The following is a 144179-nucleotide window of genomic DNA, read 5'->3' as shown; positions in this document are numbered from 1 at the left end:
GTTTCTCCTACATTTCTCCCCAACTCACCAAGGCTCCTGCTGTCACCTCATAATACTGGTGTGAACCTGGCCTCTCTGTGTTTCTCCAACTTTCTCCACCAGGGAAGAGGAGGAGCATAAATAATTATCTGGTCACCTTCTTATCTCCTATGGGGCCACCAAGTAGAGATTGAGACACCAAGAACCACCAAGTTTCTCTGTGCCCCGTGCCCTCACACTGGACTCCTCTTTTCTGTCACTCCCACCCCCTTCCCAGGAGCCTGACACAGCCCACTGAGAGACAGTATGAAGAAACCCAGAACATGCCTGGTATGTACGGGTACTCATGATTCTTCAGTTTTGTGGATACCTGGAACTTACACAATATGATGAACCTTCTTCAAGAAAAAGAATTCAAAATTATAAATACAAGTGCAGGTACAAACATGAATATTTATTTAAAATGGGGGGGGGGAAAGTCACAGAAAATTACTGACATTTCAAAGATCTGGGACCTTTTCTTCTGAATTGTGTGACAACTGACCAGGCCTCCTTGCCCTACCTGGGCCACTCCGCAACTCCCAGCAAATGCACTCGGAGTGGCCAGAACATGTGAACTTCACTGGCTTTCTCCTATGGACTCTGTTCTCTGGGCATAGCTGCCTGCCTCCCCAGGCCCCCCAAAAGTACCCCAGAGAGAGCAGAGCATCCTCTGTCCTCCAGGTCGCTGGTGGGGGTCTTTGTCCTGGGGACCAGCCCAGGTGAATCTATTCAGGGTGTCTCATGGGAATAACCCCTCAACCCACTCTGCAGCTCACAGGCAGACCTGAGTTAAAGGTTGTCAGCTCTGGAAGCCATAGAGCGCCCCACCACCTGCTTCCATCTTAACAGACACCCACCAAGCTCAGCCCTGGGCCCCAAGATTCAGGCAAGCTAACCCCACTGCACGATTTGGTAATTAGGAAAACAAAGCTATACAAATGACACAGCATTAAGTAAATAACACCAGGAAACAAAACTTCACCCAGTCTTTGCTGGCCCTCCCCAGCCCGAGGCCCAGTAGGGCGGCCCCAGCCTGTTGCGGTCCCGGTTCCCCCTGAGGGACACCTGGCGCAGGGGGCCCTGGCACACGTAAGAAGGCAACTTTCCAGCCCAAGCCCTCCCCCAAGCCCTCCTCCCCGCCCCCACGGGAGCCAGGGCACCGTTCCCATGGTAACCAGGCCACCACAAACGCAGGCGGCAGGGCCTGGCGCCACATCCGCGCTCTGCCCAATGGGATAAGCTCCGGTAAGGCTCCGGGCTGCGGCCCCGCGGGGCACGAGTGGGGCGCGGGGTGGCCACCCTGGGGCTCGAACCAAGGCGCATCAGCGCGCAGCCTCCTTTGTTCTCTCCCCTTTCTCTGCCCTCCCTCCCGGGGCCTTTCTGCTCCCTGCTTCCCTCCGCGCAGGGTAGTCCTACAAATAGAGGAGGCCGGGCCCCTTCCTCTCCAGAACCTCAGGCTCTGCGTTTAAGGAGAAACTAGGGGGTGTGGACGGGGTCGCTTCTTCCTCTTTGCCCCACACAGCCCGGCCAACGAAGCAGAAAAGGGATTCCCCAGATGGAAAACTTCAGCTGTGCCCACAAATGGGTTCCTGTGACCCAAAGCCATTGGCGCGGTTTCCCTGTGTGCCCTTCCCCCACCTCTAAAATGGGAGAGCATCAGTGGTCCTCACCTTCCTGGGAGACGGTGAGGAGAGGCCAGTGGCTGGGGTCCCGCAGGTGTTCTGTGAGGGGTGTCTGCTCAGGGCCCCCCTCCTTGAAAGCTCAAACCTGAATATCTTTGAAATTCTATGTATGAAAAAGGCCTTAGGAAATGACATTTTAATGAGTACACTGGGGTGTCCATACTGCTAAAAACTGCACTGACTGGCCTAAGGGAGGTTAAGAAACTTTTTTTTTACTTCTGTGCTGTCCCCTGGCATTTTTAAATGTGGCTCCAGATCGGCCTGGGCACCGCACCACAGAGTTCACCAAAGCAGGCCATCCAGTTCTTCCCCCAAGAGGGACGACAGCTGCCCACAGCAAGAATCCTGCCAGTTAGAGAGGTTAGAACTGGCAACTGAGGACAATAATCACAGCAACCAAAAGGCCTCACATCTGCAGGGCGCTGGAGAATGCCCGGGTTCCTTCACAGAAAGGGGGCTCCTCCCCTTGCTGCAGCCAGTTTCCAGGCTTCTGCCGGCAGCACCCATGCTGCCCCCAAGGTCCCGGGACCCACCCCATGTTCTCCCATAGCTGAGGCTTTGCTGTCGGAGCCCACCCACAGCCTGGCTCTTGGGTGCCTCTCCACAGCAGGAGGGGAGGTTAGGTGAAAAATGCAAACCAGAAAATGGATGTGCAGCCGGTCTCCTGTGGACCATCTGTCCAGGCACAGCCGTCTGTGGCAGTGCCCCCCTCCTCCTGTGCCAGGAGTTGTGCGAGGCTACCCACCCCGTGGCTGAGGCGGACCTGCAAACAAGCGCCAACAGGGCAGGAAGGAAAGGACAGGAGACTGTGGAGGGAAAAGGACACTCCTTCCAGAGGAGCTTGCCCGTTGTTACAGAGGAGGTGACTTGGAGTTGGGGTTCTAGAGAACGAACAGACTTTGAAGTCCTTTAGGAAATTCGAAAGCCAGCTGGGGCCCCAAAAAAGAAATCTCACCCTGGAAGAGTTGGCAGAAATGTGGGCCGCGTCCTCCAGAAAAGCAAGCAGGACTGTGAATATACTGAAGTACAGAAGCAAGAGGAGACAGAGGGAGGTCAGGGGGTGGCAGGGCCAGGAGACCGATGCCTGCAGTCCCCACGCTAACTAGAGGCGCTCCGTGTTGGGCCATGCCTAGCCTTCTCCCCAGCTGATGGCTGCTTACTCGTGGAACCCTGTGGAATCCTATGCCAGCCTCCACGTGGCCCTGCATGACGACAGGAAATGCGTGAGCCCCACAGGGAATGTGCTGAATAGCTGCACTGTTCTAAAACCAACCTGCTCTCCAGGACCTTATGGCAAGAACTCAGACGTCTATCTACCAAAGATCGAGGCTTTGCCTTGCACTGTAAGAGGGGTGAAGCCCTGCCCTCCCATCTCCGCTTTTGTAGTTGGACTGAAACATACGGTTAAGTAGAGCCTTGGCAGCCGAGAGTCCTCAACCTCACGCTTGCTGGCCTTCTCCTGGAATCTTAAGGGTTTACCCAACCTCTTCACTTCCAGCTGGGTGGCTCAAAATCGTTTCGTCTACGAACATCTGCCTCTGTTCTTCCCGTCTCGTCCAAGTCCAGTGCTGGTTCAGTAACAAGAGTTTGGTCAGTTTTTTGTTATTTGATCACTCCCAGCTCCAAAGATCCTTGCCCTTTTTGACTGATGCCTTTACCTTTTTAGAAGACATGGATGCTTAAGCAGCACACCACAGGTCCTGAACTTCCTTCCCAGCTCCAGATCCACTGAAGCCGCACCACCACCACCACCATCACCCCAGCATATTCCCCCCACCGCCTCCCATGGTTGTGCTAAGCTTCAGCTTTATGTTGGTTCCCAGCTTCGAGCCACGCTCCTGGAGCTCAGCCCTATGTGTGCACTCTGTGCCCCAGGAGTTAGACCAGACCATGTTCACAGACACAGTCTGGAAGGCAATAAACACTATCACACTCTTCAGTCAGGCTAGAATGTTCTGAACTGACAACAAGTAGAGCTCCTCAGCCCTAACCAAATCCGTCTGTGCAACCGACTTCCTACAGTGTTGCAGGGATTACGCGAGGCACTGTGGAGAGATTCAGCCTAACAATGTGCCTACAACCCACTCATTCCCAGATTTTGTCTTGCTCCTGAGGTTTCTTTCCTTAGGAGGGGCTCACTGCCTCAGAGGGATCCCTCTTTGAACAGGCCATGGGGCCAACATGGGATAACGGGTCCAGCAAGGTCACCTGTTCTCTGTCCTAACACCTGAGAACTTGCAGGCTCCCAGCACCATCCTGGGCTCTGCAACATGAGTAGACAAGCCTTCTGCCTGGATTCCTGAGGATTCCAGTCTTCGTACTCACATTCTATATGACTAGGTAATTATGCTTGGAAGAACCCCACAAGCAGTTATAATGAAAAGTCGCTTTGGCCTTGGTCTTATCAGCCCTTCTAGTGACTAATAGCATTTTCAGGGCACAAATGACTCCTTTCCTCTCTCAAACTGTTCCTCCCTGGTTTCTTATTGAAATCTAGAATGCTCCCCACTTCTCCAGTCTGCCATGTGAAAACAGACCCGCTAGCCAAGATAGCTGAACCTGCTTTTTAAGGAGGTCCCCCCGGGAGGAAGGGAGGAGCCACCCTGGCCAGGCAGGTAGGAGAGAGAAGGGGCTGTATCACTGAACAGTAAATAGCATAGCCCCTTTCATTACTGAGTTCCCCTTACCTCCCTCTACACAGAATTCTCTTTGTAGAATGTCTTTAGAGTAGCTAAAGCCTACCCACTGCCTTCCCAACCCCAGAACATCCTTTGGCTCACTTTTTAATTAAGTGGGGACAGCCCATTCCCCTCCTGGGTCCCACAGCCTAGAAGACAGGCAGAGTCCTGGCCTTCTCCTAGCTCCCTATTCTTTCCCCTGGCAGATTCTCTTCCAGCTTACAGTGACATTCACCTCCTCTGTTTTCATTCATGACATCATCATTCTATACTGTATTTTAATTTATTTTTCTGGTTCCCTGCTTCAGCAAGATCTTGAGGTCTATAGATGTGCCTTATGCAAGCCTGCAGTCCCAATGCCTGACAGTGTCTGGCACATAGAAAGTCAATAATTTTTTGTGGCACAAAAGAGGAAAAGAAGAAAGGGAAAAGGGATAGGAGGGAGATTTGGAAGCTTATCATTTTCAGTAGCACATTTTTATAAAGTCTGGTTAATACACTGAGTGATAGAATCAGATTCAGAAATATTTGAGCAGCTTGGAAGAGTAAGGCAAAGCCAGCAAGATGAAATTTAATACTGATCTACATAACTACTTAGGTTCAAAAAAATAAACCTCAGTTTAGTAAAACAAAACAAAACAAAACAAAAACCCAACAAAACAAAAGGTACAGAACACAGAAGCTGTGTTGCAATATCTGTAGCTTGCTGTGGAGCAAATCTGTTGTGAGTAGCTCCAGAGAACAGACCTGGGAAAGCTGGGTGAAAGCCCAAGGGAGGAAGATTTAGCAGAAGTCTGTGTAATTTGTTATGTGCTAAATACAGTGTCTTGCACATAGAAACAGTGGCTGTGATCTTTCTTATCATTATTACCAGCATCATCGCCATTATTTATTATTTATAAGAGCTGTCCAACAGTCTGCCTCGGGAAGCACTGAGCTGCCATCCCTGGAAATCCAAGGTTATCATTGAATAACCACCGGCCTGGGATGTTTGTCAACCTGATTCCTAACCCCTGGTCTCCCTTTCTCCATAATCCCGTGATCTGAAGAACAATGCTCTGTATGTACTGGGTAGTAAAAGCTACAGACAGAATTCTTGGCTGAGTAAACTGTCTTTTATATAAAGAAGCTTTGGCATGCCCCACATTTGTTGCAGCATGCCTCCTTCAAGCAACCCCTCCAAAGCATCACTTTCATGTTGAAAAATAAAATTGCTTTGTGTGAAAGCTCCTTTAATCTTACATAGATACAAATGCTTTGTATCTTGAGGGATATGCCAAACTGCTTAGTATTTCAGAATTAATCTCGTTAAAGAAATCTCTGCTTAATCCCCACTGCTGTTGGCCAGAGATGTTGAATAATTCCACACCTGTTCCTGCTGCCTCTACACTTTGCGCCCGACCTGGATTTGGTGGTGTCTCAGAAAACACATCAGTGGGTTTAGGCTGGATCATAGCATTCCCATGTTTTGTTTGATGCTGTTGTTATAGCAATGTTCCTTTGTACATCTTTATCTCAATTTCCTAAATTGAAAAAAGTAAAGGAAGAGGTAGGAGGAGCTTGCCTGTTAGAAAATAACAAATGAAATGATGGAGTTGCTCATTAACTAATTCCATATAAACTTATGATAAACCATCAATATTGCTAAGAAAAATGGAGTTCAGATAACAAGCAGTTGTCTCTTTTCAAAGAATATAGAAAACTCGTAATTAGAATACCTAGTTTATAAAACATTTTGTATATAAATGTATATTTTACATACATATACATCACTCAGTGAAATTACTGACTTCCTACTCTCGACACAAATTCTGGATCTCCTCCATTAGGAGCCATCAGCAAATGATCCAAAGTTAAACCATGTGAAATAATCACTCATTTATTCATTTCAACAAATAGTTATTAACCTCCTCCTGTGTACCAGGCATTATTCTAGGTGGCAGGAATATAATGGCAAACAAAAAGGAGCAAAGTTTCTATCCTCCAATAAACAGATCAATGAACATGATACAAATGTTATAAAGAAAATAAAACAGCATGGTAAGAGGGGTGCCTGGATGGCTGAGTTGGTTAAACATCTGACTCTTAACTTCAACTAAGGTTAAGATCTCAAGGCTGTGATACTGATCCCCACATTGGGCTCTGTGCTGGGCATGGAGCCTGCTTGGGATTATGTCTTCCACTCCCTCTGCCCCTCCCCCTACTCTCTCCCTCTCTTAAAAAAAAAAAAAAGAATAAGATACGTAGTGACTAGGGATACGGTACAGGTGGGGTCGGGGCGATTTTAGATCAATTGCTCAGGGAAGGCCTCACTGGGGAGGTGACACTTAAGGACAGCATTTAAAGATCTAGAACTTTCCAGACAATGGGAAGGGCCACGGTGGGCAGAGGTCATAGCACAGTGAGCAAGGGGAGAAAGGGACTCTGAAAAGGTAAGAAAGATAGCAGGAGCCAACATGGGCAGGCTTTGGAGTCCTTTGAAATTGAAATGGAAACCACTAGAGGGTTTTAACCCCTGGAGTGACATGATCTAATTTATATATTTGAAAGATTACTGGAGCACCTGGGTGGCTCAGTCAGTTGAGCATCTGAGTCTTCATTTCTGCTCAGGTCATGATCTCAGGGTTGTAAGCCTGAGTTCAGAGTCAGCCTCCATGGCCAGTGGTAGTTGCTTGAGTTTCTCTCTCCTTCTCCCTGTTTTCTCTCTCCTTCTCCCTCTGCCCTTCCCCCCATTCTCTCTCTCTCTCTCTCTCTCTCTCTCTCTCTCAAATAAATATTTTTTTAAAATTTTCCCTTTGAAGAATGGGTTATCAGAGAGCAAGAGCCAAAGCACACAGGTAGTTGTAGAAGATGGTGGGCTAGACAAGGGTGAGCACAGTAATAGCAGACAGAAGAATGGATTCAAGACATTTTTTGGAGGATAATGCCAAGAGGACTTACTGATTGGTTAGCAGATTTGGGAGAGTGAAAGAGGGAGGAATCAAGGATGACTCCATATTTCTACGTCTGAGCAAGTGTGTGTATTATTCCAGAGGTTCCGAAACTTTCTCAGTTCATGGCACCCTTAGTGTCTCAGTAAATTTTTCATGGTGCCCCTCCACCCCAAAAGAAATCTGTACAGTTTTTATTTATTAATTATATCCAAATAACTTAATAAATATTGTGTATCTTTATGTCACAGATTTATGTCACAACTTAGAGAAGAAAAAAATAACGCATTTACTTCATTCTTGAATAGCCCTGATGACTCTCTAATGGAATGCATGTGCCCATGGGGCATTGCGTGACTTCTCCATTCTTGGAATCTGATTGCACGTGGCCACCCTCATTTTCTACTTCATGCTGATTTTTGCGTGATACTTCCTTTTCATCTCAACAACTGCCAAAAACCCAGCTTTGCAAAATATGCCATCATTAAAAGGAAGACAGCATAATCAAAAATTAGGTTTTCATACAATACCCAACAGATGTTGAGTATTGCTGTTTTCTTCAAAAATTTAAAACCCACAGCAGCATCCCTGTGAGTTCTCTGCAGTGCCCAGAGAGCATCAGTGCTTGGATTGGCTGAACCATTTAGTGTGTGTGTGTGGGTGGGGGGGGTGGAAAGGGAGGTTCTAGAAGTGAGGGATGCTCAGGTTTGATTTCCATGGTGAACATTCAGGGACAGCTACTGATCAAAGAAGGTTAATGGAGAAATGCACTGTACCACAAAAGTAAACTATTCCAAATTATCATGGGAAAAATACCCATTTTCTAATATTCTTAGAGAATGAGGTATTGTCCGGCTAATTTTCTGTGTAACTAAGAGCTAACCAGAAAACATTTTTCTTTCAGCTGTTTTTATTGAAAAATCTCTTGACTTGGACTCAGTTCATTCCCTGACATTGTAAGTACTGAGCCATGAGCATAATTGGTCATAACTACAGCTGCATTGTTCCCAGGTCTTGAAGGCTGCACGATCATGACTGCAAATAATTCTTCCTGTGCTCCCTATTAGACACACTGTAATCCCAGAAATAGCAATGGAGCTCTACAAAGCAGATATTATCTTCCTAGAGTAATTTTTAACTGCACTGCATTTCCCATTAATGACACCACATTAGGTAATTCCTAGATGTGAGCACCAATAAGAAATACAAATGCAAGATTAAAATGTCTTACCCACAAATTTCATAATTGAAAAAATTTCTGAAAACTTTAAGTCTTCTTGATAAGTTTGTGGCAAACCCATTTGGCCACAAAACCTGAACTGCTAGAGCTCGGTTCAAAGCAAAATCCAACCTGAACTGATGTGGAGCTATTGAGAATTTCTCTTTATCCCACTTATTGTGAAAATTTACATGTTTTGCTATAAAAATACTAATAAGATTGGCTACAGGGTGCTGCCCCCGCCCCCCAACCCCTCTAGGATCGACATGTATTTTTGACATAATCATCATAAGGGCAGCCTAAATCAGAAACAAAAGTGAATGCCACAACACAACTGGCTCTAAGGGTTTTGCATAAGGGATAGTCTTTAGAAATGTAGGGCTGGGAGGAACCTGGAGCCCTTTCTAGGTCAATCCACTGATACTACAAACGAGAAGAGAAGCCTAGACACCAAGTGGGAGGAACAGGGAGCACAGTCAAAATCACATATTCAGCTTCAAGCTCAGCCCAGTCAGTGCCCTCTCTCCTGCCATCTGCTGCCCACAGCCCTGTTGGGCAGCCTTCATGCGTGCTCCTATGAGTTGAGAACACAAGTAGCTCAGCACACCACTAGTGTCAACAAGGCACACACAAAATATGCTTCTACTGAGATCCTAAGTTGAACTATCTGAAAATGAGTAGGTCATCTGTTATAACAGTTCTCAGTAATCCCACTTCATGTGTCACAATTTCAAAGACTTGAGGAAGGTCAATTCAAAGGGCATTCTATTCTATATGACTTCAAAATCAGTCCAGCAAACTTTTAACTGGTAATGGCTTTCCATCTAAATGAATTTCCCTTTAGCAAAAAGAAACGCTAAATAATATTCTTCAGTTCTCTTAAATAATTACCATTAAGGCCTCTACATTTGAGGGAATCACTAAAAATTTGAGCTGTCCAGACTGAAAGATGACATACCTTTCTCATCTCTTTGCAGTTTGGTTTAGACTTGGAATTGAACAGACCTCGTGTGGAATCCCAAATAGGTTTTCTACATTGAAAAATAAGTAACACTTTACCTGATTTTTGTGAATTTATTTTTTTTTTAAAGCCTTATTCTGTTGTAGGCACAGAGGAAACGCTCAGGAATGACACAAACCCCTCTTCCCCCACCTCCCGCCATCCCACCCTGTTTAGGAGAGAATGATTGTTTAGCCTAGGGTGAGGGGGGTGGTAGCTGAGAACTAAAGCCAGTGCCCCAGGAAGGGCTATCCTCCAAAGAATACAGTCTCTCAACTCACATGATAGTCCAAGTGGGGGAAAAAATGCCACTCTGCAATGGCACACCTGTGTCCCGATCCTAGTTTGGCTACTTTTTACTTGTCTGACCTTCAGTAAGCCATTTGATTTCTTTGAACCTGACTGTTGTCTGTAAAATGGAGATAGTCATATTTGCTGCTCAAGGATGCCATGATGAGCAAATTCAATTAGGTACATTTGCTGGTTTCGCAACTCAAAGGATTATATAAACAGCTGGAGAATTGAGAAAAATTAGCATAGTACCCCAAATCTAGAAACAAGAGAACATTGTCCTGATTTAAACAAAAGGAGAAGAGAAGGCAAGATGTGGCAAATCATGTCCCAGTGAGTTTGATATTGATGCTGCATACAATTCTAGAACATTTCCTTTAAGAGCATGGGAGCACTTGGGAGAGATGACAGGTAGCACAGATTCCTGGAGAGCAAGTCATATGGGACTGGACTTCTCTGACCATCCCCTTAGAGAAGTGGGGAGATCTGGAGTGGAAGTCCTAGGGAGCCAGAGAGGAGGACCCCCCCAGAAAGTAGAGAGAAAAGAGGCTTCAGAGAGATAGGAAGCAGGAAGGGGCCTTATGAGTCGAGGGGGCAGGGCTAAGAGAGCAGAGGGGAGGAACCTCAACAACTAGGTACTGCCAGCTGCCCAGAGAAAGAGCTTTATTCCTTAAAGACTTCTTCCCCCACCACCACCCGCGCCCCCAGCAAAGAAATGTTTGTGGTAAGATCCTCTTTCTCCCTACTTTGGTTCACTTTTGATGCTCAGGAAAAAAAAAAAAAAACACAATTATTCCCCATAAGCTACTTTTTGTCACTGTGACCCTCTAAAGATTATAAACCCTTCTGTTTCCCTTAAGCACTGAGTCCCATTCCCTCATCCAGAAAGAGGGGATGATTGTACCTACATCAGGGGTTGTTATGAAGGCTAAGGAGGCCGAGCACTGTAGCTGACACGGAGATGTTAATTCCCTTCCCCCAGCCTCTCCTGACTGATGGATGAAGATGGCAGGTGAGGCTTGGTCCCTGCCCTTGAGGCTTTCTGCTTTGACATCTGTATCAGTGATTTGGATGAAGACACACACACTAGGAAGCTGAGAGAATTAAGAAATGACTGGCAGTCCAATAAAAAAAATTATTGGGAGGAGATGGAGAAAATGTGAAGTCTCAGTGAGAGAGGAAAGAAACCCATCGCCCTTTTGGAATGGGAGCTCTAAACAAGTTGACAGAGCTGCCACTTAAGTGTTCTCAGGCATGCCACACGGTTTCAGGGAGATGGCTATGCTCAACTGGGCCTGGGCTCTGGGCAGGGAGGAATCAGGAGTCACATGTTCATTCAATGAATATTTATTATTTCCTACTCTATGCTGGGCACAGTTCTAGGCACTTGGGCAAATCAGTGAATAAAACAAAGATCCCTGACCTCAAAAAAACTTACATTCTAGGGAGAGGAGAGACAATATACATAATAAATGAAATCAAGTACTTAGTATGTTAGGAAGTGATAAATGCTCTATAAGAAAAAGGAAAAATTAGAGCTAGTTAGGGGGGATCAGAAGGACCATTGTACCTGGGGAACGGGCCCAAGGGACAGTAGAGTGAGGGTCTCAGGTGGAACAGAGCCTGGCAATGTTAGGGACAACGCTGAGACTAGGGTGGCAGGAGAGGAAGGAGAGGGCAGGAGGAGACAGGTGAGAGAGGAGATGCAGGCCAGGCAGGAAGGATCTGCAGGCCTGAAAGGGCTCTGGCTTTCAATGCAAGATGCGGAGCCATCGCAAGGTTCTGTACAGAGGGGTGAGGTGATGGGGCTTCGGTTTTAAAAGCAGTCTACCAGCGGAGAATCAGCCACTAGCAGAAGGCTGCAGAGTGGAGGCAAGATGCCTTGCTGGTCAGACCAGGCACAGGTCGGAAGGGGGGGGATCCTTTGAAGGAGGAACCAGCCTGACTTCCTGGTGGCTGGGCTGCAGACTGAGGAGGAGAGAAGGGAGGATTCCAAGGGTTCCATCAGCAGCTGGGGTATGGGGAGGAAGAACAGGATCACAGAGGGCTATTAGACATCCAAGCAGAGATGCCAAGAAGGTGGCTGGAGAGCTGAGCCTGGGGCCCTGGAAAAAGGTCTACCTGGGACCTCCAAACACTTTAAGCACCATCAAGGGTGAAGAGGAGTGAGAACCCTCCACTGTGGCTCCCCTGGGAACAAAAAGAACAGACGTCAGAATGGAAGTCAGAGAAAGGGCCTGATTCAATCCAAGCAGCACTGAATCAGAGCCTCAGCAAAGGTGTCTTATGTTTATAGATAATAGCTTCCTGAGATCAGGGACAAGGGTCAGAAAATGGATTCTGTAGGACACTGTATCTTGGCCAACAAAGACATCATCATAAACTTCCCTTGGGCCAGGCAGTCTTCTGAAGGAAGGTTCCAGCCTCCCAAAGAAGGATAAGGCAGTGTACTTCTGGAAATACCTGTGGCCATCTTTTCTCCCAGAGTCCAGCCACCAGGACCTGGACTGCACAACAGACAGACCCTAATCTCTCAACCTCTCACTAGGCTGTAGTCACTACCAGGGAGCAGGGGAGCACAAAGCAGCCTCTTTTCTCTCTCCCAATGCCATAAACTAATTAAAGCCTGCACACACCCCCACACCTACACCACACTTAGACCACTACTAGACAATCTCCAGAGCTGGGCAGCAAGTCCTTTGAAAGGAGGTCTGGACAGCACCCTCTCGGTTCACCACACTGCCTCAGGCTAATGCTATCAAAATCCAGTAATCCAAGGGTTCTAGCAACCCTGCAGGTGAATAGATGAGCCCACTGGCCCACTGTGAATGTGTTCGCACATCACACTTCTCATTTTGGGCATCACATTGCACACGTTAGCAAGAGATCCATGATCTCATCTTGCTGGTCCCTAAAACAAAGCTTCCTGGTCTAAGATCTGAAAAAAGGTAGGCCAAAACACTGATCCATTAAGTCCTTGGAGCAAACAGGAAGATTCTGGACAGTCTGCCTCCAATAGGAGCAGCAGCCTCTTCAACTTATCTCACTGTGCAAAAAAATATATATGTTTTTTTAAAACTTTGGGACACCGTGCTCTAGAGCCATCTATTCTTGCCTTTCACTCAGTTAATGATCATTTATTCACTGGACATGTATTAAGCGTCAGGCACCAAGCTAACCACTGGAGACAGAGTGAGGAACAGTCACTCTGTCATAAGGTCACTGTCACTGAGACACTTATTATCTAGTGGAAAAGGAAGATTGGACAAGTAAACAGAAACCAGAAACAGTGTAAATGCTACAGGAGAGACTAAGAGAGTGGGAGGAAAGAGGAGGAATGGCAAGAGATAAGTCAGAGAGCCTGGCAGGTGCCAGACCTTACAGGGCCTGGAAGCCATTGGGGGATTCCAAGTACAAGGGAAAGCCACTGGGGGATTTATAAGGACTGGATATCATGGATCTGGTTTCTATTTTCCCACAAGTACTCTTCACGGAGAATGACAGGGGGCTGGGCAGCCATGGTCCCAGGAAGGCCAGTTTAAAAAGAGCTGCAGTAATTCTGCCTGGAGAGGACTTGGCTCACTGTGGGCAGACACAGTGGTGATATAGAAGAGCAGAAGGATTCAAATATATTTTTAAACAAGAATCAATCCTTCTGACCCTCAAAAAGTTCACACTCTGTTGGAAAGACGGATGTGTAAGCAAATCATGTCATCTAGCAAAACTGTTACTTTAATGGAAATACAGAAGCTATGCAGGGAGCTTAGGATGGAGCTCAGAAGACTTCTGGGAGGGAGTCAAGGTGCTCACAGCTGCATCCAAGCTGGGAAGTAAAAAGAAGTGTTTGCCGAGTGAACAAACAGTAGGTGGTGCTTCTAGTCAAGGAGGGGGGCCGTCTGGCGGCAGACTACCAGCTGTGAGGCCCCAGTTGCCATGACTGGACCACCTCACCCATGCCTCTCCTATCGCTCTTGACACTTTGCATATGGAAACCTGTCTTCAGGACTATTTTTCTCACCAGATTTCAAGCTCCTGCAAGACATCCTATCTTGTTGCAATAAATATTTCGTGACAGATAACTAAAAGTCCTCTCTGCTGACTGTACCACTAGACACTGCAACATTGCTTCACTTCATACTGCGCAGTCATTGCAAAGGTGTCGCCTTTAGTTGTGGTCTTTCCTACGAGCTCCTTGAGGGTAAAACCTTCATTCCCCCTTGTTTGTACCTTTTCATGTGCACTGATCCGCACACTTTCCAAAGACTGTGGAATAAAATGAGTGAACAAAAATGTATTTAAATCAACATGCAGTAGGCAATTACTGACTAATGGGATTTTATTCCTTTCTTGGTTACCAGGATGGTAAAGCAACTGCCCACTGCTTGCTGAGGGGTCTCACTGGCTCAATGCTGCCCCAGCATGTCTGCTGAAAACAATCCATCATCAAGAGAAACATCCCCTCCCTATGAACCTTCAACATCCCAATATTCCACACAGACCTTATCTTCAGAGGAAGAAGATAAAGAGGAAGACGAGAATTCAGAGAGAAAATCTCTCTCTCCTGAACACAATGAGTACCTGGAAGACGGTGAGTATCTGGAAGAGGAAATCCTTCTAGAGGAAGACGAGTACCTGGAAGAGGAAAAGTTTCTGGAAGGGAACACATATCTGTATGAATCAGAGTATCTGAAGGAGAGAAAGCATCTACAAGAGAAAAAGCTTCTGGAAGAAAAAGAGTTTCTGCTTGAAAAGTATCTAGAAGATGGTGAGTATCTAGACGAGGGGGAAGTATCTGAAAGGAAGAGTATGTGTATGAAGAAGAGTATCAGGGAGGGGACATTCAGAAGAGGGCCTCCTAAAAGATAGCAACTCTGGTTCACCACACACCCAGGATAAAAGATCAGACTTGGGAGAGAGCACAGATCAGTCTGTCAACCCCACCCACAGTGCTGACAGGCAGGCACACTCATTATTGACCCAGGTCTCTTCCCGGCCTCCATGGCTGTGCCCCCAAGCATGGTGCCATCAGAGCAGACAGGCTTGATGAACATAAGATAAGGCCCCTATTCATAAACAAAATATATCCTATATTGTGTGTTTTTTCCTTATTGCACAAGTAATTCATATTTATTGTGGATGTCTGAGAAACTATATATAAGAAAAATGAAGAAAGCAAAAAATCACTACCATCCGTAGGGGAATAATCACTTTCACACTTTGGTTTAACTTCCCCAGACTTTATAAAATGTGTGTCACAGGGCACCTGGGTGGCTCAGTAGGTTAAGCGTCTGCCTTCAGCTCAGGTCATGATCCCAGGGTCCTCATATGGAGCCTCACATCTGGCTCCTTGCTCAGCAGGGAGTCTGCTTATCCCTCTCCCTTGGCTGCTCCCTACCCCCATGCTCTCTCTCTCAAATAAACAAAATCTTTAAAAAAATTTTTTTTAATAAAAAAAAGTGTGTCACCTAATTTTTAAGGAATATTATGCTTTATATATATATATATATAATTACAAATAAATATACTGTAAAAAGCAGGTAACAGATAATACTTATATTAAATATTTACATGAATATATGTAAGTATTCATACTTATATGAATACATTTCACATTAGTATATTTTCTGCAAATCATTTTCATAGCTACATCACACTGAATTGTATCTTCAAGCCGTGGTATTTTTAATTGATTCCTGATTATTATCAATTGTTCATTGCTTCTGATTTTTTGTTACTTTTTCAAACAGCACTTTGATAAACATCCTTAGAGCTAGATTTTATCAATGACTTCTAATTATTTCCTAGAATACATTCCAAAATCTATTGCTAGGTCAACAGACACTAGTATGCTTCTTGGAGCACCCACTTGGCCCCAGGAAGGCATTGTATATGAGTATTTAACTTTGGAGTGATTTCTCTCACCCTGGGGTTGACATTTTCCCAATACTGTTTCTGTGACTGGCACCTTTTCCTTCAGTTGGGTTTTATTATTTGGCAGTGGCCCCCTTGTGCTATTGTTAAAGGTGGCTACTCCCACTTTCTCCTAGGCCCCGTGCTGCTTTCTCTTGCTGTCATGACTACATGGCCATATCCAACCAGGTTCAGGAAGTTACAAATCCAAGTCATCTCCATCATCTTCATATTCACCTAGAAACAGGACTACATTATTTTCCTGGATCTGATTCTGTTACCAACTGCGAGCAACTCAGGCAGCTTGAATTTTTAAATCCCAGTCGGATCACACAGCCTGCATCTGGGTATTCTTAACAGCCACACAGGCATTTTTGCCTTTACTTCCTACCTCAAATCAGACGCACCATCCTAGATTCCTACTACCCTCATGTAAGTTTTGTCAGGGTACTATAGAAGTAATTCCTCTATTGCTGGGAAACTCTCTTTCATGTGTGCCTCTGCTGTGAAACTCCCACTCAGAATCCTAATATTCCTGCTGTTCAAATACCAAGTGTTAATTCTAATTCTGAAAAATAGCATTTGGGCCATTTCTCTTGCACAGTATGAATCAAGCATTCTTAACATGTCCCCTGTATGCACTGGACCTTTGTAAATATATTACCCACTACAGTAGGACAAATACAATGCTGTCAAGTGAATGGAACTGTGTATAAAGCAAAAAGCTTCGAAAATAAATGCCCTGCTAGCAAAATTTGGAGAGGCACTGAAAAGACTGTAGAGGAATGCTAAAATGCCCCTTCAAAGACACATGGAAGAATGTCTTGGTCTATGAAACCCAAGGTACCAAGCCAGACTGCCCAAAACAGACTAAATTAAGAAGAGGTCTACAACAGGATTTGGAGCTTTTCAAAAGAATTTACATCAAGATTTCTTAATGTGGAATATTTTGCCAATACCTTTAAGAGGAAATTTGTTTAGCCTTGGCACAGGAGTGCCTTCCTGACCCATAGCAAATGCTCAGTACATGCAAATTAAATCAAGTTCAATTTCATTTATTTCATACAGTCAGGCACTTATGCACGTGTGGGTGTGCACACACACACATTCGTGCACACACCTGCATTTATTTTTATTTTTTTTTTAATTTTTATTTATTTATGATAGTCACAGAGAGAGAGAGAGAGGCAGAGACACAGGCAGAGGGAGAAGCAGGCTCCATGCACCGGGAGCCCGACGTGGGATTCGATCCCGGGTCTCCAGGATCGCGCCCTGGGCCAAAGGCAGGTGCCAAACCGCTGCGCCACCCAGGGATCCCTGCATTTATTTTTAGAAACACCTTTTATAAATTCATTGGTACCTATAAAATGAGCCCTAGAAATGACAAATGGCCTTCTCTCAGGTTGATGGATTAATTGCTAGAGACTAGTGGTGGAGCCCTATGTGGAGAAAGATTCTGAGAGCCAACTTGGGCTCAGCAGGAAAGAGCACCACGAGGGACTAGTATTGTGGGCCACAGCATCAGATGGGGATGGAGGAGTAGGAGTGCCATTTATTTGTCTGTTTGGTGGTAGATGTGAGTCTGTCGCAAAGAACACTGTTTCCTTCCTCTCTCTGGAGTTTAACTGTCTTGAGTCCGAATGTCAATTCTCTCCCACTTATTTTTTTTTTTCTCTCCCACTTATTAGGGAAGGACTTGGGCAAGTCACTTAACTCCTCTGCATGCTGGTTTCCTTAACTATAAATTAGAAACAACAGACATATCTTATAGGATATTTGTGAAGATTAAAGGAATTATCCTAAAGCATTATAAACTATGACTATGACAGGCACACAGCATTCGAAGACTTTCCAGTGTTAGTTATTACTGTTGTTATATTGTATTTTATGATTCCCCTACCACTGACTTGTGAAAGGTAGTTTACACTTCCCATCACCACATACCCCACCCAATTTGTGGATTGGATGTAACAAAAAAAAAGATGCAATGAACTGGGGTATAGGAGGGACCTGTGCCCCCAACCTAACTACTCAGCAGGCAGCTCAATTTCAGAGACTCCTACTGCATGGGACAAATCAGGGTAGGGTCACGCTAGCAACCTATAACCCCCTTTCTCTTCTTTAAAGAAATCATTTTCCAAAGAAAAATTATTTTCCCCATGATTTGTAGAGAAATCCAATAAAATTAGATGAGAAACCTGAATATAAATGCAGCATCAATTACCACTGAATAATCAATAGCTCCATATGAGCAATCTCCCCGAGAGATTCCAGGTAAGTTTTGTAAAATGTGGGTGTCCACACTGCGGTGTCAAGAGTCAGAAGATCCAGCACATGGCAGGGCCTTTGACCTTGAGCATGTCATTTACTTTCTCTCAGTTTCAGTTTCCCCATGTACAAAAATACCTTTCTTCACAGTGTGGTTGCAATATTTACATGCAAAAACATACTGAAAATGCTTTGAAAACTCTCCTATACCATATGGTGTAAGATCAAAAATGCTCTTCTGATCTCACATGGGGAGGAGGTGCTAGAAGGAAGTACCATCTATGTTACTATCATGCTGTCACAGAACATGAAACCACCCCATATTGAGGACCCTTTTGGGTTTTTGGGTTTTGTTTTGTTTTGTTTTTTTAAACTCAAGACCTTCTAAAAGATGAATTCTGTTCTGTGGCAAATAATGTCATATAGATATCACAGGATATTAATTTTGATTTATAATGTTTTTTGCTCAATAGTATTTTGATACGCATAATATCCTGGATTTGATTTTCTTTACCCTTGCAACCTCCTCTTCCACAGCTCCGAATGCTGTTTGGCCTAAATGCTATTATAACTCCTTTGCCATTTCCAATTGAGAGTTGCTGCTGCAATAACTCTTTCCAACAGGACATCTAGCAGTTTTCTGCATATTTAAGAAAAAACGTTTGCAATATATTGATAAGGCATGGATGGGAGAGAGCCAGCCAGTTTGTCAGGCAGGAAACTTCACAGATGATGACAGAGCTCCACAACTAGTGTGCCCTGAGTACAACTGGTGGGGGAGATGCTGAGCCCCCGGGGCCAGTCGCTCACAGCCTCCACTCCACTCCTGAACAAACTTCATCATCTTCTGTGTCTTGCCCAGAAGGTCAGGAGCACAGTCCAAGGCATAGGGCATGTATTGTATATTTCACAATCTTTGTCTTCTTTTTTTTTTTTTTTTTTTAATTTTATTTATTTATTTATGATAGAGAGAGAGAGAGAGAGAGGCAGAGACACAGGCAGAGGGAGAAGCAGGCTCCATGCACCGGGAGCCCGATGTGGGATTCGATCCCGGGTCTCCAGGATCGCGCCCTGGGCCAAAGGCAGGCGCCAAACCGCTGCGCCACCCAGGGATCCCCTGTCTTCTTTTTTTTAAAAAAATATTTTTTTTATTTATTTATTCATGTGAGAGACAGACAGAGGCAAAGACACGGGCAGTGGGAGAAGCAGGCTCCCTGTGGGGAGCCCGATGTGGGACTCAATCCCAGGACCCTGGGATCATGACCTGAGCCTAAGGCAGATGCTCAACCACTGAGCCGCCCAGGTGCCCCTGATCTTAGTGTCTCCTTAAATTCACCCAGCCATTATTTATCCCCATGACACAGGTGAAGAATCTGGAGTCAGAGAGAGGGTATATGACTATGCCAAGGTCACAGAAAATCATGAGAGGAGCCAGGACAGTCTCCCCAGGCTTCCCTTCTCCCTCTTGTAATCGCCTCTTTCTTTTCTTCTTTCCTTCCTCCTGTCCTTCTTTGTTCAGGCTTTTTAATAAATAGTGTGCATATTTTAATTTTAGGAGAATGACATAAAAAGAAATAAAATTTACTTTTGCTCATTTTAATGGTTAATTTGAAAAGCAGAAGGTATAAAAACATTACCCCATTGACCAACATCCAAATATAAATAAAGCTGATTCAGTCTTTAGTGATTTTATTTTTTATTTTTTTTAAAGATTTTATTTATTTATTCATGAGACACACAGAGAGAAGTAGAGACACAGGCAGAGGGAGAAGCAGGCTCCATGCAGGGAGCCCGATGTGGGACTCGATCCCAGGTCTCCAGGATCTCACCCTGGGCTGAAGGCAGCGCTAAACCGCTGAGCCACCTGGGGTGCCCCTCTTTAGTGATTTTTATTCTGTCCTTCCTGCTCTTATTTTTTCCACGTTTGATTGGTGGTGGTGGTCCTTGTTTTGTAGCTTTGTTTTTATAGTTTTAAACATGTTGTATGTACAAGTTGGTATTTTACTTTTGTAACAGAAATTGCGACTTCAATATTTGCCCCGTATTGCTTAACTTTTGTAGACATCATTTTAACAGCAAAGTAATATTCCTCAATATATTCTGTCTCATGGATAAACTGTGGATAAGTGTTGAACATTTAAGTTTCAAATTTCAATTTCTGGTTCTCATGTCTTTACTACTTCCACTGTGCCAGTCTCTATTATTAGAACTAATGGCCTACTTTATCCCAATTGTACATGAAATTCCTATCATTCAAGGAAAATGGGTGATTAAATGACACAAATAAATTAAATATTAAAAAATATTTAGATACTCAACTCTGGGAAACAAGGGGTGGTGGAAAGGGAGGTGGGTGGGGGTGACTGGGTGATGGGCATTGAGGGGGGCACTTGATGGGAGGAGCACTGGGTGTTATGCTATATGTTGGCAAACTGAACTCCAATAAAATGAAAAAATAAAAATAAAATAAATAAAAATTTAGATCCTCTGAGCCTCAGTCACCTCTTCTATATAGATATCTTTCATCTATGACAGAAGGAAGCCTCTGTGATAACCCAAAAATTAACAAAGCAAACTTGAATTTCCAAAATCCATGATTTCATGAAAATTATCTTAAGTTCTCACTGACTTTACAAAATTTAACCTTGTAGTTTCTAAAGGAAACCATTAAGAAAGACAACACTAATGAAAAGTAAAAATAGAAGAATTCTATAAACTGGGGCCTCACCCCCACAAATCCAGCACTTAGCAACATATTTTTAAAAAGAAGAAAGATGCCTTCTTTTTTTTTTCAGTATTATCTTTCTGTTCTTTTTCCAACAGAATTCAAGAGTATGTCTTCATACCAAACTTTGCCTCATCTTACCACAAGGTAATAGTTTTCTTTTTGGATAAATCAGGTGGAAATTCATGCTTAGGGATGATGCTTCAGGAGCCTTAGGAGTCCCAAAGACAGTGAATTGGGGGGCAGGTGGGGTGGAGGTGCAGGGTTCAGGCCCCTTGAGGAAGGAGGGATTCAGGTAGGGGTGGGTATCTCCAAGAGTCACACATAAGGGTCCACCACTGCCCCCTCTACCACTCAGCTACTCACAGGGTGAGGGACAGGTCCCAATATCCAAGTCCTGGGCATCCAGAACTACAGAGATGAAAGGGCAGGAGCCATCTGAGTCTGCAAAGTTCTCAACCAGGGAGAGATAACAAAGGGCTTGTGGCCATGCCCTCAGGGTACAGATGAATGAATGCCCAAAAGACAGTCACCATCTTCCTTATTCAGGCATGTTTCTAAGGTCTAGGTCACCATTCAGTGAGCACTCATTAAACTGCCACAGGGCTTGGTACATGCAAGATGGTCACTAACATACCTATGGAATAAATAAATAAATGCTTCCTTCCATGTGCTCAGCTCTGTAGAAACCAAGGTGGGCAGTACCGCCCACCCACCCCCCCGCCCGAGTCCTGTAAGGACTATGTGTTCACAGTCCTCATCCTTGTGTCTCATCCCCTACAGTCCCTCCCCAAAGGATGACTGCAGGGCATTTGCATCCACTGGTGAAGTGGGTTGATGCTAGATACAAAGAAAGCATGAGGCCAGTTCCATTATAGTGAGAAATAGGAATGAGATCCCTGGTCTGCAGCACAGGGCAGCTACAGGCTACCATTTGAGGACTACCCTTCAACCTGGTGAGGCCAGCCCCCATGGCTGCTCTCCACTGGCCCCTGAGCTCCACACTTCACCCTCCTAGGGGCTCAGCAATGTGGATAAGATGAGGTGGCTCTTTGGAGGTCCCCTTCACCTCAGGTACTGACACCCACAGCATACTGAGGAACGTGTGAGTGACCACAGGAAATTCTGTGACTGAGAACAGGGACCCTGGAGCCAGACTGCTTGGGTTTGAATCTCTGCCAGCTGTGTGCCACAGGGCAATCACATAATCTCCCGGTTTCTTCAGCCTCATGAGGCAGTGGTCGAGATTAAATGGGTATTAACTCACGGGGCTCACTGAGAGCAGTGGCTAGCACACACGAATGCTCAGTAAGTGCTACACTTCATTGTTACTGCCGGTTCTGCCCCCCACATGCCACTGTGTGGCAACTTAGCATGCCTAGAATGTGAATCATGATTCCAAACATGGGCACCCATTCAATCCTTTATTCATCTTCCAGCTGAGTGGCTTTCCTGTCACCGAGGAACTCACAGGGACCAGAGGGGCCCTGGGGCCTCACCTGTGTCTGCCACATGCTCTTTGGCTTGGCTCCTAGAGTCCAGGTCTGGGCTACGGGTGCTCAGAGAGGCCCTGGACTTTCCGGACACAGGCTGCTGAGAGACTGAACCTGCACAAACCACTTTAGACAAGAAGCATTACACTCATATTTGTTTGTTAAGCCAGAGGAGGGAAAGGGAAGCAGGTTCAGGTCAAGCATTTCATGGGTCCCTAATAAACAGGAAGGCTCCCTTTCCCACTTCTACACGCATGCCCTGAAGATCCCCCTGGCACACACCAGGCCCTTCCCCCACTCCGAAACAGCTGAAGAAGTAGGCCTGAAACCATCCAATCTCCCCAGGATCTAGATCTAGTGGCTCCTCCGGCACCCTTCCACTGCAGATGGAGCAGGGAGCTGGTGTTTGGCCCAGGTAGGCCAGAACCCTAGTCCTGCTTCCAGAGGTGCCCCAGAAGCCCTCACCATGTCTCAGCCCAGAGCAGGTGTGGCAGAGAGGATGCTGAGTAAATGTAGTACATGAAGATGGCAATGAGCAGATAAGCCCACCATTACCTTAGGTATGATCACTCGGTGTGTTTGGCAGCTTTACCTTCTCAAAGTCCTTTCACGAGGACTTGCATTACCTCTTTGGGTCCCAGTGACCACCTGGTAAGTGAGGTAGGACAGGCATTATCCCAGGAAAAGGATAAAGCCCAGGAGAGTCCCCTGATCTGGCCCTGAGGCCTGGAACAGGGCAAGAGTTGACAGTCGCCTAAAGAGCCTACCTGTGTTCCCTAATTCTTTATTCCTGTGGTCACCTGATCTAGGATCTACCATCTTGCCACTTGATCCCATTGCCCCTTTTCAATGGTGCACCCTGAGAACACAGCTGCTGTGCCCTAGCCACAGGCTGCACAGAGCCAGGCCTTTCCATGGGTCCCCTGGAAGAGAAACAAGATCTGTCTGTAACTCCCCCTGACGCTGAGCCTCTCAGGTAGAGCAAGCGGCCTCTTTTTCTCTCCCTCAGCCTCTGCCTATAGCCCCTCACTCCCTCCCTGTCCCTCTCTGTATGGGGGGAATGCAGACCCAGGCAGGGAACAGGCCTGTCTCTGAAGGGCCACTAAACTGCTGAATCTCCAGTAACAACATCAGCAGCCAACAGTGCACTTGCCCACTCTCGCTGTCCTCTCCGGTGGGGATCTGTGAGGGAGGGATGATGAACAGAAAGGAACAGAAACTGAAGCGCAGAGACATTAAATAGGTTACCCAGTTACTCCTCAATAGCACTGGAGCCAAGATTTAAGCTCGAGTCATTCGACACCAAAGTGTGTACTTTTTCTACCAACCATAGTCATTGCCCGTTTATGTGCTGGGCATTCCTCCTTATGCTTGTCCCTGCCATTTCAGCCAGTTTACATGAGATGACTTCAGGACTGAAACACCCCAAGACCTTTCTCATCCCTTTGGATGACAGTTTCTTGCCCCAGTTAAGAGCCAGAGCTTCCTGAGGAAGGATACAGTGTGGGTCAATGTGTTGGGGTTGTCCCCTTTTGATCCTAAGCTACCAGATGGCAGGGCCTCTGCTTGAGAGCCAATGTTCTGTTGTCAGGCCCTGTGGAAAGCTTTCTCAGTAATGGGCAGTATTTGTATGTGGATAGACTAGAGGGGAGAGATCTTCGTGCTTGATTTTAAGCTGCTACAGCGTCTACTTTTGTATTTTTTCCACTGAGATAGCAGTAAGGCAGGAAGGACCACTGGGATGGGCAGGGTCATGAGCCAGGAAGGACAGAGAATGTTCCCGAAATGGGACTGCCACTTATAGAAGCCTGGCCCATTGGCCTCTGATGGCATCCATAGAGCCTTTCACTATAAATGAAGGAGCAGTTGGCAGTGTGGGGCTCTGCTGCCCAGAATGGCACACAGACCTATTTACCATCATCTACTAGATGGTCCCTTCTAACCTAGGACACCCACCATCTGAGATGGGCAACGTCTGCAGAAGCCAGAGAGGAGCCACCCCACCTCCCCAGCAGGTCCTCACACCGAGTGCCTAACCTGGGCCCGTTTGGAAGTTGACCTGCCCCTGTGCTTCCCCTCTGACAGGAGCGTAGTGACTGGCCCCTCTAAGGGGACCACCCTCTCCGCTGTCCCTCCTTCCACCTCTGAACTTCCCTATGAGTCTCTGTACAGTGACTCAACACCTTCTACCTCATACGTACAGCGAGATGGAGACCTTCTGGCCTGGCAAAACCAGAGCACACAGACGGAATGGATCTATGAGAGTAAGTCGGGGAAGGGAAACTGCATCCTGAGGGCCATCACGCAGCGGGCTGGAGGGGGAAATGCATTCCATGCGTGGGAAATATTGTGGTTCCAGCACTACCTCTCATGCTAATGATGCACCCTGCTTCCTGTGCTGTCTGAAGTGGTATTTTAGGTAAGAAGTTCAACTCCTCTGCTAGCCCTGCTACCCCCTTCCTCCCTCCCAGGACCCCCTCAGAGAAAGAACATCAGCAAAGTGCTGAAGCAAATGCCTTTTTCAGTCTCTCCCTCCCTTTTCATTAGTCTTCCTGTTCTTGTTCTATATGAACACAGGCCCTGATTCCCTCAGGGACACAGGCTATTACCTTCCCAGATTACAGACTGGTTCCTTGGGGTGATGGGTTCTATCCAGATGATCACATGGACGTTGGCCAGTGGGACTCTGTCTCAGCAGGCAGTCAAAGCCAGCCCTGATTCAGAACCAGCCAAAACCATCTGGAGTGTGGACTTTTGTAGCCACAACTGGGAGATGCTCAAGAGAGTTTGGCAAGATTGCGCTGAGAATCTTAATCCTCTACCCAATTAAGCCCAAAGTCCCCTCACCCTAAGATCCTGGGATGGAACACTGAACAGCATTTCTTGCCATTATTAATAATTTAAATCCCGCCTTCGTGAGATTGATCCATCATGGGTTCACAGATTCATTCCACATCTGTAGTCATGGCAGCAGTAAATTAGATTCCCCCAACACCTCACTTCTCCGCCTGCATCCATGCCTGCTATATTTTGTAGCTCAAACGTGGTTAAATGAAATTAGGAGCCAGAAACCCTATGAGGGAGAGGAGAGAGGAAGAGGGCAGGCCCACACAAGCCAGGAGCTCAGTGGCACAGGCAGCTCAGGATGAGAAGTGTTTTATAGGTTTACATCAGTTCATGTGGGACTTCCATCCACATGTGTGCTCCGGCAGAGCCCTGAGAACTGGAACCATTTCAAAGTCAATAAGCATGACAGCTGGGAAAAATCTGAGCATTTATCTAAATATTCATAAGCAGGATTCTAAAAGTCATTTACTGGGTAATAGCCTGTAAAGTGCCAGTGCTAAGCTTGAAAGGATGTGGGAGGGGAGAAGAGTTGGAAGAAGGCTGAATGGGCAGGGAGGTGGGGGTGGGGGGACAGCAGTGCCTATTCATCCCACTGTGAACCCACCTCCAGAGACAGAGCCTCCTGCAGTCACTGTTTCATTTGACCTGTTCGTTCATGATCCTTTTGGTCCCGAAACTTAATTTACAGAGCTAGTCATGTCTGTATCTAATTCGGATTTTAAGCATTCTGTGTATCTGGTCTGTAGGGGCATGTTCTGCAGCTAAGTGTCTTCCTAGTACTGAATTCCTTAGAGCTAACGTGTTTAGTGCTTAGTAAAAGCCCAGCCACCCACAGGAAATACCTACTGATCAAATATGGTGACATGGGTGGCCTGGCCCAAAGGTGTACTCGGTGTTGGAGCCTCTAAGACCTGGTCAGTGACACACTCCAGCTTCCTGCAGTTATGTGAGAGGATGGTGGGTACAGCAGAGATTGAAACACAAGGAAAGGCAAGCAATTCTCTAAAATTCACCAAGGTTTTTCTTTCCCCTTCTGCCTTTGGTTTGCAATCTCTCTTTGGAGAACATTGATAATAGGCAAAACTTTTCTATAATATGTACGTGATTGTGTCTGGGCAACAAAATGGTCAGCAAGTGTATGACAAAGATATTTGCTTCTGAGGGTTAAAGAGTTGTTAGAGAAGTGATGCGGTGCAGGAAAAATGCAGGAAGGATGGCACTCCAGGAAGGCAGAAGTTCTCAAAACCACGTCAAGAGACAAAAGAGGAAGGAAACATAGGGAAAATGTTATGTGGGGGTTGGGGATGGGGCCCATGCCATGGAAGAAAGCCAGTCCTTTTGCAGCTGGAGTGCAGAACCCTGATGATTCCCAAGCATGGCAGGTGCAAAAAAGAATCTGCTTTCAGCCCAGGACAAAAGCCACCCATCCACTTGTTGGAGAAATGCAGACAATCAAGGCAAAAGCAATCCAAAATGCTGGCTGGGGAGGGTTGAGGGCAGGAGCAACAGCAGAGATGAGAGTAGGCATTAATATTGCTGTGCAACCCTATCCCAGTTGCCTATAAGGATGCAGCCTTCCAGCCTACAGGATCCCTGTCTGCCTTGTTAACAAGATCCCCAGAGGATTCATTGGTGAACCAGAACATTGGTGAACCAGAGAACCTCAAGTGTAGGATGAATTTCATGGGTACTGGGTTTCTATTTTTAAAGCATTTGTAAATTATGGGAGTGTTCAACCCCAGAGGGCCAGAAACTGCATTTTACTTGGCAGGGTTCTTCTCAACAAATAAGACTTTGAACTGAATCTGGAAGGAAAAACACCCAGATAAATCCTTGAAACCTATTCCTACCGAGAGTGGTAGGTCTGATACGGAAAGAATGCTAAAGGCACCAGAAATGCCTCATGACCCATGTAAGGAAGTGTTCCGAAGGTGGTCCAGAAAGACTATTTATGGCCTCGGGTGTCTACCTATCCAGGCACAGAGCAGGGTCATAACTAACTGCAGAAGTTCTAACACAGAGTATTTATGCCCATGACTATAAAAATCCTCAAGACTTAGTGCCTGGAACATAGTAAGCCTATAAATATTAAATACTTGCAGAACTGTTGTTGAATCCTCATCTGATTTGAGATCAGACATGGTGATGAGAGGGTGTATCCTACCCCCAAGAAACAGCCTAGGTAGGAAAAAATATGTACATAAAGAGACACTATCCATATAGAAATGTGGGTAAGGATAAATAGAGGGACACAGTGCTGTCAGTGGAGAAGTTTGCTTCGAGCTACCTGGCCAGATGGAGAAGATTGTTGGAGAACTCCCAAAAGTGCAAACTAGCATTTGTGCAGTTTCCTGCCATGGACTCAGATCGTATGTGTAGGTTTAAAAGAAAAATGATAAAGTTACCTGTGGTAAATGTAGGAAACTGGTTCAAACCTTAAGAATAGTGCCAGGAGGGACTTCTGAGTGGCTCAATGGTTGAGCGTTTGTCTTTGGCTCAGGGTGTGATCCTGGGATCCTGGATCAACTCCCACATCGGGCTCCCTGTGGGGAGCCTGCTTCTCCCTCTGCCTGTGTCTCTGCCTCTCTCTCTCTCATAAATAAATAAATCTTAAAAAAAAAAAAAAAAAAAGAATAATGCCAGGAGAGGGGTGCTTGGGTGGCCCAGTCAGTTAAGCATCCGACACTTGATCTTGGCTCATTCTGTAATCTCGGGATTGTAAAATCTAGCCCTGCAGCAGATTCCAAGCTCAGCCAGGAGTCTGTTTGGTGTTCTCTCTCTCTCTCTCCCTCTCTGTCTGCCTCCTCCCCCACTGCTTGACACTCTCTCTAAATAAAATCTTAAAAAAAAAAAAAAAAAAAAAAGGAATAGTGCCAGGAGAACTGAAGCCCAAGATAAACTTATTCTTACTGAAAGATCATCCTTGTCATTGCCGCTGCCGCCACCACCGCCAGCAGCACCACCACCACCACCACCACCACCACCACCATCATCATCATCACCATGCAGGCAGCCACAAAAGAAGGGGCCCTTCTAAAATATGATTAGGGCAAGGGACCTGGGTAGCTCAGTCAGTTAAGTGTCTGCCTTTGGCTCAGGTCATAATCCCAGGGTCCTGGGATCAAGCCCCACATCAGGCTCCCTGCTCAGCAGAGAGTCTGCTTTTCCTTCTCCCTCTGTTTGTGTACTCTAACACACACACACACACACACACACACACACACACTCTCTCTCTCTCTCTCTCTCTCTCTCTCAAATAAATAAATAAGTAAATAAATAAATAAATAAAATATTTTAAGTAAATAAATAAAATAAATAAGATATGATTGAGGCAAAAGGAAGATCAAGGTAGACAGGTTACTGTTTGGTACAATGAGGTGGAATGATTCAGAGAAAGTCAGATTCTTCACTTGCTATTTAATTTTGACTTCGCTATGAAGGAAAATGACCTCCGGATTGAAATGGGTGCAACAAAATTAGGCAAGAAATAGCAGAAACCAAAGACTGGTGAAAGAATCAAAAGGGAATAGTAACTGCTATGTCCTGACCTGGATAAAATATCCACCAAACTATCTATAGACCAAGAATAGCTTAATTGCATTTACAGTTTCTGAGGAATTGGGAAATAAGTCTGTGACCAATCCAGGACAAATATTAAGAGCAGAATGACAAGAAACCAGCATAGGATCAATAAGAACAAATCAAGTGATATTGGCTTTTAGGCTGTTTTTTTTTGTTGTTGTTGTTTTGTTTTGTTTTACAAAGTAGATAAGGGAACAGTGATAACCCAGTAGGCTCAAATTCCACAATGGACTTCATTTTCAAAGGCTTCCTGATGTTCCTGTGGACAAGACAGAGAAAAATCAGAAGGATGCTAATGGAAGATGATAGAATGGTAACTGATGGCTAACCACCCAAAGAGACTGCTTAAAAATCAGTTAACCCAGTTTCCATTGGGGAGCCACAGAGCTCCATCTGGCACAACATTTTATCATAGGCCTGGACACAGATGTAGGAGGAATATTTATATTTGCAGATGACCTGAAGCTGTTGGTTGATGGGAGTAATGTAATCAGATTCTAAAAGATCCTGACAGGAGGAAAACATTGAACTGGGACCAGCTAGATAAAATATAATGCCAACTTATATTAGGTCCTGCTCTTGGGCCCACAAAAATAATAGGGTAGAAAAGTACAAGATGGGGAAGCCCTGTTTGTTGTAGATCCTTGACTCATCCACAAGTTCAGTTAAGTCAGTGGTATGACTGATGTGAGAGAAACGTTAACGTCACCAAATAAAATTAAAAGGTTACATAAACAGAAGACAGTCCTGCTTTAGCTCATGCTGGAGGGTCAGCCCTGGGACACCTGTTCAGTGTTGGAGCTGCCACACTCCATGACAGCTTAAAGCAGACTTGGAGGAGAGTAGTTGTAGGGGGACCTGGAGACCACATCAAACACAGAACTGTTGAAGTGAAGGGGGATGGTAAGCCCAGAAGACATGTAGCTCTGAGATAGGACTGCCTTCAAATATCTGATGATCTGCCACACAAAAATGAGACCTGACTCTCTGCATGTGCCCTGAAGGGCTAGAAGAGGTCCACCTTCAGGAAAATACACTAAAAAAAGGCAATAGTTCCTACCAGTCAGAGCTATGCCACTGTAGGATGAGATTTCTTAAAAGCCAGAGAGCTCCTTGTCTACACAGGGCTCAGTCTCAGCTTAAGAACTAGCGGGTCCAGCGGATCCCTGGATGGCTCAGTGATTTAGCACCTGCCTTTGGCCCAGGGCATGATTCTGGAGACCCGGGATCGAGTCCAACGTGGGGCTCCCTGCATGGAGCCTGCTTCTCCCTCTGCCTGTGTCTCTGCCTCTCTCTCTCTCTCTCTCTCGAATAAATAAAACCAAAAAAAAAAAAAAAAAAAAAAAAAAAGAACTAGCGGGCCCTGACACTGCCTGTGTGCTGGAAGCTTCTCATCGAGGCACCTCAGACCAGGCTTGAGTCCTGCCACCCCTGGGAGTGGATGGAGCAGTTTGCCTCTGCTGTTTCCTCACTGGTCTGCCACTCTGCTATCAAGATTAGTATATCTAGGGTGTGTGTGGGTACATATGCGTGCATGCACATGTGTTTAGGGACAGGAAGAGGGAGAGGTGGGTGAAGGTACAGAAAGGAATAGGGACTACCAAAATGCAGAAGACAAAATAATGGTAACCATGAACTTAACAAAGGTTCTCAAAAAATACAGTGGCCTCCCACTGGTGTATCTTAGCGGATCTATGCTAGATAGCCCCTTGTTTCCCAGCCAGCAACCACCGAACACTTTGCATTGAGCAACAAAAGAGCAGACATGCCCACTTCCTATAGAGTTGAGCATACCCCATAAACGTCTCCATGTGGCCTGGGAGCTACTTGGAGCTCTAAAATCTGCCTCCCCCCTACCCACCGCCCTCAACCAAGCCCCACCCATCCTCTATCCACCAACTGGCCCATGGTGAGTGGAGGAGATGGCCACAGAGGGGCTACATCTCCCAACCTCTGGTTTACTGCAGTCTTGGAATAAGTCAGCAAAACTAAAGAAGAATCGGGGAGGCAGGGGACACATCTAATATATGGCCATAGTGCCCTCCAAAGCGCACTTCCCCTCTGTTGATCAGCCTTGGGCACCAAGGAAGAACCTCAGGCCCTAAATGATATGAACTCCCTGGGAAATATGAGGTTAAATAAAATTGTTAAATGGCCACCTTCTGTCTTTTAACAGCACCTACAAAATCAAGACTGAAAGCACAAGAAATCTCAAGAATCTCTCTATCTTCTTTAAAGTCAGGTTCAGAAGGTATCTAAATTTTATTTTATGATGATTTTAAATGACTTACAGGAGGTACAGATCCATCCCTGAGAAGGTAAGAAAAACAGAATTAGCATGCCCCCAGCCAAAGAGAGACCTCTTTTGACCCCTTTAAACTAAACTAATTTTAATTAAGGCCTGAGGCCAAGGCATTATTTCAAGGGCTAAAGGCTTAGGGTTCAGGGAAAAAACTGACCCAAAGAGCAAGTGTTTTTAAATCTGAATTAAAATTGAATTTTGAATAGGGAGGAAACAGTATTTACCACTGGAATTAGAAGGAAAGATAATAGGTTACCCATACTCAGTTTATTCCATGACACTACCAACATTTATTGTATACCTACTGCATACTAGGCAGGATGTAAGATAAACGAAACCATCATACCCTCTGACAGATGGTAGCCATGCTTGTGGTGAGCACAGCAGAATATAGAGAGTTGTTGAATCACTATGTTGTACACCTGTTCCTCCGGGAGCTCAAGTTAAAAAAAAAAAAATCACACCTTCTCAGAACTTAAATTCTAATGTGCAAGATGAAATATGAACAGAGGGAGGGAAATCAGTATTTGTTGAGCGTAAGCAACAGGCCTCAAACTGCTGAAGATTATGGAATCCACGTATCCCAAAACACATGATCTCACCCAGCTGTTTAGGAGATGCTTTTTAAATTGATTCCCTCGGGGACCAAAAGGTCCAGATAAGTTCACCATACCACACAGCCTATTAATAATTGCTCCTATTCTTTTTCAGTGTATGCTATCCCTGACACATCTCACGAGGAAGAAAATGGTAAGCACTCAACCTAATATATCTGAAGATCCCTGTTCCCTGTGGAATGACCTGGGCTGGGGGTAGTTGCCCCGGAAGGGTGGGTCCCTTGCTGGTCCAGCTTCAACCAACTTGGGGACATGCTGGGCACACAGCTCCTGAACTTGAATGGGTTTCCCTGTCCCTTCCTGAAGAAGAATAGGATAATAGAGAGTCTTTGGAGCAAGACAGAATGACCTGGGCCAGAAGTCCATCTCTGTACTCAAGAGCTCTGGTATAGAGACCCCCACATTTCAGAAGGTCCAGTCAGTTGATGGGCTACCTGAGGTCTGGGCAGCAGAGCACAACTGGGACTCATGGGCCCCTCCAAGTAGACTGATCATGGCACCTTGGTAGGGAATAAATTGGAGGCCCTATAACTGGTACCTTTAAAGACTTAATTCTTTATTAAGGAGGGGTTGGCTGAACCCTCTGAAGAGAGACAGAAGAGAATCCCGACAGTGGTTAGAATCTCATCTTATACCTACCACTCCATAAAACAAAAGCCCCCACAATTAACCAGGCCCTTCCTATCAGAAAACAATTTAGGGACCATGATCTCTTGTCTTTCAACATGGTGGGGGCGGAGGGGAGGATTGAGTCTCATACACACAGGTATGAAACACACATATTGAAATCAGGAAAAACCATCAGAGGAGAGGAACTGATTGGTTAGAGAAAAATTAAGATTGGTTCCTGATCAGATCCAGAGAAGACACACTCTACATTAGGGAATCCTGTATGCCTGGCATTTACTTACAGTAGCACTCTGGTCCGCCACCCTGAAGACGAGTCTTATCGTTCCCATTACACAGATGAGGGGACCAGAGAGCCAAGGGGCTGCGCAACAGGCTGCAAGTGGCCCACAGGGGCCACCACTCAAAGGCCTGCAGCTTCCCCCCACCGCCTGCACAAACCCTCCCACAGAGGCACTTCAGGGGAAGATAATGATCTCACTAGAACAAAGGTAGAGGTGACAGAAATCCCCAAAGGAAAAGTTAATTAGGCAGAAAGCTTTTCCTTCTCATTCAGCCCCAGTTACAGCTCTTACTGAGTATTTCCTGTGCTTGTCTGGACATGAAGACAGTGCCCATTGATGTTAATAAGGTTATTTATTACGTCGAATCGAACACTTCTGAACGGTGGCTATTCAGGATTCAGGGTTGCCGGGTCACCTGCTTCCCTTGATAAACATCTAGTTTTGTTTCCCTCAAATTAACTATGTATTATTCAATAAAGCCTATTAAAAAACAGTAATCACAAATGATGGGGATTTGCTAAGCTCTTAGGGCCAGAGCCAGACTCTTGTTCTCCATCTAGGGCAGGGACGAACTCAGAGAATCTTACATGGGAAGATGCTGCCGATCAATCCGTCCAGACCCGTTCTCCCAGTATCCTCCCTCTCCTCTCCAGTGACAACCACAAAGGAGCTTCCTCCTAGGAGCTTGCTGGAATTCCCATGGATTCTTGTCGAATGAATTCCTGACCGATTTTTCAAAACATTTCTCAGCCGTTCCCATGGCAGGCACTCTGGGGACACACAGTGTTTTTTGGAATCGAGCTGAAAAGGGCCCCGGAGCCTTGTCAGTTCTGAGTACTCCAAGTGTGGACGTGAGAACTAGCAGAACGAATTGCTGCGAATTCTCCCAGCACAGGCTCTACCACAGATGTATCAGGTTTCTGTGAGAAATAACTGAAGCTGGGGTAGGGGGTCTGCAGGCAGAAGGGCCCTTGAGCCCCGTGTGGGTAAAGGCAGATCCAGCTGAGTGGTGTTGCCAACAGAGTTTTTTATTACTGAACCAAAATTGGGAAGAAGTGCAAAGTTAACATGTACAGAGATCACGAAGAATGTCTCTTCCCCACCCCCAGAGACACACAATCAGACAGAATAAGTTAGCCCTGCACCAACCTGGTGGATTTTCAAGGGCTCTCTGGATGGTCCAGCTTAAAGGGGCTGCTGTCATCCTGAAGCTAAGACAACAGGCTGCAGAAATTTCCCCAGGGGCCCAATTACCATGTGAGACCCCATCCTCTGAGCTCTCACCTCAAGAGTCACACCTTCCAGAAAGCAGGAGATGGGGCCCAAGTTGTAATTATCAATTCCTCGATTCAATTTGCACCCCGTCAACACTGAAGGCTCCAAGCCCCTCTCCCGGCCCAGAGTCATCAGGCTGTAGCTCACCTTGAGAACAAAGGCATTTGCTCTCAGGACTTTTTATGAACTCACTGGCTTGAGAATACATGTATTATGCTTTAATTTGCAATTATGAATCATATGCAAGTATAGAAATCGGCAATTTTTTACAAAACTGGCAAGAGACAGAAATATTTCTCAGGCTTTCCGAGAGAAAAATCACATTCAGAATAGATCTCTCCCAAAATAAAACCAAAACTCCTTCCCACAACCTACAAGGTGCTCTGTGAGCTGGCCCTGTACCCCACCTCATTGCCACTCCTGCTACCTTCCATACTCGCTCCTTTCCAGGCATACTGTTTGTCGATTCTGTCAACCACACTCCCATCTACTGTCACCACCAGCCTTTGCACCTCCTCACCCCCTGCCAGGAATGTTCTTTCCCAGATATCTGCCTACTTGCTCATTGCTTTGCTTTATTCAGGACCCACTCAAATGTCACTTCGTCAAATGAACCTTTGCCATCCATCAGGAACACACTTTTTCTCAAGTCAGCCACTGAAACAGGACCCTTTTATTCCTGTCTTATTAATATCCCCAAGTTGAATTTTGGGTAATTTGGTGAATTTACTTCAAGTCTTACCAATCATGTATGCATTTTTTATTTAAATCATCAAGGATAAATGCCATAACTATTTCCTTTTGGTTTTCTTTTTCTGTTTCTTGTTATGGTTCCTTTTTCCAAATGCCTTTCCTTCTGCTGTGCCTTCCAAAATCAAAAGTCTTGGATTTTGTTACTAAAGAGAGCTTTTGGGACGATTTATTAAACGAGCCCATTGACTCACTGGAAGCTGAGGGCTTAGATGACAAGGTAAGTCAAAAACTCAAGACCATGCTCCTCCAAATGTTCAAGCAGGGCGGCCCAAAGCCATCCAGGAGCTGCCTCTAGAGTGCAGGGACTCATAACTTCACTCATTAGCCCAGCCCAAGAGAGTTTTTCTTAAAACAGAAGTAAGTTTAAATGACACATATTAAATCAAAGTGGGTCAGAAGAAAGCCAAATGTAGCATTCCACGGCCCTACTTTCAGAGCCCTGCTGGTAATATAAACCACCCTCCAGATGACTTTTGGAGGCAGCGAAAGCAAAAAACACTTATCTAGATATCAAGGCAAATCAGTCTTTGTAGAAACCCTCAATAAAAATGAAATTAAATTCTAGAAAGATGGACTAGATGTACTCTTCCCACTTAGTACAGCTTAAAACCCTAGACGTTATATGTAAGACAAATGGAAGAAACTTCTTAAAGGTGGACAGAAGTCAGACTGGCTAATAACCTCAGGACCCAAGGAATGACAGGGTGGTTAGTTCCCAGAGTTTTCATTTTGCTTCATATATCCCTGGTGATGAAGTGCTGAAAGACAACTCAGAAACCCCAATAAGCACAAAGCCCCAAGAAACGCCTGCTATCTCTAACCAAAAAAACCAGGAATGGGGCTGGGGCAGCCTGGCAAGACAGACACTTTATTATTATTATTTTTTATTTGACAGAAATGGAGAGCAAGCACAAAGCAGGGGGAGAGGGAGAAGCTGAATCCCCATGAAGCAGGGAGCTGGGCCTGGAGCTTGATCCCAAAACCCTGGGATCCTGACCTGAGGGAAAGGCAGACCCTAACTGACTGAGCCACCTAGGTACCCCAAGACAAACACTTTAGTCAACAGCCTCTGCCATGCAAACACCAAGCAACTAGCAGATGACCCTCCCCAGATCTGTCATCTTGCTGCCACCACCTGCAGAGGGGCACAGAACCAGCCCTGAGCATCACTGGATGTTCTTTCCCTGGCTGGACCACAAAACCTGAGAGGAGATGGGAAGTCACAGTATGTTACATGGTCTTTCCTGCATGAATATTTTACCGCTGCTATAGCCTGGTAGCTCTAACTTCCTGTGTCAGCTTACATTAAGACTTATATGTTGATACAGGTAGAAAGATTAGTATATAATGTTTCCATTAAAGCTAAGAAACTTTCTCAGAATTCTAGGTACTAACTACAATCACAAGAGTGAAATCTTGTGTCCCTGGAACTCAAAATTAAGCAGATATATTTTTTCTAAATTTACAATAGAAAAAAACCTTTTCAAAAAATAGGTATTGGGGTTTTTTTTTTTTTAATTGCTTAATCAGGAAATTTTCTGGTCTCAGTTCATATTTAGCCCTAAATTTCTTCCTGTCCACACTTGCTTCTGAGACATAATACTAATAAGAATTGCTTTTCAAATACTGAAAAATCACATTGAAGAGAGAAAAACAATTTCTGGAACTCAAAGTCACCTCATTGAATTTACTAAGACAGGAAAGTAAGCTCAGGCGTTTTAGAAAGACTTTTTAGCCAAGAGCTGAAATCTAAAGGAATTATTTTAATTAGAAACTTAAATTATTCAGAACCCATCAGCCTGTCAGCTGAGGTTCACTATGCTGGACAGAGCTGCAGTCACAGGCAGAGGGGAGACAGCACCCGTGTGTTTGGTGCACAGCACACTGCCAGGGTTCCGTGTGACAAGTGGGCTACACAGCCCCCTGCCTAGATGCTGGCATTCTTATGATAGGCAGCTGTACAGCTTGCAAAGCAGTACTTTGAGCAACACATAGGTGGCAGATGTGGACAAGCAGGGTCAGAGCAGGACAGAAAGAATGAAGTAAATGCCACATGGTACCTGCAGCTGAAAGACTTGTTTGCATGAACTTCGGAAGTCCTTTTTCGCGGAATACCAGAAACCAACAGGTTACAAACTAAAGAGAGGGAGCTAAGTCCTTCTATTTGGATAGGAGCTATCAACCTATACTTTGGTTCTTCTGACAATTCAACTCCTTTGCTATTCATGCTTGTTCACTATACATGCTTGTTTTATCTCATGGCATCCCATGCATCACAAAAATTGCTGTGCAAATGCTTTTGGTTGTAAAAACCAGAGATTCACCCAGGAGAAGTCTTAGGCATGGCAAACTCATCACTGGTGTACTCAGTACACCTACTATGGTGAGGAGGATAGTTCTACTCTACAGGCAGGGGAAGCAAATGGGACAAACCTCAAAGATGTTATGGGCGCTGGCTAAATCCAGTGGGGTGGCACAGCCTAGATGGGACGAGAACTTCAATGAGGCCCATCCAAGGGGTCTGTTGTCTGGTGGACCTCAGTGAACACCGTATCTTCTGGTGAACAAAGCTTAGAATACAAAGGAGATGGTGAGAGATCACTGGCCTAAACAGAAAGTCTCTCCACCCCAAGGGAAGAACTGTCAACAATGAGAAATTTAGAGGGACGCCTGGGTGGCTCAGTGATTGAGCATCTGCCTTCGGCTCAGGGCGTGATCCCGGGGTTCTGGGGATTCCAGTCCTGCATCAGGCTCCCTCTGCCCATGTCTCTGCCTCTCTCTGTGTGTCTCTCATGAACAAATAAATAAAATCTTTAAAAAAGAAAAAAAAAATTTAGAGGCAGACATATTGGTACCATGAGCCTTAACCTCAACCTGCTCTGAAGCTCTGAATCCAGTGTTAAAAGATAAACTACGGCATACAAAACATTTTAAGAGTTTGAGCAGATATTGATTTGAATTGTGCATTACCAACCAGAAGTGATTAAGGGGCGCTCTACTGGCAGGAGCTGGGGAGAAGCTTTTATAAATAAAAGAGCACAGCAAGGCAATTTTTGATTGGCCATCACATCACTTAAAGCCTAATTGGCTGCTTATGATTGGTTGTCCCCAGGTTTTGATTCATAATGAGGAGGCACTTATAGACTTAGATTTTGGTGTGCTTACCAAGGCCCCACCACGTTAGAGCTACCTCCATGTAATAGCCTGCTCATTTAATTAACACCAGTGTGCAGCGGCTGGGAATTGGGCAAGCCAGACGGGAGGCAACCCAGCTTGTCCCCCAACCTAGAAAATCTAGCCAAATACAAGCCGTTTTCTTATATTACTCCCAGCTCACATGCAACTTTGGATATGCCAGCCTTCCACTGGCATATAAGTTAATGGCATACTATACATGATCAGCTGTTGAACAACGACCATAACAACCATAACAACTTCAACTTGTAGGTGAGCAGAGCAACATGAAAGCTCCATGGTTTATTTTGTTTTACATCAAGCCAAATTTCACCTTCTGTCCAAAGGGATCCAGAAGAGAAACTCCCATGAGAACCCACCTATGATTCAGTCCTGGTTATTAGCATCATAGACTTGGCATAAAATGCACAATTTTACAAAATAAAAAGGCAGCTTACAACATCATTACTCTGGAAGAATCTCTAAACACAGAATTGTCCACTTCTATAACACGCTAGGTGCTACCCTGCTTTCCTGTAGACTGCCTTCCTTCACAATGAAACAACCATGAAATAAGCAACTGTCCTGCCATTGGCCATTTCTGCAACTCAGAAAGCCAGTTATGCTCTTAAATCATGGAAGCATTTTTATGTTCTATAACCATCTCCACATTTGGAAAAGGGGTAGTTTTATGCTTTGAAAAGATTTCTTGGCATACTGCTGTTAAAAAACAAACCTTGTGCATATTGTGGAGTGAGGAGTATGAAGACAATGGAAATATTCTTTAAAATAACTCTTGCTAGCCACCCTATTATTCCCACTGTTTGTGTTTTCTAATAGCATGTTGAAATCTCACCTGGCACCTTTGAGAGTCAGCAAAGTACTTAATTGGTAAGCCACTAATTCCCTTTTTCTGAGTATTTCATTTTGTTCCTTTTGTAGCTTTTCAGCAGTTCTTATCAGGCAGTGTTTAGGACGATGCTCAAAGAAATGGCTGCTCGCAAAGAACTGGAAGAGGATATTGATGTCCCCCTGACCGGGATTCTGGAGAGTGAAACCAGAAGGAAACTAGGAATCCTGTAAGTGACTGGAAAGATCAAGCTATTGGTCAGTGGGTTCAGGTAGGCCAGCAGTAGCAGAGAAGTCTAAGTGGGGCCACCATAGAGAAAAGAGCAAGGCCAGGGCCAGGCAGGTCCCCTGAGTCAAAGGGCAGGCACATGAGCAAAGGCAAGCTCAGGGGGCAGGTGAACAGAATGATCTGGCTGCCAAAAGTCAAGAGCAAGGAAATGTACATGCATGGAGTTTCAGGATAGTATCAAAGGCTAGCTGTGACAGAGGTTGGAAATCCAGGGCAGGAAAAGTCTTAGAGGGACCATGAGCTTCTACAGAAGTCTGGGGGGCAAGGCTCAGAGCCCTAATCTTTTAAGAGAGGGGATAATGGGGGATTAAGATCCTAGGCATCTGCCAAAAAACTCCCTAGCTTCAACATAGGCTAATGTTCCTCCACACTCCCTGGAGTGGGAAAAGCCATGAGCTGCACTGACCTGGGAGTCATGGCCAGAATCTCCACTTAAAGTGGGGAACAATAAGGTTACTGAAGACTTGCTGGCACCACGTCTGTCATGGTCCCAGGTCACAAAATGCTCCCGAACTCCATTTGTACATCTAGTCTGTGATGCATGGAAACCTGGATTTTCATGTATTCAACTACCAGAAACCTTAGCAAGCATGTTAAGGCCTCCTAAACGTCTATTGCAGACTCTGACAATGGCACCAAGAAACAGGCTGTTGGCACAGGGTGCCCTGCATAACCTTCTTGATGAGTTGAAGCTGTCACAAAAACCAAGAAGACAGGGTGACTGCCAACAACTTCTGCTTTGGGCTGAGTAGAGTCCTGGAGCCAGAGATCCCTGAGGCTTCTCTAGGAAAGAAGAAGGCAAAATACACAGAACAAAACACAGAGACTACCCAAGCTTTCAGATCCTTATACAGCTACAAAAACAAATGCAAAGTAACTTCCCTGTAAGTTATCTGGCCTCACACGTAACATTTCCCCCACCCATTCCATCCCGTTGAGGCCTATGACCATCCCATTGAAGCCTATGGAGCCCCATAGGAAGGGATCTAATCTGACAGCACTCAACAAATATTTCCTGAGCATCTACTATGTGCTGATCTATTGGGTGCTGATCAATAGAACAGTGTGTATCTCAGAGTCTCCTCCATTGAGGGAACTAGTTGGCAAGGATTCCACCAACTTGCAAAGGTTGGCAAAAGGCAAAAAGAGGAACCTTTCGAAAAGGGCTTTGGGTCCTTCTGGCTGGGTCCCTTCACTGGAATTTAACTCTTGCATCTCCCTGCATCCTGCTGTCAACCTGCAGGTTAGGCTTCAACCCACCACTAATTCAGTCCTTACTCTTTCACAAATGATGGCAGGCTAGATAACTGCTTTAATTCCATTCAAAGTGTCTGTAGATAAACAACATTTGATACAAATGGGCCATAAAGAGCTCGTTCTCAATTGAGTTCCACCATGCTTCTAAAGTGCAAACAGTAAACCTACTCCCTGACAGGGAAAACAGCTCAGCCCTTCCCAGCAAAAGGTATTTGCTTTCTGGAGTGACTTGGGGTTAACTTATTCTACTCTCCTCAAGGAATCTGAATGGAGAACTTAAAATCTGCCCTGTCTAAAGGCCTTCTTCTCAAATCCAATTAAAGCCTGGGACACTCACTCCTTCCAGCATATCCCCTTTGAAATAAGCTGTGATCTGAGAACCAGAAAGCACAATGGTCCCTGGAGACCACTCTTATTTGGAGTGGTCCAAATAAAGGGAGTAAGGGCTTGATCATTTTGAAGAGCTGTACTTCAGTGTGTTTTTCATGATAAGTCATTTTGAATGAGATTATTGGAAATGTTTCCCCTAAATGTAGATGGGCTTTGAGTGACTCTGTCCAGGTCACCGACGGTGCTGTTCCTCACAGCTACTTCCAGATGTAACCTTCACTGGGATATGCTCAAGCCATAGAAAGGTCAAGCTGCGCGAGCTTAGCTCATCGAACCAGCCTTGCATTTGGACCTCCCAGCCCTGCCCTAGCTCCCAAGATGACCCTTGTTGAATTCATTCTGAAGGCTTTAGGTGTCAGCTTGGAGGAAGCAAACACTGAGTCAATACCATGTGCTGTCCCTTTATTCCTGAGTACCGACTGGAAGGAGAACAGAGTCCAAACACAGAGCTAGGGGTCTGATTCTTCAACTATGAGAAACACCCAGCAGGCTCTAGCACTGTCTACACCATGTAGCATGACCTATAAACATGAGTCAGTCCCAGCTTTTAAAGGTAATTCGCATTCCTTTTAGGTTGAAGAAAAATTTTGGAAACTACAGGGAAACGATCCTCTGGATTATGAAGAAACGTGAACGTAAGGACCGTTCTCCCATTTTGCATCCTTTGATGGGCTCTCCAGTGGGCATCTGGAGATGCCCTATACCCTAAGGGAGGCGTAAATGTTCCTTGCATAGCTTGAGCACTTATGAGCAAGCAAGGTCCTAGCTGCCAGGGATAAAATACCAAGCAAGATGGACACAATCTGGGGCCGCCTTACCCTTTTTGAGGAGCATGGGTGAGGGGAAACACGCAAGCAGAGGCTTCACGTATGGAAGGGTTAAGTGCTACGGCAGGAAGAGGAGGCTATGGAGCCCCATAGGAAGGGAACCTAGATCTGAGGGGCTACCTAGATTATTAACACAAAGTTTGGGAAAGAGTTGGCCCCTTTACCAGATACTGAAGTCATCTGCGGTCCAGCTGGTAAGATTTGCCAATGAAGGGGGTTACCAGTGTTTTTAAGTCTAATCATGGAAAACTTGGGCCAAGAGTCTAAAGCCATTGAGGCCACTTCATTCAGAAACACAAAGCCACCACACACCTTTCAGATTACTAGATCCAGCTAACATAGAAATGGCAAAAGTACCCATGGCAGACATAGCTAACCAGTCCTGGTGCTTCTTCTTGAGCCTCAGTCCTTCCCAAGACCATGTTCCAATCCCCCGATACTGACATATGCCCTTGACCTAACTCTTCGAGAATAATTGCTATGGACTAGGTACTTTCACATACTCTATCTGATTCAAATGCATCTTTGTAACCACGTGAAGCAGGATAAAGAAGCAACAGCTCAGGAGGCTAGGAGACTTGCCTGAGATCACCCAACCATTGTGTGGGCACCAGCCACATTCTGCCCAAGACCTCTCAGGCCAGACCCGGGGCTCATCCCTTTGGCGTGTTCAATGAACAAAAGGCTAGTGTGTCTACAGAAGAAAAAGTGGGGGCCTTCTAAGCCTAAGTGTCATGTCCTCACTGGAGTTAGGAGGCAAGGAGAGGAAGGAAAGACTGCCTTCAGTTTTGATAGTGAGAAGGCCCTATCTCCCACCAAGACTCACACAGGGGGTGCCCCCTAAAACAAGGAGGGGGGGTTCAGATGCTCAGCTGCCAAAACACAACAATCTATTCCACTATGCCTACTACTGTTCAGAGTTCTGTTCCCTCAGGGCTGTAGACACCTGTGTCTTCCATCCCGTGGCATCTCAGCAAGGTACACAATAGGTACTCAATAAGCGTTTTGTTTAATGGAGATAGACATGCACGATTTATTTTGCTCCTTTGGGAATTAAGGCCTCCCAGGATACTCTACCGTCACACACCCAGGGTAGGACTTCCAATTGGAAAATGAGATCTGATATGGCCGGATCCCCGTTCTGCTTTACCACCACCCCTGCCCGCTCCCTGGCCCCTTTGGACAACTGAAGCCTAGAAGGTTTGAGCTTTTTCTACAAAGAAGCAACATTTCATATAAATAAAAGGCAACTCCATGTTCTGGTGTAACCAGTCCCCAAAAGAATCTCCCAGTCTCTTTTAAGATACAAACTCATTTCCCTCCAGTACGCAGACCATTCCTTATTCCAGGCACACAACCCCACGCCTCTGCAGGCTCCGGATTTCTGAGCCCAGGCGTCCTGCATGGGCAGAGGACCCACGGTCAGGCACACAGGGCTCCATACATAGGCCCTGTGCTTGGTTTAATGCTCTGCTGTCACTGTCTTGAAATCCTTAATAATTTTAGAATAAGGAGTCCTGCATTTTCATTCTGCACGGGGCCCCTCAAATTATGTAGCCTTTCCTGTTGAGAACCATCTAGGCTGGGGGAAGAAGCAGAACACTGCGTAGCCTGAATCATTAGCCATCAAAACTCAAAGCTCCCTGCAAGAAGGCCACAGAGGTATGGCCCCTCTATGGGGCGCCCGGCGCTGTGCAGGCACTATTCACAGTAACCCCGAAGGTCTCTATCCACAGCATGACCCCATTTTAAGGACAGCAAGGCTCAGAAAGGTGACCTAGAGCCTCACCCTCATCATGGCAGTGCTAAAAGTACAGCACAGACCCGAGTGTCCAGGATTTGAGCATTCTGACAGGGAAACAACATGGGCATATAAATGTCCTCTTTTATCTCTACCTTTTCAGGAAGGTTTTCTATTAATTTCTAATTGATACTCGGGGACGGTGGCCAGGCTCACTCCAGCTTCTTCCCTCTAACAAATCAACATCATTTGTAAGCAGGCACTGGGGCTGGAAGTGCTCCTCACAGAGACCGAGACCACTCCCAAACTGCCCACTCAGGTCTCCCAGTGACCCTGCCCTGCCACCTCTGTCTCGTTTTCCTGAGGAATAGTTTCCTCTCTGAGCTCGACTCCATGGCCTCTTTCGTCCCTCAGACATGCTGTGGTTCTAGTCTCCTTTTCCCACCTCCCAACCCTCCTCCCCATTCTCACTGACTCTTCCTCAGGTGCCTTCATCTCTCCCCTAGAAGCAGCTCTCCCTAGTCTCCCTGACTTCCTTCTTCTCCTCTCTCAGTCCTTCCTTCACATTGTTTCCAGAACAATCTTTTAAAACTCCTCACTGCCCTCCCTTGCCTACAGGAAAATGCCCAGAGCCCTCACGTGGCTTAGAAGGTCCTCACTTTTCCCTTTCCAGATACACTGGCTTTTTTTACTCCTCATGGAATGGGCCAGGCATCCCTTGCCACAGGGCCTTCGCCCTTGCTATTCCTCTGCCTAGAGCACTCTTTGCTCCAATATCCCTGTGGCTCACTCCCTCACTTTACTCAGGTCTCTGCTTAACTGTCACTTTCTCAGAAATAGTTTCCTTGGCTACCTTGTATAAGTCAGTGCACCCACACCCACATGCACATACACACACCCACACACACAGGGTAGACCCTTCTCACCCTGCTTAACTTTTCTTGGAAGCACTGCTGGCCACTTGGCATGTTATGTTGTGTCTGTCCACTTGTTCAGCATTCCTCTACTAGAATGGAGAGCAGAGACTACAGCAATCCCCGATACCTAGGACACTTCTCGGCACCCACATCCACAATCCATCTTTACTAAATGAGGGAATGAGGGAACACTCTGGCCCTTGTCTGAGGCGTCACCCATCACCTCTGACCCGGCCTCACTGTGGCCTTCACCTGTACAGAGCTTATGCCGGGCACACCCCCTACCTGGTGGAAGCTTCACTTCCCCAGATGTTGCCTCAGCCTCTGGGCTGGCTCAGGTCCCTTCTGGGAGCTCTCCTGGCCCCAGTGTGGTTGTTCCCAAACTTGGGAGTTCCCCAAGTGAAATTAGAAGCTGGGGGACAAGGAGACACTCCAGAAAAGCCACTCCAGACTGGTAGGTGGCCGTCCCCAGAAGCCAGGGAACTTACGAATGCTCGTCTTCAGCAGCCGAGAGACAAGTAGATGTTCATGCCCACCCGCAAGGACCTTGAGAGTTTGCACAGAGGCCTGCACTGGGTTCAGTCCCAGCCTGCTGTTCAGGTGGTCTGAACCACACCCGGCTCTCTCAGGGTGGCCTCCTTGAAAATGGCTCCAGCTGTGAGAACGGTGGGCGGACAGAGGGTACCTTCCAAAGAGGGGATCAGGTTAGGAGCCTCTGATGGCCTGGCTCTAGAGGTCAGCCAGTGGTCACGTGCTCCCGTTAGCCCCCTCCCGCAGAGCTGACCCTGGTGGTGGGACCGTAAGCTCTCTTTTTTTAAAGATTGTGTTTATTCTTGAGAGACAGAGAGAGAGAGAGAGGCAGAGACACAGGCAGAGGGAGAAGCAGGCTCTATGCAGGGAGCCCTATATGGGACTTGATCCCAGGACTCTAGCATCAAACCCTGGGCTGAAGGCAGCGCTAAATCGCTGAGCCACCGGTGCTGCCCACAAGTAAGCTCTCTTAACTGACTTCCCCCTGGACCTAGTTAGTTGCCTAGGGAACTGGGCTGCTCTGGCCCCTCTGCTCCCCCTGCTTCTATGATGCCCATGGACAGGCTCAGGCTGTGATCCTGGGGTCCTGGGATCAAGTCCCACATCGGGCTCCCCACAGGGAGCCTGCTTCTCCCTCTGCCTGTGTCTCTGCCTCTCTCTCTCTCTCTGTGTCTCAGGAATAAATAAATAAAATCTTAATAAATAAATATTTTTTATTTTATTTTTTAGAGACATGATTTCTTTTTTTTTTTTTTTTTAAGATTTTATTTACTTATTCATGAGAGACACAGAGAGAGAGTGAGGCAGAGACACAGGCAGAGGGAGAAGCAGGCTCCACACAGGGAGCCCAACACAGGACTCTATCCTGGGTCTCCAGGATCAGGCCCTGGGCTGAAGGTGGCGCTAAACCGCTGAGCCACCAGGGCTGCCCAATATTTTTTAATTTAAAAAATTAAAAACTACTTTAAATTAGATGCAGACAAAACATACATTAAAGATTGGGGAATAGGGACACCTGGGTGGCTCAGTGGTTGAGCGTCTGCCTTCGGCTCAGTGCATGATCCCGGGATCCGGGACTGAGTCTTGCATTGGGCTTCCTGCATGGAGCCTGCTTCTCTCTCTGCTTATGTTCCTACTTCTCTCTATGTCTCTGATGAATGAATGAATGAATGAATGAATACTGGGGAATAGATAGGATTTTTTTTAAAGTCTGGAATTCTGTGTTCAGACTATTTAGAAACTAGCAAAAACTGAAATTATAGATAATAAATTATGAACATGCTTTGGGCAAAAATCATCACAGAGCCCGTCATCAGACCTATCCACAAAGGAAAGACCTTGCCCTACATTTTAAAATGGCGTGCTAATACATATTTGCCTTTTAAGTTAAAATGACATGTTTAAAGTATGTTTCTTTTTTTTAAATGACTCTCCACTTTCGCCTATTTTTAAATTGGCAGAATTAGCAGCCACATTTGTTATTGGCATGTGGCTGGTAAATCACCTCTGGCATCCCCAAGTCTGGACTGTGTGGTCTTCACCAGGGTGTCTGGCATCTAACACTGAGCTGGCACACTGTAAGCCCTTGATAAATATATGCTGAATGAATGCAAAAAATGAGAAAGGTGGAATTCAGTGCTTACACATTTCTCTCTAAAGGCTTGCTCTACTTATCTGGCAGCTTTCATTATTGGGAGGAGGGTGGATATAGCCAGTATCTCAAACCTCAAACTCTTTGATGCCCTGAGAAAGATAGGTCTAAACTTTCTTTCTCTTCTCTACCAGACTTACTCAATGCCAGAACCACAAATACGTCCACTTTCACACTTCAATTATGGAATCAACCCCCACAAATCAGGGCAGCTGTGACTGAAGTAAAAAAAAGTCATCCTGTTGTTGTTCGTCCTAAGAAGAAAGTTGAAATAGATACAGAATGGATACAGAGCACGATTAAGGTAAATATGGCAGTACAGTGGTGTTTTTATTTTGTGCATGGATGAGACACACATATTATCAGGGAGCTGTCAAAACTAACATACAACGTGAATACAAACAAGAAAAATGTGCTCAACATACAGAGATACATCTGAGTGTGTGGATTATAGGCAAATTAAGTGGGGTTTTTACTAGGGTTCACTGAAACTCCTCTCCCTGCAGGGCTTGATTTAGGCAACTGGATGGGATTATTATAATGTATAGTTCCATCCCCTTATAGATATAAAATCTACATCAAAAATCAATCACATAATGAATGGATAAATAAACTGTGGTACATCCATACAATGGAATATTACTCAGTGCTAAAAAGAAATAAGCTATCAAGCCGTAGAAAGACATGGAAGAAATTTAAATTCATACCACTAGGTCAAGGAGACTAACCTGAAAAGTCCACAAGCTGTAAGATTCTTACCATATGACACAAGTCATATACTCATTCCAACTATAAGACAAATTATACACATCAGTAATTACCTTGGGCTTAAAAAGAGGGATGAATAGGTGGAGCATGGAGGGCAGTAAAACTACTCTGTATGATACAATAATGGTGGATATATGCCATTATACATTTTCCAAAGCCACAGAATCCAAGCCACCAAGAGTGACCTTAATGTAACCTATGGACTCTGGGCGATAAGGATGTACCAAGTGTCGGTTCATTGACTATAACGGACACTGTGGTACAGGGATAGCAGGGGAGGCCGTGGATGTGTGTAGGGACAAAACACATGAGAATTTCTGTACTTATTGCTCAATTTTGCTGTGACCTGCTCTAAAAAATAAAGCTTATTTTAAAAAAACACTTACATGATATATTTATAAAAATTCATATTGTAGTATTTGGATTCTATACATAAAGGAAAATATTTCAAAATACTAGAGTCATTCAGAGAGAGCTAACAACCACATCTGAAGCTCAAAAAAGAGTTACTGAAGTGGGAATTAGGAAGATGTGACATGTTTTATGCCTTCTGAATACATAAAATAAGAACATATTATGCTCCAGGGCCTCTTCTAGGTGCTGGAGGAGATACAAGGTTGAACAAAGCCCCTGTTCCCATAGAACTTACGTTCCAGTTGAAGAGGCAGCCAACATGTAACAATCCTGTTCAGTGCCATGTCAAGTATCATCAGGAAACGTGGATAAAGCAGCATAAGGGCTCATGAGTTGTTGGCTTAAGAGAACTGCTCTCGTACCTATAGGGTGGGTGAGGAAGTACCATTTGAGTCTAGACATCTAGAGATGAGGGGCAGAGCAAACAGCTCAAGAATAGCTGTCAGCAAGTGACAGAAGGATAGGGAATGAACTCAGATGCCCTGGTCAGGTAGAGCCTTGTGGGTCATAATAAGATTAGATTTTATCCTAAGGATGAATTCATGAAAAGGATCTGGCGCAGGGGAAGAGCATTATCTGAGTTATGCTCTAGAAGAACCTTTCTGGTTAGGTATGGAGAATAGATTTAATGAGGCAAGAATAGAGGCAGGATGTTCAGCTGAGAGCCAGGGCACCAATTCAGGTGACAGATGATGGGCATCTCAACTAGGGTGGTGGCAGTTGAGGTGGTAGAAAGCAGTCTGATTTAGGACACTTTCTGAAGGAAGAATCAAAAAGGCTTTCTGTTAAATTGAATGCATGTGAGAGAAAGACAAGACAAAAGGATGAATCTAAGAGTTTGGGCCTGAGCAGCTGTGTAAACACTGCATTACTATTTACTAAATTAGAGAACACAAGAAGCCTAATGGAACTTCACATTTGTGTAACACCATGCAGGTTATAAAGCATGTCTATGTGTAATGTAAACTGAGCTTTTCCCAACAATCTCATGGGGTAAGTATGGTATTGCTTTCTTCACTTTGCAGGTGAAGAGAGTGAGACCCAAAAAATCTTAAATAGCTGTCACATGGACACAGAGCTCATTACTTTCTGAAACAGTTCCCAAAGCTAAGAGGCTTAATAACCAGATGTATGTTTCTTGCTCATGTCACATCTGATAGCTCTTTTGAGTGGTCTCTTTGAGGTTAGCTCCTGGGGATCTGGGCTCTTTCATTACGGGTCTCTGCCATCTTGGAGTCCTTTGTGTCCTGTTGCGGCCAGGAAGTGAAGTCATGGTCGAGGCTTAAATTCTATCAACCAAAAGAAGTCACATGACATCACCCGGATGCAAGAGAGCTGAGAACTGTATTTCTGCCGTGCATCTGGAGGAAAATGAAAACAGTCTGCTAAGAGGAAAAGCAACCAAACATCTTAAAGTAATGAGGGTGACCTCACCTTGGGGCAAAAGTAGGAGAGAACCAGAAATCAACACTGTCAACCAAGGTATGACTCTTTCAGCCTCCATGGAAGGAAGGGAAGGTTCAGTGTCCCTTCACATCTCTTGGGCCTGCATGAAGGGAAGTCGGTAAAGCAGCCAGAACTCCTGGCTGTAGACGGGCCAGAGAGAGAGAGAGAGAGAGCAGACAGAGAAATCAAGGGAAAGCCTCCCTAGGCTGTACCAGACATTGAATGGTGAGGGTGTAAGAAACCCTCAGAGGCCTTCAGCTTCCTCATCGGTAATACATCTGTGAAACCATTACTTGGTTTCTTACTCTAGCTGGGCTGGTGAACTCTGTGTTTCCCACAATCCTTGAATTCGGAGCTTTTGCTCCTGCAGCATATCTGTCCCCAATTCAATGTTAAATGTCCTTCCTGCAGCCAAGGGGAAGAAGGTTCTCATCAGGACCTTTAAGCAGGGGTTCTCTCCTAGTGTGCCACACACGTCAGGCTGCCCAAAAGGCCCACGAGGAATGGGACACTGGTTTTTTTTTTTTTTTCTTTTTACAGAGGAGCACTAAATTCTAGGTAGCTTGCTAAGTCAGGTAACCCTATTTGTAAGTGTGTGCTGACCTCCGGGCCGAGTCCAGCCTGGCCAGCCCAGGAGCAACAGCTCCACAGCAGGCGGGAGGGCTCAGAGACAGACAGGAGTTCTTTCACAGCACAGGGCTCTGCTGAGAGGCCAAGTTTCCTCCACAGCAGAACTGAAGGAAGGGCCAGATATGGAGTCCCTTCTCTCTTATCTGTTAGCTCCTAGTTTCATACTTGGTCTGTCCCCATGTAAACAGAGGTGAGATTTGGGTTTATTTAGATAAACCACTTATATAATTCCCAGTGAGGGAAAATGTGACCACTCCACCTCTACGTCAGAGATTTTGCTTTGCCCGTGGGGTCCTCATCACTAGGAAAACGTCATTACATGACAATTGAATTTGACAGGCAGAAAGCATCTCGATAAAATCTGGCTTTCAGGGAATGTCTGAAAATAAGACCTAAAATATAAATATCCTCTCCTGTGAGCAATATCCAGAAACTTCCTACAGGCCATCAGGAACGAACCAACCCACAATGTCTTTACAAAGCACTTTTTTTAGGGTAAAGGGAAAAAGAGCAGTGATTTGTAGATTGAATGTGGAAAGTAGCTAGGAGCTTAATGGTTGGAGGTGGCATGTTCCTCGAGCCTGCGGGCAAGGGTGGGCTCTGGCTGAGCTCTGGCTCTCCTCCCACCGGATAAATTTGTGTAAGTTCCTTAGCCTCACCTTAAGGGGAGCCAATGATCATGCCTACTTCGTAGGGTCCTCGTGGTGGAAATAAAGTGTTCACCTCAGTGGGTGTGAGGATGAAGCCAGTTTTCAGACCTTTGTAACCTCAAGAGGAGTGGTTTTCACCCAGATGGTTATGTTCCCAGGCATTCCAAGACATGCCCTAAGGTGCCCACAGCCCCAGCTCTTCAGATGGTTGTCTTTTTTTTGATTGTCCTAGATTTGGGCATTCTGCTGTAAGCTTTCTTGAACAAAGGGGTCTTCAACTATTAAAAATAATAGTAGGAGAACCACTGACTTCCATTTAGAGCAACATGGGACACTAGATGACTCAAAAAACCTTCCCATTGCAAACATCTGAGAAATGTAGACAAGATGTAAAAAGCATCAGACGCAGAGCAGAGTGTGTAAGAACGGAAGAGAAATCATCAACACCAGAAAGAGAGAGAAACTGAAACATGAGAAGAGTAAGAGCGTGAGCAGGGTGTGAGTGAGGTGGGGTGGGGTGGTGGGGAGCCGAGGGCGAGAAGTGGGAGAACAGTGCATCTTGATAATCCAGGCACCTGGGTGTTAATGCCCAGATGGGAACGCAAGACAAGGACATGTGTCCTTCGCAAGGAAATCACCGTATGTGAAACAGCTCCAATAATTGATGACACACTGGCCACAAAATAAAACAAGCCTCAGCAAACACTAAACAGCTGATATCACATAGACTATGCTCTCTTACCTCAATGGATTTTAATAATAATAACATCACCCAAAGCAACTCATGCATTTGCTACTTTAAAAACTCACTTGCAAATAACTTATGTGTCAAAGATGAGATCATATTGGAAATTCAAAAATATTTCAAATGGAGTGAAAGGTAAACATCTCTACACGTGGGAAACAGCTAAAATGGTATTTTGAGAGCAACGCTATAGCTTTAAATGCTTATATTAAGAAGGAGAGGAGGAGGATTGTGAAGAAGGAAAAAGATGAGGGGCGCCTGGGTGGCTCAGTGGTTGAGCATCTGCCTCTGGCTCAGGTTGTGATTCCAGGGTCCTGGGATCGAGTCTCATATCAGGCGTCCATGCAGGGAGCCTGCTTCTCCCTCTGCCTATCTCTCAAGAATAAATAAATAAAACCTTCAAAAAGGAAAAAAAAAAACATGAAAACCAAAGAGCTCAATATATTCAAGGAATTAGAAAAATAAAATTGAGTACTATAGAAGACCCACAGAAGATAAAAGTATATAAAGGATAATAATAAGACTAAAAATTGATACAGTGGGAAACAAATAGAATAAACAAACCAAAAGCCAGCTCTCTGAAAGACTAGTAAAACAGGCAAATCATCAGATGAGGTTTATCCAGGAAAAAAAGAGAGAGAAGATAGTCATAATAAAAAGAATGAAGATAATAAAGGGTTTTTTCTTAAACACCTTATGACAACAGTTTTAGGACTAAAATTTTGAAAATCTACCTAAAACAATGTCCTAGAACAATATAATTTACTAAAACTGATTCGAGAAGAAATTTTAAAAACCCTAGATAATGTTAATGTTATGGGTTGAATTATATCCGCCCCCCCCCCCCGCCAACAAAAAGATACATTTAAGTCCTAAACCTGGTGCCTCCAAATGGAACCTCATTTGGAAAACTGGTCTCTAAGGATGTAGCTAAGAGGAGGCTGTGCTAAAGCAGGGTGGGGCCCTAACCTGGAATAACTGGTTCATCCAAGAAGATGGCCATGTGAAGACACAGAAACACAGAGGGGAAAGCACATGAAGTAGACATCGCAGTGATGTATAGGCAGGCCAAGGAACAAGGATCCCATATCATCACCAAAACCCAGGAGAGAGGCATTGAAGAAATTCTTCCTTGGAGCCTCCAGAAAGAACTAACTGTGCTGACACCTTGATTTCAGACTTCTGGCCTCCCCACCTGTGAAACAGTAAGTCTCTGTAGCTTTAAAGCGCCCAGCGGTGTTACTTTGTTACAGCAGCCCTAGAAAACTAAACCAATAACTGGGGCACCTGGGTGGCTCAGGTCAAGATCTCGGGGTCCTGGGATAGAGGTCCACATACCCCTCAGTGGGGAGTCTGCTTCTCCCTCTGTCCCACCCCACCCCTCCTCCCAACTCATGTTTTTTTTTTTTTTTTTTAAGATTTTATTTATTTATGATAGTCACAAAGAGAGAGGTAGAGAGAGAGAGAGGCAGAGACACAGGCAGAGGGAGAAGCAGGCTCCATGCAGGGAGCCCGACGTGGGATCGGATCCTGGGTCTCCAAGATCGCGCCCTGGGCCAAAGGCAGGAGCCAAACCGCTGCACCACCCAGGGATCCCCCAACTCACGTTCCAATAAATAAAATCTTCATCAAAAAAAAAAAAAAGGAGGGGTGTCTGGGTGGCTCAGTCAGTTAAGTGTCTGCCTTCCACTGAGGTCATGATGCTGGGGTCCTGGGATCGAGTTCTGATTCAGGCACTCTGCTCAGCAGGAAGTCTGCTTCTCCCTATCCCTCTACTACTCCCCCTGCTTGTGCTCTCTGTCAAATAAATAAAATCTTTAAAAGAAAAGAAAAAAGTAAAACAACAACCAATAACCATCAGGATTTAAATGATAATTTAAAATGCACAAAGAGTGATCCATTTCAGCCTCTGCATCACCTAGACAAGTAAACTAAGGCCCTGAAAAGTCTCCTAGCCAGAATCCTCAGCAAGGTGGTGGTAGTGATGGGGGGTGGGGGTAGTGACAGGTGGAGTGGCAATGTGGGCATTCAGAGAGTAAACAGATCCCAAACACTCTAGTGACAACCCCATGCTCTGAATCGGGATAGTGAGCCCCTGTGCACTTTTTATAAGCTCATCTTTTCTTCCCAGGTGCATGCCCATGATGGAAAATTAATTCTCTATCCCAGTGAGACCATCTTCCAAGTTCTCCTTCCTGATGGATCAGGCCAGATACAGTATCCACTGAAGCCCAGGAACATTCACACTGACTCATATGGCACCTCAAAAGTCTGTGGTTCAGGGCTGGGGTGTGGGTTTTCCCAAGGCCCACATCCTCTATGGGGCTGCTTGTGCCTTAACTGTCTTCCAGCTACCCGTCAGGAAGGCTGGCTATGCTCATCCTCAGCACAAAAGATAGAGAGTACACATACATCATTCTGGAAGACAGTGAAGAAAGATATGTCCGGGCCCTTATCAACAACTGTGGCCATGCCACCTTCTATGATGAAAATGGAGAAATCTGGTAAGTTTGGGTCATGAGTCCCAAACATCCCTCCCCACAGAGAGGCAGTGTGGTTAACATTTGATTCCCAGTCCACATGGCCGGCCTCCCTCACTGGTTATGTCTCTCCATCATTTGCTTGTGAATTGGTTTCTCTGACCCACACATGCTGCAAATGGGGAAATGAGTATCATGATGGCAGCAAGGCAGGTCCCTGACCTCAGGAAAGGCGCTCTGTCCTTGTTGCCATTGCTTCCCCAAGGGTGGAAGAGCAGAGACTCACAGTGACCAGTTCTATTAGCTCCGTGTCCTCTACACTTCCTGGTGAGAATTACCTTAGAAAGACCCAGTGCCCCTCTGTCCCACGTGCCTCAGAGAGGAGGGTATGGTGAGGGCTTCAGAGATGCATGTACTGTGCACAAAAATCAAACTTCTAAATATTTCATGATAACTAAACTTAGTTAAGTTCCCATCTCTGGCAATTGTGGAAACCACCTTACCAGCCACTTTAAAATCTTTCTCCACCTTTTTGGGGTAAGTCCTCCATTTTTTTCAGGATTTCCCCCTTCCCCACTGAGTGATCATGGAGTGGGAAATGCCTACCATCTTGCATCAACTTTATACTTTCTTTCTTCTTGATAGTCAAAACCAGACTTTTTGCTTTTAATTCCAAAAAAAAAAACATTTTCTCTCTCCCAAAACTGGTTTTTAAGAATATTTTTTTTAAAGATCTATTTATCTGAGAGAGAAAGAGAGATGGGGGATGGGGATGACAGAGGAAGAGAGTCTTCAACAGACTCCATGCTGTACACAGATCCCAATGTAGGCCTGATGTGAGGCTCAATCCCATGACTTGAGCTGACACCAAGAATCGGATGCTTAGCTGACTATCCCACCCAGGTGCCCCTTAAGAATATTTTCTGAGGTTGCCTGAGTGGCTCAGGAGTTGAGCATCTGCCTTTGGCTCAGGTCATTCATGATCCTGGGATCGAGTCCCTCATCACGGTCCCTGCATGGAGCCTGCTTCTCCCTCTGCCTATGTCTCTGCCTCTCTCTGTGTGTCTCTTACAAATAAATAAATAAAATCTTTTTTTCGCTTTAAATAGTATTTTCTGAAACATTCTTTGAGTTTTTTATTTTGTGGAGTTTTGGGGTTGTTGTTTTTTTTTTTTTTGGCTTTATGGGTTTGTTTTTTTTTTTCTTTTTTTTTTGAGTTTTTAAAACACTATTTCCTAGGTGACAACTTTGTTCTCAGAGCTCTCTGCCTGCCCTGAGGGCCTTTTGTATAGAAACTGATGTCTGAAGGGTAGAAAAAGCTACTGGATGCAAGAAATACCAGGTAGTGAGTGGGGGCAAGAAACTCAGCCAATTTATCTGGCCACATTCTGTAGGGCCTCTTCTCCATAATAACACTTACTTTCATGGCCAGCAGAGACCTTAGGGAAATTAGAAACTACTTGTATTTTCTTGACAAAGAAACTTAGATTCAGAGGATATAAGTGATTTGCCCAGAGTCATACATAAAATCATGAGTAAAAAGTTTTATGACATCAGACCTAGCCTAAAATAAAGCACTTAAAAAAAATTCCCAGGTAAGGCATACAAGAGATACCACATCTTCTCCCTCAATCTCAGCCCATCAACACCCAAGGGAAAGGGTGATGCTCAGACTGGGGAAGGGCTGACCCCTCACCTTCTGGATTCACACTCTGTCCATCTGGTGTGGGCCTGCAGATCTGCATTCTGTAAAAGCTTCCCAGGTGACTGTGCAGGTCAGCAGGGGTAGGGGAGCCCAGGCCAGGAGGACAGAGAGAAGGAAGGAGGCAGGGGAGGGAGGCTGGCCTGCACGCACCACAGGAGGGGGCTCTGCCCCTTGCACAAGAGGCCAAGTGCCATGGTTGCTTGATCCCTTCTTGGTCTAGGTTGAGCATGAGCCAAAACTTGGGCTACTACTTCCCCAAAGGCAAACACCAGAAGGCCTGGAACTGGTGGAATCTAACTCTTCATGTCCACGCACCTCCTGTCCAGTCCATCTCCTTGAAAATCAACCGGTACATCAAGGTACAAATAAGGAGCCAGGATAAGATCGCCTTCTGCTTCCGACACCAAAAGAAGCACGTGTGCTTAAACCTGGGCACCAAGTACAAGGTAAGGTCTCAACTCCCTCTGCCAGGCCAGCACCCACTGGGCCAGGCCACAGGCCTCCCTCTGGGCCACATTCTGCATCACTGCAACCTACAGAGAACACAGCCACCTTCGCTGACCTGATGCTCCACAAAAGCGTTCATTTAACTTCTGAGCACCTCAAGATGTGAGCTGAGGAAACAGACATCCTCAAGGAGCCCAGCCGCAAGCCAGACAAAAAACCCCAAAGATGTCAACATGTGTTTTCTCTCTGACTCCCATCAGCCCTGTCAGTTGGCAGGAACAGAAACCAGGAGGAAGGAAATCTATGTCCGCAGGCCTGCCACTGGGGTCCTCTTCTCTTCTCTCCCAACACACTCATCTCAACATAAATGAGACCCTGGAAGTTCAGGGAGCTCAGCCCAGGCCAGGCAAGAAAGTAGCAAAGTGTGTTCATATCCTAGGGCTACAGGACAAATTACCACCAACTGGGTGGCTTAAAACAGAAACTTATTCTCTCACAGCTCTGGAGGCCAGAAGTCTGAAATCCAGGTGTCAGTAGGGCGACACTCCCTCCAGCCGGCTCCAGGGGTGAATCCTCCCTTGCTCCTCTCAGCTTCTGGTGGTCCTGGGCGTCTACTGGCTTGTGGAGGCATTGCTCCTATCTTCTACAGTCACACACCCTTCTTCTCTGTGCCTCCTGGGTGTCCAGTCTCCCTCTCCTTTCTCTTATAAGGACATCAGACATCGAATATAGGGCCCACCCTAAGTCCAGGATGACCTCACCCTGAGATCCTTCAATTAATTACATCGGCAAAAACTGTCTCTCCAAATACAGTGACCTTCACAGGTCCTAGGGATTAGGAGTCAGACGTACCTTTTGGGGGCCACCGTTCAACCCACTACAAATGGGGAGAGTGCATCCTGAAGTTCTGATTGAGTAGACAAGAAGGCAGGCTCCTGAGACCCTTCCCTAGTCCATGAGTTCAGGAGAGGAATAGGCTGTCCTTGGCTTCCCCCCCCCCGCCCCCTGCTGAGACCCACACAAGATCCTACTCCTGCTCTGGCTCCCCTTCCCCATTTACGGAAGGCTCTGTTCACAGACCACCAGAGAGGCATTCGCGGTCTCTGAAAGTAAGACTGCCTGCCTGGGGAGACAGACAGACATGTTTCCTGGAAGGTAAACGGACAGAGAAGTAGGGTGATGGAGGAAGCAACCAAACAGCAGACTCTGGCAAAATTAAGCTTTATGAAATAACTGGGAAGGAGAGTAGGGAATGTGGTAGGTTTAGCTTGCCCAGGACTGAGGTGTTTTCCAGGACATAGGACCTGAATGCTCAAACTGGGAAAGCTCCAAGCAGATCTGGACAGCTGGTTCCCCTTGCCCAGCAAGGCCCTCCATTTTATAACCCAAATGGTGTCCCAACCTCCTCAGCTACCCCAGACTTCCCAGAGCAGTTATCCCAGAAGGGACAAGGCATGTACGTACACAGTACCGTCCCCAGCCATCCACTGGCCACCCCTGCACAGAAGTGATGAGCTAAGCGACCAGGTGGGGTGGGGAAGGTATGAGGACCTGGGCCACTGGCCTTTAGACGACAGTGGGGTCCCACTGATGGAAGGGGTCAGGGAAGGAAGCCAGTGCCCAAGAAGGGCAGGGGAAGGACTGGTGCAGGCAGAAAACCCAGGAGGCCTGGCAGCCCCAGGAGCTGGGCCACTGGAGGAGGGACCCCAAATGAAGCAAATCAGCACCCTTGTGACAGGTCCACCTGGGCCAGGCAGTCAGGGGACCCTGGGAGGAACATATGAGCCCCTCCACTTCCTGCAACACACAAGGCAGGCCTCATGCACTTTTTATGCCCATTATTGTCATAAAATGTACACCACATTGTTATAAGACTTAAATAAGATAGTGTGCATGAAAACATTTCATAAGGTGGATACACAAACCAAGCATACTGGTATGATCCTTTATTACTTCTCCCTCCAGGAGGCCCTTTGCTCAGCCTCTATAGGCTACAAACCAAGGCAGAACTTGGCCTAGAGGTGGCTTCCCTGGGGAGCAGTGCCTCATCCCAGCAAAATCCAGACATGCTTCAAGGGAGCCCAAGCTGGAAGTGGGACCCACTGGCAGACACTGTGGATGGCTTCTTGGCTGTGGTAGGGCCTCGGCCTCCCTCAGTCCCCGTGGTAGGAATCCACAGGGAGAAGCCAGACACACCCAGGAAGACACAAGGCAGGCCATACAGAGGCCCAGGAGCTGGTAACCCTCTGGTTAGGGGTCAGGCATGAGTGTGTGGCCTCAGCTCCCATCTCTGTAGCAGTGCTGTCACAGGCCCAGGCCATATGAGTAAAGTGATGCCGGTGGGAGGGCTGGGAGCATAGATTTGCCCTGGAGAGACATTGCAGGGAAGACTTGGTCCTGTCAAGGGGCCTCATCCTGGGGTGGAAAGCACGATGTCCAGGCAGCAAGTGTCCTCACCCAGCCTTCTGTGAATTCCCACAGTTCATAATGCCAGAGGTGCTGAGTGAAATGAGGCAGAAAGCCATCCTGGAGGTAGAATGTGGTTCAACTGCTCGGAAGATACAGATCCTCCTGGGGAAAATGAGTAGGATCCTCAACTTCCTGACCATCCCTGATTTGGAAAAATTCATAGAGGACGCCCAGATTGTACCAGTACAGCGCCTGGACCTGAAAAACCCTCACCTCCCAGAGTAAAGCGGTCACCAAACTGGGCTTCTCCAGCAACCGCTGAACCTCTCAGGAAACAGGAGCACCAAGGAAAACCCCAAAGCCCTATTTATGTCTTTTGAGTATTGATTTGTAATTTGGACCTATCACAGCTCCTTGGTTTGAGAAAACAATCTGTGGCTGGCCGCAGAAAAAACGTAATCAGCCCTGACCTGAGAGCTCCGGAAGCAAGCCGCTTCAGGAGGCAGCAATACATGTCAACACCTGTCCCGCCTGCTTCCACTGGTCACTTGAACGCAGAAGCTCTTTTGCAGCCTTCCTGTACTCGGGTTGGCTCAGCACCCAGGCTGTCTCAAGGCCTACCTCTGCCAGTTGTTGGCTATGTGGCCTTGGACAAGTAGCTTTATGCCTCAGTTTCCTCGTCAGCAAAATGGGGTCTAGATATCCCCAGAGGTTCTCAGTGACCCTCCCCTCATCACAAACACCCGTCTCCCACGCCTTCCCAGGCGGAGGGAGACCCACACACAGCAAGTCAACATCAGGCTGCAGCAGGTCCCCTACACCGGGGGCTGGTCGGGAACCCGAAAGGACACACGCTAAAAAAAAAAAACCTTCCGCTAGTTGGGGCCTTTTTTTTTTTTTTTTTAAAGATTTTATTTATTAGAGAGAGAGAGAGACAGAGACACAGGCAGAGGGAGAAGCAGGCTCCACGCTGGGAGCTTGATGTGGGACTCGATCCTGGATCTCCAGGATCAGGACCTGGGCTGAAGGCGGCGCTAAACCGCTGAGCCACCCGGGCTGCCTAGTTGGGGCCTTTTTGCTCACAGGTGACAGTCCCCAACTCGCGCAGGTAAAGGAAAACAGGAAATGAGTCACCTGGAAGGAAGGTGCAGTGGGTCCCAGGAAAGGATCGGAGCGCGGGAAGCCGCCGAAAGCTAGGGGGACTTTCGTCCTCCTCGTCCTGAAGACGCCCCGTCTGCGCGCCTCACGTCACGTGGCTTTGCTTCCCCGACGTCGCCGCAAGACCCCAGAGGTCACAACCGGCCTCCTCAGGAGGACGCTCCGGGCGCAGCCCCACGTGGGCCGGAAGGGCGGGGTTAGGTCTTGCCGCCTGCGCACCGGGTGCAAGCAGAAGTTTCTAGAAAAAGCGGGCACTCGGCGGCCTCACACGGTGCGGCCTTGAGGCTGCCCGCGACACCGCCAACTTCCCAGGATGACCCGCGCCGCAGCCCTAAACCAAGACCGGAAGGGAAACCCCTTCCTCGCAGTCAGCCCTGGCAACCGGCCGTGACCCCGACCGCGACCCCGGGGCCCGCCGCCACCTTCGAGGCCCGGCTCCCCTGCTCTCCTCACGTCGTCGCCGCCGCCGTGCAAGGCAAGGAGCCCGACGCCGCAGGGCACGGAAGCCCTTACCAGCCCCTAAGAAGGTCTCAGCAACAAGCAAGTCCTCCCCTCCCCCCCCCCACGTTTGTGGCCGCTTGTGGCCGTCGCCGCGCAGGCCCGTGGAGGGCCACGGAGGGCCGCGGGCACGCCCCCTGGCGAGGGGGCCACCAACCCCGCCCGCGAGCTGTGCCCACTCGGGCCGAGCAGCCAGCCCGTCTCCTTACCTGTGACAGGAGGGCGGTCACCGGGCTCACCTCACAGACGCACACACCCGGGGGGGGCGGGGGGCGAGCGGAAGCAGCGCCTCCGCCCACAAGCCCCTGCGCTCGGCCTTCCGCCGCGTGGGTTCTCGCGAGCTCCAGCCGGTTCCCACGCCGACCTTCCTCCTCTCGCGAGGGCGAGGACCTGTTCACGAACTTGCGGAGCCGGTCAGCAGGCGGCCTCGCGGAGGGGGTTTTGAGGTTTTGTTTTGTTTTTTTATTTTATTTTTTTGTGTGAGAGAGAGAGAGAGGCAGAGACACAGGCAGAGGGAGAAGCAGGCTCCACGCAGGGAGCCCGACGCGGGACTCGATCCCGGGACCTCGGGGTCACGCCCTGGGTGAAGGCGGATCTTTGGCTGCCGACATTTAAAAGACCAGAGACTTCACATAGGAGTAACGGGGGCTCTGCACCAGCGTCACCTGAAACGGGACAGAGTCACGCGGTCATCAGGGGCTTTGCACAAGGGAAAGCGAATCACCTCCCAGACTGGGAAGGAAGCCAGGCCGCCAGCCAGGTGGCCGGGAGGTGCGCGAATGGAGATCCCACCCCCCGCACGTCCGCGGGAGGCCCACGCTGGGTGCCCGCCACAACACAAACTTGCTGGGCGTGCTTCTGGAGCCCGGAGGTGCGAGAGCTTCCCTCCAGGGGCGCGAGGGGGGGCCTGTGTTTGTTCCAGCCTCGCCCGCTTCTGGTGGGTCCTGGACCTCACCCGGCCTTCTCCCTGCGTCCCTGCCTCGAAGTCCTTTATTTATAGGGACACCAGCCACACTGGATAGGGCCTGGTGTGCCTCAGTAGGGCCTCATCTTGACTAATTACATCTGCAACAACCTATTTCCAAATAAGGTCACGTTCCCAGGTACTGGGGTTAGGACTCCAACATAAGAATGTGCGGGGTGCGGGTGGGAGGGCATAATTCCACCTCCACCTGTAGCACCCTCTGCGCCGCATACCCTGGGCCCTTCCCATCATTCTATCTTCAGTGACTTGGCAGGAAGAGGTGCTTCTCCTGAAAACGAAAATGAACTAAGTTGGGCTGTTTAGGAATACCAACCTGTTCAGTTGCACACAACCCAAGGGTTCCCTGCTGAGTGACAATCAGTGAGCACCCGGAGGCAAATGGAGCCTTGTCCAGTGCCCACAACATTACTAATTAATTCAGTCACTAATTAGGGCATGCAGCAAATACACACTGAGCTTCCACCAAGTGCTCAAGGCACAAAGGGGAAAGAACAGGTTGTCTGCCTCCAGGGGAACTACAGAGACCTCAGAGCAAGCAGTAGCAAAACCACAAAAGTGCGGCTTTGTGGAGAAGCACAGCAAAGCAGAGTCCCTGGCTGAGAGGGAAGGGACTGCAGATCGAAGAGGAGTGGAGGTGAGGGACAGGCTGCGAGTACCCAGGACAGAGGGAAGAACCTCAAAGAGCCCCAACCCCCCCCCCCAGCACCAAGGCTGAGGACAGAGCTGGAGCTGTGGCCCGCTGGCTGGTGGGGAATTTCACTGGAGTGCAGGGGAGCTGCAAGTTTCCCACGAGGACACCAGGAAGAGCACTGTACAGCGAGCGTCCCCAGACCCCCACACGCTGCCACAACTGCCGTGCAGAAGGAAAGAAAGGTTTGAGCAACAGAGTCCCCTTTCCCCGTGCCCGGCAGCGTATCTCCAGCACCCTACAAAGCCTAACTTTGCACCTGCTTGCTAAGGAGCAATGTTCTCAGGGTCCGGTTCCGGAGTCTTGAGCTGAGAGGCTGTAAATCAATAGCTGGCACAGAGACTGTCTTCCTGAACCTGTCCCAAGACGAATGTGGTTGTGGTGGTGACACCAGGACCCTGCCACAGCACTGGGGTCTACACTATCTCCTGCTTTGAAGAACTATATACATCCATGGTATTTCCTGCTCTTATCCCTCTGGTTCTCTGAGCCTCTGGTCTGTCCCTACCCAGTCCCCCCCATTTCCTTTGGGCAGAGCCCTTTCCTGCCAAGTGACAGTGATGTCTCCTGTTGTGTGCACTCGGAGGGACCTGGACAGGTCCAGAGGACGAGGAGTGGGGAGTCGAGGCCCGAAAACACAGATGGGCAGGGGCCCCATGCTGGCAGATGGACAAGCTGCTGGCCAAGCCACCCGCAGGACAGAAGTGCTCCAGAGAGCAAATGACAAAGTTCCTCTTTTCTGAGAAGCAACATTCTCTCACCAACCAATGAAAGATTCTCTATGGCCCGAAGGTTGACTATTCTTTCTTGTAAGGTAATAAATAGCAGAAGAGAATTTACAGATACGGGATTGGTGGGGATCCCTGGCTCAGGGTGGCCAGGGCTTAGCACCTGCCTTTGGCCCAGGGCATGATCCTGGAGACCCGGGATCGAGTCCAACGTGGGGCTCCCTGCATGGAGCCTGCTTCTCCCTCTGCCTGTATCTCTGCCTCTCTCTCTGTCTCTCTCATGAATAAATAAAAACTTTAAAAAAATAAAAATAAAAAAATAAAGATATGGGATTGTTAAACCAGGGAGAAAATAAAAACTCATTTTTATTGCTACTTCCCTAACATTAAATTACCTTCCAACTAATGAAGCATTAAGAGGCTTAAAAAAAATGTCTTTCCACAATAATATTCTTACAAAAAAATCCATACAGCCCAAGTAAAACTGGGCAAGCGTGAACAGCCCAGTGGTGGAGTGTACCAGGGTTGACACCCTGCTTGTGATGTGTTCTACTTTCACAAGATGTTACCACTGGGAGAAACTGGGGAAAAGGGACACGGGATCTCCCTGTGTTACTTCTTAAAACTGCATGTGAATCACAAGCTAGCTCAATAAAAATTTCAATTAAAAATTTGTTTTTAAAAAGAATCCATACACAGACATATAAAGACAGAATAGGAAGCAAAAATCTTTATTTTTTAAAAAATTCACATTTATTAAAAACAGCAATTTCTAGCCAAATAATATAAAGCATCTTAAATTAATTTGAAAGTATGTACACTTTTTGTATAAGTAAACACTTGAAACTGTACAGATTTAAACAAATACTCATTTAGCCTACAAGTTGGGTCACCATCACCTACTCAGTACTTTGTAAGCTGTTTGAGTGTTTCAGAAATTAAAGATTCAAAACACAAGAATGAGTGCCATCAAATATTTTTATCCTTAAGAACACAGCCTGCTCTGTACATCAAATTAAATCAGTCACAGTATTTGTACAATAATCATGCCCTCATTTCTTTGGAAAGGCTATTTAAAAAATCAAATGTACATATAATACAGAAAACAGGGTATTTTACAATTTCATTAAACATGTATTTAAAATAGTAAGTGGACGTAAATACAATCTTCCTGATTCATCATTTCATGTCAAAGAATGAATATGGACCCTCTTTACCTTATACCTTCCCAAAATAGACTATCAAGCCACATTCATCGCCGATTTAAAAGGAGCTAAAGAACACGTGACCTGTTTAAAATGACAGACATCAGGATATGTAACCTATCTACACATTGCGAGAGTCTGCTTTATGGGGAAGACATCTCTGTAGAATGAGGTCAGCTGGCTACATTCTAGAACCCTCTTTTCAGTGTTCATCCCTAGATAGTGTTTGAGTAACCCAAAATTCCTTCTGAACCGAAAAGCAGCTTATGTTCCCAAGATCAGAGGCAAAACCAATCCACTCAGCAAGTAGATTTCTGTAGGAAAACTCATAGATGTGTGTAATCTGTGACAATCCCTGATATAATATGGTAGATTTCAAGGGGTGGACCATCTTCATCCTCCTAATCTTTGTTAGTAAAATGTATCCTGCTGTGACAGGGCTAGAGCCCCACAAGGCTGGTACACGACACAGCCAATGAGTAAAAGTGGGACAAGAAAGTGTTCACTTTTCAAAGAACTACCAAAACTAAAGGCAGTGCCCAGAAAGCTGGTAGCCCTAAGCTTTGTGCATGAAATATACTAGTCCTTGGGTTACCTTCTCTCCCTTATGTACCAGACTGAAGACACCTTAATTGGTGCTTCCCACTCACAAACACAGACTGTGGTACCGTGACAATTCTCATTATAGATACTGTGCATATCTATTATAAGGAGGCTCCAACCCCTGCTTTTGAACGTTCTGCACCTGAATTCAAGGAGTACAGACACCAGGACCATACACGAGGTCCTTGCACCTCAAAACCACCTCATATCAAACACACAGAGAACACCCCAGATTCCCAGGAAAGCCGAATGTGTTCTCAGACGCACCCCATCTACTCCAAACAAAACTTCAAAGTGATAGGAGAGACATTTCATTAAATATAGCGTAGAAATAAGATTTCTGGAAGTAAAAAATAGCCACCATGGAATCTCTGTGGCTCAAAGTATTGCAGTGTTTCGTGCTTTGACAAACCTTACTCATAGAAGCTTTCTAATGAACGGTACTTCTGTAAAGTTCTTCTCTGCACTACTTATTGTAACCTACTTTCATTGCACATCTTTTGCTAAGAACCATTTCCCTGCGCGCCCATCATAGCTACCTCTAAAAAACTCATGTTTCTCGTGACCTTTTAAAGAAGGCAGTTCGCACACTCCCAGATTAATCTTTGGCATTTTGATGTTTTTGAAAGGGAAACACCGATCTTCCAAACACTTTGCTTATACTTCATCGTGCAGCCAGCAGTGAGCAGCACGGCTGTGGTTCTCAGGGCCATTCCCACATACAGTTCCGCAGCGTCCTGCAGGCCCCGGACTCCTCAGCCCACTCCAGCCGCGCAGACACTGACGCGGGGCCTGACCGCCGGCTGGGTTATTTACAAACTGACAGCAGGAGGTTCAGCTGAAAAGCCAAAGGAAAGGCTGAGTTAGCTCTGCCATCAAATACCAAACTTGAAGTGCTGTTTAGATCCTCAAAAACAGAATGAGAGAAAAAGTCTAGGATTTTTAAGAATTCAAATGAACACGGCTGGACTCATTTGTGCAGTGGCACCCTGTGAGGGGGTCACACTCTATCACTGAATCGAGGCCCTCAACTTACTTTGAATCCAATGAAAAATGACAGGAAAAAAAAAAAAAAAACTACATGCCAAACTACAGACCAAAAAACTACATACCATACCTATCTCTATCCCTGAGAAGAGACAGAAACAGATCTAAATTATCACTTGCACCTTTTCCTGTGCAGAGTGTATTGTGGGAAAGAGTTGTGTATACGCTGAATTCTTTGAATGATTATTTTTAAATGCATAACAGGCCAAGGAGTGAACTTCAGCTCAGTCACTAACTCTGATGACCCCTGGAGCACCCTGCCCACTCTGTACAGGAGGGCAGGCAGGACATGGAGCTGGCACCTGAGAGAAGCAGAGAAACCCACTATGGGACAAGGTAGGTGTGCAGTCTGCACACCAGAAATCTGTTACCCAGGCCCTAGAAGACATGCGGTTAAATGAACCTGGCAGTAAACCCTCCTACACAGTACAAACCATTTTGGTGATCAAAATAACTGCCCCCCCTAATCTCTTCTATAAATTTGTACTCCCAGTGAGAGTGACACAACATCACCTCTGTGTTTTTCCTGCCAAAAATAAAAAACTTCAATCTAATCGTGACAAAATAGACAACACCAAATTGTAGGGCATTCTACAAAATAATTGGCCTGTCAAGGTCAAGAAAGCCAAAAAGCCTACAGAGCTGCTCCGGGTTAAAAGAAACTAAAGAAAAGTGATATCTGAAAGCAACACGTGGCCTGGATCCTGGACCTGGAGAGAAGTATCTGTAAAGGACATTATCAGGACGCCTGGGTGGCTCAGCGGTTAGGCGGTTACCTTTGGCTCAGGTCATGATCCCGGGATCTGGGATCGAGTCCCACATTGGGCTCCTGTGGGGAGCCTGCTTCTCCCTCTGCCTGTGTCTCTCATGAATGAAGAAATCTTTTTTTTTTTAAAGGACATTATCACGACACTCAAGGAAATCTGAACATGACCTAGATCATAGCATCAATGTTAGATTTCCTATTATGATCACCATGGGGCGGAGGGGTAGGGTCAAAGAATTCCTTGTTCTTGGGAAGTACACGGAACTATATCCAGGTAAAGGAGCACAGTGTCTCCCAACTTCCTCTCAAATTGCTTAAAAAATGGTGGTGGGAGAGGAGAAGGAAAAGACAATAATGATAAGAGTGAATGAGTAAGGTGTAAACAACTGGGTAAAGTTCCTTATTACCATTCTTGCATTTTTCCTGTAAGTTTAAAATTATAACAAAATTAAGTTACCAAAAAAATCTGTACTGGCTTATATTGGATCCTAAGAAAATGGGTCATAAACATTCAATTTCTAGGGAAATTTTTTTTTTTTTTTAGGCAAGCTCTATGTCCAACATAAGGCTTAAACTCACAACCCCAAGACCAAAAGTTACAGGCTCCGCCAACCGAGCCAGCCAGGTGCCCCTCCAGGGAAATTTAAAATGGGAGAGAAAGGGTTCCCTTAAGCAATGATGTACAGGATCAGAAGACAAGGCTCTGGTTCCTACCCTGTGAGGAACTCAACCAAGTTACTTAAACTTTCAGGGCCATGGCTACTTCATCAATTAAAAGGGGCAAATATCTTCAAGGGAAGATTAAATAAGATAATACATGTCAGATCCTTAGAACAGTGCCTGGCAGCAGGCAGCAGTCAATAATACCATGTATTGGGGTGCTTGGTCTGTTAAATTTCTGACTCTTTGATTTTGGCTCAAGTCATAATCTCAGGGTCATGAGACTGAACACTGCTGTCAGGCTCCGCACTCAACAGGGAGTCTGCTTGAGATTCTCCTTCTCCCTCTCCTTCTGCCCCGCCCCCCACTGTTTTTTCTCTCTCGTTCTCTCAAGTAAAAATCTTGGGGGGAAAAAAAGATTCTCTCTCTCTCACTCTGCCCCTCCCCCTGCTTGCTCTCTAAAAAAAAAAAATCAGCTATCATTATTATCTGGAAAAGATGGTTCTGAAAGGGGATCAAGGCACAGAATGATGGTCTATCAGTGTTTCTCAAATTATAGGTTGCAATCCACTGGTACATCATGAGAACAATGTAGTGGTTCCCTATAACCCAATGGTTCCTGTAACCCAATGTAGTGGTTTCCCTATCAAATGAATAGGGAAAAGAAGAGCAAAGCAATTTGGGTTGTACATAATGTGACTGATTACTGTCAAACTTTTAATTTACAAACATATACACATATACTAAAACACGTATGTTGCTGGCAGGAGTCGGCAGGAGCCCAGAAACCCTGCATGTTCTTGGCAAGCCCCACCTGACTACTCTCATCTACACGCCTGCAACTGACTGTAACTGGAAGAAAAACAAACAACCATGCTGACTGGTATCTCTTGGATTCATAACCACTGAACTCAACTGAGCCTTTCTCCCCAAATCTTTAGCACCTCCTCCCTTTTAGTGGTGACTCTGCTTCCTGTTTCACTCACAGGCATGAAGCAATCAGATGAGAGCTTCCATGGGGCCCTATCATGTCCACCATCTCCCCACGTGTGCCCACACACTGGCTTTCTTTCCTTTGCAACTGAATACCCCCACCCCCATGCACCTAAACAAAGGCTCCACTCCCCAACTGTTCCTGAGATTCCATCCCCCCCTTTACTATTCAAGGACATTATTCCAGCATCAATTTTTCCCTTTCTCTAAAAACTCCTCATGAATATAGAACATGTATTTTCCCTTATCTTTAAAGGAAGAAAAAAAAATGGAAAAAGATAATCCAGTAACAAATAAAAGCAAGAGTTATTTATAGAGCAAAGGAAGGAAAAGGCTGGAGGGGGCTGAAAGGGAAGCAAGATGCCTCCAATTCTACCTTTTTCTAGAATTCTGACTTGGGAACCATGTTAATATTTTATATAAGAAAACAAAATTAAATCAAAATGGTGGCAAAAAAATCTCTAAGTACTGAAAACAAACCTAACTATATATCAAGTTAGTGGTATAATCACACAGAATATAATTACTCCAAATTACTTACTAAAAAAGAATTTTAGGGACCCCTGGGTAGCTCAGCGGTGGAGCGTCTGCCTTTGGCTCAGGGCATAATCCCAGAGTTCTGGGATCAAATCCCACATACGGCTTCCCACCTGCATGGAGCCTGCATCTCCCTCTGCCTATATCTGCCTCTCTGTGTCTCTCATAAATAAATAAAATCTTAAAAAAAAAAAAAAAAAGAATTTTAACTATAATCCTGGAACCACAGACACATCCTGACCCATCTATCCATACAAAGGACTACATAAAGCCATAAAAAAGAATAAAGTTCTAATACATGCTACAACATGGAAGAGCCTTAAAACATTCTGATAAGAGAAAGAAGCCAGTCATAAAAGGCCATGTATTGTATGATTTTGTTTAATGAAATGTCCAGAAGAAGCAAATCCATAGAGACAAAAAAATAAATTATAGAAGATGGAGGAATGGGGAATCTGCTAATGGGTATGAGGTTTCTTCTGGGGGGGGGGATATGAAAATATTCTGGACTTAGTGGTGATACTACACAACTTAGTGAATATACTAAAAACCCACAGAATGTCCACTCTAAAAGGATGAATTTCATTGCATATGAGTCCTATCTCAATTAAAAAAAAAAAAAAAAAGACCCTATCTCCCCTCCAGCTATACCTTTTCTCTCCCAATGTGGTAAAACTACCAAAAGACTCACCCACACTCACTGCCTCCAGTCCCTTCCCCAAGCTCTCCAACAACTCTGACTAGGCCCCCACACCTTACCACTCTCTCCTACACCCTCTAGTCCTTACATATATAAAACTCCTAAGCTATACCAAACTTAAAACTGGAAATAAAATACCCTCCATAGAACCAGCCTACTCCTAATAGATAACACGGGCTCAATAAAAACTTGCTGGCTGAACTGAATACATGAATGACAGTAAACACAGGTTGAGCTCTGTATTCAGTTCTTTAAATTTAAGAAGAAGAGAAAAAACAAATACTTCTAACATTGAATCCCTAAAGTTAACTTTTTTTCATGTGAAATGTGGGCCTCTTATCATGCATACTGCAAATTATTCAGCAACCTAAATACCATTATTTGAATCTTTCACAAACAGTTCATGCATGTTAAACACAGCAATTTTCAATAGTAGAAAAGATTAAAAAGCAATTAAAAAATTATAGTGTCATCACTAAAAGAGAGCAATTCAAAGTTTGAATTCTTGCTCATCAGAATAAAATAATGTACAATTTTTTTTTAAAGATTTTATTTACTTATTCATGACAGAGAGAAGGGGGGGGGGGGGGCAGAGGGAGAAGCACACTCCATGCAGGTAGCCTGACATGGGACTTGATCCTGGGTCTCCAGGATCATGCCCTGGGCTGAAGGCAGCACTAAACTGCTGAGCCACCCAGGCTGCCCAAGTACAATTTCTTAAATTAAAATAAATTCATGGTTTCTCAAAGACATTACCTACAGAAGTAAAATAACCAAGAGGGAATAACAAAAGTAATAGGATCTTCAGATGATGGGATTTACCTGTTCCATAGAAGGACAAGCAATGATCTGGACATCTTCAGGGCTAAACTCTTCCTTTAACAAAACATGGAACTTCTGGAAGACTTGCTGAATATTATTCTTAGAAAGAAGAAGAGGCAATGTCATTAAATGAGTCACCAGAAACATATGAGCACATATGAAATACAGATTTTCTTAAACATGAAGCATTAAGAATGTTAAATCTTTTCTTTTTAAATTTTCATTTAAGTTCCAGTTAGTTAACAGTGTTATATTAGTTTCAGGTATAAAATATAGTAATTTAGCACTTCCATACATTACCCCATGCTCATCACAACCAGTACACTCCTTAATCCCATCACCTATTTCACCCATTTCCCCTACTCATCACCCCTCTGGTAACTATTAGTTTATTCTCATAGTTGAGAGTCTGTTCTTGGTTTGCCTCTCTAAGAATGTTAAATCTTAATATTTGCCAAACAAGTGGAAGAAATGTATCTTTCATTGGATTACCAAAGACATGTAATTTGCACTTAATAATTCACATGCTAGCACAACCCGACTAAGACTTACCAGATAATATTTCCTGGAAAAACTAAACTCTAGTAAGCCTTGTTCCCCCAGAGAATAATAAGAGCCTTCAGCAGCAATTCCTTACACAAAAGATAATAAAGTTCCCAGACACATAAAACATACTTTAAAAATCAACCAATGCCTTCAGTAAAGATGTGAGCTCAACACAGAGCTGGAAATTATGAGCACTAAATTTGCTTTGACATTTAATCCCTTGGTGACCACTGCAAGTCATTTATTTCCACTACTCACCAGGAAAATGAAGCATAATTCCTGAAATGCTGCTTTCTCAAGTACTGGGCCACATTCAATGATAGGGTCTAGAGACGTACTTATTTACTATTTTGTACTTTAAGGCCAAAATTACCTTGTTGCCAAAGGTAAGACAATAATTTATGACAAAGGATAGGGATTGGGGTGGGGGAGATACAATCAGGCAGTCGCTGGCTTTGTAAGCTTTTCAAGAATTACAGTGATCACCAATCCACTTTACTAGAATAGCATGCCAACACTTTTAAATGCCTACAGGAAGAGGAAAATGGTAGACAAGGCAAGAAAACTTAAAGAGCCTGGCTAACATTCAAATAAAATATCAAAATACTCACCCTAACAGGTTTAAACAAGATGAACTCTGTGTCTTTATTGGATAGGTACAACGACATACTTCTCAAAGTCAGAGGCAGCTTTGCTTTTATTGTCTTGTAGACACTTGTTACAAGGTCACTGACCTTTGCTGAAAAGAATTAACCTCATTAGTGTTACAAACAAAAAGAGAAGAAACACTTCCGTTTTCATTCAAAGGGGAATAAAGGAAGAGAAAAAATGGCAGAAGAAAGGACTCTATTTCTCCCCAAATTTTCTTTCACTTTTCCTATTGATCAAGTTTAACCACAAGCCCTATAAACCTTCATTATCTACTGTATACAAAATTCTACTCCCAAAGGCTAGGGCAGCAAAAAACTCCTCCAACACCCTTCAGGACACTCACAGGGGCTACATGATGGTGCCTTTGGAATTTAGGTAACAGTGAAGACAAAATAAAAAATGATTTGCAGATACTAGTAAGAATCATTTTATTATGAATGAGCTTTTTCACTCACAGCAAGAGATGCTCTCTTGTCTTGTGAGACCATTCTGAAAACATCCACACATATTTAATGATATCTAAAAATACATCTGTTACAGTCTTTTTTTTTTTTTAAGATTTCATTCATTTATTTGAGAGAGCATGAGTGAGAGGAGCAGCAGAGGGGGGGAGAGAGAGGGACAAGCAGACTCCATGCCTGAACACAGGGTTTGACACAGGGCTCCATCTCAGGACCTGAGCTGAAACCAAGAATCAGACACTCAACTGACTGAGCCACCCAGGTGCCCCCATCTGTTACATTCTTATACTGTATTATCAGAAAAGATACAGAATTCCAGAAAACTGTTAACTGAAATAATTATGTAGCCCAAGTATAGTGTCTGAAAAGAAGTACAATGGAAAAGAGTAGTGATCTTTATGAGGTCATTTAAAAGAGGAAACCACCTAGAAAGCTATGAAGAAAAAGACTGGTTAATAATTTTAAAGATCACTCATAATTAAAGAAATGTGTATTAAAATAACTGAGGTATTTTAGGATTGGGAAAAATAACTAAGACTGTGAAGATCCACATTTGGTAAGGGTGTGCAGAAACAGACCTTCTCATCCACTGCTGCCGGGAGTATAAACTGGTTTAGCCACTCTGGAGGGATATTCAGCAATGTCTAGCAAAACTGAAAATGCACATATATTCTGTCACTTAATACTACCACTACTAGAAATTTATCTATGGATATACTCAGAAAATACTAAGATCCGTGTACAAGGACATTAAAGAACGGATGGGAAAAAGAACTAAAAAATACTTTATCTATTAACAGAATTATTAAAGAAATTATGCTAGAGTGATGCATTCCATGCATCATTTAAATAGAATGCATAAAGCTGGATATGCCAGTACAGAAAGAGCTCCAAGACACAGAATAAGTAAAAAAGAAAAAAGGCAGAATTTAAAAAAAAGCAAGGCATATGGTATAATTTTATTTGTACAATATTTTTAAAGTCCATATAGGCTAGTACATATGCAGAATGACTGCGGAAAAGAGACTATTAATAGTGGCTACCTTTGAGAGGACTGGTTTGGAGCTGGAAAATAGAATTACTCTTCATCTTATACTTCTTCAAAGCTCAAATTTTATGCCGTATTAAAAACATTTTTTTTAAGATTTTATTTATTTATCCACAAGAGACAGAGACAGAGAGAGAGAGAGAAAAAAAGAGACACAGGCAGAGGGAGAAGCAGGCTCCATGCAGGGAGCCCAACATGGGACTCAATCCTGGGTCTCCAGGATTATGCCCTGGGCCGAAGGCAATGCTAAACTGCTGAGCCACCTGGGCTGCCCTAAAAACATTTTTTTTAATTTAGAAGGGCTATGGTAGAGTAGGGTAAGAAAGTATCAAGGCTCTCAAGAAGAAAGAACAAACAATCCAGGAATTATTTTTCATAAAATAAATGGAAGTTCCCTTAGGGCACTTAATTCCATGGGCTCTGGTTCTATCCTCACTAACATACTTGAAAAATCCCCAAATCAATTTTCAGAGCTCTTGATAACCAAATGCTGGGTGTGAAGCCTAGTGAACAGAGGAGCCCCTCTAAAGGCTCTTCATAAAGGTATATTTCTCAGAGTACATTAACAAATTGGCACCCTAATTTACGACTCAATCTCCTTTGAGTTTATAATCATGAAATGATCCCCAGGAACCTGATCAAGATGGCATGAACCAAACACCTTGGGTTTCTAGGGCCCTAGACAAGTCCCTAGATTGTTCTCGATGCTCCCACACACTAAAGACCCAAACATCCCTGACATTTCAGCATGGGCTTCTTGTACTACAGATGAAGAAAAAGCAACTCCACAGCTCCATGAGGCTACATGGACCAGAAAATGCAAGAACTAAGTAAACTGAAGTGCCACTGCTCTATTTGCCAAGACCTCGGCCCTCAGAAAGACAGGAAATGAGTTAATGACAAAACAGCAAGCCCCACTGCAATCTGTCCCGTTGTCAGCTGCCCTCCATCTACTCCTGCTTTACTAGTGACTGTGCTAACAATGCCATAGAGTACAATACACCTAACACTGGGGACTCCAGTAGGATGCCATCTGAAAAAATGACAGTCCCTGTTTTGAGTGTGGAAAGAGGATCTTTCCACAGAAGAAAGAAAAGTATATTAATTATGCGTCAAGCCCCTGGGCTTAGCTGTATTAAGTACACCTATGCCTGTTTGTTGGTTTCTACCTATTTTAAGAAAGATTGATTGCACCCAAGAGTTTCATTTATATAAACATTCAAAAGTAAAATCACCTCCTATTTCTAAATAAGCCCTAAGAGTGACTGAAATCTTGAGTCAAAGTCCTAATTAATCCAGAGGTGGTCAGAATGCTTTCCTGGTATTGTGCTGAGTTATGGAATGACAAGTCTGCTCCTGACTGTGAAAGGTCAGAACAGGTGGCTACTAGGGGCACCTGGGTGGCTATGTCAGTTAAGCACCTGCTGCCTTTGGCCTCGGGTCAGGATCCTGGAGTTCCGGGGCTCGAGCCCCTACAGGGAGCCTGCTTCTCCTTCTCTCTCTGCTCTTCCCCCCAGGAGTGGGCTCTCTCTCTCTCTCAAATAAATAAATTAAATTAAGGAGAAAAAAAAAAAGAACTGGCTACTACTACCACAGCTAACTATGATTAGAATTTACACTGTTGGAGCATCTGGGTGGTTCAGTTGGTTAGACATCTGATTTTTGGCTCAGGTCATGATCTCAGGGTCATGAGATCAAGCCCTGTGTGGGGCTCTGCACAGAGCCTGCTCAAGAGTCTCTCTCTCCCTCTCCCCTCTGCCCTTCCCCACACCCATGCTTGCATGCTCTCTAAAAATTAATTAATTAAAGAAATAAATTTCAAAAAGAATTTCCAGGGGTGCTTGGGTGGTTCAGTCAGTTAAAGTATCTGCCTTCAGCTCAGATCATAATATCAGGGTCCTGGGATTGAGCCAGCATCAGGAACCCTGCTCAACGGGGAGTCTGCTTTTCTCTCTGCCCCTCCCCCTGCTCCTGCCCTCTCCATCTCAAATAAATAAATAAAATGTTTAAAAAAAAAAGAATTTCCAGTGTTATCAATAAAAGAATATTATTTTGTCTTCTGAGAGAATGTACTACTGCATCAGGTATGATCTCTGTCCTTGGTAAGATGATGAAGATTTCAATCTCACATGTGACACAAAAATTTAAAATAATGAAGACAGTAAAACATTTACTGTCTCCATCACAGGTAAACAAAAGGCCTAAAGCTGTCACAAAGTTTATTTGCAATAAAGCAAATCAATGTAAACCTATCTGACATCATCAAAGTTCATATTACAAATTTTTGAAATAAAATCCTGTCTTCCATTCAAATACAACCAGTAATTCTGGACATTTACAAATCCTCCTATGAGAGGAGATGCACAGCTACTCTTTCAGGTTCTCAGTTCTAGTTCAACTTCAAATTAACCTGAGCCATTAATAAGAGCCAAAAATTTTAGAATGGCCTCAATTCTTTTTCTCAAAAGAAATAAATACCTAACAAAACATTATATTCTTTCAACATGGAAAACCAATCATATAAAAACCTAACACTAGATTAGATGCCTCTGGACAATTTTTTATGGATGCTAAATCTGAATTTGGATCTCTCTGTCAGCAAAAAGCTGCCCTACCAATACCAACTTGGATACAGCCTATCCATAATTAAAACACAATTCTTCTACCATTTTGCCCTTTTTGGTTTCAAAAGGTCTCTATCATGATATGGGCCAGGGAAGAGCCAGAAATACTTTCAAATCTTCCAAAATCATTAATTCTGGTTTAATGGTAATATAAAATGCCAAAAAATGAACCAAAAGTGACCCACAGAATTATGACCCTAAATGTCCAAGGTCTAATGGCTAAAGGGAAAGAAAGAAAGAAAGAAAGAAAGAAAGAAAGAAAGAAAGAAGAGAAAAAGAAAAGAAAGAAAAGAAAGAAAAGAAAAGAAAAGAAAAGAAAAGAAAAGAAAAGAAAAGAAAAGAGGGGATCCCTGGGTGGCGCAGCGGTTTGGCGCCTGCCTTTGGCCCAGGGCGCGATCCTGGAGACCCGGGATCGAGTCCCACATCAGGCTCCCGGTGCATGGAGCCTGTTTCTCCCTCTGCCTGTGTCTCTGCCTCTCTCTCTCTGTGTGTGACTATCATAAATAAATAAATAAATAAATAAATAAATAAATAAATAAATAAATAAATAAATAATTAAGAAAGAAAGAAAGAAGAAAAGAGAGAAAAGAAAAGAAAAGAAAAGAAAAGAAGAAAAGAAAAGAAAAGAAAAGAAAAGAGAAAAGAAAAGAAAAGAAAAGAAAAGAAAAGAAAAGAAAAGAAAAGAAAAGAAAAGAAAAGAAAAGAAAAGAAAGAAAAGAAAAGAAAAAAGACAAGACCCTCTGGCACAAAAAAATTCACGTTTAGGAAAGAGTAAGATTGGGAACATCTCAAGCATATCTGCCAATCAGACAATGATACTGCTTCCCAACTCCCCACTGACACCACAATTTTTATAATGTTTTTCCGAACATTCTAAAAATGTTAACAGAAGATGTGACTTGCACAAAAGGTAAAACAAAATAATGACCCAACATTCTTTCATTTAACACTTGAGAACAATAGCATTCCCTCCATAATTTCAGACTACAAAACAGTACTTTCATCAAAGCTCTAACACAATGAAAAGCAGGTGTGCAGAATCAAAGTGTTTCCATCTAAGCCACGTTTTATTTTTAACTCTGCGTATTTTTTCTTTTAATTCATCTTTCCTCGGACTGCTTTTTGAAATGCAAGTAGTGCTGGCCCATTAAGACCTGTCAGCTCCAAACTGCATCTTGCTTCAACACAAACCACAGTATAAGTAGGAAACCAACTCCAAGCTGTCAAAGACTATATAAATAAAACTTAATCAACATTCTAAAAAAAGAAATCCCAAATAGTAAAATGTTGACTACCTGGCTGTGCCCAAGGCTGCTGTGAAAGGGTATACTTGGGTCCACCCTGACTGGCCATCGTCTTTAATGCCGAAACCTGGTAGATGAGACAAAAAGAAAAACATTTCTTCTTATTTCACAGCTTTCCAAGCTTATATTCACCATCTGAACCTATTAAAACATGATGACAGTCAAATATGCAATCCTAAAAAAAAAATGCATCATAACTCACAATCCTTCCAGCTAATAACATATTTTAGCAAAACTTCTTTCATGATTTCAGGGCATATGCTGTCTTGCAAAAAAAAAGAAAAAAAGCCCACCACCCATGTCCTGATTCAGTCTGAAACATTTTAGAGAAAGAAGACAAACTGAGGACCTAGGGAAATAAGAACATAGAACAGGGCTCTTTTTAAGTGGACTATTATTTCAACATTAAATTATTATTGTATGCTGTTAGAAAAATGTCACCCCAGCAGGACAGAATCTCCTTTTCATATCTAGAGATTCTTTTTATTATATCACAGACAGAGAGAATGTTATGAAAACAAGATTTTCAAATAGCATCAAAAGACATACTTGACCAATTAGTCTACAGGCAGGCTTGGATGCCTATCTTTTATTCATCTCCCTTTCTATCCTCAGCCATCACTACAGAGAAGCAAACCCAAAAAGTACATCCGACAAGCTTGCTCTTAAGATGGCAAATTGTGGTGGGGCTAAGGTATAGTTGGGGAAGGTGAAGGATAGAAACTGCATAAAACATTTTTTTAAATGGACTGTTAGGTGCCAAAGGTCCAGGCTGTGACCTTGGCCTCACTAGATAATCTCATTAGAAAAATCTGAGAACCAACACTTTTGATTAAAGGTGGCCAGAAAAATATTTAGGCAGAAGTCAGCACAGACAAAATACAATAATGTTAAGTCAGATCCAAACTTCCACTCCTTATAGACTTTTGCTGCCATATATATAAAATCACCCCTTTCCTACTGTCTATCCTTCTCTGTATCTTTACTTTTTATAGTGAGATGCAACTTTTAAAAACAAATCATATGTATGATTATAGATTAGACAACGCTAAAAGAAAAACATGTTCGTGTATAGTATATGTTATCTGAAATCTTTTCCAACATAAATATATAAACATATGTCTACATTTCCAAAAATAGGAACACTGTGCTTTGACATCTTTTTTCCCCACTTAACTCTAATTTCTGGACATTTTTCAGTGTCCAACAGTTACATTTTATTAGTTATGGTTGCCTATTATTCCACTGATTGTTCCACAACTGGCCAATTTCATAATGACATATATGCTATAGGTTTAGGCTTATTTTTATATTATTATGATTATTTTATTTTATATTATTTTTATATTAAAAACCAAGAAAAACTTCTATATCCATCTCTATTTACCACCTAGGTAATATACATACCTTTAAGTTAAACTGCAAGGAGAATTTACTTCAAAAGTTTTCCCCAATTAGCCCTATCTTTCCCAAAAACCCTACAAAATGAACAAAGCCCCACTGTCTCATGGTAACACTGTAGTACATGTCATAATGTTACATATTTTCTATCATGATTTCCCATTAGGTTATAAGTCTGTGAGAACAAAAATTAAATTTATAGGTCAAATTCTATTACATGTCTTACAATCAAGAAAAAATTTAAATTTATAGTGTTGCTGAGGAAACTAATAATACTTCAGAGGAAATATTAAGAATAAGCTTGCAGGGCAGGGCACCTGGGTGGGTCAGCTAGTTAAGCATTCAACTCTTGATATTCAGCTCAGGTCACATCAGAGTTGTGAAATCGAGTCATGTGTTGGGTTCCATGCTGGTACATGAAGCCTGCTTGAAGATTCTTTCCCTCTCCATCTGCCCCTCTCTCCCAGAATAAATAAACCTCCAATACTTTAGTAAATTACTTGGAAAAAAATGAATATTGTTAAATACAAGCCTGAGTCTTCAGCATAAGCTAACTGGTCCTAACATGGGGAAACACTTTAGCTTAGTTATCAACTTGAAAGGTATTTCCTTTAAAATGCTTTCATTCAGATTTTTTGCTAAAGCCAAACCTGCACTTCAAATTTGTCATATTTTCCTACAACATTTCTGCAGCATTTAAAGTACCATCACATATATGATCTTCTTTTGGTCTTCATATTAAACTTAAGCTGGGAAGAGGGATACAGTAGCTCTCTCTCTCCTACAGAGATTAGAAAATCAAGGCTTGGAGAATCTACTTTGCCACCTTTTCACTCAGCAGGTGGCCGAAGGGGGGCCAGGGCTGAGCCTTCCTCACTGCTCTTTCTATCCTACCCATGATTAGTCTGACCCCTACTTAAGGGTTTGCTTCAAGCAATGTTCAGTATAATGAAATTCTAAAACAATAAAAAGTATCAATAGTTTTTGAGTTTAACACAAGATATTTGACCCAAATTATTTTCATATGAACTTCTACCCCTAACACTTAAAACAGTATTATATACTCCTTAGGGTTACTCAAATACTTAGAGAAAAGGTTATCTTTCAAGGAGCAGGAAATAGGACAATAGACAATGTATGTTCTTCTAGAATTTATTTTTCTCAAGAAACCTCATGAACCGTACCGAAAAAAATCAGGAAGGATGTTCACACCAGTCAGATTAAGAGTTTGTAGAAATGACTGTCTTAAGTATACTGAATCACTCTGTAAAACTTTTGTTTCTCAATCTGTGAAATGAAGAGGTTTTACTTACTCTAGGTGCCAGGGATACAATGAGAATTAATGAAAACAAAGCATCTCAATAGGAGAGTCAAGGAACGAGCTACACAACCAAAAAGGCCAATTTACAGCAGGTAAAAGGGGACCAGAATCACACCCCTAGCTTTCTGCTCAAAAACAAGTCTTCAGACAGCCTAAGAATGTTCCCCTCACTCATAGTTTGTTTTATTATGCAAACCCACATCTATTTAAAAAATCAGCCCGAACTGTTCTCAGCTGAGAACATTTGTTGATGAGGCTTACATCCAAATGGTAAAATACTGAGACCTACAAGCATACACCCAAATTGAAGATGAAATACTGTTCCCTTTCTGTACCTATGAATGCTGCTTCTCTTGCAATCATTTATCAAGGTACAATCATAGGCTGCCTTCTAAGATGCCAACTATAATAAAAGAGGCACAAGATTCTGCACTTGCAGATTTACCTTTAAAGAAAATCATTTTAAAGTTTTAAAATCATTTATTCCATGTCTGCTATTCAGAATACTAGTGACAGCCACCAGATAAAAAGTGAAAAATGTCTGGTCCACAAATTCTAAGAAGCAATGTCTTAAACGATCACATATATCTGTGTGAACTCTAGTGCTTAAGTGCTGCATGCTCTGTGCATGCATGTGTATCTTTGTCTCTGACTCATGCTACTCCAAAAGGATGGGGGAAGGGACTTGAATGTGGAATAAGATAACGTAAAGGGATGCTCAGTCCTCTCAGCTGTACTATCTGCAAAATATATTGACTGGACTCTGAAGACCAGTGAGGGACCAAGATTGAAAAAAGAAAGAGTGCTTGCTTCGGCAGCACATATACTAAAATTGGAACGATACAGAGAAGATTAGCATGGCCCCTGCACAAGGATGACATGCAAATTCATGAAGCGTTCCATATTTAAAAAAAGAAAAGAAAAGAAAAAAGAAAATAAGACATCAGTGAATGCTCTGACCCTGGGCAACAAAGACTAAGCACCAAGGATGAGACTGACTTCTCAATGATGTCAAGAGGCAGGGCCTTTCCCTCTCCAATCCCTCAGTGAGTAGTGTACAAAAAGAGATGTGAGAACAGCTATACAGAAGTCTCTGCTATCGATGTGTAACATGTCCACAGAGAACCATTATGAATTCAGACTTGGAATGTATGTTTTCTACGTATACCTCTGATTTTTTAAAACTGTTCATAATGTTCAGAACCTTCCAAAATGTACAATTACAGAGTTATACCAGATTTACCAAACTTATACTACTTAGACAGCTGCATCAGTGAATTTTCACTCTCCTGACTTCCACAGACATTTTCCAGAAAAACCCTTTAATCCTAGATTTCATTATAATCAACTTGCTTATGTCAGAAGATTCATTCTGTTGCTCTGCTATTGCAGAATACTCATCTACAGTATTTCCCAGCAGGATTAATGTGGATGCTCTCCCCAAAATACATAATACAATCTACAGACTGGTTTCCCTTAAGGACAATTTCAGTAAAAACCGTAATGGATTTATCTGTAAATCACAGAGTATCAACATACTTGTGCCATTTTTTAAAAAAAATCAAAACCCAGGAAGAAATCTACCAATCTCCTTTTAAATTACGTGGCAAGGAAAAGAATTCATACTCCAAATACTTGATATGAATGGACTAAAACCCAGTAAACAAGTGATATATGCCAATGATAAAATAGTTTGACTGCTTTAATATTTCTATATTTGGTTTTTCAGCATTTATTACTATTTTTAAAAACAAATGTCTTCTGTCTTTTGAACAAATATCACAGGCTTCAGGCATATTAGTCTTGATGACCCCGGCAAAAAATTACTAACAATTTGCTTCACGGTCTCCCGGGCATTTCAGAGATACAACTTGTCTTTCCAGTTAGGAATTAGGTAAGTAAATTTGAGAGAAAGGGCTGTCATATTTTTATTCTTTTTATAATGTACTCTAATACAAGTCTGGACAGTAGAGGCTTAATAAATGAAAGTTAATGTCAAGACTTTTTTTTTTAATTTCCAGACTTTTTAGACATTTTTATGAAGTAAAGTCCTCAGTAACAGTATTTAAGTATTAAAAAAAATAAAAATAAAAAATAAGGTTGAAACAGTAAAGTCAAAATAGCCATGACCTGATTTTTTTCATTACTAGCATTAGCCACTTGGATGGATTTTAGCTAGTAGACAATATATGCACTTTTTCTCTTAAAAACTGAAAACTGTGCAAGCTTATCTAAAAGTCCAAAGCAAAAAGCTTCCATTATAGGAAACACAGTGATTTCCTAGATGGAATCGGCTATTTACTGTCTCCTGCCAGAGTTTTCACAAGAGGGTAATTCAAAAGGAAATCTAAGGAAGAAGTCAAAATTACTTTACCCAATATGCACCAAGGTCTATACCTTTGTCATGAACTCCTCCAGCTGCTCTACAAACAGCTTGGTCTGTTGCTGAATAAACTGCTCACAGGCCGATTTCAGATGACGGTCTACATCTTTTTTAGAGTCAAGATAATGTTCTCTTATCTCAGGAGTACCCTTAAAAAGAAGATGACAATTTCCTCCTGTTTTTACGTGTCTAGAAATTACCAGACATGTAAAGAATGCCATTTATCTCCCACCACCAATAAAACAGACTCCTTCTCACCTCCAACAAGAACTCTATCAAGGCATTGTTGCTATTCAGCCTAAAAAATCTCGGAACAGTCATAGGGTTCAGGATTTTAAATGCTGCATCTGTGAAACAAAATTACTCATCCAGTGAATATGTACAATTTTAGCAGAAAGGCCAAGTTACCGTTTCAGTGTGTTAACATACACTAGTTTATCTGTTACCACAAAGCAAGAGTCGTCTCAATTCCAATTCACCTCCATGAATGGAAGAGGAGGAGATTAATGCCAACCACGGCTCTAGTATCCACACATAGTTTTTTCCTACAAGTCACTTTCACAATGACTATTAATCTCAATTATTCATTTACAGAAAAAAAGAAAAATGATAAATGGTAATTGATGCCTTAAAACTTCCCTGCTTTACTTTTATGCTGCTAAATAGGTTATTTTTTAAAAAATTCATATACTTACCCAGCTTCATTTGTTAAGATCCTAGCTGGCACAGAAATTTATTCATTTGAAGTAGAGCGAATAAACTAATGTGTCAGCCAGAAAGAAAACACCAAAAGGACATATTTACCCCTTAACCTCCAGACTAACTAGAATCTATACAAGGTACTGAGGTCTCATTGATGTTCAAATGCAATAAGATATAATGTTAGTCATGAGAGGTTAGAGGTTTAAAAGTAAAGAGAGCAAGTATTCTTAAGTGATAGAAAAGACCATTTCTTTGCTTTGCCACGCTGGAGAAGCAAAGCATGAAATACTACCAACTCTGTGGTTTCTACAAGTACACACCACAACAGTACTTACTGCCTTGACACTAATCTTACTGAAAAAGATCAGATTCAGTATTGAGAGTAAAGCTTTGTTTCTGCTGTCTTTTCTACAAGATAACCTCAAAGACTGACTGCGATTAAATAGAATCAAATCAGCATATGGTAGGATTATATAGGCTTTATAATATTTTAGGGAAAACATACTTTAAACCAGTATTGGCCAAAATTTTAGGGCATTTCATTTTCTCACACTTCAGTGGATCTATACCAGAACTAAGTAAGCAGCAACAAATTATGAATAAGAAAAAAAAAAATGAAAGAAAGTACATCAACCTTACTTTGTTCCATCACTTTAAATAAAGTTAAGGAATATCAGCCCCTGCACACTTCAAAGCTACAGCAATATTCCCACACCTCACATTGAAAGGACAGAAGGAAATCCACTAGACTGGGAGGGGGATGAAAGCCTTTGAGAAGAATCAGCTATAAAAAAAATCATGCATTTTATAAAGGCAAAAGCCAGGAAATTTGGCTACTGTTTAAAAAAAAAAAAAAAAAATCACAGGAACGCCTGGGTGGCTTAGTCAGTTGAGTGTCTGACTCTTGATTTCAGATCAGGTTATGATCTCAGGGTGGTTAAGATTGAGATCAAGCCCACATCCAGCTCTTCAGGGAGTCTGCGGGTCCCTCTCCCTCCCTTCTCTACTTCTGTCTCATCTGCTGCTCTTCCCTCCAAGCTCAAGCACACAAGCACTCTCTCACCCCCACCCACCCCTTTAAATGAATATGAATGAATGGATGAATGAATGAATGAAAATCTTTTTAAAAATAAAAAAAATTTAAAAATCACAAAATATACAAGTAACACACAGGCTTACTATTCAAATTCGAACAGAACCAAGAAGTATTCTCTGTGGTGGAAAGGAGAGAACATTAGGAAAAAATAAAAAGTAAACTGATCTAATATGACTCATGATGAAACCACTTTGGTTCTCAGGTAAGTCAAGCCCACTATTTATAAGCACATCATTAGGGAACGAGCAACCGGCTACCCTTGAAAATGCTATATTTGGAGTTCCTCTAACAACAGAGTACAGTAAATAATTTGAGTGACTACTTTCTCAATTTCCCCAACACCTAAGAGAGAAGTTCCATTATATAAACAATGACTTAAGGCATTAGAACTTAATTCTCTTAGAAATGGTTAAGACAAAGTCTAGATAAATTTGTAAGTAAGGGAAACTAGGGATATTCATAGTATATCCTTAACTGCTTAAGATCAACATCTTAGAAAATAGCTATTTTGATCTTTAATTTTTCTTTTTAAACATTTTATTTATTTATATTCATTCATGAGAGAACAGAGAGGCAGAGACACAGGCAGAGGGAGAAGCAGGTTCCGTGTAGGAAGCCCAATGGGGGACTCGATCCCAGGACTCTAGGATCATGCCCTGGGCCAAAGGCAGATGCTCAACCACTGAGCCAGCCAGGCATCCCACTAGTTCAAGCTTTCAGAAATCACCTCTTGTTAATTCAGTCAGAGGCAAATCACCAGGACGGATGAATCATCTTTCCCAAGATGATTCAGTGTCTATTAACAACTCAAAGGCCCTATCCACATGATTACTTACTTAACAACCAGCTGATTTAATAATACCAAATAGGCTTATTTAAGCACCTAAAGTTTATAAAGCACTTTAACATACATTTTCATGCTTAATGATCTCAATAATCTGGTGATGTTATCATGACAAGTTGATTCTGCTAATTTCACCTGGGATAGGAAAGCTAATATACCCATCCAAGATCACAAAAGAACCAGGAAATGATGGGCCAGGAACAGAACCCAAATCTTTTCAGACTCTTAGATAAGTACTCCTCCCATTTTACCCAGCTGGCTTCCTGAATTTTCATGAACTGACAAACTCTACTCAATGTTTAAAATCACCCCAATTAGCTGACACTGTTAAGTAGCTGTTACACTGATTTTTCATTTTTTTAACTGGTTATGGTAATATGTGGCAGAGTCTAAGAGAAGTAATGCTATATCACAAAGTGAAATGCTCAGATACAGTTCCCTTCATAAAGAAAATATAACAAGTCAGATGTAATTAGGATGTTGACAGCTCAGCTTAATATGAACAAGCAACATGCTTAGCAAGCGCAGCATGCAAAAAAAATTGCAGATGAACATAAAATAAACCTATAACCTTTGCTGACACATTTGGACAGGTCAAACACACCCAACTGTGCCAGCTAGGACAATGAAGTACCTCTAGTTTTCTTGAGGTCCAGGGAAATTTCCTTAATGGTGAATTCAGTATGAAATGGAGCAATTTGTTCACGAAGAATCAAAAGGTGCTTAATTAAGAAAAGTTGTCCATCAATCTGAGTCTAAATTGCAAGACAGAAAAATGGATATTATCACAGATTAAATAAAAACATATAAAACACATGGTGTTGTTACTAATCAACATTAACCTACCTAGGTTTATGGCCCTTATCCTAACTATCTACCAATACTCCTTTGTTGTGCAATGAACTTTCCCCATATTACCCAGGTTTGAATTTTCTGGAAAAATCTTGCTGCAAATCACCCACTCTATTTCATCAATCCAAGAAAGTAAATCAGACAAAGGTTACAAAATAACACGTTTAGAAAAAGAAATCAAATCTATTTTAACTTAGTTCAGAAACAGAAGAGATGAAGTGACCTAACCATGGCGGGGAGCAGGAAGTAAAGGTCAAAACATGAGCGTGACTCTGACCTCTCATGGCTTTCTAGTTTCTCTTCAAGTAACAGGGCTCTCACTATTTGATCAAGGTGGTTTCAATATCCAGAATATCAGAAATATTCACATTTACGCAAAAGGAGCTTCCAAATATAAAAATGATTTGGGATTACCATTTTTGGATTATCCTGTCATGAACAGAGCACTGACACTGTACACCCCGAGAGTCACTACACTTGCATCCGCCCTGTCGGGACCCACCTAGGAGTCTCCCTGCTCAGCAAGGAGTCTGCTTCTCCCTCTTCCTCTCCCTCTGCTGCTCCCCCTGCTTGTGCTTTTCTCTCATTCTTGGTTTCTCTCTCTCAAAAAAATAAATAAATAATTTTTAAAAAACTTTTTAAATAGATAAATATATTTAATGGCTATATAATAGTCTACTCTATGGAGTATGCCACAATTAACCCATTTGCCTAATATTAGACATGCTTCCTGATTTCACATATTATTAATATAAGAGCTCAGATTTAGAAATACTTTTTAAAACTTAAATCTGCCTGTCTACAACTAATTTTCCTTCCTCTTTCCAGCATATGAAAATTCATTTCAATCTTCCATTCCATGACTGGGAAAATGCAGAGGTCACAAACATATAGGTACAGTTTTCCTGGCAACAGAATCCCAAATTTTTCTGTGGGAAGTTTCCTTTGTCACTTGTTTTTGCTTGGTTTTACACTAATTTATCTAAAGCCTTGAAGTAAGAAATCAAGTTTGTAAATCTAGAAGTCCGGAAGGGTTCACAAGGTTAGAATACTCCAAGCAGCAAAAAAAGTTTCCCTGGAAACAGCTCCCACAGCTCCCTCCCTTTGGGCGACAGGTATTTTAAAGCAGTGTTAAATGACCAACACTTTTGACCATGCTATAAAAAATTCTCAAGAGGCCCTGAGAACAAACTTCAGCCCTAAATCACTTCTTGATTAAAAACTGTAAGTCACAAAGTTATGGCAACTACTTCTAGTCACACAACCCACGGACCACAGTCTTCCAAACTGACTTGGCTAAGTTCCTCCCAGTGAGGCCATTCAACTATCACTGAAGGGATCATTGAAGGGATGATTAAAAATTGCTATGTTTTCTTGAAAACACTGTTTTGGTCTTTTCAGGGAAACAGGAGCCTACTACCTTCCCAGTTGCTAAGGCTATAATAAACTTTTACCCTATAAAATTTATAACCAAAGTACCCTTTTTGACACTTTAGCAAAGCTAAGCACTCTTTTATAGTGCTGTCTTTAGTTAGCACTATAATAAAATACAATTGAGCCTTGAACAACATAGTTTGAACTGCACTGGTCCATGTACATGTGAATTTTTTTATAGCACAGTATTATAAGTGTATTTTCTCTACCCTACAACTTTCTTAATAACATTTTCTCTTCTCTAGCTTACTTTAAGAATACAGTACATAATACATATAACATAAAAAATATGTATTAATTGACTGTTTATGTTATCAGTAGGCTGCCAGTCAACAGCAGTTAAGTGTTGGAGAAGTCAAAAGTTCTACATGGATTGTCAACTTCGTGGGGGGATTTGTGCCCCCTAACTCCTGTATTGTTCAGAAGTCAATTGTTCTGGCTTCTCTTAAAGGGCCTCAAAATTAAATCATATTAAACAAACAAAACCTACTGCCAAAAATGGCTTTAAATTCCTGTGCCTCTAAACAAATGCTACATTCCACAATATTATTATAGGTAACAAGACTTCACCAACACTTCATCAAACCTTGTTTTTGCTGATGGACTCTGATGCTCCAAGCAATGACTGAATGCAGGCAGACAAGGCTTCCTGTGATAATCCTTGGAACACTGCCCTCTGGTGAAATAAAAGAAAAACATTACCCTGAAGTGCTTCACAACACAAAAAGAGAAATTGTAAATGGAGTACACGGAACAATGGATGCTTGCTTGCCCGCACCCACTGGGTTAACAGGTTACTGACGATATTCCTCCTGGAGTTTCCTATTCCCATGCAACCTATCTAGAACAACACATAGTTTTGTATTTTGTATCTCTTAAAACTCTCATTGTAATCTTTCAACAATATTTTCTTAGCACCTGTGTCATGCTAGGCTCTGTGCTAAATGTTGGATGCACAGGGGTGGGTGAACAAGGTAGATGTGGTTCTGACCCACAGAGCCCTGATTCCAATATGGTCTCATGTTGTAGGCTGCTTTTCAAATCAATAAAACCAACTCTAAAACAAAGCCTCGATAAATCCACTTCTAAAAATGTATCCCAACAATCACTGTTGTATCATAAAATTCATGCACATGGCTCTTGAGTACATTATTTAAAACAGCAAAAAAAAAACACAAATAAATGTTCAATGATGGAGAAGTTGACAAATAAAATACTAGTAAATATAAATTATACAATACTGTGCATGAAATACAGAAATGCTAAAGAAAGCAATAAAATTTTTATAAGATATAATTAGGTAAAAACAAAGTAATTAGGTTACAAATAGCATGCAAAGTAGGAGTCTTAATTTAATTCTGCCATTTCTGTATCTTCCAGAGGTGTCACATGGTGGTCTGCGCAGGGTTGCCTGCAGTCCCTTGCTTCCCACCCTGCTTCCATCCCATCTGAGAGAGAACCGATATGGAGGAATGTGAGCAAGATATTTATTATGAGGCCACAGTCCTGGGTCCTAACTTGATGTTATTCTCTTTTTGTACTGCTTCCCTCTCATGTGTTTTCCATGAGGCTTCCGCAGTAAAAAAGATTAGGGATGCCTCTTGCTAGGTCACTGCCCCTGCCTGAGGAAGACCTTCCCTTCCCCCTGCTCAGTCTTCATTATGAGTTTTTCACTAGACTTGGCTTTCCTTGCCTCAAATGCTTAAGATAGAGAGGGATAAGATTTGGACATAAGCTAGATTAAAAAAAAAAAAAAAAGAAATTAGGCCGGCCCCCGGACATAAAATAAAAACAGGGAGAGTGGTATCTCAGGTCTATCCTACTGTTTGGCTAAAATCCCTGTTAAGCACCTAAAAGGCTTCACAAGGGCCTATCATGGTAACAGGTTCTATGTGGAATACACCCTCATGTGTCCCTCGAGATCTTGCTCTACTCTACGAAGTTACTGAATCCCAGTAACTGAGCCATCATTCTCATATACCATCATTCAGCACACATACTGGGGAATCTGGGGAAGAGGAGATGCCAAAGTCCAAACCTCCTTCTGGAAGACAACTCATTAGCTGGGCAAAAGAGGTAAGACATCTAACTGAAGAGGTGATCTGGCCTCATGCTAAAAGTCCCAGAACAGGCCAAAAGATATTTTCTGGTTGAATTTCAAAATCTAAGCACAAATTCCAATAGCTATGTAGCTTAAAATAGACATTAAGCACTGTGCACTCTACTGAACCAATGAAACAACTGTGCAATCTTGCCTGCCCCTAGGCCTCTAAGATATGGAGCATTTGGGCAGGGGGATATAACACTCCCTTCGAACTCTTGTCTAAAGAAAATAATACCATCTTGACAATTAATTACATTGCTCTTGTATTTAACCACTTTTTACTTTTACATACTATTTGAGTTGTAACAATCAAATTTTAAATTAAACACTGAATTTTAAGGGCACCTGGCTGGCTCAGTTGGAGGAGCATACAATTCTTGATCTCAGGGTTATAAGTTCAAGTCCCATGTTGGGTGTAGAGATTACTTAAACAAATAAAACTTTTTAAAAAATTAAATTGTATAAACTATTTCAGCAGCAAACTCCTAACACTAAATAGGTAAAGACAACTCTAATCTGTCAAGATTGATAATCGGATCATTAAACATTCCAGAATGTTTACACTAACTCTGACCTAAATCAATGCACAGAGTTTAAGGTAGTACTTAAAAAAAAAAGAAAAAGAAAAGGTACTGTTTTAGTTATTTCAGCAAATAACTAAAATTAGTTCATGGTTAGAAACACATGGATTGGGACGCCTGGGTGGCTCAGCGGTTGAGCGTCTGCCTTCAGCCCAGGGTGTGACCCTGGAGACCCAGGATCAAATCCCACGTTGGGCTCCCTGCATGGAGCCTGCTTCTCCCTCTGCCTGTGTCTCTGCCTCTCTCTGTGTCTCTCATGAATAAATAAATAAAATCTTTAAAAAAAAAAAAAAAAGAAACACATGGATTCTTAATACTACTTGTTAAGAATGTTGAGTTAGAGGTGCCTGATTCAGTCAGTTAAGCTCCTCTGACTCTTGATTTCAGATTTCAGCTCAGGTCATTATATCAGGATCATGAAATCAAGCCCAAGCTGGAGTCTGCACATGGTGGGAAATCTGCTAAAGATTTTCTCTCCCCCTCTGTCCTTCTCTCCACACCCCCAGTTCCATGTTCACTCTCTCTCTCTCTCTCTCTCTCTCTCTCAAATAAATATATAAATCTTGGGACGCCTGGGTGGCTCAATGGTTTAGCACCTGCCTTTGGCCCAGAGCCTGATCCTAGAGTCCCAGGATTGAGTCCTACATCAGGCTCCCTGCATGGAGCCTACTACTCCCTCTGCCTATGTCTCTGCCCCCTCCTCTCTCTCTCTCTATGTCTCTCATGAATAAATAAAATCTTAAAAAAAAAAAAAAGAAAGAAATCTTTAAAAAAAAAGAATATCGATTTAAACGGAGTTCAAAACTAAAATAATGGAGTGCCCAGGTGGCTCAGTTGGTTAAGCACTCGACTCCTGGCTTCATCTCAGGACATAATCTCACGGTCATGAAATCAAGCCCTGGGTCAGGCTCAGTGCAGAGTCTGCTTGAAATACACTCTTCCTCTCCCTCTCCCTTTGCCTCTCCCCTCACTAATGCATAGGTACACACATGCTTTCTTGAAAATAAATAATCCTTATTTTAAAAACCTAAATTAAAGTAGATGCACTTAATAATAAATTTAATATTAAATATATATTATACCCATGTGACAGTAGACATTATCATGTAACCTTTCTGCATGTCTTTTTCCTTACCTACAAATGAAAATAAATGAACTAACCAGTAGTTTTAAATTTTTATGTGATCATAGATCCCTTCTCTCTCCTAAGAAAGACACAAATATAGACATACAAACACAATTATACCCACAATTTCAAGGCGTTCATAGACTCTCCAAAGGCCACTAGTGAATTCCAAGGGTCTACAGAATGAACAGGTTAAGAATTCCTAAATTAGGGGTGGCTGGTGGCTCAGTTGGGTAAGTGTCTGCCCCACAATCCTGGGATCAAGCCCCACATCGGGCTCCCTGTTTAGCAGTCTGGTTCTCTCTTCCTCTGCCCCTCCCCCTGCCTCATGCTTTCTCTCTTTAATAAATAAACTCTTTCAAAAAGAAAGAATCCCTAAATTAGGTTTATCTTTTTTTTTTTTTAAATTAGGTTTATCTTAAACTTACCTTGGTCTCTAAAAATCATGATTCTCATTTAATACCCAACAAAATACTACATCAAGATCTTAAAATTTTTAAATTTCACATGAAAGGGCAAGCAATTTACAGTAAATACTTAAGAATTTACACACGTACATCTATACATCTGTACAATTTGGAGAGACACACAAGAGTTCTTCGAACTGTAGGATACCACATTCCATGAAGGTCTGCTGGAGAAATTGTGGTCTGTGGTCTAGGATTGAGGGATTCTGTTGAACCTAAAAACCCAAGTGGAAAAAAAAGACACATTTCACACACATTGGAGGTTTGTCTTATTTGCATGTTAACTATAAACTGTTATTAGTTATCAATAGCTGGAGGCATCTATTTTTTCTCTAGGTTTTTTCACCTTTAATCAAGAATGCCATAGGAACCCACAGGAATCCATGACAGCTGGTATTTAACACAATTAAGTGACACTGCACATAAATACATATATACATTCCAGCCTCGTGTGTGTGTGTGTGTGTGTGTGTGTGTGTGTGTGTGTATTTAACTCAAACAGCTATTCTAGAACCCTGATCAATAATCTTTATGGAATAAATAAACAGTATACATACACCTTATTCAAAAAGGAGGTAGATCTGTATGTAGTCATGTGGAAGCAAGTGGGAATCAATGGAGGGATTGAATGACAAGAAAATAAAGCAATGTGAAACAGGAAAATTAATCAAAGCTTGACAGCCTGCCTTCCATGCTCTTAGCTGTATTACTTACAGGCCTACTTAGTCTATCCAATTCCCAAGAGTAATGTCCCCCCTCGCTCTGAGACAGGGCAGACACTCTGGTGAAGGTGAGGAGCAACAGGCGGGAAGCTCAGTTGAACAGAGACATCTTTGTAAGGAAAGCACAATCACCAGAGTTCAAATGAGCCACATAAGCAAAGTTAAGGTAATACTTTGGAACAAGAAGGGATCATGAAATATAGACTGGGTATTAGAAGACATTAGGAAACTCTACTAAATGTTTTAGTGCAATAAAGTTTTGTGGTTATATAAGAGATGTCCTTTTTTTAGAGAGATAATGAAATACTCAAGAATAAACTGGCAATGATGGCAATCTTTAGCGAAAGACTGGGGCACCTGGCTGGCTCAGCTGGAGGAGTATGAGGCTCTTGATCTTGGGGTCGTGAGTTCGAGCCTCAAACTGGGTGTAGAGATTAAATAAACTTAAAAAAAATAAAAATACAATGATTAACCAAAGAATATTATGTATATATAATGTGATAAAATGTAAAGTCTTGAATCCAAATGGTGAGTACTAGTGTTCACTGTTTGTTGTATCATTCCTTCTGCTTTTTGGTATATTTGAAATCTTTTCAATAATAAAAATATAAAAGTATAGCCAAGGAAAGCACAGTCCTTTTTTTTTTTTTTAAAAAAAAAGAGCTAAAACGGCCTATGCTTAGAAGAAGGTCTGGAGGTCGTGGTATATGGGGAAAAAGAGAGAATGTTGTAGGTTAGTGCTTTCACTTTACAATTCTGCTTTTCACTTTAACTTTCTGCTTTTCAAAAGTACATAAACTTTCACATGTAATTTTAAAAGCTCCTCTCTAAGGCACTACCTTAAAATATCTACTTTATAGGAAGTTCCTTAAAAAGAATAAACTCGACAAATTATATCAAAGAATGTTTAGGAAATTAAACATCTCTAGTTGTGCTAAGATTATCATATCTGTAGGATCCCTCCTTCAATATAAAATAGAGCCAAAAAAGTACTCCCAAATACAAGTTCAGTGAAACTTATCTATTTAAGTACTTTAAAGCAGAAGTTGGCTTATGACAGAGGGAAAGTCAATTTACATGACAACACATCAAAAGGGGAGTAGCTATTGGCTGCCTCTTTTGAAGAGCAGGGCTTCTTCCTCCTGCAATCTTCCTCTGGCATCCTCCTCTATCTCCATGAGCCCCATCCTCCCCTGAACTGCTCTATGTAGAGAATAGGGCCTATTCTTTTAAACATACTGATAATCAGCCTCTTCACACTATGGTCCCTCTATCAATTTGCCCTGGCACCTAGTTACACTATATGAACATCATGTTGTTTAAAGCTCTCACTTTGGAGGCTTCTCATTTTCACTTCCAACATACCAAGAAACCAAGAACCAAGAAAAGTGATTATATACTCTTTTTTTTCCGCCCCTTGCTGCTTGACTCAGTCTTGCTTTCTATCCCAAATTCTATCACACTCTAAATAGCATCAATAACCATATGGACAACCACATGGTTGTCAATTCTGAAGACCTTCACTTCCATCCCTGCATTCCCTACCATACAGATTTTCTCAAGACTTTCTTTCAGAATTACTTTAATATTTTCTACAGACATTCTTACCACTCCAAACTATTTCATCTCTTAATTATTAAATCTTAGCATCTCATTCTCTGACCACAGTATCTTTGTGATCTTCCATTTCTCACGCTTTACCTAACACTATGTCAAGCCCTCCTACTTTGTCTTCAATCACATCCTATCCCCTTGCTTCTGACCTATCTCGCTGTCAGCCCAGGACACTCCTCTAATTCCATTTGCTCTTTACTGTTAGCATCTGCTGAAGTATTCTCTCCAGATTTCTGCTATTGCTACTCTACTACTATCTGTCCTGAAGTGATTCTACACACAAGCCCAAAGTGTCAACTACTCTACAATCTTCATCCTCCAACTCAGTCCTTTTTAAGGCTCTAGAGAAGTACTGTCCGAGACAAACACAATGTGAGCCATAAATGTAACATATTAAAATGCCACATTAAAAAAATTAAAAAGAAAATAAGTGGAATGAGTTTTAATATTTTTAACCCAATATATATCCAAAATATCACCATTTTAACATGTATTCAAGACATATTAGTAATAAGGTATTTTCTATCTTATTTCATATTAAGTCTTTGAAATCTGGTGTGCATTTTATATGCTAACAGGATATTCCTATGAGTCACATTTCACATGTTCAATGGCAGGCTGCTGAACCATACTGAACAGTACAGCTCTAGACTGATATACACAGATTCTCCCAGTTGTCCACATGGACCTGCTAAGTCTGTCTCAGCCCCCACAACTAGTGTGTCCTCAAATTCTATTGATTCAAGCTTTTAATCAGATGTCTCATCTATTCACTTCTCTCCATCCTCTTGTCAGTGCCCTAGCTCAAACTTTTATCTTCCAAATGAAAACAAAACAATCTCCTAACTAGTCTCTATAGTTCTGCCAACAATACCTTATTTATATCAAGGCCAGGCATGGGTAAAAGAATAGAATTAACTGGGGAAAGGGAAGATGTACAAGACCAAGGTCTATAAGACAGAAATGTACTCTAATCTCTCCAATTACTCTTGCAGAGGTTTACTAGGTCCAAGGTGTATACTAGGATCAAAAGGTATACTAAGATACGGCACAGGTTCTATTTCAAAGGAGGAAATTTTAACCCCCAATGAGTCTCTCTTTCTATGAGGCAAGTGTGATAAAATGGCTTCGCCAAAGAGGGACTATCCAAGCCGCTTGGCATTCTGGCTTTGAGGTATCACAACTATTCATAGAATATCACACAATAACTGAAGATGCCCTAAACCTGGGGATTAGAGACAATTGGGGCTCTTTAAAGCCTCCCATTCTCACTACCCCAACTCCCAGTCAGTCCCAGCTCCATGAGGAGGTGAGCTTCAGTGTCTCCCTTACACTGAAAAGGAGAGCAGAAGGAATAACCCTGCTTCCCATCTAGCTTGTGGTCTACATAATTCATAAATACTCAGGACGCTTCTTGGACAATTTCGTTTCTTTCATAACATGCACCCTAGTCCAAACTATCCCATATACTTTTATCAGTATCTTATCCCAGTCCCAGGTACTCAATATATTTATAAGATGCAAATGTGGAATTTGCCAAAACACTATATTAGAAGGAGTCCAAAGTCCATGGGACTATCATGGACACCTACCTGGCCTGTTTTATCTGCTCTTCCCTACAACCAACCTATGCCCAAACATACCAAAACCATTTGACTTCCCCAAAACCACCACGGTCTTCCATTCCTACATCCTCCTCCAGGCTATTCTATCTTAAACAACCTTACTTCACCTGGTTCTCTCGTTCTTTTCTTTATACAGTACAGCTTTCAGATACCACATCTCTCACCGAACTCACCTTCCTGCACTCAAACCTCATCTCCCTTCATAATTCTGATGCCCTTCTACTATGGCCCAAGAGTGCACTGTACATATCTTTAGCATGTCACCACTCAATTATATCTGTGGCTTATCAATCTCCACCCCCCCCACCCAAGTGTGGGCTCCTCAAAGGCAGAAAACTGTTTATCATGCCTAGAACATGACAAGTCCTCAATAAAAGTTTAAACAAATGAATAAAAGAGTTGAACACCATAACATACCAGATTTTGTTAGATTATTAGACTCCGTTTCCTCTAACCGAACATCTGAAAATGAAGCTTCTGAAGGTACCTTCTTCTGCTCATCTTTTAAACTCTTTGCAATTTGCTATATAAAGAAATCAGAAGAAATATTAAAGTGTAGCTTTCAGCTGTGTTTGGCAATATGAACATGTTTTTTTCAATAAAGTTAAAAAAACTAGTTAATAAATAAATGGACTAATGAAGAGAACCACAGCAAAACCACCTACGGAAATGAAAAAATTAAATTAGTATAGTGTCTCTATTCCCATAAATATACCACTAATTTCAGAACCATTACCAGGTATCTGCTGAAGGGTGAAATACACAGGTTAGTATATAGGAAGCTAATTTTCAACTTTATGCTTAGAAACAAAGTTTAAGATTGGATAGGAGGATATATTCTGAATCAGAAGTACTTTTATCAATTAACTGGCCAATCTAAACAACTGGCTTTCTCTTTATGTGAGAATAGCTACAGTATACTATTTTTGAAACCCTTCTTCACTGTCTAAAGAATAACATCAAATAGACACACGTCACTAACTACTAAGTTAATAATGAAAATCTCACTAATTCATATTTATAGCTTTATAAAGGTAGAAATATACAGAAATGAAGAACTAACAAAGCTACTACCAAAAGGAATGGCCAGAAAACCGTTTGGGAGACAGACTCCATATGGCTCGAGCCAGTCCTCTCTGCATGCAGAAACCAGAAAGTACAGCCAATCCCTAAATGGTATACAAGTGTCACAGCAGGATCACCTTATGCCCCTGCCCCACACCAAAAGAAAAACAAAGCAAGCATATTTACTGAAAAGTGGTATCCTTAAGCCAAAAGGTCCACACAAGAAAGCATTAGGATACTGGTCATGTGATGACTAAGTAAACATACTAAATATATCACTAAGTTACAGTGGGAGGGCAACTTCTAGTAAGCTTCATCACCTAACATCCTATCAGAACTATTAAAACAGGCATTCTATCTAAAATATAAAGCTGAAATTCATAAAGAAGACAAAGAAAGAAGGGGAAGAAGGAATGAGAATACAATTCCCCAGACTGGACTGAGAAACAGAGCTAGTCTTCATCATACCAACTTTGTGGCCTTCAAAGCCAAGTAACTCCTGCAAAGGGATTATCTACCTTTCCTTGGAATTATTAGCAATATTCCTACTATGAGCCTGCAGAGTAATAAAAGCTGGGTAATAAACAAACAGCCTCAAAACTATATGTCCTACCTATCATATATCTGATTCCTATAAGGCTGATTTTATATATTATTAGCAAGAAGTACTATGCAAATAATTAATTATCCAAAATATAAATGTAAATAGAAGTCAGGCGAAGGGATGAAAGTTGAGAAAATTCTTAAAATAGGCAAGGGCAATAAACTAAATAGCCTGATATATTTCAAGCCTGTTAGCTTTAAAACAACACAATTATTACAACTCTTTTTTTGTGATTATTTATTTATTTTGTATATATATACATTTTTTTTAAGATTTATTTATTTATTTATTTATTCATGATAGACGGCGGGGGGGGGGGGGCAGAGACACAGGAGGAGGGAGAAGCAGGCTCCATGCCGGGAGCCCGACGTGGGACTTGATCCCGGGACTCCAGGATTGCGCCCCAGGCCAAAGGCAGGCGCTAAACCGCTGAGCCACCCAGGGATCCCCTATTTTGTATATTTTTTATTGAGTTCAATTTGCCAACATATAGGATAACACCCAGTGCTCATCCCGTCAAATGCCTGTCAGCCAGTCACCCCAACCACCCGCCCACCTCCCTTTCCACCACCCCTTGTTCATTTCCCAGAGTTAGGAGTCTCTCATGTTCCGTCACCCTCACTGATATTTCCCACTCATTTTATCTCCTTTCCCCTTTATTCCTTTTCACTATTTCTTATATTCCCCAAATGAATGAGACCCATATAATGTTTGTCCTTTTCCGATTGACTTACTTCACTCAGCATCATACCCTCCAGTTCCATCCACGTTGAAGCAAATGATGGATATTTGTCATTTCTAATGGCTGAGTAATATTCCATTGTATACACAGACCATAACTTCTTTATCCATTCATCTTTCCATGGATACCGAGGCTCCTTCCACAGTGTGGCTATTGTGGACATTGCTGCTAGAAACATTGGGGTGCAGGTATCCTGCTGTTTCACTGCATCTGTATCTTTGGGGTAAATCCCCAGCAGTGCAATTGCTGGGTCATAGGGCAGTTCTATTTTTAACACTTTGAGGAACCTCCACACAGTTTTCCAGAGTGGCTGCACCAGGTCACATTCCCACCAACAGTGCAAGAGGGTTTCCCTTTCTCACATCCTCTCCAACATGTGTTGTTTCCTGTCTTGTTAATTTTCCCCATTCTCACTGGTGTGAGATGGTATCTCATTGTGGTTTTGATTTGTATTTCCCTCATGGCAAGTGAAAGCATTCAACTCTTGATTTGGGCTCAAATCATGATCTCAGAGTCAGGGGACTGAGCCTACATCAGGCTTCATACTCACTGGGGAGTTTGCTTAAGGATTATATCTCTCCCTCTCCCTCTGCTTGCACACACTCTCTCTTAAACTAAATAAATAAAACCTTTAAAAAAGAAAATGGCGGAGAAATCAGAACCCTCATACACTGCTGGTAGGAATGTAAACTAGTACAGCCACTCTGGAAAACAATCTAGCTATTCTGAGTAAACAGATAGTTACTATAACATAGCAATTCCACTCCTAGGCATATACACAACAGAAATGAAAACTCATGTCCACACAAAAATGTGTATGTGAATGTTTGAACCAATATTATTTATAACACCCAACAGGCGGAAGCAACCCAAGTGTCCATCAGTGGACAAATGGATAAACAAAATGTGATACATCTATTACAATCATACAGTGGAATATTATCCAGCCATTAAAAAGGAAAAAAGTACTAATACATGCTATAACATAGATGAACTGTGAAGACATGCTAAGTGAAAGACATCACAAAAGACCATATATTACATAATTCTATTCATACGAAATGTTTAAAATAGAGCAATCTATAGGCAGAAATCAGTGTCTGCCTCAGACTAGAAGGCTGACAGCTAAAGGTACAGGGTTGCTTTCTGAGATGGTGAAAATGGTCTAAAATTGAGTATGGTGATGGTTCCACCTATCCATGAATATATTATAAACCACTAAATTATAAACTCTAAGTGGGTGAATTTGGGGTTTATAAACTATAATTCAATAAAACTGTTTATAAAAAAGGAAGAAGTCCTCAAAAATTACAGGAACATGTCAAAAGGACAAAGAAGCCATCTAAAAGCTGTCTAAGGGACAAAGAAGCCATCTTCCACTGGTCAAATCTGGGACAATTCTGAGCTTCAAAAAGAAAAATGGCAATAGATTATAATAAATTTTTTAAAAACTCCGCTAGTCTAGAAGGGTCAGAGGTAGGAAAAAGGGAGCAAGAAAGAGAAATTAATTCTTTACACAGTAGAATGCCAACTAATAAATGCAGAAGAAATGGCAGATAAGAAAATTGCTATTTTGCTACTCCTAACATAATAACTAGTTTAGGCACAGATCATTAATGGTTCCAATAACCACCAGGTAAAAAGATGCTGGGGAACATAAACCCCACATAATCCCAAAGTATCATTTCATCATTACTCACTAATTATAAAGGGGATAATGGACTTTTGTTTTGTTTTGTTTTTGATAATGAACTTTTATAATGAAGAAAGTTAGCGATTACTACCTTAACCAATTGTGGGACTTCCTGACATTATGTGCCTTTGATGTCATGAGTTAAGTACACATCAGCTGTGTAGTATTCTTGCAAAAAAAAATTGTTTTAAAGACAAAAGTTTAATCTGAATCTAAATATGAAGAAAACAATAAGACAAATCCAGAATGTGGCACATTCTACAATAAAGCCAGCTCAGTCTCTTTAAAAAAAGCCAATGTCATTAAAAAAAAAAAAAAACAGGGAGAAACGGTAACCTTGACTGGATTCCACCTATTAAATTTTTTTATCCTATTTTCAGGATATTTGAAGGACAACTGGGCACATTTGAATATGTACTGCATATAAACAATATTGTTGAATCAATGTTAATTGTTATATATGTAAAAAAATATATATGCATGTGATTATGTGAAAAATATTTTTATTCTTAGGACAGTAAGAACTGAAGTATTCAGAAGTGAAGTATCACAATGTCTATAATTTACTTTCAAATGGTTCAAATTTTTTTTTTAATTTTATTATTTATGATAGTCACAGAGAGAGAGAGAGAGAGAGAGGCAGAGACATAGGCAGAGGGAGAAGCAGGCTCCATGCACCTGGGAGCCCGACGTGGGATTCGATCCCAGGTCTCCAGGATCGCGCCCTGGGCCAAAGGCAGGCGCTAAACCGCTGCGCCACCCAGGGATCCCTCAAATGGTTCAGTAATAAAACATACAAAGAGATAAAGTGGGACAAAACACTAACAACTACTAAATCTGAAAAAATTCCAGATTCAATTGAATTTTCAATGATATTAAGGAACTACAATAACGTTTTTAGCTGTGATAACTATGTCACAGTTGTATTAAAATGAAAAGTGCGCTCAGCAAAATAAACAGGTAGGACTGCATTAAACTAAAAAGCTTCTGCACAGCAAAAGAAACCATCAACAAAGCAAAAACATGACTTACAGAATGGGAAAAAACATTTGTAAGCCATCTATCTGATCAGGAGTTAATAAAGACTCATACAACTCAATAGCATAAAAACCAAGCAACCCAATTAAAAATGGATGAAGGACTTGAATCAACACTTTTCCAAAGAGGATATACAAATGACCAACAGGGAATGAAAAGATGCTCGACATCAATAATCATCAGGGAAATGCAAATTAAAACCACAATGAGATACCATCTCATGCCTGTTAGAATGGCAATTATCAAAAAGACAAGAGACAAAAAGAAAAAGTATTGGTAAGGATATGGAGAAAAGGGAACCCTTGTTCTCTATTGGCAGAACTGTAAACTGATGCAGCCACTCTGGAGAACAGTATACAGGATCTTCAAAAAATTAAAAACAGAACTACCATATGACCCAGCAATTCCACTTCTGGGAATATATCCAAAGGAAATGAAAACACTAATTCAAAAGAGTATCTGCACCCCCATGTTAACTGCCAGCATTACTCACAATAGCTAAGACATGGAAACAACCTAAGTGTCTACCAATGAATGAATGGATAAAGAAGTTGTGATCTATAGAGATAGTGGAATATCACTTGGCCATTAAAAAAAATAACGAGGGATCCCTGGGTGGCGCAGCGGTTTGGCGCCTGCCTTTGGCCCAGGGCGTGATCCTGGAGACCCGGGATCGAATCCCACATCGGGCTCCCGGTGCATGGAGCCTGCTTCTCCCTCTGCCTGTGTCTCTACCTCTCTCTCTCTCTCTGTGACTATCATAAATAAATAAAAATTATTTAAAAAAAAATAAAATAACGAAATTCTACAATTTGCAACAACATGGATAGACCCTGAAGACATTATGCTAAGTGAAGTCAGAGAAAGACAAATACTGTATGATCTCACATGTGAAATCTAAAAAATTGTTTTAAAAAGTGCAAATTTTCAGTTATAAAATAAATACTATAAATGTAACTTACAACATGATGATCATAGTTAACAATAAGACTGTGTATAGATAGGAAAGTTGTTCAGAGGTAGACCCTAAGAGCTTATCACAAAGAGAAATTTCTTTTCTTTGTATTGTTATCCACATGAGATGACTGATGTTAACTAAACCTATTGTGGTCATTATTTTTTTTTTTTAAGATTTTATTTATTTATTTATGATAGACATAGAGAGAGAGAGAGAGAGAGAGAGAGAGAGAGAGAGGCAGAGACACAGGCAGAGGGAGAAGCAGGCTCCATGCCGGAAGCCCTACGCGGGACTCGATCCCGGGACTCCAGGATCGCACCCTGGGCCAAAGGCAGGCGCTAAACTGCTGAGCCACCCAGGGATACCCTATTGTGGTCATTATTTTACAAAGTATATAAATCAAATCATCATAGTCTATGCCTTAAATTTGCTGATATATGTCAATTCCTTTCAATAAAACTGGAAAAAAAAAGACTTCACTGCAAAAAAATAAAATGTGCCCTTACCTTTTAAAGTCACCTACTGAAAAGAAAAAAAAAAAAAGTCACCTACTGAAGTATTTATTAATAAAATGTTAGGAATTTGCTCCAATGTAACTAATGGTAGGGAAGAGGAGTAATGGAGGTCTAAGTGAACTAAGACTGGCCATGTGGAAGCTAGGGTAATGATGTGTAAGAGTTAATTATATTATTCTCTCTACTTTTTGCTCATATTTGAAACTTCTATTAAAAAAGTTCTAGGTTCTGGGGCGCATGAGTGACTTAGTTGGTTATTGGTTAAGTATCTGACTCGATCTCAGCTCAGGTCTTGATCTCAGGGTTGTGAGTTCAAGTCTCATGCTGGGTTCCACACTGGGCATGGAACCTACTTAAAAAAAAAAAAAATTTCTAGGTTCTAATTCTGTTTTAGCACTAATATCCTCAGCATTATTTAAACTCAGTCTAGCACTCAAAGAAAATAAAGATTCATGTGTAACTGCATCAGTGAGACAAATGATCAGTGAGGTAACTCTTCACACCATAAACTGGACATTGGTACTGCAGAATTTTGAAGAGATGGCCTACAGGGTTTTTATGAGACAGCATGACACATGGTTATATGAAAATCAACTATGGTGGCTCCTATGTTATCAATCCTCTTCTATGCCATTTATTAAAAAAAAAGAGAAATCACAGGGAGCACAAATTCAATTTAAAAATTGAGAAAGCGGGGCACCTGGGTGGCTCAGGGGATTAAGTGTCCAACTCTTGATGTCAGCTCAGGTTGTGATCTCAGAGTCGTGGGATCAGGCTCCACGCTCGGGAAGGAAGCTGCCTGAAATTCTCCCGTTCCCTCTCCTTCTCTCTCTGCCCCTCCCCATGCTCATGCATGCACAAAAGTACATAATAAATCTTTTAAAAAATTGAGAACATTCATTTCCTAAAAAGGGGAGGGAACTGAGTTATAAAATACAACTTGAAGGAAAAACAACCTAATAAATCTTTTATTCAATTTTTTAAAATTTCATTTCCTGTGATTTTATGATAAGTTTATCTTGATTTTATACCTTGAATGAGAATTAAAAAGAAAAATCCTATTTTCACTAATACCAAAAGGTGTATGCGGCCAAGGGAGAGATCAAAATGAATTAAGGGAACCCTACCTCCATCATCACCAACTTGTCAGGATAAGCCAGATCTCCAGGAGCAGGTTTGTACCCTGTGATGTCTGTCTGAATGTAGATGTGAGTTCTGTAGACGAGGCGCTCTTGGACATCTTCTAACATCTGTTTTACTCCAGCTGCAAATGCTCCCAGTTGTTCAGCTGGTAAGAAAATGTAATCATCCATTCCTTTGTATTTAGAAAAATACTTTCTTTAAACAAGCAAAAATATTACTCAAGTGTCTAGTAGTAATAGGAAGTAATTTGGCCTCAGGGACTGTGGTTGCATTCTATTTCATTATGACTCAATGACCTCAGAAAAATTTAATAAATGTCCTTCAATTTCCTCAAATTTAAAACTGGGAAATAAATTTGCCCTTATATCTTCTTCCTGAAACTCTATGATATTATTTCTATTATTAATGTGAATAATAAAGTCTAAATTTTAAAGTGTTTTGTGCTTTTAAAAGTTATCTCATTCAGCTTCAGACCAATCCTGAGAGACAGCTGGAGCAGCTTACTAGTTGTATCATTCCAGTTTTAAAATTAAATGGAGTTCCACAGATATTAAACAACTTGTTAATGTTTCCACAAAGAAAAGTGAGTAAAAAATTAAGATGAAATACGAGTTTATATAGCATTTCTGCATTCTTTAGATGACATCAGTATTAAAACAAAGCAGTAATTCAGTAACAACTTTCCAAGGGCAGGGTGTTGAAAACATTGCATAACATAAATATTCAAATTAATATAATTGAGAGGCATTAATATGTAAGAAAATACACATCTTAGAATGAATTAAACGCAGAATAAGAAACTTTGGAAGCATAAAAAACCTAAAGTGTCTCCTAACGAAAATCAAAATGAGAACAATAATTTCTGCTAGTAAAATAATTACTTGAAGAGTTTTTTTTAAAGTTACTTAAATCTCATTAGGAAAATGAGGTTCTCTATGACAAATCAAATATTAAAGAATATATCAGATGGTTAGAGTTTTCCAGAGAATTGCTTATCTGTAATTTCAAAAAAGATAGGTCATTATTATATATGTACACTAAAACAATTCCTGTTTTTAAATGAAGAGTATGCAATATAGTCATGATTTTAAGTATTTTGGTAAGAATGTATTAGAAATGTCTAGGGACACCTGGGTGGCTCATTGGTTAAGTGTCTGCCTTTGGCTCAGGGCATGATCCTGTAGTTCCAGGATCGAGTCCCACATCAGGCTTCCTGCATGGAGTCTCCTTCTCCCTCTGCCTATGTCTCTGCCTCTCTCTCTGTCTCTTTCATAATTAATAAAATCTTAAAAAAAAAAAAAAATGTCTAAGCAAAAACCAACAATTCACTCTGGATTTCAGATGCCAGGAAGAATAGTTAACCATATTTCATTACTAATTTTGTCCAGATTTTAAAACTCTTTCCCCATTTAATTTGTACCATTAGTCAAAAAAATAAGGTACATCTTGACTTTAAAAGGGACAAGGCACCAACTCGGGCTATAAAAAATATTAAACTTTACATAGGTAAGTGGGGTAGAGGATAGCGAGTTTTCAAATAGTGAATTTGTGAGAGCCACAGATAAAATTAAGACTTTTGAGGTTATCACTTCTAATTATCATTTACCATTGTTCTGTACATGATCTTCAAGCACCTCATTTTTAAGAATTCCACAAAGTTCCGACAGAGTCTCTAAGTGAATAACATGAATGATCAATGGCCTGAAGACATCATACAATGACACACAGAGTTTCTCCAAAAGTTCACTAAAATGAAAGAATAAAACATGGTTATAAGTAGTAATCTTTTCAGGATTTTCTAATAGTTTAAAAGGCAACATTGATTTCCTCCAGTCAATAAAAATAAAAATCTACTGGAAAATAGTGCATGGGAACATTATAAAATGAAAAGTGAAGGGTGAAAATAATACTGTAGATTTTTTTGTGCTTTAAGAGCTCAAAATCCAAAAGCAGTCTTCAACAGTCACCCCAAAGTAGCTTCCCCCAGCTAAATGTCAATTCATTACAACCTTATTTATTTCAGCAATACTTTATATATATATATATCCTCTTAAACACAGTAACAAATATTTTGGTTGATTTAACTATTCTTTTATATTCTACATCATTTGTGAATCAAATGTAACATTTTCCCTGCGAAAGATGAATTCAAACTTCTTCAATACTTGGATTTTGATAAACAAAATTCAAAGCACTTGGGCATACAAGTATTTTTGGCAATTTTGAACATTTGAGAGGAAAAACTTAAATAGTACTTTCATATATAGCATTTCATCAGAAGTGATCAACCTAATCAAAACTATAAGATACATTTGTTTCTTCCTCACTACAAGAGTCATAATCTTGGAATATTTTCAAGAGTCAACATCACCAATATGAAGAAACCAAAAGTGACTAACACAGGCATTGAAAGACACTTTGGGGGAAAAATAGGAAAGGGTATTAAATACATAATGTCTGTGTTTTTAAGTGTCTTTCATTGGTTAAAACCACAGAATTTTTCAACTAGAAGGAATTATTATATTTAGTGAGATAAACAGACATAGATTGCTAAGACTTAGTTCCCAACATAGGACTCTTACTATTTTACTGTATTGTCTCCATAGATACATTATAAATAATATAAAAGCATGTTGGCCTTTGAATTGCACATTTATTTTAAAATAACTACTGTCCTATCCAATAGTATTGTTCACACATCCACAAAAGTTAAAACACTCTGCAGTTAATGTTAAAATACTCCTATAATATGCTATGAGAGTGATTAGCAAATTAAATCTTAAAACTAAGAGTTAGAGTTGGTGTACCACCTACTCTAATTTTGATGTTGGTTTTGTGAAAAATTCATTGTAAAGTTGGTGCTCATCCTGGCATACATGGACCATAAAGGCACAGCCACTGCGAATCTGCAGGAAAGAAACACACATTACCTTCAGTTAAAGACACATAATGATTTCAGCATTTATGAATAAAATAAATCTTTTATTTGCAATGAGATTGTGCACATATATTCATAAAAGAACTCACTGAAGAACAGAAAATGGTTGATTTTTAACCATTTATTGCATAATGTGAATATGACTCATTTTTATTTTCTTCTTTTATTTTCTAAACTTTTGACAATGAAATTACTTTTCTAGTTAAAGAGGGGGTATTTAATAAAAGAATCTTTGTGTATTTTTCTATATACGAATTAAAATCACTAAATAAAATAGCACTTCCGCAGCAAAAGTTAAACTAAATTGTCAGGATAAATCCACAAACTCTGAAACTTCATCTTTCAAGTAGTAACAGTTGTTTGTCAATCTTCATTCTTTAAAAAATAAATCAAAATCAGAGTATTTTGATAAGCTGAATGCTAATTACTATACCAGATGTCTCATAACTGAAAGAAAAATCCTTTAAGCTTTTTGACAGGGGATCCAGAACATTTATACCTACATACAGCTTCTAGGACATCAAAATATTTCAGAGGAAGGTTTAACATCATTCCGAACTAGCAGAAGCTTACCAAGGCACAATGATCTCTATTATTCTGGCTTGTTAACTCTGTTACGGTACAAGTGATACTAGGGCCCAAAAGGAGCTCCCGCTGGTCAAGGTAACACTGATGGATGTCATTTAGCAGTTGTTGGTATCTGATAAAAAGCAAATGAGATTGGAATATAAACTTCTGATTTCAGATATGTAAAATAAATCTGATCTTAAATCTCAGAAGTTTCCAAACCTCTAAAGCAATAAGGTCACCTCTCATGTGCCCAATATTAAACACTAGAAATATTTATTATATATAAAAAGAAAAAAATAAACCATAATGAACTGTGGTTCAAAAGCTATGATTTTTATTCTTTTAAAGATTTATCTCCCAAGAGTAGAGAAAAATCTTACATCTTTGAAATTAAAAGCAAATCCTGCAATGGGAAAAAGAGATGTCTTGCAAACTCAAAGTTAGGTCTACAACCTTTTCCCAAAATAAGTTATGTGCTACAAGAAAAAGCTTGCATAGTATGCAAAGTAATTCTCAGAAAATACTAGGAACATAACAGATTCAGAAAAAAAGCACGTCAAGAAGAAGGTAATGTAGAAATAGGAACTTCTAGGTACTCACTCAGGTATTTTTTCAGATCGCTGTTCTATTTGTTCAATAAGAGTCTGCAAAATAAAAATTGACTAAAAATTCATCTGTTTAAGCTATACCTTTATTTACTTTCTGATTTTAACTAAAACATGCTAATGTTAGAAAATCTGTAAATACAAAAAAGCTGAAACATAAAAACCACCTATATCACAAAATAACAATACTTTATAATATTCTTTCAGTTTGTTATATACACACACTATAAATATTAACCTCACTTATCTGTTGCAAACATGCTAGTTTCTGCTTTTCTTTCGCTGTTTAAAATTCAGAAAATATAATTTTTATAGCCTGAATCTTTTACTCAGTAATTTTTTCCCAATAATTTCTGCTAGTTTTCTTTTCCTCCTTTTTCCTCCTTATTTTTACATTTAACTCTTTAGTTCACTTAGAATGTATTCTAATATTATAAAATGAAGAGCTTACTTTTTTCCCCACATACTTAGCAAAACTTCCCAAAATTATGTAGGAAACTACAACACTTCCTCTTTGATTTGAGAAGACTGACTTATGTATTAAGCTCCTGAATTTTCCATTCCAATGATCCATCAACGAATTCTTGAATCTGTATCAATGTATTTTTCAAATTTACTTATATAGTTAGTCTTGCTAATTTAGTATACCAAATGAATTTCAGCATCATCCAAAAAGAAATTCCACTGGAATTTTTGTTAAGATTATATTTAGAGGAACTGACATTTAAAAAATTAAGTTTCCTCAACCAGAACAAGATAGGCTTATTATTTATTTATCTTTTGTGATTTCCTGTCTAGCTTTTTCATTTTCTTCATCCTTGTATTTCCATTAAAGTTATTTCTAGGTAAGTATTTTGTGCTGTCACTAATATAAGACTCCATCACTTATATTAATTGGTTACCATTAGTAAAAGGCATATAGGAAAGCCACTGATAATTATATAATCATTTTATATCCACTTGCCACACTGAGCTATATCACACTTATCTATACCATTTCTTTTCTAATCAAATTTTAACCACTGGTACTTGACTACTAAGCAAAAGCAACCAATTAGGCACAATCTAAACCTTATACCATCAATGAACCACTCTTCTCCTGTATCTTCTATAAATAAGTCCAAGTTTCTCTTACTTCAAAAAACAACAAAATTGAGGAAGAAGTCAAGATGGCAGAGGAGTGGGGGGACCCTAAGCCTATCTCCACCCTCAAACACAGCTAGATAGCTATCAAGTCATTCTGAACATCCAAGAAATCAGAGAGCTGAGAGAACAAAAACTGCAAATCTACAAATAGAAAAGCAATCATGTTTTCAAAAAAGTAAGAGGTGCAGAGAGTTGACTTTGGGGAAATATAGCTATGGGTGAGAAGGCAGGGAGGGAGCCTGCTTACGGAGCCTATTACTAAGTATTAGAAGCAGCAGAGCATAAAATCTGAACTTTTAGTTAGAAGTCCTCTACCATGGGGGTCGTGCCTGTCTTCAGGGGGCTCAGGTAACGAAGCAGAGCAAAATCCCAGGAGTAATATCTTGGTCTGAGGATCCCCTGGGTCATAAGAAGGGGTGGCACCAGGCACAGGAGCATGGAAGCCGGCTGAGAGCAGAGGTCTTGGTGCCAGCTTTCTGCTCTGCATTGCCATAAACGGCAAACAGCTGCGCAGCTATCTGACCTTTCCTAGGGCCCACTGACAAATGGCAAAAGTGGGGCAAGACCCTCTCCAGTAGGAACAGCACAGGTCTGCACCAGGGGAATTCCTAAAATTGTGGAGTTTTGAAACTCAGTCACACGCCTGAGGTGGGTTAGGGTAATGGGTTACAAAGGTAGACTTAGGAAACTCGTGACTTATTAAAAAGTGCAATAATATTAATATCATAGGAGTCCCAAAAGATGAAGAGAGAGAAAAAAAGGGGCAGAAAGTTTATTCAAACAAATTATAGCTGAAAACTTCCCTAACCTGGAGAAGGACAGAGACACCCAAATCCAAGCAGCACAGAGAACTTCCATTAAATTCAACAAAAGCTGGCCATTGCAAAGGCATATTATAGTCAAATTCACAAAAAAACACAGACAAGGAAAGAATCCTGAAAGCAGCAAGGGATAAAAAAGTCCTTAACCTACAAGGGAAAACAGGTTCACAGCAGATCTGTCCACAGAAATTTGACAGATCAGAAGAGAGTGGCAGAAAATACTCAACATGCTGAATAAGGAAGATATGCAAGCAAGAATTATTTATCCAGCAAGGCTGTCATTCACAATAGAAGGAGAGATAAAGAGTGTCCCACACAAAAAATAAAGGAGTTCATGACCACTATTTAAATCAGCCCTACAAGAAATTTTAAGGGCTCTAAGACCAAAAACAACAAACTCTAGAAAGGACCAGAGAACATCAACAGAAACACTAACTCTACAGGTTAACACAATGGCACTAGATTCCTACCTTTCAATAATTACTCAATATAAATGGACTAAATGCTCCGAACAAAAGACACAGGGTATCAGAATAAAAAAAACAAAAAAAAAACAAAAAAAAAAAAACAAGACTTATCTATATGCTGCCTACAAGGGACTCATTTTAGACCTAAAGACACCTGCAGGTTCAAAGCAAAGGAATGAAGAATCATCTTTCATGCTAATGGGCATCAAAAGAAAACCAGAGTAGCCATACACAACAAACTATATATATATATATATTTTTTTTTAAGATTTTATTTATTTATTCATGAGACAGAGAGAGAGAGAGGCAGAGACACAGGCAGAGGGAGAAGCAGGCTCCACGCAAGAAACCTGATGCGGGACTCGATCCCGGGACTCCAGGATCACACCCTGGGCCAAAGGCTGCACTAAACCGCTGAGCCACCGGGCTGCCCAACAAACTATATTTTAAAACAAAATCTGTAACGAGAGATGAAGAAGGGCATTATATCATAATTAAGGGTTCCATCCATCAAGAAGATCTAACAATTGTAAATATTTATGCCAACCTGGGAGCACCCAAACATATAAATCAATTATTAATAAATATGTAAAAACTCATTGATAATAACACAAAGGTAGTAATAAAGAGTGGAGCAGAAATAATATAGAAACAAAAAAACAGTAGAATAGATGAATGAAACTAAGAGCTGGTTCTTAATAAATTAAGAAAATTCATAAATCCCTAGCTAGACTTATCAAGAGAAAGGACCTAAACAGATAAAATTATGAATGAAAAAGAAGAGATCACAACCAACACCAGAGAAATACAATTATAAGAGAATACTATGAAAAATTATATCCCAACAAACTGGACAACTTAGAAGAAATGGACAAATTTCCTAGAAACTTACAAACTACCAAAACTGAAACAGGAAGAAGTAGAAAATTAAAACAGACCCTAACCAGTGAAGAAATTGAATCTGTAGTCAAAAATCTCCTAATAAACAAGAGTCCTGGGCCAGATGGCTTCCCAGGGGAATTCTATCAGACATTTAAAGAGCTAATACCTATTCTTCTCAAACTGTTCCAAAAAATAGAAAAGGAAGGAAAGCTTCCAAACTCATTCTATGAAGCCAGCATTACCTTGACTCCAAAATCAGCAAATCTCCCATTAAAAAGGAGAATTACAAGCCAATATTCCTGATGAACATGGATGTAAAAATGTTTAATGAAACACCAGCAAACCAAATTGAACAGTACATGAAAAGAACTACTCATCACGACCAAGTGAGATTTATTCCTGGCCTGCAGAGGTGGTTCAATATTCATAAATGAATCAACATGATTCACATTAGTAAAAGAAAGGATAAGAACCCTATGATCCTGTCAATAGATGCAGAAAAAAAATTTGACATAATACAGCATCCTTTCCTGATAAAAACCTCAACAAAGACGGGATAGATGGAACATACCTCAACATCATAAAGGCCATATATCAAAGACCCACAGCTGCTAATGTAATCCTCAACAGGGAAAAACTGAGAGCCTTTCTCCTATGGTCAGGAACAAGACAAGGATGTCTACCCTCACCATTACTATTTAACACAGTAGTGGAAGTCCTAGCCACAGCAATCAGACAAAAAAAAAAAAGAAATAAAAGGCATCCAAATCAGCAAGGAAAAAGTCAACTTTCACTATCTGCAGACAACATACCATTCTATGTAGAAAACCCGAAAGACTCCACCAAAAACTTGCTAGAGCTAAACATGAATTCAGCAAATTTGCAGGATATAAAATCAATGTGGAGAAATCTGTTGCATTTCTAAAGCAGAAAAAGAAATCAAGAAATTAATCCAATTTACAACTGCACCAAAAACAGTAAGATACCTAGGAACAAGCGTAATGAAAGCAGTAAAAGATCTGTACTTTGAAAATTATAGAACACTTTTGAAAGAAATTGAAGAAGACACAAAGAAATGGAAAAACATTCCATTCTCATGGATTAGAAGAAAAAAACATTGTTAAGATGTCTATACTACCCAAAGGAATCTATATATTTAATGCAATCCCTATCAAAATACCAACAGCATTCTTCAGAGAGCTAAAACAATCCTAAAATTTGTATGGAACCACAAAAGACCCCAAATAGCCAAACCAATTCTAAAAAACAACACTGGAGGCATTTCAAGCTATATTACAAAGCTATAGTCATCAAGATGGTATGGGACTGGCACAAAAACAGAAAGATCAGTGGAACGGAATAGAAAATCCAGAAGTGGACCCACAACTATAGCGTCAACTTTGACAAAGCAGGAAAGAATATCCAATGGAAGAAAGACAGTCTCTTCAACAAATGGTATTGGGAAAACTGGACAGCCACATGCAGAAGAATGAAACTGGACCACTCTCTTACATCATACACAAACATAAATTCAAAATAGATCAAAGATCTAAATATGAGGCAGGAAACCATCAAAATCCTAGATGAGAACACAGGCAGCAACCTCTCTGACCTCAGCCATAGCAACTTCCTATTAGACACTCTCTGGAGGCAAGGGAAACAAAAGCAAAGATAAACTAATGGGACTTCATCAAGATAAAAAGCTGTACAGCAAAGGAAACAATCAACAAAACCAAAAGGCAGCCTACGGAATGGGAGAAGATTCTGCAAACAACATACATGATAAAGGATTAGTTCCAAAATCTATAAAGAACTTATCAAACACAACATCCAAAAAAATAATCCAGTAAAGGAATGGGCAGAAGACGTGAACAGACACTTTTTCAAAGAAGACATCCAGATAGCCAACAGACACATGAGAAGATGCTCCACATCACTCATTATCAGGGATATACATATCAAAACCACAATGAGATACTACCTCACACCTGTCAGGACAGCTAAAATGAACAACACAAGAAACAACAGGTGTTGGCAAGGATGTAGAGAAAGGGGAACCCCCTTACACTGGTGATGGGATTGCAAACTGGTGAAGCCACTCCAGAGAACAGTATGGAGGTTCCTCAAAAAGTTAAAAAGAGAACTACCCTACAATCCAGCAATTGCACTACTGGGTGTTTACCCAAAGGATACAAAAATACAGATTCGAAGGGGTACATGCACCCCAATGTTTGTAGCAGCATTATCAGCAATATCCAAACCATGGAGAGAGCCCCAATGTCCATTGACTGATGAATGAATAAAGAAGATGTGGCGCATATTAATACAATGGAATATTACTCAGCCATCAAAAGAAATTAAATCTTGCCACTTGCAATGACATGGATGGAACTAGAGCGAAATAATGCTAAGTGAAATAAGTCAGTCAAAGAAAGATAAATACTATATAATCTCACTCATATGTGGATTTTAAAAAAGAAAACAGATGAACATAAGAGGAAGGGGAAAAGGACTAAAGGAGAGAGGGAAACACACCGTTAGAAGCTCTTAATGATAGAGAACAAAGTGAGGGTTGATGGAGGGTGATGGGAGGGGAATGGGTATTAAAGAGGGCACTTGTGATCACTTGTGATGAGCACTGCATATTGTATGTAAGTGATGAATCACTGAATTCTATTCCAGAAACCAATATTGCACTGTATGCTAACTAAAATTTAAATTAAAAAAAAAAAAATCCTTCACTAACTCTCAAGAGAGAAACAAGGAGTCAGAGGCAGCAAAGGTAGACTACTCAGAATTTCTAGTATCTTCACAATGAAGTAGAAAAAGGATACATGTACCAGCTCTAGTCAACTGTATCATGCATATACTTGAAAACATTAACACATTTATCTACTTTCTGCACCCTCCAATTCCAATCACTCAATCAAGATAAATATTCAGTGCATTCCTTTATGTATCAGGCACTGTGCTAACAAAGGACAGTAAAGAAGTCACATGTTCCCAACCTCAAGAATATATACCAACACTTATCAACCCCTATCTCTCAAAAATAGGGGACTATTTTTGGACTACTTTTGGACTACTGCAAAATCTTTGTTAATCAGGCCTCCCCGTTGAAAATCTCTTTTCACCACAATCCATTCTACACAGTGAATCCTTAATTCAAAGAAATGGCAAATCTGACCAAATCATTCTTCTGTTTAAAATACCTCACTAGGGCAGCCCAGGTGGCTCAGCAGTTTAGCACCGCCTTCAGCTTAGGGCGTGATCCTGGAGACCTGGGATCGAGTCCCACATCAGGCTCCAGGGATGGAGCCTGCTTCTCCCTCTGCCTGTGTCTCTGCCTCTCTCTCTCCTCCTGTGTTTCTCATGAATGAATAAATAAATAAGTAAATAAGTAATTAAATAAATAATAAATAATCTTTAAAAACGTATGAATGAATGAATGAATGAATAAAATACCTCACAAGTTTGAGCCCCATGTCCAGCTCTGTACTCAGAGGGGAATCTGCGGGAGATTTTTCTCTCCCTCTACCCCCCCCCCTCCTTACTTGCTCACTCTCTAACTAAACAAATAAATATTTAAAATAAGTGAATAAATACAATAAAATACTTCACTAGTTCTCCATTTTTCCTGAATTAGCATATGTGATACCCCTTGCTTTTAAGATACCACTAAGGTACACCACTGTAATATGGAAAGACAGTGTCTACATTTCATTCATGTTCATTTTCCTGGTATAAGCAACAGGCCTAACATATAGTAGAATTTCAAAGCAGCTGGCTAAATAAACTTCATAGTAATATTTACATCAATGGACTTACTCTGACTTTGGGAGCAGCAGCTCGAAATTTCACATAAAATAATGTAAAGGCATTGTCTGCATTAGGTATAGATGCAGGATCCTAAAGAGACATGGAGGAAGATAGGGAAGAAGATAGTCACCCAACAAATAATTATTCAGAAAATGTGACACCAATCATTTCAAACAGCTACTGCTCGGCCTATATACCAACCAAAAGCTTAAAGAGAAAAATCTCAAAGAGAGATTTCATATTCAATGAAATCTCTTTTGTAGTACTATCGCTAAAAATGAGAAATACTCATGTGGAGCTGTCGTCTCCTACCTCTTTATAATTAAAATTTACCCTACGTTACATGAATTTTGATGGTAAATAGACCTGAATTCAGATTCATACTCAGTCACTTACTGACAGTAGGATATTGGCCAAATTACTGGACCTGAGATTCAGTGCATCTACCAAATGGTGATAACATGTACTCATAAAGGTTTTATACAGCTCAACAGTGAAGGCCTAGTTACTAGAACACAGTAGGTACTAGTACTGATTAGGTATTAATTTCCTAAACTTATTAAAAACTTTACAAAATAGAAAAATTATATAGTCGGCCTTCATATCAGTTAAGAGCAACTGAACAGTAAACTGTCACCCCAAAATCAGTGGCTTTGAACTGAAAGTTCAAGAAGATATTCCATGTTTTTTAGAAATTGAGCTTAAGAAATAAAATGCATAATCTTTATGATTTTATTTTCTTATGAAAGAAATGTGTTCAATGACCATCTTAGCTAGGTCCACTCTTAATTTTCTAACATAACACCCTGTCCATTTTCCACCTAGCTTGTTTTGCTCCATCTATAATTAATTTGTTTCCTTCAGCAAAGGATCCAGCAGTCTTTGCTGACTGCTTCTCCTGAATATAAGCTCCATGAGCACAAGGACCTTGCTGGCTCCTTCTCTCTATTGTACGGTTCCCAGTACAATGCCAAGCACTGAGAAAGCACTCAATAAAAATACATTTGCTAAACACAGAAAATTATCTATCTTACATAAGGAAAAAAGTTCAAAGTATCCATTATATATAATCCCACCACTAAGAACCACTTTTATCATTTTGATGTATTTCTTTCCAATACTTTCATGAAGATAAGAAAATGTTTTAAATGACAAATAGTTTGAATTTTATTATTTACTATATAGTACAGAGTACTTCTCACACTATTAAATATTTTTTGAAAATAAGAGTCTGATGGACAGATACAATACAGCCATTTTTTCATATTATAAATAAAACCAATACATATTCTTATTTAACAAAAGGTAAAAAAGTTTTTAGAGTTAATAAGTACTAATCTTATATTTAGATTATGGAAGATGAATAAAAAAAGGAAAAAAAAAAAACCACCTCATCAGGTAACTCACCCTTTTTAATAACTGATTTGTGAGGTTTTGTAGTGTGTTTATAGTGTAGGTCTTCATAAGATGCAAAGCTTTAGAAAGACATTGCTTAAACTTCAGCAAATATACAGGATAATCTTTAAAATTTGGCTGTAAAGGAAAGGGAAAGATTTATAAAGAGGAAACAAAAAAAGGCAGAGTAAACTACAAAAACAAATCTGTCTTTTATAGGGTCTTACACAGATAGGAAGCTCTCAGCAAAGATGAATACAGGCTGCCCACACCCCACCAACACCTGCCCAAGCAAAAGTTCACTTTATGCCACTTCACTTTTATTTGACATAAGACCTACAATAGTACTTGTTTTCGCTAATGAAAAGAAATCCAAAGAGGATTTTCACTTTTATGAAATGGTAAATGTTTCATTTTATGCCATTTCAGCTACTACTTTCAGATAGTGGGGGAAACCTTATACTGCTATAAATCCTTGGTGGACAGAAAGAGAGTGATTACATTAAAGGGCCTGTTCCTTTAATTTCCTCCCAAGTAACACTTTTTATTTCCAAAGAAGTATCTAAAACAACAGGAAGTCAACAGCATAAAAATCACTCCTCCTGTTAGAAGGGATAAAACTGTCAGCCAGGACCTCTTCTACTCCAGGGATTGTTGCATCAGCAGCTAAAAGTACTTCTTTACACCACTGCAAACAACGACTAAGAATTTACTACAGTCTTTCTTCAAGTATAATACAGATACGTTTTTCCCTTCAGAAGAAATAATTACTTTATAGCCTAAGAAATGATACATAGGGATGTTAAGATTTCTTAAAAACATGCAAAAATACCATGACTTACATGTGATGAGATATATGTTATACAATCATCTAACTTGGCCAGCATAGGTATAAATCCTTCACTATTAACAGACAACGTAGGAGAATTCAATTTCTTTAAGAAAAAAAAAATCATAATTCACAAAAAATATACAGGCGAAAGTTGAAAATTATGTATTGGAATTAGCATATTTCCCTTTAGGCTACAACAGTTATACTAATGTCCTTATATTTTAATAATTACTAAAATATCCTCAAATATAGCCCACGTGTAATAATAATAAAGAAAGGACCAAAAAAATACTGATTTAATTCAGCTTATTACTAATGAGCTTTAAGGGGGCTCTACATAAACTAACAAATATTTATTCACCCAATTGTACCACGTTATACTAAAATAACACATCAACTACCCAGATTTCCCATTTTCTAGTACTTTACAACATATACAAATTTCCTACTTTCAAACCCTGGCAATTTTCTCAAGTTAAAGAATTAACTAGCAGTCATACCATGTTTCGCAGTCATGTTACAAAAGTAAAACATAAAATCTATAAGCAAACTACAAGTAAATGTATATAAAAATAAACATACACAAATAAGTATAAATGCAAATAATATATAAATCTTTAATAAAGTATAAAATTACATATTAAGATATATAAAATTATATAACATATGTCTTTATATAATATATAAAAATATAAGTGATGTATGTTAAAATATAAACGGACAATTATTTATCTTGATAGTTTGGCAATGAATGATCTCCCTTGTATCCCATTGTTAACTGGCTACTAGTTTTCTATCTCTGTAGTAAACTATAATAATTATTATTAATTCAATAATTTTAATAATTTATACATAGTACTTATGATTAATTTATGAGCCAGAAAGACACAGGGATGTAATTTACACAGCAGTCTTCATTGAAACTATTATTTTGGGATATAAGCATGCATTATAAGGACTATACTTCAAACTGAACATGAGATTAACTTAAAAAATGTTTTGATTACTAATAACAGCACAAACACAGCTAGATTTAAAATTTAATATTTCTTTTTACAACCTTCATAGCTTACAAATAAGACACTATAAGTGGTAACTGACAAGGAGATTTTAATAACAGTAATATAACAAGAAGAACTACACAACTTAAATCGTATTTTTAAAAATCTGAACTAGTAATGTTACCTCCATCAGGTACAAATAGAATATCCTATCAGCAAGCAAACTATTAAGTTCAAATACCACTCAGGCCAATTTATAAATTTAAAGGTTATATTCCAAAAGGAAAATATAAAATAAAGTCATTAACTTTACAAAAAAGTAAAAAACAATGCTTACTGTGTTAATAGTTTCCAATTCATTAAAATAGGAAAGCTTTTGTTGAATGTTTTCAGCCAGATCAACAAGTTCCGACTTGCATTTTTTAAAAGAAAAAAATCAGTATAAGAATATACGCATCAACACTCCAGTCTCAAAATTGCATTGAACAGATTTATATCAGATATACAGGTTTATGTTAGACATAAGATTTCAGACTAATGCTCAAAGATTTCTACAATTATGAACTAATAAACAATGATTAGTACAGCAACTTACATATGATCTTTTATAAAACAATAAATTGCCTTTCAAAAAACACACAAGATACACAAAGAAAACTCACATAAAATAACTTAAATGTTCTATCTTTAAATCATAAATTTTACTGCAATCAAGATCAGTTCATCTTAAAAAAAAAAAAAAAAAGATCAGTTCATCTTTTCATAAACTCCACCATTACTATAATCACCGTGCTTGTCTATAAAGTGTCTAAAGAGTGGACAGAGCAAATTAATGTAACCTCTTCACTCTGAAATTGTACTGAGACAGAACTTCTAGCTCATAACATAGGAAAGCCTGTCTTGCCCCATTCATTCATGTAAGCTTATTTAAAATAATAAACAGTCTGACAATGTAATAATTTGTATGCATAGCACAAGGCCTCATGCAGAGCAGACTTCAATATACACTTGGAGAAATTAAAGAAATTAGAATTAAATTCTATCCGTCTACTTAAAAATAAAATATTAAATATAATCACTCTCTCCCATACTCCAAATTACCTGTTCTTTTAGGAGCTGTTCACAGGCTTCATGTAGGGTTCCTGTCTTATTGGACACAAAAAGATACTGTTTCTGCAATGATTCCAGATGCTGAAGAGCATTGTTTACATCATTCAATATAGCATCACACTGCTCCTGAAACCCAGACAAGTAATCCCTCATCTGTCTAGAAAACAGAACCAAAAGGGGATTGGCAATAATATTTTCCCCCAATAAGCAGAGTCAATAAACAACAAAGTCTCAATTTTCCCCAAATGCTTTAATTTCAGGAGAGAAGTCTGACCCACTACTAAAGCTCATTATATTCAAAAAGTATTTTAACACCTTTTTCAGTAATTTAGAGGGAAAATCACTGCAACTATAAGCAACAAAAGGAATCACCCTTGAAGCCAGAAGTTAGCTTTCCACACATCGGCAACAAAGCCCTGGCTTAACTTTCAAAAACTGAGACACTAGGGCCATCCCAAGGTATCAAGCAGGTCAATCCCTCAGGTCATTTATGCCAAAAAATCCCATGATGGTGTGATGTCATGGAAAGAATTCTGGACTTGGAATTAGAAGACCTGAGTCCAAGTTCCAGCTGTGTCCAAGTCTCTATGACATTAAGCAAGTTACTTTCAGGCGTCAGTTTGCACATTTGTAAAAAGGAAATGATAATAATACCTTTTCTCACATAGCTGCTGTAAAGATTAAGTGGAATCATGTATCAAAAACCCTAACACACTACCTAGCAATAACAGTCACTTAATGTTAAATAAATGCAATTATTCAACCCACTGTCGCCAAATCAGCTAGAAACGATGCACCATTCATTTTTTCCATGCTATCAATATACACAAACAGAACAACACAGTTTTATACTCAGTCCAGGTGGGCATCCCTAAAATCTCTTGGGTCCCTACATCTAAAGAAAAGCAACAGATATCTCTTAGAGTTCCTGTAAAAGTCCCACTTGAACCCAAACCTTTCTAGAGTTATCTACCAACCCAATGTCTATACTTCCTAACCTAATTAATAAATTAGGATAGAACTTTTTTTTTAATCACATAATTTCTCTAACCTAATTAATAAATTAGGATAGAACTTTTTTTTTAATCACATAATTTCTCTCTAGCTCTTTTTTTGTTGTTGTTGCTGTTGTTAAAAAATTTATTTATTTATTCATGGGAGACACAGAGAAAGAGAGACAGGTAAAGAAACAGGCAGAGGGAGAAGCAGGCTCCATGCAGGGAGCCCAATGTGGGACTCAATCCCAGGACTCCAGGATCATGCCCTGGGCCAAAGGCAGGCGCTAAACCGCTGAGCCACCCAGGGATCCCCTCTCTAGCTCTTTTTAAAGAAAATGTCACTGTTGTGACATATACCTTAATTCTTTTTAAAGACAGATTACAATAAAAAAAAAAAAAAATGAAATGAAATGCTGTAGGGAGCCAACAAACTCAAGAACCACATACCTGTATTTAGTTTCTTCATCCTGATCCATCTGAGTTTGTAGCTTTGCAAACCAGGAGAAAAACTGGAAAAATAAAAAGTATTATAGTGTCAACAAAACTAAAACAGACAAAATGAAAAGTGGCTACATGCTAAACAGCAAGTCAAAAGAGTAGACACTAAGTCTTATTGTTTGGGGCTCAGACATTAATAATTACTTTTAAGCCAGGAGATAATAATTTAATTCCATAGTCAGTATCTATATGCTAGGAAAAGCAAAGGATTTTAAAAACACTGGATTCGGAGTCAAACAAGGAAGAGTATTAAAGATACAACATGTAAAAAATATATATCCCTGTTGAAGAAGCTAATGCCTATTTGCTACTTTGCTAAATTTGAATAGGTAACATATAGTTTGGGGTAAATGTTAATATCAATGCTATCTAATAAGAATTGTAAAAATATAAACTGAAATAATATAACAGAATGATTTAAGAACATGGACTTTTGTATCACCTAAACCTGGATTTGAGTCCTGGGACCTTGCCACCTGTGTCATGAAAAATATCTATTATTAAAAAGAGGTGGGATCCCTGGGTGGCGCAGCGGTTTGGCGCCTGCCTTTGGCCCAGGGCGCGATCCTGGAGACCCGGGATCGAATCCCACATCGGGCTCCCGGTACATGGAGCCTGCTTCTCCCTCTGCCTATGTCTCTGCCTCTCTCTCTCTCTCTGTGACTATCATAAATAAATAAAGATTTAAAAAAAAAAAAAAAAAAAAGAGGTGGAGAAGACTGACCTTAACAATATGAAGAATGATGGAAATGTTTTATATCTTGATCACAGTGGTAGTTACACTCGTCAAAACTCATCAAGTGATATACTTAAAAGGAGTATATTTTACTGGGTGTAAATTCTAACTCAATATATTAGTTTTTTTAAAAAATTGAAAGAGAGATACACAGGTACAAATTTAGCCCAGACAACTCTTTTTTTTTTTTTTCAAAGAGTCCAAATAAGGTCATTGACATAGTGCAAGATTATCTTCTACAACTCTCAAGTGGGATTTGAAGTCAAAGGTATGCTTGATTCCCTAAAGATACTAGGCTTGCCAAGTACCTTAGCTATCATTTACTGAACACTGACTGTGTGCCTGCCATACACTGCATGCATTATCTTATTTAACTTTCAGAAAAAATCTCCTAAAATGGGTACACAATCATCTTTGTTTTACAGATTAGAACCAAAAGCCCAAGATACAAGTAATTTGCCTAAACTCACAAAGATGGTAAGTGATGGAGGTGACTTTCACATCTAGGATGGCCTAACTCAAGCAGTGGAGAGTTCTTTTTTTTTTTTTTTTTTTTTTTTTTTTAAGATTTTATTTATTTATTCATGATAGTCACACAGAGAGAGACAGAGACACAGGCAGAGGGAGAAGCAGGCTCCATGCACCGGGAGCCCGATGTGGGATTCGATCCCAGGTCTCCAGGATCGCGCCCTGGGCCAAAGGCAGGCGCCAAACCGCTGCGCCACCCAGGGATCCCAGTGGAGAGTTCTTTTTCACTCTGCAGCACTGCCTCTTTACTTACTTACTATACCTGCAATTCAGCATGCTTGCTTTTTGTTTTACTTGGTAAAGGCCTAAGCTTTGATTTTTATAGGGTAGGAAGGAAAGACAGGGGAAATGGCAGAAGAAACTGCCATTTAGGTATTTAAACATTTAGGTTTATAATTAGGAAAAAATAAAAATCAAGAGAACTTTACATATGTAAATTACTGAAAATAACTATAAGGATTCATCTGAAGAGAATAATTAAGTTCTTAAAAAAAGAAATTACCTAGCAACAAGCAGAGGGGTTGTGTGTGTACATGTGAGTGTTTGTGCACAGGCACGGGCACGCTAGAGGAACACAATAACAACATACACTGGGGGAGATAAAAAATGCATGAAATATATAAACCCTAATGAGTAGATATCAACATTCAAACTTGAAATATCGTATCTTTGTATGCCAAGTATAACTGGGCAATAGGTTCATTTAAAACACAAAACACGGGATCCCTGGGTGGCGCAGCGGTTTAGCGCCTGCCTTTGGCCCAGGGCGCGATCCTGGAGACCCGGGATCGAATCCCACGTCAGGCTCCCAGTGCATGGAGCCTGCTTCTCCCTCTGCCTGTGTCTCTGCCTCTCTCTCTCTCTCTCTCTGACTATCATAAATAATAAAAAAATAAAATAAAATAAAATAAAATAAAACACAAAACAGGGCAGCCCCGGTGGCTCAGTGGTTTAGCGCCACCTTCAGCTCAGGGCATGATCCTGGGGACCCCAGGATCGAGTCCCATGTAGGGCTCCCCACATGGAGCCTGCTTCTCCCTCTGCCTGTGTCTCTGCCTCTCTCTCTCCCCCCCACCCCGTGTCTCTTCTGAATAAATAAAATCTATAAAACATATTTTAAAAAATAAAAATAAAAAAATAAAACACAAAACAGCCACAGCTAACACAAAATCAAGAATGTTCTAGAAAGATCTGATATTAACTATAGTTTCAAATGTTTAGAACTTTTAATTAGGATATTTTTTAATTGCCCTATCTTAAGATATTTACAATAATCAAACATCCTTAGGAATAACATTAACATTCACCTGCTGTGCAGTTTCAATTCTTTCTTCTTCCATTTCTAAGGAAGTGAACCCCTTCAAGAGAATGTCTTCTGTAGATTCAGGTACTATTGAAGTCTGTGCAATGGGCCGCGACTGGGATGCTAAACTACACAAATCTTCAATTGGAAGCTTTAAAAAAAAAAAAAAAAAGAACCATAAAGATATTTAAATAACTTGAAAATTCTCTAAACTCAAAATTATTATTCCATCTCACCATTTTGAAAGACAAAAGAACGTTTTCTATTAAATCATTTGAGGTTAATAAACGCCATTAATAACACTTACAACTAGGTTCTTTCTATTAAATGCTAATCTCAAAATGTAAACCTGATACTGGATCACACCATTAGTAAAATATGATTTTCTTTTTTAAAGATTTATTTATTCATGAGACAAACAGAGACACGGAGAGAGAGGCAGAGACATAGGCAGAGGGAGAAGCAGGCTCCCTGTGGGGAGCCCGATGCGGGACTCAAGCCCCTGAGATTACGCCCTGAGCCAAAGGCAGACACTCAACCACTGAGCCAGGCATCCCGTAAGGTAGGATTTTTGAGTTACCTTTCTAATACTAGCCGTGAATCTGTGCTGATCAATACACATTTCCTTCCTTGACCCTCTTATAAGCTGGCACCAAAGGTAAAAACCTGTATGTTGTTGAAAGTAGCTTGTCTTTCCCAGGATCTAACAAAAGAGCCTGGCCTCATTAATGCTTGCCAACAGAAAATAAATCACATCCAAGAATTAACTATCAATAGTCATCAGTTATCAATAATTATCAATTATCTCCTTCTGCCATTTCTACCACTGGCACACTTACCCACCACACCTTCTTGGTGACAAATTTTGAAATTATAACTGAGTAGAAAGAATTCCAGTTTCTCAACAGTTTTTAGAAAAGCCCACGAATAAGGTCTCACTTTGATGCCATCAGACCTACAACACTTTCTAGTTCTCAATCACTAAAGCTAATCCAGGTGTTAATTCATCTATAGTCACAGAGACGTGCTTTTTTTAGACCTCCAATAAATGGAGTGTGGATGCAGGGTAGGGTAAAAGGGCCTGTTTCATTTCAATTCCAGTTTTTAGTCCTTAGAGCATAACATTTAAGGCCCACCTATATTAAACCTTGACCCAAGACCTTACAAAATTGTCCCACCTGTTTTTCTAGATAAAAAAACTTTCATCCAAAGACAGTATTTTACCTTCAAAGCTAAAAAAAAAAAAAAAGCTAGATGCATAGTGAACCATCACTAACTTAGAAATAAATCCTTTAAAAAACAGGTGTTTTTGTACCCGAGTTCAAGTGGAGCTATACTTTCTGGTTTGGTAAAGCACCTTACAGAGCAGCCTGATTGGAACCATGCTCCTGCTCACTTATAAGCTGTGTGACAATGGGCAAATTACTTAATGTTTCTAATCCTCAATTTCTTTTCTATAAAGTAAGAATTACAGTATGTATCACGAACCACTATGAAAAAAAGAAAACACAGGTGTGGGAAAATAGTCTTCTTATACTGCTAGGAAGCTGCAGACCAAAAAACAAACAAACGTGCTCAGGAAAGGTCCTCCATCTGCCTTCTCCCCACAAATGAGTCTGACTTAGGAGCCAGGAGGTTGTGGGTATATGTAAACACGTCTTATTAAGGGCATCATGTATTCACGTAAACTCTTTCTGAATGGTGACATAGTACTTCAGTATAAAAGGACATAGCAAGAACTAAGTTTCTCAAATCCAGAGAAAATCTATCTTTCAGTCTAAAGTGTCAGCAGCTACTGTGAGCTACTACCAGGGATTCTGAAAGTAAAAGGGCCTTTGTTTCATTCCAATTGCAGTTTTTAGTCTGGTGGTAGAGAAAGCTTGCAGAGGTAAGTCACACTGCTCCTGCTCTGTGGAACCACCCAATCACCAACAACAAGCTGCCTCCTTGCAGAGGGGGATGTAATATTATGTGTATTTAGTATAATGCCTGCCAGATAATAACACTCAATGTCAGCTATTGCTATTTATCATATTATTATTATTTGTACTATGAGCAACAGAAAAAGTAAATCTATCTATAAATCAGAATCTATAGTGCTTCCTGGGAACAGAACCGTCTATAAGCGATCTTTACAAAATTGTATCTCATTAGGAGTAAAATTTGGTTCTATATGAACAGACTGTGACAAAATTCAAACATGATTCTATTATCAACATTTACACAATAGTTAAAAGGGAAAAGAGGAAGGAGATGTGAATCAGGCTCAGATTTGAAAAACATACCAGAAAGCACAGGGAGACCAGGCCAAGGTAAAGAAAGCTGGGCAGAGGGCTGCTGCAATGGATTCATCAGTACACTCAACACAGCTAAAGAATCAGTGAACTTAAAGACAGTCAATATAATCACTCAATAGGAAACATACATGGGGAAGCAGAGTGAGAAAATACAAACTGAACACAATATCCAAGAACAGTAGGATGGTCTCAAATTATCTAGTACATGTATAATCTGAATCCCAAAAGAAAAGAGAATAGGGTAGAAAAAATATTCAAAAAGATAGTAATTGAGAATTTTCCAAAAATAATAAAAGACACCAAACTACAGTTCTGAGCAGCTCAGAGAATCCCAAGCGGAATACAAACACACACAAATACACATCTAGACAGATGAGATTCAAACTCCTGAAAAAAACAAAGTTAAAAAGAAAATCTTGGGAGACAGAGGAAAAAAGACATTACATACAGAAGAAAGAAGATAAGAATTACAGAAAAATTCTCATCAGAAGTTATGCAAATCTTTTAAGTGATAAAAGGAAAAAAAAGTCAATCTAGAATTTTTTTTTTAAATGAAAGGGAAATAGAGACTTTAAACAAGGCTGAGAGAATGCATTTCTAGCAGACTTGGGCTAAAAGAAATGTTAAAGCCAGCTCCTCAAAAGCAGATGGAACATAATACCAGACAGAAAACTGAGTCTTTAAAAAACAAAACAGGAACGCCTGGGTGGCTCTGTGGTTGAGCATCTGCCTTGGGCTCAGGTCGTGATCCCAGGGTCCTGGGATTGAGTCCCATATCAGGCTCCCTGCAGGGAGCTTGCTTCTCCCTCTGTGTCTCCTGTAAGTAAATAAACAAAATCTCTTTAAATAAATAAATAAAGGTAGACTGTGACTAATTAAAGAAATAAGTTATAAACACCAGGGCAATCATTTAAAATATTGAAAACACACAGAGGACCTAACAAAATTCAGTCCTTCAATATACCACCAAAACCTATATCTAAATTTAATTAAATCACTTTGAGAAAAAAGGCCCTAAATGTATCTTTAAAAATCCTGTAGATAAATATCAAAACCCTAATTGTCATTGTTTCCTTGGGATCCCTGGGTGGCGCAGCGGTTTGGCGCCTGCCTTTGGCCCAGGGTGCGATCCTGGAGACCCGGGATCAAATCCCACGTCGGGCTCCCGGTGCATGGAGCCTGCTTCTCCCTCTGCCTATGTGTCTCTCTCTCTCTCTCTCTCTCTCTCTCTCTCTCTCTCCCTCTCTCCCTCCCCGTGTGACTATCATAAATAAATAAAAATTTTTAAAAAACCCTGATTGTCATACCACATACTATGGTTTTACAAATGAAAATGTAAGAATCATATTCTCCCATCAGAGTTTATGAGGTATTAAACCACAGAAGTCTGATACTACTTCATGATATATCAAATTACAGATAAAAGTAACTTTCCTCTTGTTCCACAATCATTTCTAATACATATAGCAGTCCTTTTAAACAGTTACTTAAAAAAATAAATTCAAAGGACATTCAGTCTCCTTCTCCTGGACCCATTCTCCAACCATCCAGTTCCTTCTCAGAAGCTATTAGTTACTTAGTTTCTCACAACTCTTCCCTATGGTAGCCTATGTATATACAAGGGAAGTGTACCCTGTTTATTTTTTTTTAATTTTTTTTTTAATTTTTATTTATTTATGATAGTCACAGAGAGAGAGAGAGAGAGAGGCAGAGACACAGGCAGAGGGAGAAGCAGGCTCCATGCACCGGGAGCCCGACGTGGGATTCGATCCTGGGTCTCCAGGATCGCGCCCTGGGCCAAAGGCAGGCGCCAAACCGCTGCGCCACCCAGGAATCCCCAAGTGTACCCTGTTTAACCTGGATAATGGTACCATATACACTCTGCCTTTTTCATTTAATAGGCAGCATTTTCAATTCTCTCTCTTTTTTTCTTTTCTTTTTTTTTTTCAATTCTCTCTCAACAGAGTGTAAGGAAAAGGTGGATTTTACTCTCTCACTTTAAATTCATAACTCTGTCATTAAAATATAACAAACCCATTTATTTTAGAAGTCTAGGAGTACAGAATGATTATTTCAGTAAAAACCAAATCTTCCTTCTTCTCCTCTATCCTGGCAGTTCCTTGTTAAGGCAATACCAGTGTTTATAACTGAGAAATATTTTGAAGGAATTTGAGGGCAGAATGAAGAACTTAATAAAGAATCAAAGAGATAATTTGCAATCTTTATCATCCCTTATCAAAATTATTCAAAACACATAAACACAACTTTATTCTAAATCATCAAGAGTTATAATGAATAGTAAAATCCTTCCCCCAACCCCTACTTTTAGCCAATTTAGCCATTTTCAGTATTTACGGTTACCCTATAACTCTACAACACAGATTTACGGCATTGTCTTCACTGAATTCATCAATTCGAGGTCCTCGCTAAATAAAATTAAGAAATAAGTATCGCTAACATTTTCCTCTACATTTAACCTCAAATTTTGTTATTTATACCATCTCTTTTTTAGATTATAAAAATAATGTTGATACCTTGTTTTGTAATTAAGTCTTTAGATTTTTTTAAGTAGCAGTACATACTTCCCGGCTTCCATAAATTTACCAAAACTACAGGTTCACTGATACTGTCTGTCTTTTTGGAGTGCCACGCATTTATTACTGTGATGTCAAAGGGACCAAGGGTCATACACATGTGCTCAGTCTGCCATTTTAAACCAAAAAAATATTTATCTTCTAATTTACTTTAGAAAACAAAAATCATATGAAAACTCGAGATACTTGAGAAGCTCGTGTAAATATTCTAGACAGAGTCTATAGTCTAGATGTTGTGAGTAAACATAATTTGAATATATGATAAAGCACTCTAAATAGAATTACTTTATGTACAAATACTAACTACTTTGCAAGCATAAGGACTTTTAAATACCAGAAGCAGAAAAAGGCTTCCTGTCCCATTCCCTTTGTCTCACTGATACAAAACCATTTTCTCTCAAACCAAGCAAAAGTCGCGCTGACTGCTTGTAGGAAGTAATTTTTTAGAGACACAAAACAAGTTGCTTTTAAGAGTATGAAAAAATGTTCCCATTGGGTACACTTGCTCAGCTGTCTTCTTTTCTCAAAGCACCCGGAACAGAATGGAAAATCAAGACGGGGTGTGGTGGTGTCGTGAACTTTCCTGTTCTGACCCCTCATTCACTCCTGGCTCTCCTGGCTGGTTCAGTCAGTGGAGCTCGAAACTCTTGATCTGAATCATGAGTTTGAGCCCTCATTGAGTGTAGAAATTACTTTGAATAAATAAATAAATAAACTGATGGATCTCATTCACTCCTGAGTCCTCTGGCTCACTCACATTGTGCTAGCTTCCAGATGGAGCAGACATTTAACCACCACAGAGAGAAGAGTACAGACCCTAATTGTCAGTCCTTGAGAGCTACTGTATAGTTTATGCAAATAGCACATTAATATCTTAAATAATAATTACAATAAACTATCAATCTTACCTGACCAGCTAAGCAGGTCCAGGAAGAAAACAAATACACCTTTCTTTCCTAAACTTTACTTTTTTTTTTTTTTCACAGTTCTGGATTAGAGAATACAACTTTCATAATCTAAACAATTCACTCCCTAAATGAAACCTGTGCATTCCTTTCTCTCTTTGGAGCAAATCAATGAAGAGGTACAGATGGAATCTCAGAACCTTCCTCAAAGCACTAACCTCTCTTTTCTTACCTTTGCTCTGAGACACCTATACCAGCTCAGGATCACAAAATTCTAATCTATTCTTTCAAGTTATTAATCATTTGGGGGGGAAAGGCATATAATATAATATTAGCAGGTCGTGTGCCATATGCACTTAACAATACATGATTTCATTGAATTCTCACATCTCCCCATCAGACAAATAAACGGTATTATAATCCCCATTTTATAAAGAAGAAAAAGGGCTCAAAGAAGCTAAATCTATTAAGAACACACAGCCTTTAGGACAACTGTCACAGTACATTTCAGGTAAACTTCAGGATCAATTGCAGCATTTATCAAGAAAGAAAAAGGCACTCAGTACTAGAAAATTTGCCCTAGCCAGTCTAACTAATATTTTACTCCAAATTCTCTTATCTAACACCAAAAAAAAAAAAAAAAAAAAAAGATATAACTTCTTTCCAAGGTAAAACCAGTTCCCCTTCATTAAAGACAAAGCTATTTCTTAAGAAGTTTAACAGTTTTATAATATTTGCTGACATGTTAACTGGCCTTTTGTTATTCAACAAACCTGCTTAGTTCCAGTTGTTCAGGAAGTAATATATCTTGTGAAAATTGTGAAATACTACAGAAAATCCTCCACAGATACACTGGACAAAATAAAAATTGAGGCATTCCTTTTCATCACTAGTGTTGACAGTGGTAATGGATAAAAATTTCAATTCCAGTCTTCCCACCAGACATAATGGAAGATCCCAGACAGGTAAATAAAGGTCATTTCATTCCCGGAGGAATCCAATCCCTATTCTGCATGTACCAGAACACCCTCACTGAAGCCCTAAACTTGTCAAGCTCATCTCTTACCCTAGACTTCACATGGTTTTTTTCCCCTTCACCTGGAAGGTTATTTCTCTAGTCTTTGCAAGGCTGGCATCTCTTATTTTCCATCATGAGTTCTCACCTTGGATTGTCACTTTCTTGGGCTTCCTCCCTTGTCTAGAGCACACCTCATCCCTTTGTGTCACACTATCCTGTTTTATTTTCCTTGTATCATGGGTCACCGTCTCAACTTACCCTGTTCTTTTTTACAAGCTCATGATCACAATTATATTGGCTCCATGAGACGGGGGCTCTTGGTTTTCTTATCTTTCTATCCTCAATCCCAGCCCAAGGTGGGCACATAATATATGTCAAACAACTGCATGAGGTTAACGTGGGCATTATACTGCATAAATATGGGGGGAAATGGGGTGAAAATTAAAGATTTCATTTACTTCCTCCAAACCCTTTCCTTCACACTCAATGAGAATAATAAGAGTTTATGAGCTAAGACAATAAAAACAATTCAGTTGGGCAGCCCAGGTAGCTCAGTGGTTTAGCGCCTGCCTTTAGCTCAGGGTGTGATCCTGGGGTCCTGGGATGGAGCCTGCTTCTCCCTCTGCTTATGTCTCTGCCTGTCCCTCTCTCTCCCATGAATAAGTAAATAAAATCTTAAAAAAAAAAAAAAAAAACACAATTGGGTTACTTTTCTTGTGGACTATGTTCCCCACAGGGGCTGCAATATTCAAGCATCCTGCTTCCCTAACAGGCCAAATCAATTATAAACAGACTGGAACATTTATAGAGCAAACAACTTCTATTATCTAGAGCATAAAAGACTTTGATAGCCCAGCCAAAAGATTTCCACCTGCTTCCTCCTTCATTTCAGCATAGTTTCCAATCAGAGTTCTTAACCTCTATAATTTGAGAGTAGGAAAAAAAAAAAAAAAAACTTTGAGCCTCTAAAAACAATCTGCCTTTGGACACAGCTCCAAATCGTGTACAATGAGTGCTTCCGACATTAAAAAAATAATTAAAGGGACGTCCGGGTGGCTCAGCGGTTGAGTGTCTGCGTTCTGCTCAGGGCGTGATCCTAGGGTCCCGGGATCCAGTCCCACGTGGGGCTCCCTGCGTGGAGCCTGCTTCTCCCTTTACCTGTGTCTCTGCCTCTCTCTGTCTCTCATGAATAAATAAATTAAAATCTTTAAAAAGAAAAAAAAAACTAATTCAAAAAATTATCATGACATTGTAAGAACTATAAAACGTATTTATAAAAATCATTATTAAAAAATAATAAAATTACAACAAATATTATTATAACAAAATAATAATCCTAAACCTGGCCCTCGCAACCCAGAAAAAAAGTTTGCCAAACATGTGACAATTCGTAAAAAGTACTTCTTCGATCCCTGGGTGGCTCAGCGGTTGAGCGCCTGCCTTCAGCCCAGGGTGTGATCCCGGAGGCCTTAGGATCGAGTCCCACGTCGGGCTCCCTGCATGGAGCCTGCTTCTCCCTCTGCCTGTGTGTCTGCCTCTCTCCATCTCTCTGTATCTCATGAATGAATGAATGAATGAATAAATAAATAAAACCTTAAAAAAAGTGCTTCTTCGCGTTGTAACTACTTGAACTGAATCGTGCAAAGGGTAATATTTTCATCAGGAAGAAACACGCTGAGGGCAGCCCGGGGGGCTCAGCGGTTTAGCCCCTGGGATGTGACCCCGGGGTCCCGGGATCGAGTCCAGCGTCGGGCTCTGCCTGTGTCTCTCATGAATAAGTAAATAGAATCTTTAAAAAGAAGCAAAAAAGCAACAGCACGTTGACCCCTCCGAGCGACCGCCTGCGGTGCCGGTGACGCACGGGGGGTGCCCACCTTCCGAGGAAACGCCCGTCGCGTCCCCGCACCTGACGGGGAGGTCGCCGCGCAGGGCGCGCCGCTCGGGCTGACGCGCTGGCCGTGCGGGCGCCGCCACGGAACCGGGAAGCGGGGTTACGCCGCGGGGGGAGGCGGCGCCCCGGGCACGGCCGCAGGCGGAGGGCTGGGGCCGGCCACCCGCAGAGCGAGGCCCGACGGCCCCCGCCCAGCCCGTCACCTCACCTCGGCCGGCACCGGCAGGTTCTCCGCCGCCGCCTTCAGCTCCAGCACCGAGTCCGTCTGCCTGTCGGTCAGCGGCGCCGTCGTGTCGGGTCTCCGATCCCAGAAAGCCAGCCTCTCCCGAGCGTCCCGCTGCTCCGCCGCCGCCGCCTCCTGCGGCAGCAACAGCGCCGCCTCCGCCATCGCCGCCGCCCCTGCGGGCCTCAGCAGCCGCGGGCCGGTGGGGACCCCGACAGGCAGGCCCGGGCCACTTCCGGGGGAGTAGGGCTTCCAGCGAGGCACCGGGACCCTCACCCCGGAAGTGCTTCCGCGGCGCGAGTGGGCGGGACCGCGGCCAAGACTGACGTGGCTCTGGGCGGCGGACGACTATTTCCGGCTGGGATGCCGGGGAAAGCGGAGGAGCCAGGCCGCGGCGGAAGTAGAACTGCCCCTACCGGAAGTCTCTGCCTCAACTTCAATAACTTTATTGTCACGTGTTGTTCGGGTTAGTGACAATTGCGCTACCGGGCCCTGCCAGCAGCCCTGCCAGCAGAGGTCCCCCCGAGCTCCGGGATCTGCGGCTTGGGCTCCCCGCTGACCGGTTGGGGTGGAGCGTGCAGACCCCGTGGGATTTCGGTGTAGGCATGTCGACCTGGATCCCAACCGCCTAGATCCCAACCACCGGGATAAAACTGTTCCAACGCGCAGTAGTTATGCTGTTAGAAAACCAAGTTATGAAAACACATGAAAATGCAAAGATTTCTGTAATCAAAAATCCTTGATGGTTTCAAATAACTGGAAACAACCTGGCTGTCCAATATTGAAGGGCTGGATTAATTAATTCATGGCACAGACATGAAATTGAAATGCCATCCTGTCTTGGGGCACCTGGGTGGCTGCAGTCGGTTAAGCCCTGGACTCTTGAATTGTGCTGGGGTCGTGACCTCAGGGTCCAGGAAAGGAGCTCTGCTGGGGGGGGGGGGGGGGGGGGGGGGGCTTCATTCTCACAGGGTGTCTGCATGGGATTCTCTCTCTCTCCCTTGCTCCTACCCCTGCTCTTGTACTCTCTCTCTCTCTCCCTCTCTCAAATAAATAAATAAAATCATTTAAAAAATATTATCCAGTCTTTTAAATCATATCATAGGGTTTTTTAAACATTTTATTTATTTGAGAGAGAGAGAGAGAATAATTAGGGAGAGCGGCAGAGGGAGAGGGAAAAGCAGGCTCCCAGACAAGTCAGAGGTGGGGCTCGACCCCAGGACCCTGACATCATGACCTGAGCCAAACGCAGATGCCTTAACCCACTGAGCCGCCCAGGAGCTCCCACATTGCAGTTTTGAGCAACAAAACAGCTATAGTATTGGGTAATTTGTAGACTAGAAGTTCTATATTCCATAACTTAAAGAATAAGTCAGTATCTGTGAGTCCATACTGATATAAATAAATGATTGAATAATGAGATAGCTCTACAGAGGAATTCTAATCTTTAATAAATATACAGTGAGGAAAATGGTAATAATCAACAGGCAAGATGTAAGAATGGATTCTAAAATTAGTGGGTGAAAGTTTCAGAATAACCAGAAATTTGCATTGTATCAAATGATCTCCCACGAGGTTTTTATTAGCAACAATGGGGGATAGAGATATTAACTTTACAGTGGAGAAATCTGGTAAGTGATATGCTCTTTCTAGAGAGAAATTTGCCAACCCCTACCAAATCAGAGGCTGGAAAAATGGGAAGAAAGAGAGGGAGAAGAGAACTCTTTTTTTTAATTTTTTAATTTTTTTAATTTTTCTAAAATTTATTTATTTGAGAGAGAGCAAGCATGGGTGCCCATGGGGGGGAGGGGCAGAGGAGGAGAATCTCCAAGCTGACCCCTGCTGAACGTGGAGCCCCCACACAGGGCTCAGTCTCACCACCCACAAGATCCTAACCAGAGCCAAAATCAAGCTTTGGACATTTAACCAATCGAGCCACCCAGGTGCCCCAAGATAGCTCTTTGATCCAGCAACTCTATCTCTGAAAATTTCCTACACGTGAAAAAAAAAGGGTACATGTAGAGGATAGTTGGTAATGGAGAAAAAAATGGACACCACCTAAATATTTTTCAATAAAGGAATAGTTTTGTTCCCATTGTCTATTGCTACCTAGCAGACTAAACCAAAAAACTATGCCCTTAAAAAAAAACCACCATTTTGTTATTGTTATCTTTCATAATTGGGAGCCTCAGAAATGTCTACAGAGGCATGTTAGAAAAGATCTATCTCACTCACAGGTGTGGAGCTATCATAGGTGGGGTTGACTCAAATGACTAGGGGCTGGACAGCTGGGGACTGGGCTGCCCATCTTCACATCCTCATGTGGTCTCTCCAAGGGCTCTCTCTAGCATGAGGAGTATTTGGGCTTCTGACAGTGGCTTGAAGCTTAGCGAGACTGTTCCCAGAGGCTGCTGACCTCACCTTAGAAGTCACAGGTCCCTTCTCCTGCACTGTGTGTCAAGAGTCTCCACGGGCAGGCCAGGGTGTGGGAGGCAAATGGACTCTGCTTCCCAGTGGAAGGAGTTGCAAAGAACTGGCACCATTTTTGAATCTCATCATGAGTCCGAATTTGCTAACCATTAAAAAGAATGAAGTGTTTTATCAATCCTGCTTCTATGCAATGGATGAATCACCAAGCGGCATGAAGAAACTTCTGAAAGTAATGGAAATGTCCTGGTTTGATGAAATGTTATCTTGTTGCCTGTTGTTGGTGGTCACCTCACAACTATACACATATGTCAGAACCGGGCAAATTGTACAGTTGAAACATGTGTAGTGTACGTAGGAACACGCAACATAGTCATTATAAACTGGGGTAAGGGAGAATGAAGCAGATATGTAAGTAATGACGTGAGAGAAGAGTCATCATGTATTGTTGAATTAAGAAAACAAGCTGCTGGGCCACCTGGGGGGCTCAGTCCATTAAGAGTCTGACTCTGGTTTTCAGTTGAGGGTTCTGAGATCGAGCCCCGTGTCGGGCTCCACCCTGGGCTTGGAGCCTGCTTAAGATTCTCTATCTTTCTCTCTTAAAAAAAAAAGCAAGCTGCTGAAAAATATAAATATAATCCCACATTTAGTTCAAAAATTACACGTACACACAGGAAAAAGAAAAAAGGTCTGAAAAGACATGTAGCAAAATGTTATTAGAAATTATCCCCTGTGAGTCGGGTTGGCAGGGCAGAGAGAGGGGTAGAGGGCAGGGGTTTCATTATTTTAAGACTGTTTTTTGAAAAAGAATTGTTAAGGAATGAACATGGATTGGGGATGAGACACAGCGAGCTCTAGTTCCAGCTCTGAGGCCCTTAAACAAAACCTGCATGTCGGTAGCAATACTCCATCAAGTACCCTATTCGCACCTGCCCAAATCACACAGCTCCTCCTCGTGCCTCCAGTCCCCTAGCCGGGGAAGAGGGTGACTCCGGGCCAGCGGAACAAGCGGTCACGTGCGGCTGGCAAGCTTTGAGCTGCTCGAAGTCAAGTGCGTCAGACAATCTGGGCTTCCCACTCTACTGGGGCCTCTTTTTATGCTACCGCATTTGCGTTCTGGGGGATTGTTTTAATTCCTAATGTTCTACAAAATGTGGGCAACTCTTATTGCGAAGCTATCATAAACAAACTGGAAGTTTCATTTGGTAGATCTTCAAAACTGTTTTTCAGTGGTTTGAGGAGCCTTTCAGGAAAGGGTGGAGGAAAAGAGATTCACGACCATCCTCTGACCTGAGGAACAGCAGCGTAGACATCACAGTAGCCCAGAAACTGAGAGCTGGCTGGGGAACTGGAGAAGAAGGAACTGGAAGCCCATTAGGACTTCAGGGGATTGACCAGGTGCTAGAAACCCATCTCCAGTGGCCCCTGCTCCTTATTAACTCCACACACAGTACTCCCTCGCCTTGCATTCCCACTGCCAGGGACCAGAGCGGTTATAGGGGCAAAATATGTAAAAGTTGTTAACAGGCACCAGTGGTAAATCTAAGACAAATGAGCCCTGGCCCAAGGTCTGAATGGGGCCCTCCTCCCCCAACACACAGCAAAGCAGGTCCTCTCCTTGCTCCTATCAGCAGGGATGGTGGGGAGGAGAGGTCTTGGGATCTGTGAGGGACTCGGGGGGGTGGAGACAGGCTTTGGGACTCTCAGGTTGTGTTGTTGTTGTTTTATTTACTTATTCATGAGAGACACAGGCAGAGGGAGAAGCGGGCTCCCCGCGGGGAACCCGATGTGGGGCTGGAGCCCGAGACCCCAGGGTCACGCCCTGGCCCGAAGGCAGGTGCTTCACCGCTGAGCCACCCAGGGGTCCCCAAGTAAACCATTTTTTAAACTCTTTTTCGTGTATTTATTATTCACTTCCTTGCTGAGAGGTGAGCCTGCCAGGGACCCCGTGTGGCCCTCGGGACCAGGGCGGCGGGGGGGAGGGCTGCTGCGCCCCGAGTCCGGCCTCCTAGGCCCCGGTGCCCGCACGGGGTTCTCAGGTTTGCGGGTTCGCGTCCCGGCCCCGCCGCGCTCAGGAGCGCCCCCAGGTGGCGGCCCGCTGGCCCTTCCCCTCGCCCCCCCACCCCCAGGCTGCGGCCCTTGCACATCAGGAACAGGTGCCTGGGGACCCCCTTGTCCTCTCCGGAGGGGTCCAGGCAGCCAGCACGGCTCAGCTCCCTGCTGCAGACACAGGCCTAGGGGGTCTTTATTTCTGCCACAGTCGTTGCCGGAGCCCCACCATTCACCCTCCCACCCTGGGGAGGGCCTGGGGTCCAGGCCGTTCACCCGCTTTCCCCTGTCCTCGCATCCATGCGCACACCCAAGCACCCCAGCCCGGCTGCCTAAGGGCCTGGTACCCTGGGCCTCTTCTACACATGCAGAGGGGCACCCGGCATCTCTGCGCCTCAGCGCCCTCGTAGGAAAATGTGCAAATAAAATAATAAAAGTACTTGCTGCAGAGGATGCGCAGCGAGGATACAATGAGATGATGCATAGGAGAGCCTGAGACTCAAGCATGGGAGGTGCTCGGTGAGGTTGAGCTGTTGGAGAAGAGGGGTGGCGAGGGGAGAGGAGAGGGGAGGAGGAGGATCCGTCTGGAATTCTCCAGGCTGACCTTCCAAAGCCCCTGGGACTTTGGTCACAGCTGCACCTCTGCCTGGGAGCATCTTCCAGGAATGCACCGAGCCCACCCCAAGGATCAATCCTCAGCTGCTTTCAGGCCATCTCTCTGCGGCCCACCCCAGGGGGAGCTGCTGCAGGCCCAACGGCAGCAGGGGGCCCACGTCAACCCGGTTCCCAGGTGGGATGGGGCTCCGGAAGGTCGCTGGACTGAGAACCCCTGCTCTTGATGACCACCCCGCACCCCTGCCCATAAGGAATCCTCGCCGTGCAGCAGGGTAAGCCAAGGTGTGCACCTGTGTCTGCATCAGGGACACCTGCCGAGGCCTCCTCCTCCTGCCCTGGGCATCGGGGCAGCCAGAAACAGCCTCCTGGTGCTCTGGACACCTTCCCGCTAAAGTCACAGCGACCTCAGCCTTCGTTCTCAGGGTACGAATGGCACAAGCCAGGCCGCCTTCCCCAGGGAGGGCTTTAACCTCTTAAAGAAGAGAAGTTCGAGCCGGCAGAGAGTCAAAAGAGCATATAATCAAACCCCTCCATCCCGCAGAGGAGCCAGCTGAGGCGCCAGCTGAGGCATACAGAGGTGAGACCACTCGCCCAGAGTCCCTCAGGTGATTAACGCTAGTCAAAGCCCAGCTAGAACTTTTATCTAACCTGACTTCTGTGGCTGATGCTCACTGTACTACCTCGGAGCTTCTCCAACTTGAGTGATGTACACAGCCTTTTAAAAAAAAAAAAATTAGACTGGGACGCCTGGGTGGCTCAACCGGTCTGCCTTCGGTTCAGGGTGTAATCCTGGGGTCCTCGGTTCAAGTCCCACTGGGGTCCTTGCAGGGAGCCTGCATCTCCCTCTGCTTGTGTCTCTGCCTCTCTCTGTGTCTCTCATGAATAAATAAAATCTTTAAAAATACATATATATACATACATATACACATACATATATGTGCATAAACAAAGAGGGTGGAAGCAGAAATCACATGGCAACCCTTAGCTTTAAGGCAGTCATGGTGACGACCCAGAATATATATATATTTGTTTAAATACATGAAATGAAAACACACATTTTACAATGTTGTTCACAGGCTCTAGTTTGAGAAACGCTGCACCATGTCCTGCTGCCCTAAAGGCATGGACAGGGGTGAAACTTCCCTGTCACCTGCTACAAGTATCTGGGAATCCACATTCCAGGGCCTCTGGTAAGGGAAAAATGTCTAAGGGACAAGCAGCAGGATTGTTCCAGGTCAGGGAAGGGGTGAGGAAGCAGAAGAGATGGACATAGGGATCCAAGACCTTAAAGTGGGTACTGCAGAGGTCCACGTTGGGTGGTCAGCCCCACTCGGTTATCAAATTCTGAACACTGGGAAGGACCCCTGCTCATAATGCAACATTGCAAAATGAGCCAATGTTATAGTCACAAAGTACCTCGCATCTGCTTCTCACTTTAACGCTAGGAGAAAGTTGGTGGATATTATCTCCAATTAGTGAATGAAGAACTGAACCCCTGGGAGGTTTGTGACCTACTTAAACTAATGATTGGTAGAGAGCAGACCTATCACTGGAACCAGGATGCCTGATAAGATCTTCTTTCTCCTCAACGCTAACATTATGACAGTGAGTGACCTGAGGACATGCATGGAACCATTAGTACCTTTCTATAATAGGACGTTGTAGCAAGGATGAGTCTCAAGCATGAGCATTACAAGTTCAAAGAAATACCTCCAAGAGGAAAAGGCTTGAAGCTTTGGTATGTTCTGTTCTACTATGTTCTAATATGTTCTACTATGTTCTACTATGTTCTACTATGAGGCAGGAGTAGTAGTTCAAGTAGTTCATATTGGCATTGAAGAGGAGGAAGGCTTCTGAGATCCCTTTCCATGTGACTTGTTCACTTGCAATAAAGTTGCAAAATGGAATAATTTAAAAGAAAATATTCTTTTTTTTTTTTAAATTTTTATTTATTTATGATAGGCACACAGTGAGAGAGAGAGAGAGGCAGAGACATAGGCAGAGGGAGAAGCAGGCTCCATGCACCGGGAGCCTGATGTGGGATTCGATCCCGAGTCTCCAGGATCGCGCCCTGGGCCAAAGGCAGGCGCCAAACCGCTGCGCCACCCAGGGATCCCCTAAAAGAAAATATTCTTGTGCACACCTGCACCTTCTTGAATTTTCAGGGCATGTGAATTTGGCACGGTTGGCACGGCTGAATTTCTTCATGCCTAATCCTCCAGCCTACTAGAACCACTTCTCTTGGGATGGCATTTATAGCTTTACCAAGTATCTGAAGATCTATTTGCTTTTTCAAGTTATTTCCTTGCTTACTCATTTTATCAATTTCTCATTCACGTCTCAGTGAACTGTTAAATCACCTTAAACTTTGACAATTTATTTAAACAGTAGCAAAGGCTTTATTTCATATTAAAAGAAGAATTGCTGCCCAGGATCAGACAACCAGTCTCTCAGCTTAGAATTCAGAATCAATATTTAGAGTCAAGTCAGATTTGAAGACAGACATAATTACCTTCCAATATTTCAACTTCAAAAACCTGTGAGCTGCGACTTTGCTAGCCATATAATTAAAACAAGTGCAATAAAATCATTATCACCCCCTGGTGAGAATAAACATTGGTAGAACATCTTTGAAAATATCTATCGGGAGTCTTTAAACTTTTTTTAACCTCTGGGCCTTTTTTAAAAATTGGTAATCAAATATTTAAAAACATCTTTATGTGCATAGATGTTCATCATAGGATACCAACAAACATTTGGAAGCAACTTAAGTCTACAACTATGGTAAACTTGTTTGATGGCCTATTAGTCATTTAAATTGTTTCAACCTTACTTATATTTTGTTTTTTTTTATATTGTTAAATGAATATGTATTATTTATCACCATGTGTATATATTAATTACTCCTATGTATTTTCTTTTTTTTTAAGATTTATTTATTTATTTATGATAGACATAGAGAGAGAGAGAGGCAGAGACACAGGAGGAGGGAGAAGCAGGCTCCATGCCGGGAGCCCGACGTGGGACTCGATCCCGGGACTCCAGGATCACGCCCTGGGCCAAAGGCAGGCGCTAAACGGCTGAGCCACCCAGGGATCCCCTGTATTTTCATTATGTATGTTGTGTGTGTGTGTGTGTGTGTGTGTGTGTGTGTGTGTGTGTGTTATAGTGTTAAGGATCTCAAAACCTTGGGACGCCTGGGTAGCTCAGTGGTTGAGTGTATGCCTTTGGCTCAGGGTGTGATCCCAGTTCAAGGATCGAGTCCCATATCAGGCTCCCTGTGAGGAGCCTGCTTCTCTCTCTGCCTGTGTCTCTGCCTCTCTGTGTCTCTCATGAATAAATAAATAAAATAAAATATTTTTTAAAAAGAAAAAAAAAGGACCTCAAAATCTAACCAGCTCATTCATGAACTGATCCACCTATTAAGCATTTCGTGTGTACCTACTATGTGCCAGCTGGCATGCTAGCTAGTCTGAAAAAGAACATTCCCTGCCTTCCAGGACCTTACAATTCAGTGAGAGAGACAGAGAAGTACTGGTTGTATAGATCATATATGTTATTCCAATATATCACTGGAGCAAGCATGAGATAGTACAGAAAGCACGGAAGAAAAGCATCTCATCCATTCTTGGAAGATAAGGTTTGTTTCCTGGAGGAAAGAACACCTAAGCACTGTGCTTTGCATGCAGTAGATGATCAATAAATGTATTTTGAATAAATTGGTATCAGAAGGGCAATGGGGGGCAGCCCTGGTGGCCCAGCGGTTTAGCGCTGCCTTCAGCCCAGGGTGTGATCCTAGAGACCCAGGATAGAGTCCCACGTCGGGCTCCTGGCATGGAGCCTGCTTCTCCCTCTGCCTGTGTCTCTGCCTCTCTCTCTCTCTCTCTCTCTCTGTGTGTGTGTGTGTGTGCGTGTGTCTCTCATGAATAAATAAATTCTTTAAAAAAAAAAAGGGCAAAGGGCAAATAAAGGAGAAAGAAACCCTTTCAAGACAAAGGAAAGATCACGTGCTAATGCCTAGAAGGGAGAATACAGAACACTTTCAGGAAGTCAAACACTTTCCAAGATGGCTGGAATTGGGAGTTCAGTTTAGAAAAGAACAAGAGATGAAGGCCAAGAAGTGCATCAAGACAAGAGTACGAAACCCTGAGTGCCATGCTGAGGAGTTTGGCCTCTGTGCTGAGGAGAAGGAGCAGGGAGGACATTGCCACGCTGGCCATGCAGAAAGGTTCTGGACAGAATGACACGTGCAATGACAGGAGGCCAGTCGAGGGAGGTGGGGACACAGCAGAGGCTCTTTCAGCCATCTAGGGGGCCTGACCGCAAGAGAGCCCATGGGGAAAGGGGATGCGTGGAAGAGATATTAGTATAAAATCCACAGGGCTTGAGGATTTAACTGAGTGTGAAGTAAAAGGGCCAGAGAGGAGACAGGACGCCTGACGGTGGAGCGCGGTATGTGGAAGTTCTGGGGTGTCAAGTGCAGGCAGCTGCCGAAGGCAAGAGGAGGTGGCTCCGACTCCCGGGCCATGTCGTTCTGCCGCACTGCTACCTCTCCTTCAAGCCACACCTGGCATCACTGGGATTTCCCTACGGGCAGAGGAAGGAAAGACGCAGGCCTGGTTATAGATGGTTTTGAACAATACCTAGGTACCGGCTACATGTGAACAGCTGCAGTGTGACAGCCCCAATCAGGAGTGTCACTGGGAAAGAACTGGGAAAGAAAATCCTCTGACTGCTCAGACTTCCAATGGCACCTTGGTACTGCCAGTGCTGGAGGTCTGGAACCCATGACCACAGCCAATCTTTGTCCCCAGAAGCTTCCCATCTCCTTGTCTCATGCTATATGTGAAGAAATGTCTTTCAATCTGGTTTCCAGTTTACTAATTCTCTCTTCAACCATTTGCCTTCGATTTAACCTCCAGTAATATTTTTCCCATTTTACAGATTATGTTTTTAAAGATTTATTTTTCTTTATTTGAGAGAGAGAGAGAGCTCCCATGAGCAGGGGGAGGGGCAGCGGAGAGGGAGAGAGGATCTCAAGCAGACTCCACACTGAGCATAGAGCCCAATGCAGGACTTGATCCCATAACCCCAAGATTGTGACCTGGGCCAAAATCAAGAGTCAAGCGCTTAACTGCCTGAGCCACCCAGGTGCCCCAAAGATTATATTTTTAAAATACCATCATTTTTTAAAACTCCAGTTACTTTTATATCTGCCTAGTTCATTTTTATAGTTTTTCTTTCCCTGTCTGGTACACTCCTTCCATCTCATTAATTTCTATCTGCACAAGAGACACTTTTAACTTTCCCTGAAAATTAGCCGTGAAGAAGGGGAAGTACAGGGTGCCACAGGAGCACGTGATGGCAAGCTGGACTTCACCCTGGGTGCAGAGAAGCCCTTCCCTGCAAAAGTATTATAGATGAGAACTGAGGGGTGCCCAGTCACTTGGAGCTGTAGCCAAATTGCCAGACGCACTTCAGGCCCTACTGTAGCTCCACGGTGTCGTCTACCACAGTCAGATACAGAACATCTGATTTCTCCCTACACCATGCTGGGGTTTCCCGTAAGTAGTAGAAGCTGCCTCCTAGATTTCGCAGCCATTTGTTTTTCTTTTTTTTTTTTAAGATTATTTATTTATTTATTCATGAGAGACAGAGAGAGAGAGAGGCACGGACACAGGCAGAGGGAGAAGCAGGCTCCTTGTGGGGAGCCCGATGCGGGACTCGATCCTGGGACCCCGGGATCACGTTCTGAGCCAAAGGGAGATGCTCAACCAGAGCCACCCAGATGCGCCTCACGGCTATTTCTACCCCATTGTCCAACTCTACTAGGGCTTGGGAGTACTCTAGGATTTTTCCATTTTCTCCCATCATACTTATAAAACAAAATTTTTTGCTCTGTTCTTAGAACTTTCATGAGCCATCCTCAATCCTGCCACTTCATGATGAGCAGCTCAACCAACATTATCAAACATTTAGTTTCTGTCAGAGGCCAGTAACAATTTAAGCTATTTCACAAAGAAAAAATAGTTATTTGCAGAAAAGGGTATGGCTTTGCTCCCAAACTCCAGGGGTGTGCACTGCAATTCTGCTAGTGGGGTTTCCTGAAGTCTCCATACAGCATCCATCTGTCCTAGACACTTCAGGCATGTCCATGTGCTAGAACACCACGTACTACGGCCTGAACTTGCCACAGACCTTCTCTTGCTCTGGGCCTCACTCCAAACTGGCAGCCTAACAAGTTCCTTCCTAAATAGGTCACAGCAGTAAACTCAAATGTCCTGTATGTTGCCTCCAAAGAAGCCCATGGTAATGGCCATCGGTCTCTTGGGGATTGAGGAAAGATGTTGAGCATATACTTGGAGCAGTGTCAAAGAGGTCCAGGTCTGTGAACCAGCTCAGACCTTGGAACCGGGTGAAAGGCCATGATTCTAAGATAGTGACCCAAATTAGATCTCTGCTTACCTGGCACCTTCCAATTACGTAAATCAAATTATGTTTTAGCAGGCTGACCATCGACGTCATTGACAGGGGCTCCATCAAAGATCCTCAGAAGTCAAAGCATTCTATTTGCCACCGCGGGCCTGCTGCCAATTGCAGTAACCATGCCTACTGTCTCTGGTATGAAACACTGTCACTTGGCCTCTGAGATCAGGAAATCCACTTAAGTGGCAGCATTGCTCACCGCCATTCTCAGCCTGCAGGGGACACCTCCTGCAAAGTTTCTGAAGGAAGCAGCTGTTCCTATCAGCACATTTCATCATACCTCATTGAAGGGAGTATCTTCTGGGCCCTCCTTGGGGCACACAGTCATGGGAAGTATTTTTTACAATCTTGGTGTAGAGGCCCACATAGGATGCAAGAGAATGAGAAGGGCTGCAGTAGGGGGATCCCTGGGTGGCTCAGCGGTTTAGCGCCTGCCTTTGGCCCAGGGCACGATCCTGGAGTCCCGGGATATAGTCCCACGTCGGGCTCCCTGCATGGAGCCTGCTTCTCCCTCTGCCTGTGTCTCTGCCTCTCTCTCTCTTTCTATCATGAATAAATAAATAAAATCTTTAAAAAAAAAAAAAAGAGAGAAGGGCTGCAGTATATTGCATAACTATCTCTTAAACATTCCAGTTTCCTTGCCTATGATGGCCTTGTTTGGATGTTCATGCCCCGGAAGGAAAATACATGCTTATCTTGTTGAACTCAAGAGTAGCCATGTGACTTGCTTTGGCCAATAAGATGAGAAGCAATGTGTATTCCTTCCAAGTAGGTACTTTGAGCCACGATGTGCTTCACCACAATCTCTTTTCTCTGTGCCACAGACCAACCATATACCAAAATAAGTTCCATCACCTTGGGTCCAAGGGAAGACAATGTAGAGCAGAGCTTTAGTTGATCTTTGATGCACATGTAGTGTGTTTAAAATATAAATCTTTGGGGCAGCCTGGGTGGCTCAGCATTTTAGCGCCACCTTCCGCCCAGGGTGTGATCCTGGAGACCCGGGATCGAGTCCCACATCGTGCTCCCTGCATGGAGCCTGCTTCCCCCTCTCCCTGTGTCTCTGCCTTTCTCTCTCTGTGTGTGTGTTTCTCATGAATAAATAAAATCTTTTAAAAAATCGTTTAAATATATATATATAAATCTTTGTTACAAGCCACTGAGATGTTGGGGTTATTAGTTACTGCAGCATCACCTAATCTGTGCTGACTGACACAACTGTAAACATTTACGTAGACTTTTTCCTATGTGCTCTACCACTTTACAAATGTTAACTCTTAATTCTCACAAGAACTCTATGATGAGTCAAGTCCTATTATTATCCCAGCTTCACAGAGGAGGAGACTCCAGCACAGAGAGGTTAAGTAACTCGCCCAGAAACATACTGCTAGTAAGTGGCAGCCCTAAGATTTGAATCTGAGCACCTGCACTCCATAATTCATGTTCTTAATCCACTACATCACAAAAACAGAATAAAAATTTGACTACATAAAACAAAGTTCTACATGGTTTTAAAAAAAAACTCTATACAAAATCAAAAATCAAATGACAAATTGGGAAAAAATACAAGTCACATCATGGACAGCAAGAAAAGGACCAATGACTAAAAAGAAATGTAAATATAAATACAGAAATACAAATCCATAAAAATATAAAATGTAAATATAAATGTACTTTGCTAAGAAGTATATTTGCTAAGAAAATCTGCTTAATTTCACATATATAGGAGCATCTATCAAAATTGCAATTAGGGATGCCTGGATGGCTCAGTTGGTTAAGCATCTGCCTTTGGTTCAGGTTGTGATCCAGGGGTTTTAGGATTGAACTCCATGTTAGGATCCCTGCTCAGCATGGAGTTTTCTTCTCTCTCTCTCCCTCTGCCCCTCCCCTCTGCTCATGTTCTCTTTCTCTCTCTCAAATAAATAAATAAAATCTTTAAAAAAAATCACATGGCACCTGGGTGGTGCAGTTGGTTGAGTATCCAACTCTTGGTTTAGGCTCTGGTGCTGATCTCAGGATGGTGAGACTAAGCCCCATGTGGGGCTCCACACTCCACAGGGCTCTGCTTGGGATTCTCTCCTCCTCTGCCCCACTGCCCTTCTGCCCCTCTCCCCCCATATTTTCTCTCTTTCTCTCAAATAAAATAA

The 144179-nt window shown here is 42.2% G+C and overlaps 1 protein-coding gene and 1 non-coding gene across 2 annotated transcripts; one reads left to right on the top strand and one right to left on the bottom strand.

Annotated features, from left to right (window-relative positions):
- Positions 1-62585: 62585 nt before the first annotated feature.
- COG3 (component of oligomeric golgi complex 3) lies at positions 62586-131365 on the bottom strand. Its single transcript, XM_041731182.1, has 23 exons — positions 130441-131365; positions 121532-121678; positions 118910-118971; positions 117456-117621; positions 116692-116766; positions 115364-115456; positions 114534-114659; positions 113136-113216; positions 105987-106030; positions 105390-105516; positions 104693-104784; positions 103485-103624; positions 101863-102023; positions 94538-94643; positions 90250-90374; positions 86468-86557; positions 84230-84350; positions 81212-81300; positions 80968-81102; positions 75840-75915; positions 70372-70499; positions 69215-69313; positions 62586-64527 (listed from the first exon to the last, which is right to left on the bottom strand). Exons 1-23 carry the CDS (start codon positions 130618-130620, stop codon positions 64498-64500), a joined length of 2493 nt encoding a protein of 830 aa, XP_041587116.1. The 5' UTR covers positions 130621-131365; the 3' UTR covers positions 62586-64497.
- Positions 79373-79479, top strand: LOC121477199. The gene has a single exon (XR_005984130.1). It is a non-coding gene; the product is annotated as a U6 spliceosomal RNA (small nuclear RNA).
- Positions 131366-144179: the final 12814 nt, after the last annotated feature.

This window comes from Vulpes lagopus, chromosome 16 (assembly GCF_018345385.1).
Source record: "Vulpes lagopus strain Blue_001 chromosome 16, ASM1834538v1, whole genome shotgun sequence".
NCBI classification, from domain to species: Eukaryota; Metazoa; Chordata; class Mammalia; order Carnivora; family Canidae; genus Vulpes; species Vulpes lagopus.
This window is presented reverse-complemented; position numbering and strand designations above follow the sequence as displayed.

Bases quoted from the DNA above. Each gene is read 5' to 3' on its own strand.
- COG3 (XM_041731182.1), bottom strand. From the start codon at position 130,620: ATGGCGGAGGCGGCGCTGTTGCTGCCGCAGGAGGCGGCGGCGGCGGAG. The intron at 103,625-104,692 runs GTAGGTGGTACA...CTTTCATTTTAG, and splicing joins AAACCAACATCAAAATTAGA to TGAACTTTTGGAGAAACTCT. The intron at 64,528-69,214 runs GTAAATCCCATC...TTGGCTTTTCAG, and splicing joins CTTGTCCTTCTATGGAACAG to CTGAACCTCCTGCTGTCAGT.